The 111,382-nt window shown below is 35.2% G+C and overlaps 12 protein-coding genes and 2 pseudogenes across 33 annotated transcripts; 9 read left to right on the top strand and 5 right to left on the bottom strand.

Moving 5' to 3' along the window:
• Positions 1 to 7,096: 7,096 nt before the first annotated feature.
• On the top strand, positions 7,097 to 10,254 carry LOC107946654 (geraniol 8-hydroxylase). Its single transcript, XM_041107284.1, has 2 exons — positions 7,097 to 8,073; positions 9,434 to 10,254. The coding sequence occupies exons 1-2, from the start codon at positions 7,204 to 7,206 to the stop codon at positions 10,031 to 10,033; spliced, it is 1,470 nt and encodes a 489-aa protein (XP_040963218.1). The 5' UTR covers positions 7,097 to 7,203; the 3' UTR covers positions 10,034 to 10,254.
• An 80-nt stretch (positions 10,255 to 10,334) lies between these two features.
• LOC107946653 (geraniol 8-hydroxylase-like) lies at positions 10,335 to 12,025 on the top strand (annotated as a pseudogene).
• Positions 12,026 to 13,420: 1,395 nt separating this feature from the next.
• LOC107946652 (phosphoribulokinase, chloroplastic) lies at positions 13,421 to 16,444 on the top strand. Its single transcript, XM_016881068.2, has 5 exons — positions 13,421 to 14,705; positions 15,247 to 15,331; positions 15,430 to 15,514; positions 15,622 to 15,866; positions 15,949 to 16,444. Exons 1-5 carry the CDS (start codon positions 14,137 to 14,139, stop codon positions 16,198 to 16,200), a joined length of 1,236 nt encoding a protein of 411 aa, XP_016736557.1. The 5' UTR covers positions 13,421 to 14,136; the 3' UTR covers positions 16,201 to 16,444.
• Positions 16,445 to 17,012: 568 nt separating this feature from the next.
• LOC107946651 (protein BASIC PENTACYSTEINE7) lies at positions 17,013 to 19,169 on the bottom strand. Of its 6 annotated transcripts, none has more exons than XM_041107286.1 (3): positions 18,809 to 19,149; positions 18,382 to 18,652; positions 17,013 to 18,194 (listed from the first exon to the last, which is right to left on the bottom strand). In XM_041107286.1, exon 3 carries the CDS (start codon positions 17,933 to 17,935, stop codon positions 17,231 to 17,233), a length of 705 nt encoding a protein of 234 aa, XP_040963220.1. In that variant the 5' UTR covers positions 17,936 to 18,194; positions 18,382 to 18,652; positions 18,809 to 19,149; the 3' UTR covers positions 17,013 to 17,230. The 6 variants fall into 6 exon arrangements, with proteins under 6 accessions (XP_040963220.1, XP_040963221.1, XP_040963219.1 ...); XM_041107287.1 differs by having other exon boundaries at positions 17,013 to 17,950; XM_041107285.1 differs by having other exon boundaries at positions 18,382 to 18,463.
• A 2,982-nt stretch (positions 19,170 to 22,151) lies between these two features.
• Positions 22,152 to 28,482, bottom strand: LOC107946650 (CSC1-like protein At1g32090). The gene is made up of 11 exons (XM_016881063.2): positions 28,003 to 28,482; positions 26,701 to 26,853; positions 26,485 to 26,620; positions 26,160 to 26,261; positions 25,947 to 26,066; positions 25,738 to 25,818; positions 25,315 to 25,655; positions 24,667 to 24,912; positions 23,570 to 23,894; positions 23,063 to 23,296; positions 22,152 to 22,872 (listed from the first exon to the last, which is right to left on the bottom strand). The coding sequence occupies exons 1-11, from the start codon at positions 28,314 to 28,316 to the stop codon at positions 22,501 to 22,503; spliced, it is 2,424 nt and encodes an 807-aa protein (XP_016736552.1). The 5' UTR covers positions 28,317 to 28,482; the 3' UTR covers positions 22,152 to 22,500.
• A 9,601-nt stretch (positions 28,483 to 38,083) lies between these two features.
• Positions 38,084 to 40,212, top strand: LOC107947628 (uncharacterized). The gene is made up of 2 exons (XM_016882217.2): positions 38,084 to 38,685; positions 38,776 to 40,212. Exons 1-2 carry the CDS (start codon positions 38,330 to 38,332, stop codon positions 40,097 to 40,099), a joined length of 1,680 nt encoding a protein of 559 aa, XP_016737706.2. The 5' UTR covers positions 38,084 to 38,329; the 3' UTR covers positions 40,100 to 40,212.
• A 4,921-nt stretch (positions 40,213 to 45,133) lies between these two features.
• Positions 45,134 to 47,099, top strand: LOC107947627 (myb family transcription factor PHL11). 2 transcript variants are annotated; one of them, XM_016882216.2, is made up of 6 exons: positions 45,134 to 45,507; positions 45,826 to 45,902; positions 46,008 to 46,071; positions 46,196 to 46,238; positions 46,426 to 46,495; positions 46,585 to 47,099. In XM_016882216.2, exons 1-6 carry the CDS (start codon positions 45,348 to 45,350, stop codon positions 46,843 to 46,845), a joined length of 675 nt encoding a protein of 224 aa, XP_016737705.1. In that variant the 5' UTR covers positions 45,134 to 45,347; the 3' UTR covers positions 46,846 to 47,099. The 2 variants fall into 2 exon arrangements, with proteins under 2 accessions (XP_016737705.1, XP_016737704.1); XM_016882215.2 differs by having other exon boundaries at positions 45,137 to 45,507; positions 46,160 to 46,238.
• A 993-nt stretch (positions 47,100 to 48,092) lies between these two features.
• On the top strand, positions 48,093 to 50,295 carry LOC107946649 (scopoletin glucosyltransferase). The gene has a single exon (XM_016881062.2). It carries the CDS (start codon positions 48,589 to 48,591, stop codon positions 50,125 to 50,127), a length of 1,539 nt encoding a protein of 512 aa, XP_016736551.2. The 5' UTR covers positions 48,093 to 48,588; the 3' UTR covers positions 50,128 to 50,295.
• On the bottom strand, positions 50,275 to 60,487 carry LOC107946647 (protein ENHANCED DISEASE RESISTANCE 2). Of its 6 annotated transcripts, none has more exons than XM_016881058.2 (23): positions 60,231 to 60,410; positions 59,594 to 59,977; positions 59,148 to 59,222; positions 58,611 to 58,664; positions 57,950 to 58,015; positions 57,667 to 57,770; positions 56,927 to 56,994; positions 56,726 to 56,842; positions 56,534 to 56,574; positions 56,334 to 56,434; positions 56,090 to 56,185; positions 55,303 to 55,367; positions 55,141 to 55,212; positions 54,892 to 55,047; positions 54,273 to 54,505; positions 54,150 to 54,189; positions 53,883 to 54,037; positions 53,677 to 53,778; positions 52,787 to 52,831; positions 52,565 to 52,705; positions 51,207 to 51,302; positions 51,006 to 51,107; positions 50,275 to 50,538 (listed from the first exon to the last, which is right to left on the bottom strand). In XM_016881058.2, exons 2-23 carry the CDS (start codon positions 59,729 to 59,731, stop codon positions 50,431 to 50,433), a joined length of 2,175 nt encoding a protein of 724 aa, XP_016736547.2. In that variant the 5' UTR covers positions 59,732 to 59,977; positions 60,231 to 60,410; the 3' UTR covers positions 50,275 to 50,430. The 6 variants fall into 6 exon arrangements, with proteins under 6 accessions (XP_016736547.2, XP_016736548.2, XP_016736546.2 ...); XM_016881059.2 differs by having other exon boundaries at positions 59,594 to 59,876; XM_016881057.2 differs by having other exon boundaries at positions 59,594 to 60,487.
• A 4,268-nt stretch (positions 60,488 to 64,755) lies between these two features.
• On the bottom strand, positions 64,756 to 69,829 carry LOC107946646 (MOB kinase activator-like 1A). The gene is made up of 7 exons (XM_016881056.2): positions 69,393 to 69,829; positions 68,070 to 68,118; positions 67,018 to 67,126; positions 66,754 to 66,847; positions 65,903 to 66,036; positions 65,569 to 65,732; positions 64,756 to 65,018 (listed from the first exon to the last, which is right to left on the bottom strand). The coding sequence occupies exons 1-7, from the start codon at positions 69,413 to 69,415 to the stop codon at positions 64,944 to 64,946; spliced, it is 648 nt and encodes a 215-aa protein (XP_016736545.1). The 5' UTR covers positions 69,416 to 69,829; the 3' UTR covers positions 64,756 to 64,943.
• Positions 69,830 to 70,488: 659 nt separating this feature from the next.
• Positions 70,489 to 76,700, bottom strand: LOC107946645 (putative disease resistance protein At4g19050). 3 transcript variants are annotated; one of them, XM_041107282.1, is made up of 4 exons: positions 76,494 to 76,700; positions 75,793 to 76,075; positions 70,932 to 73,227; positions 70,489 to 70,838 (listed from the first exon to the last, which is right to left on the bottom strand). In XM_041107282.1, the coding sequence occupies exons 2-3, from the start codon at positions 75,986 to 75,988 to the stop codon at positions 70,940 to 70,942; spliced, it is 2,484 nt and encodes an 827-aa protein (XP_040963216.1). In that variant the 5' UTR covers positions 75,989 to 76,075; positions 76,494 to 76,700; the 3' UTR covers positions 70,489 to 70,838; positions 70,932 to 70,939. The 3 variants fall into 3 exon arrangements, with proteins under 3 accessions (XP_040963216.1, XP_016736543.2, XP_016736544.2); XM_016881054.2 differs by having other exon boundaries at positions 76,358 to 76,686; XM_016881055.2 differs by lacking the exons at positions 75,793 to 76,075; positions 76,494 to 76,700 and adding an exon at positions 75,601 to 75,786.
• An 814-nt stretch (positions 76,701 to 77,514) lies between these two features.
• Positions 77,515 to 80,302, top strand: LOC107946644 (uncharacterized). Its single transcript, XM_041107279.1, has one exon. It carries the CDS (start codon positions 77,680 to 77,682, stop codon positions 80,164 to 80,166), a length of 2,487 nt encoding a protein of 828 aa, XP_040963213.1. The 5' UTR covers positions 77,515 to 77,679; the 3' UTR covers positions 80,167 to 80,302.
• A 644-nt stretch (positions 80,303 to 80,946) lies between these two features.
• On the top strand, positions 80,947 to 84,471 carry LOC107946643 (uncharacterized; annotated as a pseudogene).
• A 1,088-nt stretch (positions 84,472 to 85,559) lies between these two features.
• On the top strand, positions 85,560 to 89,478 carry LOC121224291 (endo-1,4-beta-xylanase 5). Of its 9 annotated transcripts, none has more exons than XR_005921906.1 (11): positions 85,562 to 85,770; positions 86,303 to 86,475; positions 86,606 to 86,707; positions 86,802 to 86,948; positions 87,026 to 87,198; positions 87,759 to 87,845; positions 88,034 to 88,123; positions 88,266 to 88,320; positions 88,430 to 88,529; positions 88,845 to 88,902; positions 89,062 to 89,478. XR_005921906.1 is itself a non-coding variant. In XM_041107281.1 (5 exons), the coding sequence occupies exons 1-5, from the start codon at positions 85,741 to 85,743 to the stop codon at positions 87,072 to 87,074; spliced, it is 423 nt and encodes a 140-aa protein (XP_040963215.1). In that variant the 5' UTR covers positions 85,560 to 85,740; the 3' UTR covers positions 87,075 to 87,411. The 9 variants fall into 9 exon arrangements, 2 of the variants coding, with proteins under 2 accessions (XP_040963215.1, XP_040963214.1); XR_005921904.1 differs by having other exon boundaries at positions 85,562 to 85,860; XR_005921905.1 differs by having other exon boundaries at positions 85,562 to 85,860; positions 86,272 to 86,475.
• The last annotated feature ends 21,904 nt before the right edge of the window (positions 89,479 to 111,382 follow it).

Raw genomic sequence — 111,382 nt, 5'->3', positions numbered from 1 at the left:
TTGCGATTATGGTTGAATGATATGTTTATGTCTTGTGTGATATACATAGGAAACGGGTGTGGAAAGGTAATGAAATAGTCAGTTCATATGGCTAAACTTTTATGATTAATTGTTAATGTGGGAATGATATAATGTATCAATTCGTATATTGTTGTTGAATTATGATTATGGTAAAAATGAGAATAAAATGAGATTGTTAGTTCAAATTAAGGGATACGCAGGATTGAGTACATACGTTCGTTAACCAGTGATGAATTGACGGATAAGTCCATGGTGGATCCATGGCAAAGTTGTGAAAAGTAGGTATGGTTTTTCAATGAAGAAAACCATACAGAGTTGTGAAAAGTAGGTATGGTATTTCAATAAAGAAAACCATACTGAGTTGTGAAAAGTAGATATGGTATTTCAATAAAGAAAACCATACTGAGTTGTGAAAAATAGGTATGGTGTTTCAATGAAAAAAACCATACTGAGTTGTGAAAAGTAGGTATGGTATTTCAGTGAAGAAAACCATACTGAGTTATAGCATTGTGAAGGATTCAAGCAAATTGTGGCACCGGGCAAACGATGTACTCAAATCCGTAAGACGATCCTTAATTTGACAAGTATTTGAAAATGCAATTGAAGCTAAATGTCGGATTATAAGTTTACATCTGATATTGAGCTCGATTGAGTAAATTTGTTATTTGAGATTGTGGTTGGCAGGAAATGTTGCATTATATATATTGTGAGGAAATATAAAAGCATGTTAAATAATTTGAAAGTTTTATATATTAATGAAATTTTATAACTCGGTTCAATACGTTTACAAGTGTATGTGTTCTAGTAATGCCTCGTACCCTATTCCAGTGTCGAATACGGGTAAGGGGTGTTACACATAGAGTATTGTCGGGATAATCAGTCCAGGCTAAATCCACTGTAATGACAATTACTCTAATGAGCTTGGATCTGAATTACCAGTCCAGGCTAAATTCAGACCCTAATTCGGATTACCCGTCCGGGCTAAATCCATTTTTCACATATTCTTCGGGAGGGCTATATCAGGATAGGATCACCCGTCCGGGCTAGATCCTTTTTACCGTTAATTCCTTTTCAGAGATCCATCGAATTTTCCTTCCATTCAACCGGGATTTCTTCCCCTTTTTATCAAATATATCAATGCTTCAGCCATTTTCAAACAATGAACATTCAAATCATGTTCACATCAATAACAAACACTTCAAGCATTTAAGAATATAATTCAAGTTACACAAACTTACTGGGCTAAATTGCAGAAATACCAAAATTTAGGGACATTTTGGTAATTTCCCATTTTCCTCGAATTTCCACCCAATCTTGATCTAAATTAATATTTCATTCAATTTATAATAAAACAATTCATTTCATGCAATTTGTTCATTTTTGACATTTTTACAAAATTACCCTTAAAATTTCACTTTTATTCAATTTAGTCCTCGAAACTAAAACATGTAAATTAGCTAATTTAAAATAAACTCATATTAGCTGAATATTCACATATATTTTTCCTCCTCCTCCACTCCATTCCACATCCTTGATATATACATGATACCCCTATTTACTTGTTTACTCATAACAAGCTGTTCACTTGAGTCATAGTCACTAAATTAATTATATCTTAAGCTACAGAACTCTGAATTGAGATCCGAAAATTTTATTTGAAAATAGACTCACATATATTTTTACCATAAAATTTTCAGAATTTTTGGTTTAGCCAATAAGTACAGTTTATTCTTTAAATTTTCCCCCGTTCATTGTTTGACAGTTCCAACCCCTCTTCACTAAAAATTAATTTTCTCTTTGTACAGAATTCAGATGATGTTCTTGTTTGTTTATATTGAAAATATACTCATTCAAGATTTTAAAAATATAAATTTAAGCCTCTAATTATTTTTATTCAATTTTTTATGATTTTCCAAAGTCAGAACAGGGGAACCCAAAATTATTTTGACATTGTCTCACTAAATTTATTATATCTCATGATTTACAACTCCATTGCTTACACCATTTCTTCTGTGAGAAACTAGAATCAATAATATTTAATTTCATATTATTTTAATTCTCTAATTGGATTTCCAAAATTTATGGTGATTTTTCAAAATTAGCCTACTGCTGCTGTCCATAATTGTTTTAGTGCAAGATGTTGATTACTAAGTTTATAACTCCCTTATTCCCTTTCTCTATAATATTTCCCATCACTTTATCTTATTTTCCTTCACTAATATATCAAAAACATAAGACTTTATTTCATAAAACTCTACTATAACATTATTTCCATGCTTTTTCAACAATAACAAACTTAAAAATATATTGAAATCTTGAAGTTTTTACCTTGTCCTATTAGTTTCAACCTTTAACTTGATTTTCTCTCTTCTCCAGCTTCTCTTTCTTGAATCTAACTTGATATTCTAGCTCCCCATAGTCTCCTTGTTATCTTTCTCTCTTGATGGATATGGAAATTCTTTTGATTTCTAGGTGAAAATGGTGAATTTTTGGTGGAAGGACCAAATTGTAAAGAAAGAAAAACTTTCTTTCTTTCTCTCCTCATCTCACGTTGGTGCATGGGAAAAATGGTGGGATGGTGGCTTTTCATCTTTCTTTCCACATATATATACTAAATAATAAAATAATAAAATATCATTTAAAAATCAAATTGAACTAATATTTATTTATTTATTTAATCTAAAATATCTCCAACATCCTCATTATCTTCTAGATTTCTCTCTCTTCTAAATGATCATTTTGCCCTTTATGATCTTTTAAAATTCCATCCCTGAGTCGTCACTCAATTTGGTAAAATTACAATTTTAGTCCCTCAAAATTTTTCACCTTTTCAATTTGGTCCTAATCCATACATTTTCCTTAGTTTTTAGATTATTCCACCCTTAAAATATTTTCACTATCGGTCCTTCAACTTTTTCATATTTACACTTTACCCCTTCAATTTTTGAGTATTTACTCTTGGTCAACAAAACTTTTCTCACTTTTGCGAATTAGTCCTTTCTTGCATTAATGTGTCATGATATACTTCCTAATGTTGACATAAATCAAAATTTTCCTTTTTTTGTCACTTTATTTCCTTATTTTACTATATCTAGGATACCTACTTTCTTACTGTAGTAATTTTCAGGGTAATACAATCTCGGTGTTATAAACTGAGCCGTAAATATTTATAAGTGTCAATAAGGTAGTATTAAAGTTTCGTTAGGAAATTTTAACGTTTTGGTAGTCAATTAATTAAAAAGGTCTAAATTGAAAAAGGTACAAAACTTGTTAAAGTGATTAAATAGTCTAAATAGTAAATAAAAGAGAACTAAAAGGGAAAATAGACCCATATGAATGGCTAAGGTGGCATAGCATGAAAAAAAATCAAGGATTTTATGTGAAATAAGGGTAAAATTGTATTTTTGTCAAATTAAAGATAAATAAATGGGAAATTGAAAATTCTAGATAAATTCATCATCATTTTCAGCTCAAAAACAACCAGTGAAGAGGGTTTAAGCTAGTTTTTCATATTTTAGCTTAATGTAAGTTTAATTCTTACTTTTTCCTTGAATTTTTTATGTTTTTAGACTTTTACAACTAGGTCCAACTTACTATTTCATTAGTTTTGATTTTGTTGAAAGTTTTGGAAGATGCCATTGATAATTTCATATGATTTTAGTTATTAGATGATGAAATTGAGATGTTGATGGGTATTTAAAGGTATTTTATTAAGGAATTTTGGATGAAATCATGTTTTAGGGATTAATTTGTAAAGTTATTGAATTTATGAGAAATTCTAAAATTTCATGGAATTTATGGGCTGATATTGATATATGTGAAAGTATTTAGGCTTGGAATAAGGAATAAATTACATGAATTTCATTTTCCGAGCATAGGGATGAAATTTTTATTTAGTAAAAGTATAAGGGCAAAATAGTAATTTTTTCTAAGATGTGAGTTGGATAGAATTGATGTTAAATTTGCTCATGACTTGGATAGAATTGATGTTAAATTTACTCATATAGATTCAGATAGATCAAATACGGAGCTATATCAAGGTAAAGAAAAAGTGACAGATTAGTAGACTGATATTCACGAACACTTATCGAGGTAAGTTCGTGTAACTAAATTGTGTATATTTATATGCTTAAATTTGAATGTTGAATATGTAAATTGTATAAATGTCATGTATGTGTATATAATTTACCTCATATCTAATAATTCCTGATAAATGAATAAGTCCCGATAAAATGAATGAAACTCGATTGGATACAGGGTTCTGTTTCCCGAAATGGTAATGTTCCTGCATATGTTGTGGACGTACCGTAGCTCGAAAGAGCATCCCATTACAAGCCCTCTCAAGCTTTCCGTTATAGTGTTCTTGTGAGCTTCCCGTTAAATGCTCTTCTGAGCATCCCCACTGGTTATGTTCTACATATGTCGTAGACACACCCACACTCTTATGGGCGTTCTGTTTATAGGTTCTTTGTGAACCTCCTGTTAAAGTGCTCTTTGGAGCTTTCCATTAGTGCTCGCTTAAACTTCCCGTTATATGGCTATCCGGTGCTCTATGTTAAAGTGCTCTTCGGAGCTTCCTGTTAAGTGCTCTTCGGAGCTACCCGATATAGGCTCTTTGTGAGCTTCCTGTTATTAAGCCCGGATAAGCTTCTCGTTACACGGCTCAATGAGCTTCTCGTTATAGTGCTTGAGAGAGAGCTTTCTGTTTAAGTGCTTTATGAGTACTCCCGGACATGAATTGACGGATTTCTGATTTGTACACTTTATGTGTACTACCCTCGTATCCATCGAGATTTCAAATGATTCAACAGGTGAAATTCTGACATGAAGACAAGTGAAAATCAAAATGAAATCAATATCTGAAAAATACATGAAATGTATGGAACTTGGTATTTGATGAGCTCATCTTTGGTATTGATATTTACATGAAATGATTAACTAACATATTTGATGAGATTATGTGCTTAGGCTATGGCCAAGTTGATTGGAATGCATGAGTATGTTTACTTAGTGTACAAATGAATGGTAAGTTTACTTCCCGTTACATGAACTTACTAAGCACTAAGTGCTTACTCTATTTCATTTTCTTTGTTTTATAGTACTCGGAAGCTCGTTGGGTTGGAAGCTTGGCGGAGATCACTCACACTACCCATCGACTCACTTCGGCATATTTATGACATTATTTTTGGATATAATGGCATTTATAGGTTTGGTTAGCCACAGTTGGCATACAAATATTTTGGTTGTAAATAGCCATTGGAATGGCTTGTAATGAATGTGTTTTGGCATTTTAACATATGAGTTAATTTCATGTTTGGTATAAGTGTTTAATTTGGTTTATGAATATTAGTATGATATTAAGTAAATGTGGTCAAATAGATAAATTCACAAACATGGATTATGAAATGATATGGTAAGTATGAGACTTAAGTTTTGCATGTTTTTAAATGTTTTGGATTGACCTTTGGTTGTGTTAAAATGTTTGTGTAGGTGAATGATCAAATGGTTGAGAAATAAGGTTTGGAAATGGCCTTATTTTGTCCACACGGGCAGAGACATGGGAGTGTGTCTCAGCCGTGTGTGACACATAGCCTAGCACATAGGCATGTGTTCTAGCCGTGTGTCCTCTGCATCTTAAAATTTTAAAACAGAGTACTTGAAATTGATCACACGGGCGTGTGACTTGGCCGTGTAACCCCTACATTTAATTAAGTTACAAGTCAGAGGGTTACACGGGCGTGTGCCCTACCTCATATGCCACACGGTCTGAGACATGGGCATGTCACTTGGCTGTGTGGCTCACACGGCCTGTCCACACGGGCGTGTAACCCCTGAACCTAGGAAAAATTTTGAAATTTTGTGAAAAATTCTCTGAATTCCCGGTTCAGTCCTGACTCGTTTCTAATGTATGATTTGGGCCTCGAGGGCCAATAGAAGGGACATATGGTTAAATTATAATTAATTTTTTATACGATTGTAAAATAACATGAAATATCTGAATATGATCTGTAAATTTCGGTAATGCTCTTAAACCCTATTCTGGCGACAGATACGGGTTAGGGGTCAACTTCAAAGTTAAGCCAGCCTGAAATTGTTAGCTAGCCATGAGAGTTTTAGGTAGCAAGATTTCATCTTGACAGTTAAGTCTCAAGCTTGATTATGATCTCGATACTTGACAACTTGAGCCCAAAGCTTATATGGTATGAACTAGAGGTGCTCATAGGTTGAGCTGAGTCCAATTAAAATTTTAGGCCTGTTTACTTGGCCCAGTCCCGACTTGAAAAATGGGCTTAAAATTTTGCCCAAGTCCGATTTGGATAAAAATGCTAAAACTCGAGTTTAACCTGGTTCGTCCGTATTAATTTTTATATTATTTTTTATATAAATTTAAAAATATATAATACATCAAAAATATAAAAAAACACTAAAATATATGTTTCCTAACAAATTAAAAATATATTTTTTAAAAATATGTATACTTAGATAATATTAAGATAGATGCAACTTAACAAACAAATGTCTCTAAAATAGTAACAAAATTAATAATAAGACAAAAGTTATACAATATCTAAACAATAATAATAAAACAGTAGCAACGTAATAGTGAAATAATAGCAAAATATTGAAAAACAACAACAAAACAGTAAAAAAAACTTCTTCTTTTTTGCATATTCGAGCCGAGTTCAGGCAAAAAATCTTACTTGAGACCCGACTCGTTTTCTAAACGGGCCTTATTTTTTTGTCCAAACTCATTTTTTTGTACATACATTTTTGTTTAAACTCTCACTTTTCAAATGAATGTTCGAGATCCGACCCGATCTAATAAAAGTTATAATATCAACCTTAAGATGAGAGCTTAAGCTTAAATTGTATTTACGAATATAGGGTGAGGTCGATGTGGTGAGAAAATGTAGTACAATAAAATCCAGGTGTAGGGCTACCTTTCCGAATTATTATTGTCCATTTATTATCTTTATTAAGTTGCCTACTTGTTTAATAGTTTTCTTAAGCAACCTAATTGTTTAATAGTTTATCCTTCAAATATCGCCCATTATAAAATTATATAAAATCAAAATTTATATATATAATTGCATATAAAATCAAAGTCTCTTTTAACAACATCGCTACTTAAAATGCCTTAGCCTTACACAGTTCCAGCAGCCGAGTAATCAATGAACATAAATGGAACTCTACATTTTCTTATTGTTTTGCATCTCCTTTTTCATCCTCTTTCGTCGTCGCTCCTCCGCCCACAGCCTCCCGCCGGGCCCTATAAACTTTCCTATATTTGGCTCCCTCCATCGCCTAGGTTCTCACCCTAACCAATCCCTCTACGAGCTAGCCAAAACTTATGGCCCTCTCATGACTCTCCGCATAGGCTATATTACCACCGTCATCGTCTCATCCGCTGAATTCGCTAAACAAGTCTTCCAAACACACGAGCAGTCCTTCTCTGACCGCACTGTCCCTGATTGCGTCGCCTCCCAGCCTAACCCCGAGTCGACCCTCGCATGGGCGCTGGGCGATGGTAGGTGGCGCAACCGCCGGAGACTATGCAGCACCCAGTTGTTCACCGTGCAAAGACTCAACTCACTTCAACACCTTCGCCACCAAAAAGCCCAGCAACTTATCCAGCACATCAACAAACAACGCGCTTCAGGGTCCCAAGTCAAGATAGGGGAAGTTGCTTTCGCAACCACATTGAACTTGATATCCACTACAATCTTTTCCTCGGATATAGTGGACCCTGAATTCAGTACAGCGCAAGAGTTCAAAGATTTGGTGTGGAGGATAATGGAGGATTCAGCCAAACCCAACTTGTCAGATTATTTCCCTATCTTAAAAAGGTTTGATTTGCAAGGGATAAGAAAGCATATAAGGCCGTCTTACACGAGGTTGCATGAGATATTTGATGAGATGATAGATGAAAGAATGGAGGTTAGAGCTTCAGATTCCGTTTCCAGAAATGGTGATTTGTTGGATGTTCTGCTTGATCAGTGCCAACAGGATGGGTCTGACTTCACTCGCCAAAATATCAAGCCTTTGATCCTGGTAAGATTTTCGCTTATTTCATTTTCATAAATAATAAGAAAATAATTTCATTCCTTCAGACACAAGAAAAATGCTTTTAGAAATTGGGGTATGAAAGATGTCGACATTGTTACTTCCTCTCGTTTAAATTATTATTATAAGATATAATAAGATAAAATTTTAGTTGACATTTTTAAATATAAAAAGCGGATCTGGTAGCCTACTACTGAATTATTGATATTTGTTGATGAATTACCAGCAAATCCCTAACCTATAATAAAATAAATTAGCAAATGTGAAAGTAAAACTCATTGCATTTTTAGTAAAAATTTTAAAATTTTAAAGATAACAATTATAAATTCTAAAAAATTTATCTTTATATAATAAATTAAACATAAAAAATACTTTAATTATATTAAAAAAATAAAATAAGCAAGTAAGGGTTACTTTCTGTTGTTTATAAATATCTTTTAACTCAATTTAAATATTAATTCAACCCATCATTAAAAGAAAAGTCCAACCAACTCAGCTAATTCAGTAAGAATTTGAACCATTATTGTTCCAAGATGTCCATTTTTGGGATTTAAGTAGGACAACTGTCCAAATCTGAGATTCTATACTAGGCAGATAGCTTGTTTTTATATGAAATTTGTCATCGCCACTTTTATGTCTTATTAAAGAGTTAGCGAAAGCCTTACTCTTTCTTAGGATTTCAGCGACACACCTTACTCTGAGATGAAGTGTCCAGGAAAATTGAGAAAATTAAATTGTATATTTTTATTAATTTATATATTTATAATTTTAAAATAATTAAAATTTTTTTTATTATTTTTAGAGAAATTAAAATCTAAATTTATCATTTTAGAAAGGTCAGCGCCAGAAAACGCCCTCCCCTATATTTATAATATTTTTTTTATAATATTAGTTTTTGTTAAAAAATTTAGTGAATTTTATTCAAAAAATCATTAATAAATTGAAAATGTAATGTAATTATAAAATATTTTTAAAAATCTAACTAATTTAAAATCATTTATATTAATGATATTTAATATTAAAGTAATATAAAAATTCATCATGAATATTAATATTAATATATTATAATTTAAATAATAATATTATTATTAATTTCTCACATGATATTTATTTTATATATATTGTTAAATTAATTTATTTTAATGTTAAAATTATTAATATTCGATATTTTTATTTTAATATCATACAAATTTTATATATTATTATTAATTAGTTTTAAACAATATATTTCATTGTTTATTGGTTATATTGTTATATTGTATATGTATATATGTTAAGTGTTCAGATGTCATTCAATTTTACGTTTTCTCAGTTCACAAATTTAATTTTAAAATTAAATATTAAACAGGACTTATTCATTGCTGGAAGTGATACATCTGCAATAACAACAGAATGGGCGATGGCAGAACTCCTTAGAAAACCTGGAGTGCTACAAAAAACAAGAAGGGAACTAATGGAAGTCATTGGAACTAAAAGAACTGTTCAAGAATCAGACCTCGATAAACTCCCATATCTTGAAGCTGTGGTCAAAGAGACAATGCGCCTTCATCCTGCCGTTCCTCTTCTCCTACCTTACAAAGCCAAAAATGATGTCGAAATATGTGGCTACACCATACCCCACAAAACTCAGCTTCTGGTGAATGCTTGGGCTATTGCCCGAGACCCCAATTACTGGAACCACCCTTTTTCGTTTTGCCCTGAGAGATTTCTTGATTCCAGCTTAGATTTCAGAGGTCGTGATTTTGAATATATACCATTTGGAGCTGGTCGAAGGATATGCCCGGGTTTGCCTCTTGCAGTTCGTATGGTGCATCTGATATTAGCTTCTATGATTCATTCCTTTGATTGGAAACTGCCTCATGGAATCCATCCACAAGACTTGGACATGCAAGAACAGTTTGGCATGACTCTCAAGAAAGCTATACCGCTCTGTGCTATTCCTATTTAGCTATATAGTACACAAAATAGGTTAAATTATTTGTTGTTTTTCTTTGTTGGGAACATATATATTAAATCTTCCACTATTTGTCTTTTGTTCTACTAGTACTAGTAGGAGGAAGCATGTCTACCTACTACGCTCTTGAATGGTTGGCCTGTATTTTATTTGTTGAGCATGCTTAGCTACTACTCTAGCTCTTGAATGGTTAATTTATATTTTTATTTGCATAAGTTGGAAAAACAGTCATAATGCAGGGTTTCTGGATAGATTCTTAATAAACCAGTTTATATTCGCATTCACTTCTCATACACATCCCCTGGTCGCAATCTTAACCGAGATGGAACTTTACATCATCTTGTTTTGCATCTCCATCTTCTTCCTACTTTTGAAGCCTTTATTCCACCGCTCCAAGACTTTAAACCTTCCTCCAGGCCCCATTGGCCTACCGATACTCGGCTCCATCCATTCCCTAGGCTCTCATCCAAACCAGTCCCTCGCGGAGCTTGCCAAAGTCCATGGCCCCATCATGACTCTCCGCCTAGGCTCCATCACAACTATCGTACTATCCTCCCCTGAAATGGCGAAACAAGTCCTCCAAACTCATGCTCAATCCTTCTCCGACCGCCCGATTCCCGATGCTATTGCTTCTATGCCCAACCTCGAAACCTCCTTGGTATGGGGCCCTAGTGATGACAATAGGTGGCGGAAACTCCGTGGAATATGCATCACCCAGTTGTAGTGGACAAAAACTCAACTCTTTACAATACCTACGCTACAAAAAAGTTGAGCAACTTATTCAACATATCAAAAAACATTGTGAAATTTCAAATACCCAAGTTAATATAGGTCAAGTTGTTTTCGCTACTACTTTGAACTTGATTTTCAGTACCATGTTTTCAATTGATATTGTTGACCCGGAATTTAGTAGAGCTCAAGAGTTAAAGGATCTGGTGTGGAAGACAGTGGAGAGCGCAGGGAAACCAAATTTATCAGATTATTTTCCGGTGCTGAAGAGGTTTGATTTGCAGGGAGTAAGAAAGCGTGCAAGGCAGCATTATGACGGCATGCATCAGATATTTGACGACATGATTGATAAACGAATGAAGGCCAGAGCATTAGATTCAACCACCAGGAATGGTGATTTCTTGGACGTGCTTCTTGATCAATGGGAAGAAAACAGATCAATTCTCAATCGTGAAGCAATCAAGCCTTTGATCCAGGTAAAAAATTTGTTTCAATGGAATCACTTAGCATCATTTGCTTTACTTTTAACAATCAAGCCTTCGGACAGAACTTGTTCATTGCTGGAAGTGAGACATCTGCAACAACTACAGAGTGGGCAATGGCAGAGCTTCTTCGAAATCCCCAAGTTATGCAAAAGGCAAAGAAGGAACTCCTTGAAGTTATTGGCTCGGAAAGAACTGTGAAAGAATCAGACATAGATGAACTCCCATATCTCCAAGCTGTTGTAAAAGAAACCCTGCGGCTCCACCCAGCAGCCCCTCTCCTCTTACCATATAAAGCAAGGAATGATGTAGAAATCTGCGGTTACACCATACCGAAGGGCGCTCATGCTTTGGTGAATATATGGGCTATGAACCGAGACCCAAAGTATTGGAATCAGCCCCTTACATATTCCCCAGAAAGGTTCATTGGGTCGAAAATAGATTATAAAGGTGGAAGCTTTGAGTTTATACCGTTTGGAGCAGGGAGAAGATTGTGTCTTGGGTTGCCTCTTGCTACTCGGATGGTGCATTTGATGTTGGCTTCCATGATCCTTTCATTTGATTGGAAACTTCCTCAGGGGACCAATCCAGAAGACATGGACATGCAAGAGCATTTTGGTATGACTTTGAAGAAAGCTGTACCGCTTTATGCTATCCCTGTTATGAAAACTTTTGATTAACCATGAACTTGTAGTTACATGGAGAGAGGGCATGTTATCAGTACAACCCTATTTTGTCTGACACAAGCTTCCTAAATAAACTTATTTTGTCCATAGTTTTCCCGAGTTAAATTAAACAATTTTTTTTTTAATATTGTAGGGTGAGCTCCATTAGATGAAATGTAATTTGAATTAAACATAAAATATATAATGAATTGTGAACAATCTAAGTTCATCTAAAAGTAATTAAAAAAAATGTTGCTATTTAAGGGATCGAAATTTATTAATCAAATAAAAGTATGGAAATTAAAAGGTTCCAAAATTCATAACGAGATGGGAGTTAGTCCATATCAATTTAAGTTAGGGGACCTTCTCTTATCTATTTCTAACTTGTTACCAAGTAGTAGCAGTTTTGAATTTAGGCCCTGTTACAGTCTTAATTGTTGCAACCAAGTGCAATGTTCCTTTGGTGAAGATTAAGAGATCGTCAACAAAGCATAAAACATGAAATTAGAAAACATCATGGTTGGCTACAACATACTGAAACTACATTAAGGCAAATCGCAAAGAGATAAGGGTACAATGAACCCTCTTGTCTCACTCCCTTGGCTCTTCTAAGGAAACTAATAAAGCCTTCATTGAGTGCCCTAGAATTAGAAAGTTTCAGTGTTGTTATAGAATAGGAAATGAAGAGCGATCTCCAATTCGTACCAGATGAAAGTCGCATTTTCTTTGGAATGTAAGTTATCAACAAGCTCAACCCTCTTGATCTTTGAAATTAGAGTAAAATCCAACTCAGAAACCATATTGTATGATTTTGTGCTTAGGAGCTCCTGACCTTCTTATTAGGGTGAAATCAAGCATAATTTTGAAGCAAATGAACCAGATGGATGAGAGAAGTCGAATGAAATGAAAATTGGTTAAAAACTAATGGAGAATGTTATAATAAATATCGATAATGGTAGTAGAATGATCGTAAAACAGTAAGAAAAAATAACACATAAATTTTACGTGAAAAATTCATATCGTGAAAAACCCTAAATCCTAAATTCTAAACCCTAATCAATATTTAGAAGAATTATAATTCTATATAGATTCAACTTCGTCCCTACAAATCTCCTTATTTTGCCTCTCTATTTTATTTTTTTAACAAGTGACGGAATTCGAATCACACAACTCTAATAAAAATGACACGAAACCTTGAAAATTTGAATTGAATTAGAAAACAGCAAGAGAATCAAAATCCAAATTACATTTTCCTAATTTTTTTAATCTAAATGTTAGGATTGATAATATAAATATTTAAATTAGATTTAATTTATTTACAAAAATTCATCTTTTCATGAAGTCATAGTAGTCACATTATTAAAAAAAATCATCAACGAAAGAGATCTCCATTCATTTCTAATGATTTTGGTATGAAGGCCGACAAAGTTGCTATTTTTGCATAGAATATTCATATGCAGCTGGAATTTAAAAAAAAAAACCATGGTACCACAAAACAAGCATTTGCAAACCGTAGGCTTTGTTAACACTTATACTTTGAGAAATATAATACAGTAGGTGTCCCACACCTCACACAGGAACCGTCCAAAGAATGAATTTGGGAATGGCTAATGCATTGCATGGTGCACAGTCACCATGTAACCTCCACCACTCTACACCCCAAACCCCTCGTCTTTAACCAGCCACCCTTTTCATGCCACGTGGCATCACATTATCCGAACTGAAACCAATAACCACCAAGCTTCCCCCATGCCCCTCATCTCATCTCATCACATCAACAATCTTTTTTCGTAGCTAAAAATATCTACAACAGTTATACTTTTGCCAAGGAAAATGAATTTTGTGAAATGACTGTTCTACCCACGTCAAATGAGTCAAAGCCGTTCATGTCCCTTTCCTTCGCGCCTTATTATCACCTTCAAACTTGTCCAAAACTAGGGGCAGTCAATGGAAATCACAAACAAAAGACACCTCAGCTTTTCCATCACTGAAGCACTCAGCAGTCACTGCCATCTGTTTTCTTCAACCTTTTCTTCTTATTTGTGTTCCATATTTTTCCTTGGAAATCTAAAGGAGACAAAGAGGACAAACTCATTTTTAAGTGGTCTTTTTATTGCCCATGTAAGCACCATTTTAACATTCTCTCCCTGTCTAAAAAGCTCTCTAAATTCCCTTTCCCGAGCTGAAAGATAAACAAGGTGAGCCTAAAAGAGCTGAAGCAATGGCAGTTTGCTCAGCATACACCACCCAGTCCCTCAATTCAACTTGTTCAATCTCCACACCAGCGAAAACCCATTTAGGTTTTCACCAAAAGGAAGTAGTTTTCTATAGGAGAAGCAGCAAGAGAGGTGGCAGCGGCAGCGGCAGCAGCAGCGGCCCATGCGTGATAACATGCTCGGCCGGTGATTCACAAACTGTTGTGATTGGTTTGGCCGCAGACTCAGGATGTGGGAAGAGTACCTTCATGAGGAGGCTAACAAGTGTGTTTGGTGGTGCAGCCGAGCCACCGAAGGGAGGCAATCCTGATTCAAACACACTCATTAGCGATATGACCACTGTGATATGCTTAGATGATTACCATTCACTCGACAGAACTGGAAGGAAAGAGAAGGGGGTGACAGCACTTGACCCAAGAGCTAACGACTTTGACCTCATGTATGAGCAAGTTAAGGCTATCAAGAGCGGTGTTGCTGTCGACAAGCCTATCTACAACCATGTTACTGGTCTCTTAGATCCTCCTGAGCTCATCAAGCCTCCTAAGATCCTTGTCATCGAAGGACTACACCCTATGTAAGTTAAAAAAGAGAGTACCCCATTTATTTCTTTCTCAGTTTCTCAGCCAGACATCTGTTCATAAAATTTTGGAACTATCTTACCTGCATATTTTGGGCTGTTTTGATGAAAAGCAGAAGATTCCATAAAACTGATTTTGTTAATATCTAGAAACATAACTTTCCTCGTACTCTGTTTATAAACCCGAATTAATTCAATTTTGATCAATTTAAACATTAATCTTTGATTAAAATCGATTGACTGAGAAGTTTTGGGATCATGAAATGTTCTGTTGCTGTTCTGAGCCACTTGGGCTTATTCTGAATCAAAACTTGGCCCACTATAGTTATTGGTTTTAACTTCATTGCAAAAGTTTTTGGCCCCTACCGTCTATTTTTATTGAATTTATCTGACTGTTACTGGTTTACAGAATGTTGCATTATTACGAGTCTAATTTTTTTCTAATTTCCGGTATATTTTAATAGTTTTCTTTATCACTTTTACTACAAATCTTTATTCGAAATACCTACTTAAAGAGTGGTTTTGTCCTAATATATAGGTTCGATGAGCGTGTGAGGGATCTGTTGGACTTCAGCATCTATTTGGACATCAGCAATGAGGTCAAATTTGCATGGAAAATTCAGGTGATAAACTTTGTACGCTAATGGCAAAAAATGTTCTGCAAATTCAATGCCTGGCTTTTGTTTACTAGCGTGATCTGACTTTGTTGAAAACGTTGCAGAGGGACATGGCTGAGAGAGGGCACAGCCTTGAAAGCATTAAAGCTAGTATTGAAGCCAGGAAACCCGATTTCGATGCCTATATTGGTAAAAACACTATATATATATACAGTACCGTGTCAATGCCCCAGCCCCAGCTGCTTGAGCTGCTGTAGACTGACATTGATCATTATTTGTCTATTTGTTGGGTGCAGATCCCCAAAAGAAATATGCTGATGCAGTGATCGAAGTGCTGCCAACTCAGCTCATTCCAGACGACAATGAAGGGAAGGTTTTGAGAGTTAGGTTGATAATGAAAGAAGGGGTTAAGCATTTCAGTCCTGTTTACCTGTTTGATGAAGGCTCAACCATCTCATGGATACCATGCGGAAGGAAGCTCACTTGCTCTTACCCTGGCATCAAATTCCACTATGGCCCTGACACTTACTTTGGCAACGAGGTATGTTGCATTCCTTTCTCCATATTCTAGCTTAGCTAGCCATTTCTCAACAGAATTTGATGGTATCATTGCTTGTCTTTAGGTTTCTATTCTGGAGATGGACGGCCAATTTGATAGATTAGATGAACTTATTTATGTTGAAAGCCATTTGAGCAACATCTCCACCAAGTTCTATGGAGAAGTCACCCAGCAAATGTTGAAGCATGCGGATTTCCCTGGAAGTAACAACGGAACTGGCCTCTTCCAAACCATTGTCGGGTTGAAGATAAGAGATCTCTATGAGCAAATTACTTCCAGCAAAACTGCAGCTCCACTAGAAGCAACAAAAGCCTAAGACTATTAGAGTTTCTTCATACATTGGACTAGACCTTGGGTCCATAACAAATTATCCTCTTTCCAGCTTTCCTCTATCAAAGGTTTATTTGAGTGTTAGGCTGTTGTTGCTTTCATAAGAATCGAGTATGATCCTATGCATTTATTTTATGTTCGTAATTCAGTGGAGATATGTAATATAGAGAAACAAAATCAGAGTTCAATTTCAACTTTGAGAAGTTCATATAAGACAAAGCCTTTCTACATCATCTCTCCACTTCTATTTCCCCATATTGCTGCTTCTTGTTGTAAGTTGTAACCATTTATGATGTCATGATCTTTGGTTTTTTTACTCCAAATAAAGAGGATTTGGCTATGGAAGCGTGGCCATAATGTGACGTTTTCCTTGAATTTAGTTTAACCTTTTTTATAATTAATTCAATAAGCCAAAAAGTAGAACCTGATAGAACTTATAGCGTAGTAATCTTCTATGATCTGATGTCAGATATACAAACTGAAGCATCCTCAATCTTCTGGCAAGTCGTCACTTGGAAATGGAGTAACAAGGCTTTAAATCCTTTAAACTTGCTATGTGGAAACGATGATAAACATAAAAGTATGGTAGATGGATTCAAATTGTTACATTTACCAAGAAGGTTGAAAAAAGAGGAAGAAAATTTAGGAGCTTTTATCCTGATCAGCTAGACTTCGAAATGGAGAGCAACTACATATGTTAATACCAAGAACAGTATGAAAAATTAGTGCGCAGAAATCAACTTTCTATATCTACAACCGCCTTTGCTATCTAAACTTTCTGCAGAGAAGCAAACAGTATCGAAGCAAATAGCATGAAATTTGTTTTAACAACATCAGGCTTCCAAACGCAAAGTAACAGCATACCCTTCTAAGTTTTAGCCAAAGTCAAGAGAGACAGTATTTACAATCCGAGTTGTCGGATCATCTCTAGGGTATAACAGTAAATTACATTCAAACTAGAAAGCAGGGTACTAAATATTTGAAACTACTGATATTATGCTCAGCTCTCTGCATCTCTATTTGATTGTAACGAACTTGTTTGTACCATGCCTAGCCCAGTGGTCTTTCAAGTCAACAGGATGAGAAAGATCATAACCTTCAGCTGCAAGTCTCAGAAGAAGTTTGAAATATGCTCCATTGCTCATTTTTCTCCCAGCCACACGAGCACCAGGCCTGGTGGGACTCATGGGAAGTGGACATTCTGATATATTGATGGTACAACATGAGGATTGCCAACCACTGGCACCCCACTTGTAGCACACTCTTGCAACACCTGTACAAGAGCAAATGGGGGAAGGCACCCCAGAGAAATCAAACTTCGTTCCATCAAGATTGATGTTGGGATTTTTCTTCTCGCGTTTAGTTTCCGGAATGCTTGGTCCCTTTCCCTTCTTAGGAAGAGAGGGTTTCTTCATGGGCTGCTTTGGTCCCAGAACCTTGGGAGCTATTTGATTAGAACCCTTCACAGAAGACTTCTGTTTCCCCACCTTTGTAGTTTTAGTCCCCAAATCATTGTTGTTCCCTGATTCAGTTGTGGCAGCAATGGTACGAATGGGAGAAACAACAAGACCAGGTTCATGGTGTATTCCAGTTCGTTGCAGAGAACTAAAGCCAGGTTTGGATGTGGGGTTGTAATGATAAAGCCAAGAAAAAGGTGAACCGGTTGATCCTATTTCAGTTTCAGGCATCACGTTCTTATCGGAGTAAGACCTCATCTTCATAGCTATTACTTGAGCCTGCAGCAAAACATTAACGAAAACAAAATTCCCATAGGCACTTGAGAATTTTCTAGAATTATCTCAGGACAATAAATGGTTTTTAAGCATTCAAGAAACAAAAATCACAGCCCCGCTTAAGTCATATATCATTCAATGATCTATTATCTACTTCCGCTTTCCCCTTGATCGACAATGCCGGATGCGTAGGCGCAGAACAAAAACATCACCCTAGCAATGCCATATACTGACCACAAGCTCTTTGCTACACAACAAAAATTGAGAACTTGCATGCATAAACATATACATCTTTTAAAAAAGAAAGTGAAAAGTTCTAAAGATATGAATAAATGCGGGAGAAATTAGATGCAAACGCTGCTAAACAGATTGCATGACAGAAAATTTACTTTCAAGAAAAGGAACAAAAGATATTAGAGAGATGAGGAACTCACTCCAAATTCCAAGAAACTGAAGAATAAAAACCATAGCAGACTACATGGGGATAAAGCTATCTCAACCGAAGTAAATGGCTACCTGGAACAGGAACATTCCACACAAACCTCATCTCAAAACAAACAAATAAAAGGCAAAAGCCTGACCCATTGAGATGAAACAACCCGAAACCCTGATCTACTAACAAAAACCCATTTGAGGGAAAGCATCAAAGCAACCATAGAAGATAAAAACCACCTAATAACAAACTGCATAAACCCATATCTCAGCCTGAAAAATCAAAGGCAAAAGACTTCAGGTTTAGGGGGGGAAAAGAGAGAACTTTTTACAACTAGCGACCATAAGGTAAGAAACCATCAAGGAAATGAAGATATTAAGCACTAAAAGCTGGAAAAAAATATTAATATAGTATTAAAAGGAACTTACAAGCTTGATAAGATCTAGTGGAGGGTAGGTCTAGGCAAGTTTCTGGCTGAAAAATCTAAGGGCAAAGAACAGAGTGATTTGCCATCTCCAAAAGAAAGTTTCCAGTTGAATGGTTTAGTGGTTTCTCAGTCTGTCTGAGCAGCGACAGTGAGCACCAAAAGCATTGTAACTGAACTTACTATCTTTTCTATCTTTGCCTAAAAAATTGATAAAATATTCGTTTTTATTTATTGCCCTCAAATCTCAAGTTTACCCAAGAGTTTAATTTCCCTCGAAAAACTCTTACATTACTGCTAGCATTAGCATAAATGCACAAGGGACTAGGATAGGATGTTCCCACCAGCATAGATACATGTTCCATGTGGCATAATCTTAGTACATTTGTCTCATAATGTAATCTTCTTTTCTTTTTGTAATTTATATTAACATGTTATGAAAGTCCAAATTATTATTTCTCTAAGAAAAAGCATACTATTATTATTTCCTTGTCCTTATAAACCAACAAAAACTACCGAACTCATCTCTTGTTCCAAGTATATTAAATATACACAAATTAAGGAGTGACTTGAGAAGAAATTAGCTGCTATGATCAGCCACGAAGATTAGTTATTGAGCTGCTAAATGAGTCTTTCTTATCAAATAAGTAAAAGTTAAATTGAAATGAGCTGCTAAATGAGCCCACTTTAAAGAATCCTCCAAAAACACAAGTTGAAGTGTTGGGCAGTGATGGGTGTCGAATCTAACAATATAGACTTACGCCTAATTTGCGATTTAAGCAGTATAGGGAGTAGGGTCGATCCCTCAGAGACTGGGTTTACTGTAAATTGTTGCTCGCTTGACCAGATTTATGTCGGGGCAGCTGTCGTGCCCAAGACGTTCGGGGGATAAAAATTTGAAAACCTGAAATAAACAGAAAAATAACGTCAAAAGTAAAAGTTGAAAACAAAATAATAAAAACCGTGAAATAAATATTAAGAAAAATTAATTAGAATGAGCTCAGCTTTAGACACGAATTTTCCTCGTCTTTAAACCGATCCTCAAAATTGGATGAACTCCTCTTTTCCAATAAGCTAGTTATAGCTACCAAGGACGCCTTGGACACCAACTCTTCTTTGTGTAAATTAGTTATGGAACGTCCAATAACTAATTCTTACCGATCGAACAACCACGAAACGTTCGTGATTTAGAACTCCGGCAGCTTTGAGTTCTAGAAGAGCCTAGCTCGAACCAATGCCCTCAATCGCGTGGGACATTTAAATCCGGCTACTACTTCCCTTGACGGAACCAAAAAACAATATCCACTTGGCACGCCAATGTGTTCACAGAAAACCGATTAGAAACGTTCCTTTCGGAATTCCAACTGTACGTCTAACCACACTAAATCAAACGACGTCTTTTTTGACTTAGTGTTGATCTGACTTTATGAGTTGACAAAATCATACTCTTAATCCGGAGAAGTAATAAGTACTGGAATTTTAGGAGTTAAATGGCTCGGGTTCGTAACTCACGAGTTTTGACGAGGCTAATTTCGGCCTAAAGCTAAAAATGGGTTTAGTTGGCTAAGGTTTGGGACATGTTGGTATTTGATAAATTTAATAAGGTAGAAAGGGTGAAAAGATAGGTGATGTGATTGAGTATGGGGTTGGAATATATTAAAGTGGGGTGGTTGACTATTTGGAAAAAAATTGAAAAAGGAATTGCAAATGGCTTGATTTGGTGATTAGCTACTGGAAATTAAAAATTGAAGGAAAAGAAACTAAAGAAACAACAATGCTACGTGAGAAAAGAGAGAATGTATTGAAAGACAAAAGCTAAATGTTTTTTGATTGATGAACAATACAAGCTCTATTTATACTAGTGGATTTACTAAATTAGGAGCCAACTAGTCATAGGAAATTAAGGAAAAATATCCCATAATAAATTAAATCCCAAAATAATCTCCCACTAACTCAAAAATTTCAGCTAATTAAACTTGGAAAAATTCTTCTTTGGCCCTCCTTTTTCGCTTCTTTCTTCAATTCAGCCCAATTATTTCCTTTTTCTTCTGCCCCAAATTACATTCCTGCACAAAATTCAATAAATATGGCAAAATTAGTGGTGCATTCTCATAAATATACCAAATTAATTACATAAAATATGTAACTTTAGTATTTAATCAGGCAGTACTCTACTTACAAGACTCCTCAACAATGAAATATCAGATTCAGTAGTCCAACAGTGATGGTTCCACTGCCGTAAGCTTGTCTTCCCCTACAGCAGTGCAATGATTCTTTTGTCTTTCTGGCTACAAAATAAATTGATGAAACCATTATACCTTTTTGCTGCAAGAAGTGCCTATCTTACTACATGAAACTATCTGCTGGTTTTGTCCAGATGCTGCAAGGGGCACGAAAAATGTGCCGGATACTGCCCTGCAAAGTTTTCTAATTGAAAGGGAAAGCCAAAGCCCATAGGATCATTCTTCCAGGCTAAGAACAGGTTGTAAGTCGGACATTTTGGGACGCTGTAAGGGAGATTAGGATTCATGAAATGTCTTGCGGTCTCTTGTACTGCATTAGGATTTATGCTGTAAAAATACCACAAAATCTCTGTATTATATCTTAAATTGTTTTTTAGTTATTTTTATTGAAAAATGAATAAGTTAGTTCTTCTACATTAGATGGGCAAGAAAAATAACTCATTTCTTAAAATTGTGGGGTTAAATACTTGTTTTGGTGTTTTATATATACAGTTGACCCCTACTTTTTTATTAAAAGAAAATAAAAAATTTAAAATTAATAAGGCTAAAATATCAAAAAAGTTTTAGTAACAAACAAAAAAAAAACCAGTTAAGCCTTTTTAAGATCTAAAAATTATTAAAAATCATAAAAATTATAACCATAAGTAATTTGTGTATGTCTCTGAGTGTCATCATGTACAGTTGTCATGAGTGAATTTTAATTTAGTTAGTACAGTCAATTTGCTGGCTTTAGTTTGGATTAAATCATTTCTTAATCTGTTTATGATGAAATAATTTAATTAGTAATTAATCCAATTTACATTACACTTCAAAAAAATCAAATTGCAAAAGAATTGAAGCACAACCCACTTTAAGAAACTTAAGCTTCTGGCACTGTTTTTACTCTCTCTCTCTCTCTCTCTCTTTTTCTTGTTTTTTATAAGGTAATCCAAACAATATTCAATCAGTCAACTAAACCGCATGGAATATGTTCAAATCTTTAATTAACATCAATTTTGAATAATTCTTATTCCTTACTTAAAACAATAATAATCTTGCTAAAGAATCCTTATCCCTTAAAACAATAATGATCCTGCTAGAAATTGAGCTGTTACGCCAAGGATATATGTTAAAGTCATTTTACATTGACAAATCAATAATTTACAAATAAAGGAGGAAAGAAAATCATTGAACCAAAGTATCAACAATTACAACCGAGTAACAAAGGGAAGTTCAAATCTTCAAACAGGTCGAAACTCGGAACATCTCTCACTTCTTTTGCAGACACCAGATTTAGCATGCTGGAACTTCAACATAATTTCTAATAAGAATGCCTTCAAACTGATAGAACCATATGTACTTAATCTAAATAATAATAATTACAGGAAAGGAAAGAACTCATCATCAATGCCTACTAGTAACTGGTGGTAAGTTATGAGATTGGACAAATTGGTTAAGATTCTTTCTAAGCATTTTAGTCCCTTGAAGTCCATGACTCTGCTTCATAATGATAGCCATAATGGTTATAATCATATTGGGGTGGAATGCCATGGTGATAGATATCTTGGGGTGGAGAGGTGGTGGGCTGATGATAGCTATGGTGAGGAGGGGAGGTTGGATGATATGCATGATGAGGTGGGGAGGGGGAACTGATATCATCTCTGCTTTGGGCCTTGTCGGCATAAGATTGGTGTCTATCAACTCTAACTTTATCAACTCTGATCTCTACCAACTCCTCTTCCTTGAAAGATCGGAAAATTGGGTGCAAGTAAGCGTCAGCTAAGAATGCTTTTAAGTTTATATCAGGTTCAGTTGTCCGACCCAATAAGTCCTTTGCCATTGCTTCCTGCAAAAGAAGATAAAAAGAACTTTCATCATACTTGAACAAAATTCTCAAATCTTATGAGATTAAAATTCACATCCAGTTAAAGACCATGAAAGTATAATTGCAGGCAAAAGGAATCTCTCTACCTTGCTCACTAAAAACCAACAACTGTCATTGCAATAGAATCAGCTATTTGCTCTACTCAACTTACCTCCAGTGGATGCTTTCTGAATGCAGGTTCAAAGCGGCTCTTGCAATACTTATGGAAGGATAATGTCAATATTGGTAAGATAACAAGCAGAGGAGTTGAATTAGCAGCCTCTTTTGTACTGAGCAGGCCCATCAATAGAAGTTGAGAGATCAATAAGCTTGCTATTATGCGGCTGTGCACGTGTGGCCAGAATGCAGCACCACTCTCGTACTGGGGATTGTAGACATTAATTATCTGCATATGATCAAATGGAAAATAAGATTAACGAACTCTAAAAACAAGAGAAGATCTACAACAAACATAATTTGCAAAAGAATCTTCACATTAATCGACTTATCTCTCTTGAGAGTGAAGGTTTCTATTAGTTATGACCTATGAGCATCCTATTGAGTTTTAAGTTTCTAACGCAGACATTTTATGGTAGGCTTATAGTAACTGAATAAACTACCAGATGACCTTGCAGAAAGAGAACACATATAAACATAAAAGCATTGTTCATAAACTAACCTGATGACGGTAAACCAGGTAGGCAAAGGCAAAGAAGACTAGTATAAAAGGAAGAAGAATGGGAGTAACTACAGCATATACAATTCCCAAAAGGAAGTAGAGTTGGAGACTTGGGAGAGTTTCCGGATAGTCCACACTGCCAGGGTCCATGGCCATTTCTCTGTCTCTTTCAGTCTTCACCAAAAACATGTTCTTGAGATGAAAAATAACCAATGGTTTCAGTCGGAGAATTTCACCAGCTATACCAGCCCATCCATCAACCATTATATATGTAATAAAGAAAGTGGCCTTCATTGGTATTGACACCCCTATGGTCCTAGGGATCCTGCAGTAGAGTGGAATAATCAGATCACATGATCAGACATCTTCAAAGCCATGCACTAAACATCATCTAAAATTTGCAAAAGTTAAAAGTGGATGAAAGATGACTTACACGGCCTTAATATTGCAGTGTGCTAAATTTACATACTATTACTCTACTCGCAAGAACAAATCCCAAGACTAATACTCTTTGCCATCTTCCCAGTTCACTACTGTTCATAGCTACGCTAATGTTTGCATCACCAGAAGCTCTAGGCCTCTTGTGGAACCAACTTTAAATTAACATCAGACATGAGTTGCACTTGTGTTGGTATTTTTAAAGGTCTCAAGGGCTGCATCACGTTATAGATTTCTATCCCTTTACTAGGCAGCCCCATCCTAGCATATTGAGGTTCACCATTGCAGCATCTCAAGAAGCACACATTCCCAGCATCTTGAGAGGCTCTTTTTACTAACCCTATTTGGTACCGTCGACAATTGAAGCTCAAAAGGAACCCTTTATAGTTTTCTTTCTGTCAGGCCTTGTTTTGAGGGTCACTGTCATGTTAGTCCATCTAAGATTGCTAAATATAGTAGTCAGGTTTTATTCAAAGGGATCTAGACTTGTAGGTCTCTCTTCTTACAATAAACTAGCAGACATTCATGCTAAATTATTGTTCCTCTACACCCTCGAGATCTCAGGTTTCCGAAAAAAAATTAGCAATTTAGAACAACTATAAAACATCGTAAGACAATAATTAAACAAAAAAGAACACCAAAGTTGAATGGAGAATTACTGGGTTGGTGGTTGGTGAAGGAACGAGTGCAACTGCTGAAAAGCTGTTCCAGTCACTATACTCCCCAAGAACACATTCACCAACATAAAATAATAGTACTTTGCTGATGCTCGTCGTTCAAGAGTTGATACAGCTATATGTCCCTCAATTTTTGACATGATCATCAAAATTGTAGGAAGAACATACAAAAAGATCTTAAGAGCAAGGCCGGGAAGAAAACCTTGCAAGAAAGATTTGATGAATTTCCTGCATATTAATTTCAAGTATCACTTTCTGAGTATACTGAAAGAACTTACAAAGTTGCAAGATACTACTCCATTTTTTGGTTAAATGATAATAGTAGTTTGAAAGTTGCTATAATGGTGATAATATCACCAAAGTCTTCTATGTTGCAGAGAACACGAAAATTGAAAACGTAAAAACGGGGCCCAACAAAAGCTCGTTGGCCCATTTTTTTGTATACAGCAGAGTATATAAAAAGACATAGACTATCCTTTTGTAAGTGATCTGAAGAGATAAATATGAAAAGTAAGCACTAGAGCTAAGCATGAATTTTCATAAAAAAATGTTTAGAGCATCTAAAAATATAAATGCATATAGAAAATTACTATTGTTGCATCTATGCGAAGAATTGATAAGATAACTTACAGTTCTATAACTGGCCTAAGGAAGGGAGCAACTCTTTCCAGACCCTCTAAATTTGCAAGAGATTGCACAAATGCAATGGGTATCATGTAGAAAAATACCAAGGCAAATACTGATAATGATATAATTAGCTTCCGAATGGTCAAAGAGACAAATGGTATTGCCAGATTTCGCCAATAAACATCACGGGGTTCCGGAGCCCAATCTGTTAACCACAGTGTAGGATTTTTACTTTGTTGTGTCTGGGCACAAACAGCAGCCCCCCAACGTGATTTGAATGATACAAAAGCAACAGGCAGGATAGATTTGGAGTCCTTGAGAACTTTCTGGCGCTCTAGTTCCATCTGAGACGATTAAAAACAATAAGAAAATAGGTTAAAACCATTTGAATATTGAATGTATTGGAATAAAATAGCAGCAGCTCACTCTTTTATCAAATTCTTTTATTTGTTGTTTGTAGAAATCAATGGAATCAACTCTTTCACCCCATAGCCCGAGAAAACCTATCTGAAAGTGGAAAGCATTCAGGGCATCAAATGACCGGGTCCATGAAATATTGGACAAATTGTAAGTTGATAAAAATCTCAAACAAAAACATAAAAATAACCATGAAGGTCTGTATAAGCATAAACTACCTTTTTTGTTGGTCTCTTCTCCGGGTTTCTTTCAAACTTCAATTGATTATAGTCCAGCCAATTTTGAAGCCTATCTCTTTTCCTCACCAGTGAAGCGAATTTGTTTGCATTATATACTGCCTGCATAAAAAAATGCAGAAACTATAACGCGCCATGTAAAGCCCCACAAAGATGGACAAGGATGTGTTATATGTAAATTATACATTTGATTACCTGGTGACAAAGATAAGTATCAGGGTGATTTGTTTTAAAGAAGTGGTCTAGAGAATCTGCTATTGAGTGACCTGGAATCTGCGGCACATTCCTCACAGCTACCTGCAAAATTCACCAAAATTTTACCCACAAATGTTTGAATAAACTATTTGATAGCAAATATTGTAAGAAGTGGGACTGACATGGTTACTAGGGTTATTCAAGTGAATTAAAAGAAAAATCTTAATCCTCATATGAATGATGAGACAACTACATGACAGTTTCTTCTCAACTTTAAATATGCTGTAACTGTTCTTAAGATAGTAAAATAGTACTCCCAACTCACAGTGAACTGTTCTGCACGCCTACGCTGAGAGGCCAAGAAATGCAACCTCATTGTTGCTACATTATCATATTCCTTGTAGAGCATGTAACAAATCCAAATTGTGAACAAGTATTCTAATCCAATATGAACAAAAAACCTGAAATTCAACCCATGGCTCGTTAGAAATGCTATCAATCAGCAATGAGATGTTTATTAAAGATATCATGCTAAATTTACCTTATAGATTTAGGGGGAACATTTGATATCGAAAGCTTATCAATGTCACTCACAACCAATTCTTTCCTCAGGAAAAATAATGTTCCACTTGACACATTCACTGGAATAAGGATTAGAAGGGCCACAACAGCTATGGGCACAAAAATCTTTAAGCTGTCAGAGAAGAAACAACAGTGTTAAAAAGATGGTCCAGATATTAAAGTTTCTTTTTCTTATCTTGAAAATGGACATAAATACTTCAATTATAAAAAAAAAAAAGAAGAAGAAGAAGAAAAGAAAAGCAGTCATGGTTCTGAAGCAGGCAATCTGTGAATGTAACGAAACTTTGACCTTTTCTTAAAAAAGAAAAAAATATTAAGATTATTGATGGACAGAGAAGATGCATAAAATCATCTATTCGATAAAGCTCAATATGCAAGTACAGATAATATCAAGATTTCATGACAGTGAAATACAGTAACCAGATGATAAAACATACAAATCTGTAAAAACCATCATGCTAGACTTGAGTGTACAAAAAGAAACAGCATGAATGAAGTCTACTCATCCTTTTTTAAGTCCTACAAACAATGCTTAATCTGTGCAGCACTCAACAGGAGGTTGGAAGGGATCGTTAATGGGGAACAGTAGCACGCCTTTGAACTCTTAAATCGTGTGAAAGAGCTGCTTTACATATTTCTACAACAAATGCAGCTTCAGAAAATTTTAACAGATATCTAACTGTCAATGTAATGCAAGTTATTCAAAGCACACATAAATACAACTAAAGAAACCCCAAACTTCACTTAATGTGACACTTCACGTATAATTCGATACAGGATTACACTATGACTTTAACACAGGGGGTAACCATATACTGCGGTCAACTTAGATAGAAAAGCAGAGTCATTACATCAAAATTCAAATGAATGGGGAAGGAGCTAGATCTAAGTCAAAGTTTACGAATCTGATTCCAAAAATCATTCACATAAATATAATTTGAAACGAATCTTTATCACAATTTTTTATCCTTCAAATTCCAGAATTTTCTCAAGAAATATAATACTACTCAGAACCTAAAACAAGTAGAAAAAGGACAAGGGAAGAATAAAACAAGAAAATTGATAACCGTAGAGTATGCATTCACAGGAGAAAATAAAAGATAAAGTTTTTTCCTTTTTGTGTTTAGACCCACAATGGAAATAACTTGAAACGGTGAAAATTATAGTTCAAAACTCGATGTTTCTGTGAAGAGAAGAAAATAGTAGCCGCAAGCAATGAACAACCGAACACTAAAAATGGAAGGAAAAGAGGAAAGAGTACCCAAGAGTGTAAATTCTAAGGAAAACAGCAGAATCAAGGCCAGCATGGTTGATAAGCTGGGTCTCACTCATCTTCAAAGCTTGAGGCATCCAGTTCAAGAAAGTAAGATAAGTCTTGAAATCGAGGTTGACGAACTTCGCCACAAAATTCCCACCCCTTCTTGGGCTTGCTCTCTCTCCATTGATATACCATTTTGGGAAGTAAACTCTGTCATTAACTGGTTGAATTCTCAACAGAGCAAAAGCCAACAAGAACGCAAATGCACTCAGAATATTGATTAATGCTGACACCCCAATATCACTTAGAGTAGCCATTCACTAAAAAAGCAGAGCAAAATGAAAACAAAGCATGTGATGTGAAGATGTTTTGAAAGAGATAAGGAAAAGACGCAATAGATGTGCAAAGAAGCAAGACAAGTAGACAAGCACCTAATAGTCCAAAATATGTGACTGCTGATGCAAACACTAAACAGAATGAAAGGTGACGTACAGAAAAAGAAAGAAGAAGAAAACAAAGTTTTCTTTTTTATAATAGAAAATAGAGTTAATTACTTATTATTTTGTTTAAATTCCAATAAAAAATATAGTTTACATTTACAAAAAAATATATTTTTAACCTTATTTTTGGATAATTAATAATAAAGGAAAGGAAATGAATAAAAAAAGGAAGGGACGCAATATATATATTTTTTGAAGTGGGAAATTAATGGGTTTTGATCTGTCAAGCTATAATTAATAAGTACTTATTACCACTATAATTGATTGGGTTGTTAATAATTGAATTTAGGGTTCAGGAGGAGGCGTTTTCATGTGCATGTGACTGTGTGAGCATGACTGTCATGTTGTTTAATGTTTTATAATATGAGAGAGAACAAGTGGGGTTTGCTTTTCCTGGACTTGTTTATATTGCCTCTGTCAGCAGTTGGGTTCATCAAGGATTGCTGTTAAAATTATTTTTGAAATTTACGGTATTTTTTATTTGTATTTATTTTATTGCTTTTATTAAGATGAAATAAGGATTATAAATCTCCATTTCATATATTTCATACTTTGAATAGGAAAGGTGATAGATGGATGCCCCCATCAATGCCTTGAAATCAGGCAATAAAAGTATGATACTTCTTTTCTTAATCAGATATAAAGTACTAAACATAAAAGATAATAAAGAAATGATTCTTTATTCTCCTAATCTTTCCATTATATCGTTTTCCCTCCAAAAGGCTAACACATTTTTGCTTGCTTTATTCCACCGATGATGATGAACAAAAAAGGGAAGTTTTGCTTTACTTACTTTGTTTTCTTTCGCATTTTGTTGGTTAAGTCCTAACTTAATTAGTATAGGTATATTATTAATATGTTAAAATGTATTTTTTTATTTATAAATTTAAAAAAAATATTGTGTGGAAAGAGTGAATATAATAAAAAATTATAATGAAATTATTTAAAGAAATAATAATAAAATAAAAGTTTTGACTTTTGGAATCCCAAGCCAAGCCTCTAAAATCCCAAAAAGGATTTCTTTTTTAACCCTTTTTTTTCTCGCCCAGTGTTAATGCTTGTTTTTGGGCCCTTAATACAAGTGGAATACATTCCATTAAAGAAAAAGCTCTTAAAAATGCCAACTTTTTTTCTTAAAGCAAGAGGGAAAATTGATGAGATAAAATTATTTGGCATCATATTCGAATCTTATATTAATTCATTCGAATTAAATTAATTATTTAATTTAATATCTGTAATAATGATTCTATTTATAACTAAAAAAAATTGTTTTGTTAGTTGAATGTTGGGCCTATTCGATAAGGTCGGTGGAGAAAGTGCACTAGAGTCTAAGCTCTAGACTTCTACAATCTACTATTGTATACCCACGCGGTCCACATTATTAATGCCACTTTCCTCGGAGTATGGTAGGTACTTAGCACTACAACTTGGGGGGAAAAATAAAAAAAAATAAATGTTTAGATATTAAATATTAAATACCCTTTTAAGGAAATATAATTCATACACATTCTTCTTATTTTGTGAGCTTTTATCTTGCATGCTTTCACTTAAAAAAAATTACAATCAGCAGAAATATTTAAGAACCTATAACACATTTCATTTCATTTTTTTTATAGAAAATGAAAATACATGTCTAAAAATTAGGAATATATAAGTATAAATGCCTCCTCATGCAGTAAGCTATGAATATCTTCCTTTAACAGTTTTTTAATATATTGTGGTGGATCAGTGAAAATAACTAATGGATTTAATTTTCCTACTGCTACATTGACCAAACAATCAGTCACCTTGATACTCTCTCTCAATACATTAACATATTTCGTTTTCAACTTTTGAATTCAGGATTATCTCATTAAATTCTATTGTTAAGTTCAAAATTTTAAATAAGGATGGATGGGATAGCTTTCATTTGATTTAATTTTGAATTTAATTTATCTATTTTATTATAATTTAATAATCAATCCTTCAATTTTAATTTGTTAAATTTTAATATTTTTACTTTATAAATAGTAAGAAATTGTCCCGTTTTTTATAAATATACGAGCTTAAATTATTGATTTTTTATTAATTTGTTGCATATAAATTATTAAATTATTTATTTTTATTAATTATATGCATAAAAATGGTTGAATTGTCAATTTCTAAATTAATTTAACAATATTATCTTTATTGGATTAACTTTTCAATTTGTAAATGAGTATGAAGATTCAATTTTGATATGTTAGAGTTGTGTGACCCAAATTTTAAGAGATTGCTTGCAAGTCAAGTAAAACAAAATATATCTTCTTTCTAGAAAATTTAGTATTTATGAGTATAATATATTTAGCATTTATTAGCATAATATATTTGACTTTGATTAGAATTAGGTTTTTTCAACCTATAAATAGATGTAGTCGAAACTCTTCTTGTAATCATTCGAATTTGACATAGTGAAATTTTTTCTCCTCTACCCATGATTTTTTTCCCGAAAGGGTTTCCACGTAAAAATCTTTGTGTTCTTTATTTTGATTTCTCTTTTCTTTGCGATATACTGTTATTACCGATGTTTTATTTTTACAAATTGGTATCTGAGCTTTCGGGTTATTCATCTCGATCACGATTGTCGAAACCGTTTTTTGAAAACAAAAATTTTGGTTGTCGACTTTAAAAACAAAAACCGGAGTCGCCACCGATCCTTTATTAAGGTGTGATCAGCTCACCTTAAAAAATTATTTTGGTCTGCGAATTTTGAGAAAACAAGTTCGGGAGTCAGTTACGCATGAGGAAGGGTTAGCACCCTCGTAACGCCCAAAAATCGGTACCAAATTGATCATTTGATGTCTTAGTGTCGAAAGTTAAAAAGATTTTAAAATAAGCTTAAATGATGAAATTTGCAAAAGGATAACCAATTATTCAAGTCATGTAAAGAAATCGAGTCCCAATACGTTAGGGTACAATTCCTCATAATCCCCGAACTTTGAATATCACTCTTATTTTATGCGAAAATCTTCATTCCGAGAAAGTAACAGGCCACACCCAATACGTTAGGGCACGACAAGTTAAATTCCCAAAAATAATTTTTATGCTCATGCATTTTGAATAAAGAATATTCTCGGTCATTTAAGATTGACAAAGAAAATCAGAACCCAATACGTTAGGGCTCAATTTCTCTCGAAAATCCCAAACTTCCAATAATGCTTTATTCAAAAAAAACCTTTAAATCAAGAAAATAACTTTGATGAATGGTTAAAACCAAAATATATTTTCAAAAAAGTATGTTAAAAAGTTAATATACGATATGATACAGATCCTTTAATTTACAGCATATACGAATAAATATTTGCAAATAAATATATACAAATATAATATATATCAGACACACGTACCAGCATACATGTAAAAAAAGAGAATGGAATATACCAAATATATCAAATACAAATACATGTGTTGAAAACAAAATAAAAGTATAGAAATACGCATATGTATATATTTACAAAATAAAAGAAATATTTGAGTATATATAAATATATAAAATATAAAATATATAAAAGTTTTAAAAAATAAAATAACAAAAGAAGCATATATAAAAACGTATGTATATAGGCATATATAAATGAATGCTAAAATTATGGAATTAAGATAATATATATAAAACAAAAGCCTAAAATATATGTATATTAAATATGCTTAGATATGGTGTATAAAATATGCGTATGTATGGATGAAATAATGGTAATAATAATAATAAATGAAATCATGATATAGCATAATTTTTTAAATAAATAAAAAAATACAAATTAAATAAATAAAGTAGCTAAAAAAAACTAAATTGAACTTAAAAAGAAAAAAATGGGTAAATTTGAGGCAAATTAAAAGACAGGACCACGTTGAATGCGCGCACAACAGTGGAGGACCAAAAGGGAAATTATTCCCACCTTCCAAAACGCTGCGCAGCGAGGGACCAAATTGAAACAACAATAAAATATGTGGCCCACATTTAAAAAAAACAAAACAGGTTTTAATTGAAACGCATTGCAAAAGGGAGGGACCAATTGCACAAATGACCCAATTTAACGAAACGCGCGGATCCCCTTCCCCCAAAACGATGCCGTTTTGCAAATGTTATTTAAACCAATTTTTCCTTTGAAATTCTGATAGCCCATTTTTAAAATGAAAAAAAAACGCTGCCCCTCTTTTGCTCTGCTAGGGTTTCGACCCTAGCATCCTTGCGCCGCCGTTCAACCGTGCGCCACGGCTCCGATCACGATGGAGGTGGCGCCGACCACTGCTTCCGGCCAAAGAGGTGAGTTCCCCCTCCTTCCTTTTTATATTTTAGGCGAAAAAAATAAAAATAAAAAATAAAAGACAATCACTAAGAATGATGAACCGAAAAAAATAATAAAAAAGACCCTTTTTATTCCAAAAATATTCGGATCTGCTCTTTCAATCCTCTTTTTTTCCGTCTCCCCTTTTACAGATTTACAATCGGTTTATATAACCGAAGTAAAGAAGAAAAAAATAAAATCCAAACGAAAATCATTATTTCCTATTATTATTGCGCTGTTATTTTTTGTTATTTCCCTCTTTCTCGTTGTTGTTTAGTTGATGTTTGTTGCTGCAGATGTGTGCGCGACGTGCGCAGGGCCGATGCGAATCGTGCGCCGATTGGAGTCTTGCTGGCGGCGCTAGAGTCTGCTGCTAACTGCTGGGCTAGGGTTAGTTTGGGGCTTAGGTGGGTATTAGGTTTAGTTTGGGCTTGGGTGGGTTTAGGCCTGCTAGTATTTTATGGGCCCGGGCATTATTGGGCTTGTACAACGATAATGGCGTCTTGGAAGTATGAAATTTCGCTGTTAGATCGCAACACCAGATTTACATTGTGGCAGATTAAGATGCAATCAATTCTTGCGCAGATGGATCTGGAGGATGCCCTACTAGGGATAAATAAGATGTCTTTGATATTAACAGATGAAGAGAATAAGCATAAGGATCGAAAGGAGTTAACACAATTACATTTGCATTTTTCTAAATAAAATTTATAGGATATGATGAAGGAGAAGACCGTCACTGCATTATGGAAGAGACTAGAACAAATATGTATGTTGAAAATTCTAACCAGCAAGTTGCATATGAAGCAGCGTCTTTATGCTCATCGTTTGGAGGAAGGTGCATCTGTGCATGAACACTTAACACTGTTTAAAGAAATTCTCTCAAACTTTGAGGCCATGAAGGTTCAGTATGATAAAGAAGATCTAGGGTTGATTCTACTTTGTTCGTTGCCCTCATCTTTTTCAACCTTTAGAGACACGATTTTATATAGCCGCGAGTCTCTCACAATTGATGAGGTTTATAATTCTTTGACCTCGTATTATAAGATGAAGTATCTTGTGGTTCAACCCGACTATGAAAGAAAGAGTCTCATTGTTCGTGCAAGATAAGAATTGAATGCTGATGACGATCGTAGAAGGACACAGGAATGGAATCCTCACGGTAAATCTAAGGGTAAATCAAAGTCTTCAAACAAAGGTAAAACTTGTAACTTCTGCAATAAGAAAGGGCACATTAAATTTAAGTGCTATAAGCTACAGAACAATATCAAAATGGAGGTTGCAAATCAAAAAGGAAAACAACCAGAAAATTCTAGTGAAGCTGATGTTGTGGAAGACTACAGTGATGGTGAACTTCTAGTCGCTTTTGTCAACAATTCTAAAGTGAGCGATGAGTGGATCCTTGATTCGGGTTGCATCTTCCACATGAGTCCCAATCGAGATTGGTTTACAACCTACAAAACAGTGTCTGAATGTGTTATTTTGATGGGAAATTATGCTTCGTGTAAATTACAGGTGTTGGAACGATTAAAGTTAAGATGTTTGACGGAGTTGTCAGAATACTTAGTGATGTGTAACATGTTTTAAAATTGAAGAGAAATTTAAGTTCGTTGAGTACTCTTAATTCAAAAGGGTACAAATACAAAGCTGAAAGTGAGGTTTTGAAGATTTCCAAAGGTTCCCTCATTGTGATGAAAGAGCAGAGAAAGACTGCCAAGTTATATGTTTTGCAGGGTTCTACTGTTACTGGTGATGCAGCTGTCGCTTCCTCTTCCTTGTCAGATGATGATATTACTAAACTTTGGCATATGGGCCTAGGGCATATGAGTGAGAATAGCATGACAGAATTGAGGAAAATGGGACTTCTTAATGGGCAAGGAATTTGAAAACAAAAGTTCTGTGAGCACTGCGTTTTTGGGAAGCAAAAGAGAGTTCGATTCACTAAAGGAATCCATAACACTAAGGGAACGTTGGAGTATATTCATTATGATCTCTGGGGGTCATCCAGAGTGCCTTCAAGAGGTGGAGCTAATTATATGTTAACTTTTATTAATGATTTTTCTAGAAAAGTTTGAGCATTCTTCTTGAAGCAGAAAAGCGATGTGTTTTCCGCATTTAAGTCTTGGAAAACTATGATTGAAAAATAGACGGAAAAACAAATAAAATACCTCCGCGCAGACAATGGCTTAGAGTTCTGTTCAGATGAGTTTAATAAACTGTGAAAGTCAGAAGGAATCGTGAGACACTTGACAGTTTGTCATAATCTATAGTAAAACAACATTGCAGAACGAATGAACAGAATGATCATGGAGAAGGTTCAATGTATGTTGTCAAATGACAACTTACCAAAGTCGTTTTGGGTCAAAGCAACCTCTACTGCATGTTTTTTATCAACCGATCTTCATCCATTGCCATTGAGAAAAAGACTCCACAAGAGGTATTGTCTGGTAATCCTGTTGACTATTCTGATTTAAAGATATTTAGTTATCCTGCGTATGCTCATGTTGATAATGAAAAATTAGAACTGAGATCTATTAAATGTATTTTTCTTGGTTATAAAACTGGTGTAAAAGGGTATAAGTTATGGTGTCCTGAAAATAGAAAAGTTGTGATTAGTAGAGATATTGTTTTTGATGAAACTGTTATATTACCTAACTTATCTCTTAAAGACTCTTCTAATAAAAAAATCAAAAGTAGGTGAAGTATCAGATTAATCTCAAATCTACAACAAAGTCGACTCCTCAAGCTAGTACAAAAATTTAGAATAAAGTTGTTTCTTTACCACAATACTTTATCGCCAAAAATAGAATTAGAAGAGAAATTAAACCTCCAAAGAAGTATACCGAGGCTCATCTAGTTACTTATGCTTTAAATGTGGCTGAAGATATAGATGCAAACTAAGAGCCATCTAATTATTCTGAGGCGATTAACAGTGAAGACTTAGAAAAGTGGATGTTTACTATACAATAGGAGATAGAATCACTCCACAAAAACAGAACATGAGGTCTTGTGAAAGTTCCTAAAGGTAAAAAGGTTGTTCGTTGTAAATGAGTGTTTAAAAAGAAAGAATAAACTCTAGGAGTTGAAGAACCCCGATATAAAGCAATGCTTGTTGCAAAGGGTTACAGTCAAATTCTAGGAGTGGACTTCACAGATAGGTTCTCCCCAATTGTGAAGCATAGTTCGATTCAAACTTTGCTTGGTATTGTGGCCATGCATGATTTGGAGCTTGAGCAGTTAGATGTAAAAACTGTATTTTTTCATGGAGAACTTGAGGAAGATATTTACATGCAACAACCAGAGGGTTTTCAGTCTCAGAAAAAGAGGACTATGTTTGCTTGCTGAAAAAGTCTTTTTACGGTTTGAAACGGTCACCAAGACAGTGGTACAAGTGGTTTGATTCCTTTATGACTTCTTATGATTTCAAAAAAAATAATTTTGAAAGTTGTGTTTACTTTAAGAAAAACAGTGATAGTTTTTTTTGTATATCTACTCATTTATGTTGATGACATGTTGATAGCAGTAAAAGATAAATGAGAGATAAGAAAGGTCAAAGCCCAACTAAGTGAAGAATTTGAGATGAAAGATTTGGGACCAGCAAAGAAGATACTTGGTATGAAGATTCTCAGAGATGGAAAAACAAGTAAATTGTACCTAATAAGGGGTACATTGAGAAAGTTCTTTGTAGGTTCAATATGCAGAGTGCTAAGCCTGTTAGTACTCATTTAGCAGCCCATTTCAGACTTTCATCGGCTTTGTCTCCACAATCAGATGATGAGATTGAGTACATATCACATGTTCCATACTCTAGTGCCGTGGGATTTCTCATGTATGCTATGGTTTGTTCACGTCCAGATTTATCATATGCAATCAGTGCAGTTAATAAATGGTGAATCCCAGTAAATAACATTAGAAAGTAGTTCAGTGGATTTTAATTTACTTACAAGGTACTACTGATGTTTGCTTACAGTTTGAAAGAACTAGAGATGGAGTTATTGGGTTTGTTGATGCTGATTTTACTAGAGACCTTGATAGAAGAAGATCTCTCACAGGTTATGTCTTTACAATCGGAGGTTGTGTAATCAGTTGAAAAGCCACTTTGCAAACTACACTCACTTTGTCTAACACTGAAGCTGAGTACATGGCGATTATTGAGGCTTGTAAAGAAGCTATTTGGTTGAAAGGACTCTTTAGTAAACTCAATGAAGACCTTCAAATTAGTACAGTATTTTGTGATAGTTAAAGTGTCATCTTCCTTACAAAAGATCAAATGTTTCATGAAAGAACAAAATACATTGCTGTTCGGTATCATTTTGTTCGTGATATTATTGCCCGTGGTGATATTTTGGTGAGCAAAATTAGTACTCATGAAAATCCTGCAAATATGATGACTAAGTCACTTCCTATAACCAACTTTGAGCATTGTTTAGACTTGGTTGGTGTTCATTGTTGAAGTTAAACCCTTAAGGGGTTTTATGAAGAGGTGAAAAACTTGTTCGTTGAGAATTCGTGTTAAGGTGGAGATTGTTAGAGTTGTGTGACCCAAATTTTAAAAGATTGCTTGCAAGTCAAGTTAAACAAAATATATCTTATTTCTAGAAGATTTAGTATTTATGAGTATAATATATTTAACATTTATTAGCATGATATATTTGACTTTGATTAGAATTAGGTTTTTTCAACCTATAAATAGATGTAGTCGAAATTCTTATTGTAATCATTCGAATTTGACATAGTGAATTTTTTTCTCCTCTGCTTGTGGTTTTTTTCCCGAAAGGATTTTCACATAAAAATCTGTGTGTTTTTTATTTTTATTTCTCTTTTCTTTGCGACATATTGTTATTACCAACGTTCTATTTTTACATGATAAATTAAAGTAGAAAAAAATAATTATTATCTTCATTGAAAATCTAAGGTAAAATCACCTTTATATTTAATTATGCCGGAGTCTTGGGCTAAATACTTGTGGACAAAAATTCCGTGATCTCAGTGTGAATATGCCCATCAAAAGTTAGAGCAATAAATTGTCAAGCCCATTCGCCGGTCTTTAATTTGGGTACAGGAACTGAGAAAACAATGTTAGTTTAGATGGATATTTACATTGTTTATATCACTGATGATTCTTAACAAGATCTTTGATATATATCTTTTTTCCTTGAAAGAACACATAAAGACAAAATGTGAATGAGGGAAAAGAATGATGCCAATTATATCCCCACGATATCAATTCATAAATGAGCACAACGAGGTTTGCTTTGCCAAACCCTAACTCTTGAAAATTTCACACCACAATGAAACATATTCTATTATTCTCATAATCTCCAACATTGTTCAATTTCACCCTCATAGCAACCTCTCTGCCTTCACCATTCTGCCTAGTGCCAATCGACTGCCGACCTCGTTACTCGACAAATATTTTTTTTATCGTCTATTGTTTCTTCATCATCTTTGTCTATTTGTACTCTCTGTACCTTCATTTTCCCAAACAACAAAATTTTCATCTAACAAAGCTGAGACTCAGCCAACATGGCAGAAGAGAGTTCTGAATTTCAAAACAGTCAAGGACTTGTCCATGCACCAGAATCAAATGAAAGGGAAATTATCGATAGGTCGATCTTTGACGTGGGTGACACTTCCATGAAACCGGAGAGAGCTAATAAGGAAGCTTATAGCACATATTCGAGGGTTGAGCATAAACCTACGAGAAAGGAAATTTGGGCTTGGTATGCCTATGAACTGTGCTCTTACTTTGTCCATACGGTTCTTATACCTGTAGTGTTTTCTCTAATCATCGGTCAAATAGTTGAGGAACCTACTGAGCCACTCCGAGGATGGAGCGAGAGTGCCAAGGGCTTGGCTTGTAAGATCAATGAAATGAAACTGTAAGCGTCGTTGACTTGGTATATATTTCTCAAATCATTTTCAGCTTAAGATCATGCAATTAATAATATATGCGCGTTTAAATATTACAGGTATGAGCGACTTACACAGCGTTCAATATCAGTTGGCAATTCCAAAGTTTCCCCCTTAGAGTGGACTTCAATCTCCTGGGCAATAGGCCTAGTTCTGGCTGCACCGGCACTCCGTTCCATTTCCACCAACCTTGACCAAGGGCAGAACCTGCAAGTTTTTGCTGGAGCTGCAACAGCCATTGGAGCATTATTTTGTCTGCCTGTTGGATTCTTCAAAGTCACATGGATCTTCCCCATATATATTGCTCCAGTGGTGGCTGCCATTATCGTTGCTACTGCTTCTCACACCCGCCATCATGGCCTAATGATCCGAGGATTCTCTGGAACCACCATTCAAAGACATCAATTCCCAGATAGAAGAGGTGTCTCAAGTTGGCTATCACTCTATGCCACAGCCGCTGGTTGCTTGGGGTCTGCTGTAATAGCAGCATTCGTGTATTATATGCTTCGAATTCAAGATATTTTTACTGGCTTGTGGGTGGTCTCCATTTTCAGTGGACTGAAATGGCTAGCTGGAATAGTTCACGTCTTTACTTTGAGGCCTGGGGAAGCCATTACCTCTCCTTCACCAACAAATCATTTCCTCTCCATTTTTAAATATCATCACGGACTTGGAAGCCTTATTATTGTTGGGCTTTCTTCATTCACATCAATGTGCATTTTCACAGGAGGGGTACTTTATTTGGTTGGACAACTTTGCCTCAAGCCAGTGTTCTTGCTCTATTTCTGGTTAATTTATTTCATTTTCCCCTCAATTTCTTTGCCGCTGCTGCAACCAATTCAGCTTGTTTTTAAGGCAAATGCAGTGAAAATGCATCTGCTTGGACTCATTTTATCACTAGTAACTTCAGGAACAGGGTTCCAGTTCCGAAAGGAGAACTGGCAGAGACATCATATACTGATTTTTGCTGCAGTGCAAAGCACATCGGCTGGAGTCTTGCATGCTTTTGGGCGAGTTTTGTTGATGGACTGTTCACCAGCTGGTAAAGAAGGCGCATTTGCAGCTTGGTACTCGTGGGTGAAAATGGTGGGAACTTGTCTAGGCTTTGCAATAGCGTCGGGAGCCGCTGCTGGAAATGTTGGAACTTCTTTCGCAACCGCTTTCTGCACAGCGGCAGTGGCGATGGTGATTTCGATATATGCGAACATAAGCGATGTTGGAGGAGCAGTAGCCGCAGGGCTTGTGAGTGAAGAGGGCGAGACGGCTTCACCCATCACCAAGGGCTTGGATGAGAGCGACAGCATGAGCATGAGCATGAGCATGAGCATGAGCAATGTTGATGGCAATGCAAAGAAACAGGCTGTGGGAGAGGAAGCTGCATAGGAATAGGAACCAAGTAAAAGGGACTAATTAAAGGGTTTTCTTTTACCGTCAAAAGGTAATTTCCTTTTTGTAATCCTAATTCTTTTGAAATAATTTAGGCTAAATGATGAATTTGGTTCTTTTTTTTTTTTTTCATTTGTGTTAATAAAAAATGTTTTAATTTGCTTACGGAGGATTTGAATTTTAAATGGGCAATTGTTGTATCAAAAATGTTTTGATTTAGTGTATGCATACATGCAGTTTTTTTATATACAATATTATAACTACCAATATCCCTCCCGAACTTTAAATAAGAGAATAATATACTTTAACATACTCGAATTCACGTCTTCTTACACTGACAACAATGTCGATGCCAACTGAGCTATCCAATAAACTACATGCAATTTTTTAAATATAAGCCAAAAATTATATATTATGAAAAAATAGAAATTATATATAGGGAGAGGTCCACTTATATCTGTATCAAATTAAAATAGTTTTAGATCTTCTTATATATTTTTGTATGATTGATATTTTAACGATCCAATTGTTGAATCTATTGATATAATTGTACTTATCATGCATGTAAAATTTTAAATCAATTTAACATCACCATCATATCGATCTAAAATATTATATATATATATTAATATTTATTAAACGATTGAAAGTTTTCTATAAAATAAATAGTTAGAAATTTTAAATTCACGTCAAATTTGACATGAACCATATATATCAATAGAATATGAAATATGACGTTTAGATCATTAAAATATTAATTATACATAAATATACATGAGGATGTAAAACTAACATATTAGAAAAGTTTTTTAATGTGCATACTCTTTTTGAAAGTTAAATTTTAGTTTCTCTACTTTTAATTTGTAAACATTGAATCTTTGTGTTTTTTATTTAAAAATATTCGGCCGTCCATCCAATTATTTTATTGCTAGTGTTGTTAGTGTAGTAATTAAAATAAAAGTAAAATAATTTTTTAACTCCTCAATGTTTACAATTTTTTTCAATTTGATATTCACTTTTTAAAAGTGCATATTTTTTAACAAAACTAAAAATACCATATTTTAATAAAATCTTAATTTTTTTAAATAAATGATTTTATTAAAAATAAAAACTTTTAAAATTCAAAAACAAAAACATTTTTTAAATTAAAAATTGTAGAAAATAATGTACTAAGGTATTATCTACTCTTTAAACGGTAATAAGTTGTCTCTAAAGTTTTTATAATTTTATGCATATTAAAATGCTTTTTTTTTATAAAAATTACTTTATTTTTTTAATGGTGCACAAAATTATTTCATAATTCTTCAAGAATTCATCATTTTATTTCCAGGTTAAATTTTCCAATACACTCTCAATGCATTATTAATAAATCACAAATCATCATGTCATTAATAAATAAAATAAAAAAATGTTGGAAGACACAAAAATAAATATCCGAAAATTTATTTAAACATAATAAATGATGATTTATAAGATGATGATAGTCATAATTAGACATGGCCCGGCCAGAAGGCCTGCTCGAAATGTGAGGGGGTTTGGACAAAAATATAGGTCCGAAAAGTGGGTTTGGACAAAAAAATAAGGCCCGTTTAAAAAACGGATCGGGCCTCGAGTAAGGTATTTTTTACCTGAGCTCAGCCCGGTCCGAATTAACTAAAGGACAAAAAAATCTGCTCTTTTTTTTGTTTTTAAATACTATTTTCTTGTCTTTTTCTCCCTATTTTGTTATTTTACCATTTTACTATTATGTTGCTACTATTTTGTTGTTATTGTTTGGATGTTGTATAAAACTTATTTTATTGTTAATTTTGTTATTATTTTAAAGGCATTTGTTAATTTTGTTATTATTTTAAAGGAATTTGATTGTTAAGTTGCATTTATCTTAGTGTTATTTAAGTCTACATATATTTTAAATTTTATTTTTAATTTGTTGGGAAATATTTATTTTGATGTTTTTAATATTTTTGATGTATTATATATATTTAAAAATTATATAAAATAATATAAAAAAATTAATACGGATCGGGTCGGGTCGGGCTCGGGTTTTAGCATTTTTATTTGGCTCGAACTTGGGCAAAATTTTAGGCTCATTTTTCGGGCTGGACCCGGCCCAGGCCTAATAAATGGGTATGAATTTTTAGTCGAGCCCGGCCCAAACCTGAATGGATATCAATTTTCCAATTTAAATAAATTTAGGGATATTTATGTATAGGTACTTCATTATTTTGTTAATTAATGAAGTGATTAAATATAATTCAATGATAGTGTACGAGACTTGTGTATTAACAATACATATAATATGATTTTTAAAAAGTTTAGTATATTTTGTGCATACTGCATTAATGTTTAGATTGAATTTTTAAAAAAATTATGGTTGTTAAACAATATTTTAATTTTTTAACAAAAAATCAAATTAAATATTAGAAACAACTAAACGAGTAGAATTCAATTCTAACAGTTGAATCAATTCAGTTCTTTTTTTTTTTAATTAAAAAATAGTTTTTTGTATAATTTTAAGGTAAATTACACCAACAATCACTCAACTTTGGGGTAGCTAACAAAGCAGTCACCTAGGTTTCATTTCAATCACTCAACTTTTAAAAAATAACAAAATAGACACTAACATTATAAAAAAGTGACAAAACAGTCACTGATTAATAGTTTTCGTTAGTGTCTTAACGGGATCGTGGATGTGGCAAGTTAACTAGCTAATGTGGCCAGTTAACTTGCCACGTTGAACGTGGATGTCCACAGTGGAAATCCACCCAATTTAAGAAGAAATTGAAAAAAAAACCCTAATAATAGAGAAGAAGAAGAAGAAGAAAAAGAAGAAAATACCTAATTTTTTTGCTACGTTTTTCTTCCAAAGAAAGAAATGGGTAAATTACACCAACAGTCACTCAACTTTGGGGTAGCTAACAAAACAATCACCTAGGTTTCATTTCAGTCACTCAACTTTTAAAAATAACAAAACAGTCACTAACGTTATAAAAAAGTGACAAAACAGTCACTGATTAACAGTTTCTGTTAGTGTCTTAACGGGACCGCTGATGTGGCAAGTTAACTAGCTGGTGTGGCCAGTTAACTTGCCACGTTGGATGTCTACAGTGAAACCCACCCAAATTAAAAAGAAATTGAAAAAAAAACCCTAATAACAGAGAAGAGAAGAAGAAAAAGAAGAAGAAAGCATCGAATAATTTGCTAAGGTTTGAAATTTATACTTATAGGCGGCATTCGACACCGGTGCCATGGTTACAAAAGGGACAACTAAAAACGGTATCAAGCTTATCCATTCGCTTCTTAGGAGTAGACTTTGCTCTTAATTTCCTCTTTCCCATCCTTAAATCTCTTCAACACATCAAATTACAACCAAAATCAGCATGAAATTTTCCAGAATTTTGCAACAAATTTAAAGTTCTTACTAGAAATCAAATTCAAATTTCAAACCCTAGAAAATCATTTGATGCTTTCTTTTTAAAGATAAATAACTAGGTTAAGCAGCAAGAAAAATTAATTTCAGTAACTTTATATATAAAGCAATTTTATATGATAAAATAATAATTAATAATTAATTATACTTGTGAATAGAGGTGTTCATGGGCCGGGCTAGGTCAGGTTTATGTCGGGCCTAAGCATGATGTTAATATATTTTATGTTTGCCTAAGTCCGGCCTGACCTAAAATCTAGGCCTAAAATTTTGTCCAAACTCGTCCATATTTGCAAAAAATTCATCTAAGCCCATTTTAGGCCTGCCCATATTATTTTTAAAATTTAAAAAATATATATTTATATTGTTTTATTTTAATATTTAATACTTTTAAACATTTTTTATTTATTGAAAATTTTTATATAGTCAATCTTAACATTTTTTTAATATTTACATTAAAGTAGTATTATATTATTTAGTATTAGTTTATTTTTTAATATGTTCTAAATTACATAATATATAAAAATAACATAATATAAAATATTATAAACTTAAAATTGATCGGGTCGAGCTGAGCTCGGGCATTGAATGTTCAAGCCCAAGCTCAACTCATATTTTAATCGGCCCTATTTTTTTTGCTCAAGCCTAATATTTTTGTCAAAACCTTTCTGAATTTCAAGCGGACCTTTGGGCTTGAGCGAATGCTTGGCTCATGAATAGGTCTACTTGTGAACAAAAATTGAATTAATTAAACCCAACTTGACATGTTATCAATTTATAACACATGTTTACCACTTGCAAATCTTTAATAGACCAATCTAAAAGGTCTAGTCTTCATTCCCTAAGGACCATTTTAGACATACACTAAGTATTTGGCTAATAATAAATTTTTTTTTGTTGTTGTTCAAAGTATTTATTAGGGCGAGTCTAATGATTAATATTTTGTGTTTGGTAGACTCATTAAAAAGATAGACACTAACCACAAGTTTTAAAACTACTCTATATCCAAGACGAAAATTAAACCTAGAACCATGGATAAGATGAGAAACACTTACCTCAACAATGAAATATACACTAGCACGTCATAAAAACTCTAAAATAAATAAATGCTATTAAATTTGTATTAATTAATTCGTTGGGCACCTTTTTGGTTTTTTTTACTGGCATTGCACCTTACCTCCATGTTGGGGTCGAGCCATTGCGAATATTTAGTCCCCCGTTATTGACGGGTAATATGACACGTGCCTTCCTTGCCGGCCCAGGCCATGTGGAAAGACGACGATGTAACCTGACTCAGGTTACCTGAGTGACGCTTGCGTCTGTGGGCCCGCCACGTGACTCATTGAACATTCCATTCTTCTCTTTTGCCACCGAATATTACACGCTGGCACTTACGTGGAACCGTCACGAACCCTTTTTACCAATTTGCTACGTCTCCCACCAAGCTGCATCCACTTCTTATTGTCTCTCAAATAACCGTTGGATCATCAAACTAGGAAAATCAACGGTGGAACGCCTAACGTAAACGTAGACCGGAGAAGTGGGAGAAAATTATTATGCCGCGTTTGTTTTGTTGTAAATGTAAATCATGTTTGTTTGCTTTTAAGATTCGTCGCCGAGCTTTGCTCTGCATGTTCTGGGGTTAAGATATAAAAATTCTTTGTTCATTTCTGAGTAAATCAAAAATAAAAATACTCTGCTAATCTATATGAAGTTGAAGCAGCAAAAACTCTGTTTACAATTCTCATTCTCAAAAGGATCCTATTTGACATTTGGAAAATCAACTCCCTTTCAGTTTTAAGGAGAGAATTTGATGAGATGGAGAGATTAAGCTATGGCGGAGGCGGTGGTGGAGAAGGGAACTATTGGTACGAAAATGAGGTAGTGATGAGCAGAGACCCGAAGCCGAGACTGAGATGGACGGCTGATCTTCACGACCGATTTGTCGATGCCGTAACTAAACTTGGTGGCCCTGACAGTTAGTCTTCTCTACCTCTTTACGCTGTTTCTACTATTTTGTGCAATTAGATACATATCTTTCAATTTCTTTCATATACGGTGCAACAAGAAGCAGGTTATAGACAATATGAAACAAATAAGGCACTCGTGTATGAGTTATTAGCAAAATTTTTATAGTAGAAAAACACTCTGGTTTTCGTTAAGTAGAATCTTCTTCTTGTACTAATTTGTAATTCTATTTTTTTATTATTAATGAAATGATATAAGTATATTGAAATATCACCTTGGCATAGTTTTTACAGTGTAGTCTGATGTTATTGTGAAATTCTGCTTTCAGAAGCAACTCCAAAGTCCGTCCTAAGGTTGATGGGCATGAAGGGCTTAACACTCTACCATTTGAAGAGCCATTTACAGGTAAATAGCATAGGACAATGCCATTAATGCTTTCAAGCATGCTTCCCTTTTGCTTTTCAATTATTTTTTTAACATTGCACTGTGGTGATTTTGCTTATTTTATAGAAATACAGACTAGGACAGCAGACACGGAAACAAAATGCAGTAGACCTAAACAAAGTAAATGGTGGTAAGTTTGTTGATTAGAAATATACAAATATTTCTTAAAATGGTGATAAGTTGGTTGTTGTGGTGATGGCTGCAATTCCTTAATTTAGGGAGTTCATATGTACAATGTAGCAATCATTTTTCAGGGACTATCATCACCAATTCACCAAGAGCTGACAGTGAGCAAAGGTACTTCGCAAACTCTATTTATCATTTCTGCTTTGTAATCAGAACCTCTGCTTGTGCTTGAGTATTCACTGGTTACATCAGACTTTACAGCGGCTAGAAATTGCGAATCAAGTTAGGATATCATCTTTTCAGACTGTTTTTCGTTTTTGGGTCTGTCAAAAGTGCACTGAATATGCAAATGAAACAGACAAATCTCAGTGGCAGAAGCATTGAAGAATCAGCTAGAAGTACAACAGACGTTGCAAGAGCAACTTGAGGTTAATTTACTCTTTAAGAGAAAAACAGTAGTATATTCTGTCAGTTGGCGAATTTTGCTATTCAAGCTCGTAATTTGTATTTACTGTAGGTAGAGAAGAAACTGCAGATGAGAATAGATGCGCAAGGGAAGTACTTGCAAGCAATATTAGAGAAAGCCCTAAAGAGAGTCTCGATTGATATAAATTATTGCGAAGGGAATGGTGAGGAAGAAACAAACTTCAACGTTTTAAACAAGGCCAACTGCTCTGCTTTTCAGAATTATGGAGGGGGACGGAGAGAAAACAGCAAAGATGTTAAGCTTGAAGTTGAAGGAGATTCCATTGCATTTGACTTAAAAGACCAGACATAGCTACAAGTTTGTTAGTGCTGTAAATGGAAACCGCATGTTTTCATGATTTTTTTCTTAAAAAACTCTTCAACTTCAACAGAAGATGAACAAAAGTCAAAACACACACGAAAGGCACTTGGTATCGCACAACAATGTCACATTAGTGTCCATATAACGAGGAAGAAAGAGCAACTTCCGTCGGACAGATTTTTTGGTGAATAAAAAATGAGATAACAAAAGTACCAGCAACTTTGTCTTGCTAAATCAATTCCTTATGCACACGTGTTACTCTCAGCATATCATCAATCTCAATAGAAAACATTTTAGTTAAACAATCAACTTAATTTCTCTTCATAGTGAACATCTGCTTAATATCCCAAATAGCTATTTTGAATAGTATTGATCTCCTTCAAGCAACCTGTTTAAATTAAAGCTTTAGCATACCTTTTTGTTGTGACAAGAGTAAATCATTCAAGCAACCTGTTTAAATTAAAGCTTTAGCATACCCCTTTTGTTGTGACAAGAGTAAATCATTTTAGATACTCTAAAATTCAACATAAAAAATTGAACGAAACATTTAAATTATAATTAAATCCGACAATTCTATTTTCAAACTGATCTCGCACTATCATTAAACTGTTTGGTTTATCATAATAAATGAAATAATGACAGTAACCTTTTCTTTAACTATAATATAATGACAGATTTACCTTTTAATATTTTATAAATTCTATTAATTTCATTCTTCACAAACTCCTGGATCATCTGTTGCTTTAATCGTGTCTTGGTCGACAATAGCCACAATTATCAAATCTCATCCTCAGGTTTGTTGACTGTGATCCATGCAATTCAAGGGCTGCTGAAATTCCCAGTCTATGCTTTGCTTACCCTAGCATTTCTGGCCCTCTTACTATTCTATAGATCTCTCATTTTTACTGTTTCAAAAAAAGATCTCTCATTTTTACTTAATGAAGCACGAATATAGTGATATGATAATTTAAAAAAAAAATTAGAATACGAGTATAGTGTACATGACAATAATAACATGATAATGTTTCATTTCTAGAAGAAATTATTAATAATTTTATTTATTTATAATTAAAACTAATCTTTTTATGTAAAAATTAAAATTTTAATCAAACAAATAAATAAATTAGACAAACATTATATATATTTATCATAATATTTGCTTACTTTAATAATTTTGTACCAAAAAGAACTTTAATAATTATAAATAATGAGCAGCCCAAAATTTTCAGCTTCATGCCCCTTTCCATTTCTCCACAATTTTTTCATTTCAGTTTCTTTTCTTCCCCATCTTTCCTTGTATTTCTTCTCTCTTCTGTTTCTTTTTTTCCGTTTCTGTGACTGTGTTCAATTTGGTTTTTTTTTTGATCTGATACGTATCCAGCCGTGTCGGTGGTGTGTCCGTGTCGGGCACCGATATGACACTGGAAAGAGGAGGTTTCCCGGTGCTTCATAGACCCTTACTTTAATTGAACTTTCTTCATTGGACAAATCCAGTATCACGGAAAGTTCCAGATTGTCCATCATTAACGATGACTTGTTTGTATTTGGTTCTCTTCACTTTTCATAACTACAAGTCCAATCCTCTTTCCTTGACTACCTACCAGTGAAAACCTTAACCTTTAAGTCTTCATCTCATCCTATTCCTACCTTTTCCCGCTCTATAAATTGGGTGAATCAATCGTGTTTGGATATTGAGAAAAACCACCAAGCCAAAGCTGTTTCATTTCAACAAGAATGTCGAGCGAAAGCCAGATATGGGTGATTCCGTTCTTTGGGCAAGGCCATCTCCTCCCATCCATGGAACTGTGCAAGCACATAGCCTCTCGCAATTTCAAAGCTACTCTCATCATTTCCTCCAATCTCTCTTCTTCTATACCCTCTTCCTTCCATGATCATCCTCTCATTCAGGTTGCCCAAATACCCTCTTCATCGCCTACTCCACCAGAGCTCAGTTCCGGCCCCCATCATCATCACTCAGATTTAGCTCAGGGCATTGCCAGTCTGCTGGAGAATACCTCCCAACCTGCCTGTGCCGTAATAGATAATATGATGGATTGGACAGCAGACATTTTCAAGAAGCTTAAGATTCCAACAATTGCGTTTTTCACCTCGGGTGCGTGTTCAGCAGCTCTGGAGTTCGCCATGTGGAAGGCTCGCGTAGTAGATATCAAGCCTGGAGAGACAATTTTGCTTCCTGGGTTGCCTGAAGAAATGGCTTTGACAGATTCCGATCTTAAACAAGGCCCACCACCTGGACCACCTCCTCCCCAGCTTGGGGGCTTCGGGTTTCCACGTGGGCCTCCAGGACCACCACCACCGCCAGCAGCGGACGGGTTTCCTCTTGGACAGCCACCACCGAAAATGGGACCACCCCAACCAGGTGGACAGCCACAATGGATGGAAACTGCCAAGGACTCAGTCGCATTGATGCTGAATAGTTGCCATGAGCTTGAAGGCCCATTTCTTGACTATTTAAGGCTCCAAATTGGTAAACCAGTTTGGGGTGTTGGGCCCCTATTGCCCCAACAGTTTTGGAAATCATCCGATTCCTTGCTCCACGATCGTGAAATCCGAGCCAACAAACAATCTAATGTTACGGAAGATCAAGTGATGGGATGGTTAGATTCAAAGCCACATGGATCAGTGCTATACGTGTCTTTCGGTACTGAAGTTGCTCCCACCAAACAACAGTTCCAGCAATTGGCTGATGCATTAGAAGCCTCGAACAGGCCATTTATTTGGGTGATCCAACATGGGTCGGGCCGACCAGGTCCACCACCTGGCCCACCTCAGTTCTTAGGGAACCAACCTGGTTCCAATGTAGTCTTTGAAGAAGAGGGTTACTTCCCACATGGTTTGGACCAAAAGGTCGGTAAAAGAGGGTTGATCATACACGGATGGGCACCTCAGTTGTTAATATTAAGCCATGCATCGACGGGTGGGTTTCTATCACATTGTGGATGGAATTCTACGGTGGAAGCAATCGGACGTGGGGTGCCATTATTGGCATGGCCTATTAGGGGTGACCAGCACTCCAATGCCAAATTGGTAGTGAATCATCTCAAAGTGGGGTGCATGATTTCCGATAATCTGGCACAACAGAATATCAAGAAGGATGATATTGCTGAAGGGATTGAGAGGCTAATGGGAAACGAAGACATTAAAACGCAAGCTGTGATGCTTAGCACTAAATTTCAGCAGGGTTTCCCAGCGAGCTCAGCTGTTTCTTTGGATGCTTTCAAGGATTTTATTGTTAACCTGAATGCACATTAAGCACAAGGTTTCTGTCACGGAGAAATCTATTTATATAATTCCTCTGTATTTCATTGACATATTATGAGGATTATTATCTACCTTATTAATTTCTTTTGCTTGGGCATCCTGATCTTATAGATCCATGTACTTTTTTTGTTCTATATATAGACGTTAAAATTTTCATTACATTTCCTGAAAACCTCATGTGGAAAAACAAAAGTGACGGCTTCCTTTTTGTAATGTTGAATGATAAAAGAGGAAATGTGAATGAAATATTAGAACAAATAATCCGTATAGATGAACTGTGTGTGGTCAATACAATCATGATGGATCAGCATCCAGCTTCGGAACTATGGCAGACGATAGCTCTATATGAGAAACACGAACTGCACCAATTAGCCGCTCTGGCAGCTCATCTGTTGTATTTGCCTAGTGGGCAGCAAAGAAAACATGCAAGCACTTTTACTACAACAAAAGTAAACCACTAATGCAACTTAGAGCTCCATGCCTAATTTCTAGCAACAATGGGCAATGGTTTTGAACAATAGCCACGCTTTCTGGTTAAGAATTAGGTAAAACTACTACCTACAGCCCCCTATATTACTATCATGCACTCTTTGCTATTGACATGCCATTAATAATGAAAATAATGTGCATTACAACATTGAACGCTTTCTGGTTAAGAATTAGGTAAAACTACTACCTACAGCCCCCTATATTACTATCATGCACTCTTTGCTATTGACATGCCATTAATAATGAAAATAATGTGCATTACAACATTGATTGCATCAGATTACGCTGCTTCCTACTGACTCTTTGCTAGCAAGTTGGTATGTGTTATGGCTATTATCAACAATGAAGCAAGCAACAACTGGTGCTTTAGAAGAACGTACCTGTACAAGGAAAGCCATGTCAACCACCAATGTTGTGATTACACCAATGACAAGCCCCAAAACTCCATTAGCAACCGTAGAAGAACCTATGTCAATATCAACCTAGAGAGACACATGAACAAGTAAACACATATCAGTAACAAGGACCCCTGCTTAATGCTACATTTATGTGTACTATACAGAAACCATAAGCATCCTTACCTCTAAGTACTTGGGACCACGGATATAGTTGCAATCAACTGCTTTTCCCAACAAACAAGGGGTGCTCCCAACACTCTGTCGCACAATCCATGATCCCTGCAAAATTCAATGTGAACAATTCAGAACAAGTTCAAAGGTGCAAAGTGAAAATTACAATTAAACGAACAAAATAATTTACAACAGCAATATGTTACTTAATGGGATCAGGTTTGCAGATAAGGACTATGTCCAACTTTAATTAAAGGTAGCAATGTCAGAAAAGTGGTTCACCAATTGTAACTTTGAAACAGCAAAACCTATGTAATATTGATCAATCCACCTTGTTATTTCTAATAGGCTTGCTAGGTAGAGTGGAAAGAAAATTAGAAATATGGAACATTGAAGAAGCAGAAAAATTGAAAGAAAAAAATACATTTTCCATTAATGTGCTTGATAAGAAAGATGAGAAAATGAGAGAGATGTAAGTTCAAAATTCTGCATTTTTCAAAAGTTTCATTTCCTTTCCTCTCATTTTTCAACTCTGCCAAGCAATTGGTGAAAAGAAAATTACTTCTTCTTTTTCAATTTTCCCATCTTTCTTATCAAGCACATTAATGGAAAATGTATTTTTTTCTTTCTATTTTTCTGCTTCTTCAATGTTCCATATTTCTAAATTTTCTTTTCACCAATTGCTTGGCAGAGTTGAAAATGAGAGGAAAGGAAATGAAACTTTTGAAAAATGCAGAATTTTGAACTTACATCTCTCTCATTTTCTCCTCTTATCATTCCAGTTTGGAATGATTTCTTTTTATGCATTAGGATAGAAAATGGTCATCTCTTTTATTTTCTTTCCTCCTCTTTCGTACCAAACACACTCAAAATTTATTTTCTTTCCACTTTTCCACTCCTTTTTTCCGTCATTCCACTTTTTCACTTAACTAAGTACACCCTTAACATGCATATATTCATGCTTGCATGCATAAAAGGAAGTCAAAAGGATTAAGAATATCATGGAGAACATAACTGGAAACCAATGATCATAGTATGTAAAAACAACAATTTTGACAATCCCGTTCAGAAACTGCTCATGAGAATCTAGATAGCACATTTGTCATACTCAAGAGGGCAGTGCAGTCAATTAATAGCATTTACAGCATTATTTTAGGGTTCATGAAGTATAGGAGCTTTTAAGAATAAAGTACAGGTTGTTTGAACGGTGACACACATCAAGTGTGTGATATGGACTTGGCAGACTAATAAAGAGCATAGTCCATAGATGACAAAAATTCAGGAGGCACAGTTACGATGAAGACTGCTTCCAACTGTCTAAACATCCTGATTTAAACATTTATCTTTGCATGAAGAAAAAAGATAGATACCTTTGGCACTGAGGGAATAAGCTTCAGCCTACTATTGCGGAACTCATCATCACCCTCAACAAATCGATGCAAAAGGGACCCAGGTACTAGTTCCCTTGTCACAAAATAAAAGACCATACTATAGTGGGTTGAGCCAGGAACCTGGAACAAATTAACATAATCAACTCAACGTCATGATCCATCAGTCTGAGATATAACACTACCAGCATTATGGAAACTTACTTGAACATTAAAGACCAAAGAGAAAAGCCCCTTTTCTGAAGCAACCTACAAAGACAGAAGAAAAGACCTGTAAAATATACTCCATAGAGAATTGATAGGTTTTACATCTATAAAGTTGATAGTGACAACCCAAGAAACACCTAAGCAGTACATGCTTAGGCTCTTAGGAGAATGGTAGGTTAACCGTTAACCGTCAGTTCAGATCTAATGCAATCAACCAATAAATGTGATTCCTACTCATTCCTTTTTTTTTCCCTAGAAAAAAAAGTGTAGCTTGTTCATAGTAGGAACACAACCAGCTACCCTAATTTGAAGTTCCTTTTACTAAATTTACTGGTTTAAGTTAATTCTTCATCATTTCAAGAAAAAATTTTCCTGATTAGCTTGTATTGAATCTGTAAGATATAATTTCTGTTCAAGAAATGTGAACATGTAGGTTGTGGTTCTACCTCCGATACACTACTACAGAAGTATGAGGTCCTAGCCTCCTAGGCTGAAGTCTTGGCCTCAAGATAGGAGGATGGGCAAAGGACTGGTACTTCCAATTTGCAACCTAACCGATTGACCTAACAAATATTTTGATATGCCACATGCATGGCCTGAATCCAATTCCAATAACTACCAGGCAGGTTATGGAGTTACTCCAGCAAGGTATGCAACTCAAAAATACAAGTGAACCAATCAGTTTTAATGCAATCAAATTCCATTTGCCCATGTGGTTTACAATGTTCACGGCACTTCCCTAATAAACAAAATAACAGAACAGAGAAACCATGCATAGCAAATGGAGTAGGAATTATTTAATATAACACTGAGATACTAAAAAATAGCTTTCTGAAGTGGAACAGTACAGAGGCAAACAACATTAAATGGTAACTTCTCAGACTCACTTGTGCAGCACAGCCATGACGCCTAGCAACATGGTCCATTCTTTTTGTGTCTTTAAACCAATCAACAGCAACAAGATCCATTAAATGCTTCCCGGCAGGAATCTTCATTGCATACAAGGGGAAAAAGTAACAACAAAACAAAGACATAAGATATTAATTTAGATGTAAATAAAGTAACTAGAAGTAACAAGCAAAAGAATGGGAACCTTTGTTTTGTTGAAACAAAAATGCTTGCTACGGACTCTGAAATTGTTACCATCCGAAATTCTCCAACAATCACGAGAATTATCATGGTCATCACGTCGTAGATTACCAGAAAAGCATGACAAATCAATTTTCTCAAATGGTTCTTCTTTTGGGGCTTTAATTCATCAAACATATAGTATATTTGGGATGAGAAGTCAGACTCATAAATTAAAAATCTTATTCAATCACATCGAAATAAACCAATATAATATTATTAGGACCACCACCTGTTCTCTTGGCATCATTGTCACTTTTTGTTGGACATGCCTGGAAATTTTAAGGAAACAACAAACCCCATAGTTAATAATAAGTCAAACAAAAAATATTATAAGATAAGGGTAATATAAAACCTCTTGTTCTGCCTCAGGCATTTGTTCTTCATCTTCGTCAGAGTATTCATCCATCATCACAGAGTTTCTGCTTGCAGCATTTGTTTGATCAAGAGAAGGGCCAGGGGGAACAGATAACTCATCTATCTTTTGAGTCTTAACTGAGGAAACTGAAGATGAGGCCATATTGACCATAACAGGAATTCTAGGAGGAGCCCCTCTTTCATCTATTTGAGCAAACCATTCACGCAATCCTGTCATGAGAGGTAACAACAATTTTCAGAAGGTAGATGAGCACAGACTGAAACAAATATTATAGGAGTGAAGTTTCCTTAATATCAGACTGAAAAATATATTATAGGAATGGCATCCCCTCGCACCTCCTCACACCGTTCTTTTCTTCTCTTTTTTTCTTCTTCTTAAGTTGATAATTATTTGGACAAGTGTGGGATGTCAAGATGCAGACCAGATTGATATCACAACAAAAATAATATATTTCCCTATTTCTTTATGTTATTGAAATATGAGAACAAAAAGAAGTAAACTATAGAAACATGAAAAAGCATCCTATCTTTTAATGTGACATCAAGTTCCCAGAAAACCATAAATTTTAACACGCAGGATAGAGAAAATAACTCACCAGCAACACTGTTCAACATCTGAAGAAGACAGTGCTGCTGAAATGATGAAACATAACCCACACCCCATCCTTTCAAATCAACCTGCATGAGATGCTGCACCTGCGTTCTAGGCTTCCCATTTCGAGATTTCAGGGGGGAAATGTTGAACCCTCCACCTGAGAAATTTAGTACATAGTATGCAATATACTCCAAATTAAATACTCATCTTTCAAGTATTGGCACAACCAAGGAATTCACATAGAGCTTACTTTCAACATGAGCCCGCACATATCCTGGTTGTTGGCCACAATTCTCATGCTCCCTAGAGCGAAATAATACAACTGCACAATAATCAAGACGAGTAAAGAAGTTAAAATTCTGAAGCTAGAAAAATAAGCATACAGTTCAATATGTAAATCTGCAAGACTTACCATAACTTCCATCATCATTTCGGCGCCAATAACGCACATAGCAAAGGTCACGGGGCCATACAAACCTACAAAAGCACGGAGCAATAACCTTGAAAAATTGCACATACTTCATAAAGAAAGAAGAAAGAAGAAATCTTTTGAAAACTAGCATAAATTTAAAAATATTCCATAATGTAGCATAAATAATCCTCAATGAAGTGAACAAAAGTGATCATAAACCTTGAATAATAAGTAGGCTCACTCCTGTAATAGTAAAATATTCAAAGGCTCCTTTTTTATCCAAAAACAATTAGTGTATCTACAAACATAGATGTGAGTATCATACTAAGGTTTATGTAAGAAAATTTGGGGTAAACCTTGAATAATAAGTAGGCTCACTCCTATTATGTATCATAATAAGTACATGCTCTCTCTAGGTCTTTTCTCTTATGTCTTTTCCCACTTCCACAATTTTTCTTTCTTTTTCTTCCTTCTATTTTAAAGATACAGTGAATTTAATCTTTCATCATTCCTTCTTTTAATCTCATCCCTTCTTTTGGTACTCACCAGCATGTATCCAGACTAAGCTTAATCTGTCCACATCTGGAATTTCCTATATGCCTGGGTTAGCTAAAATATCAACAATCAAAGAAATGTGCTAAAAGGTGATTCACAAGCTCTTCTATGTGTTTTCCTGACTACTTTGGTTCCAAAATAAAACAAACTATGGCAGTTCTACTTCAAAGGATAAATATACAATGAAATAAAGCATAAACTGAAAATACTTAAATTAGAGATAAAGTATTACAGAGGAAACCAATCCAACTGAAGCCTGTGATAAATTATAGCTGTATGCCCATCTACCTCTTCAACTAAACTACCGTACTGAAAACTACAATCCCACCTGCAGAAGATAAACAAAATACTAATAAAATATGGAAAGTTGCCAAAAATCTAAAACAAATTGTGTGGACGAAAAAAGGTATGCATTTTTGTCTCAGGCATTGAAAACTACAATATATATTTTTTAATTGAAAATATACGAAACATACTCAAATCTAGTTCCATCCATGCTCATTACAAGACCAAAAATTTCCTCACAAGTAGCTTCCACAACACCTACAGCTTTCATTGCTCTACTACAGCTCCTTGGCTGCATTAAGAAAATATATGCAATATTTAATAACCAAAACATTTTTATGACTGAAAAATAAATACAGGGCATAAAGAAAGCAATGAAATAGTTCCATACAAGGTAATCAACTTCAACAAGCTCTTCAAAAATGCGAAGTCCTGTCAAATCAAAGAAAAAGTTTAGTTTCATAATGATCTCTCACTGCCACTACAGTATCGTGGTAATTAAAAGACCCTTCCAGTACAAACTACTTTTTTGAGATTTTCATACCTGGATTGAACCTTAAAGCCAATAAAATGAAAAACTAACCATTTTGACATTGAAGGAGGCGCCAATGTTTTCCAGAAAATGCTTGGTTGTTGGCATTGTGATTTGCCAATTCTGAGTCACATTCCTGTGTCCAGTCGAATATTGAATCCGGAGGACCTGATATTTTTCCTAGAAATGTTGAGATTCTGATAATTGAACTAAATAGTTCAAAGTAGATGAGAAAGGAAATCAAATGTGTACCATTTCCAATAGTTGTCCTCCTTAGCAAACTTGATGGTGCATCAACTTCATCCTCCTGGGCACTGAACCTTAAGAAAAAATAAATAAATAAATTTCAAGATTGACCAAGGATCACAAATGACTTCTCTTAACATTGGAAAAAAAATAAAAACAGAGAGAGAGAAAAATCAGGGAAAGGCTGAGAACTGATAAGAATCAAGGCACCTTATTTCATTTTGATTTACAATCAACCTTTAATAGAAATTGAAGCAAATGAACAAGTGCTTTATTCAGCTTGCCAATAAATTTAACAAGAAGCAGATAATATGCATTAAACCAACAGTAAAGCAAGGCTATTGAACTATTTGATATTCATCATAACCAGCAGACCAGTCACAAGGCTTTGGCTATTATTTATCAAAACTATTTACTTGCTCCAACCATGAAATATTTATGTATTTCATGTATGCTATATTTTAGAAGTTGCAATACTTCAGAAGATGTAAGACGAGGATGAAGTCCCAAAAAATATAAGACCTCATCTTACAACAACTAATTATTCTAACTTCCCCCCACTCATTTACAAAAAATACCCCTCAGCCCATGAGTATTTGACTCAAAGAATTCTAGGCACTCAGGCAGCTCGACTGAAGTCCTCAGCCACAGACGTAGCTGACTCACAGCTAACATAAGAAGTGTTCACTTTTATGAACACATACAACCAACAGAAAATTAAAAAACAGTGATAGACGGGCACTTACTGACATTCATGGTCCGAAGAAGAAGCAGTCCTCCCATTATCCATCCCAGATTTATATTCAAAAGAAACATATTTGTTACCATTAGCAATTTGAGGCTCCTGATGCTGCATATAAAAATAATGTAACTAGACAATTGAAACAGTCTGGCTAACAGGTTAACATATAAAGAAAACACATTCAATTCAGTAAAGAAAACTGTGACCCTAAACCATTGTGACAGAAGTTGATAAAGAAAGCAAGTTCACAATGCAAATCCAAAACATGCAAAAAGCGGGATATGCACCTGATCAATTACAGACTCTATTTTTTCCTTCCATATTAGGACTTCCTGGATGTTGAATGCTGCCATCTAGAAAGAAGTATACAAACATGACTTATTTTAGGTTCCCAATATTCAAGAGCATAAGATTTCACAAAAGGATATATAGGACACAAAGACTGCGAAAACTGAAAATGAACACGGGTCAAAGAGGCCACATAGTAAATCTGAAACATGTGTCAGTTTTGCTTGCACAATCAAAGAGAAACACAATGGATAGTATCACTTCTAAACAGATACCAATCTAATTCCATCATGAAAAGCTTTCACTCCCATATAACAATAAATTGAAGTTCGGAACTCAAAAAATAGCGTTTAACTCAACTATTTGATAATGTCTATATGGTAAAAGCGAGTGCAACACCACCATTTGATAATGTGACTTAAGTCCTTCAGCATAGAGCTCGCAAAAAAACCACTGTTAATTTGGCAAAGTATAAATAGCAAGGGATCCATTCCTACACCCTCCCCTCATAGTGGCAAGCCTAAGAGAGAAGATGCCAAGAACTTGTTTCAATTTCTCCAAATTGAATAACCAATCAAGCAAGCTCAGGTTATTAAGCATCAAAGAATGCGTATTCATTTACTATATCCATTAAAGAAAAGGAAAATGAAAACAACAAACCGTGATTCTGTGGTACTTCTCCTTCTTGTTGTAAACAGACAAAACATAAAGCATCTGCAAAACATAAACTGTGAGCAAGTTAAAATAAAGTATAAATGAGTGTTCCATCTAAACGAATACATTTCATCATGCACCAGAGCATAAATGCTAATGGAACATTACAGTGGATTACAAGAACTGTCATGCAAAAACTGAGGCAATAAGAGCATGCATGAGTCTGGATGAAAAGAGAGAAAAGGAAGAAAAGAGCAGTAAAATATATTCAGCAAAGCATAAAACTACAATTGGTCAATAGGAGAGTCCTAAATCAATAACAGTCGGTAATAGAAAACACAAAGTTATCTTTAGCAAGAGAAATGGATAATTATTCATGACTTAACAATATGTTTATACACACACTCGAGTACATGCATGTGTACACGATGAATGTACGAAGTTGGACAGTCTAAGTTCTCAGCCATCGAAAGCATTGTTTTTGTACTGTCATTATCATTATAACACAAAAACAGGCAAACACATATAAAACGGGAAACTCACATGTCCATGGTGTGTCTTCAAGCCTCGATCCTCCACTCTACAGTTTCCGTCTATCAACAGGGTCTTGATTGGAACCTAAATGAGACCCCCGGGGGGGGGGGAGCGAATAGTCAAATGAAACAGCCTTTTCAAAAGAAAAACGAAAATAAAAATTACTCTGTTCTCTTTTCCCTAAACAGTGAAGTAACCCAGAGATTTTAGACACCTTTGTAAACAAAGATGCTCCTCCTTTTACTAAAAGCATAGCAGCGCCAGCGGCACAAGTTCTATTATTAAAAATTAAAATAAAATATAATTGCACTAACATTCTAAATAAGCATTTTCTCTCTTCTCCGATCCCAAAAAAACGATTTCAAAATTTTAAAAAAACCGTAAAAAGCTTCAATAACATGTTTAATTTAAGAACCTAGACAAAATTAAGAACTCTAAAAATAATAATAAAACACCTGAGTATCTTGTGGCTTTCTCTTGTAATAAGCCAAAAGTCGATTTTCGAGTACGAAATATCGCATGTGTATGAAAGATCGGCCGATCTTCCTTCTTCCATATCTCACCATCCATCCTTCGTACACCACCTTCGACATTTCAGCCCTCTCAAAAATTCCACCAAAAACAACCGAATTTCCTCCTAAGCAAACTTGGAAGCTTAGATCGTAATCCTTGCTTCCACTAGAGTAGTGCCGCCTAAGTCATTTGATCTCTTATCATCTCTCACTTTACCTTCCAAATCTAGAAATCAGCAAATCAATGTTTCGTAATTATCATTTCTCAAAGAATCCGAGTATTCGGCTTCCACATTTCCGGTGAACTCGAGAATCGCAAAAGCGAATCTATGACGAATAGACGACAAAAGAAAAAGTAGAAAACAGTAAAGTTTAAAAAAAAAACAAAGAGATAAAAGCAAGCAGGATCAAGTGAACTTCAGAGAAGACAATTGAAGAAGAAATATAAAACCGTAATTTGAGAGAAAAAGAAAATGGAACAATGAGAAAAAAATGAAATGTTTGGTTTTAATTTACTGATAAGAATATTATTAAAATAAAAAATAATGATAACGGGGGTGGGGGGAATCTGGGGAGAGACCTAACGCGGTATTGGGGGGGATCGGCGATGGTGTGGAGTGGAAATGCCGACGACGCAATTGAAGAAAAGATTCTAACGGACGATGGATTTGAGATTGAGAGATCCCACGTAAGTGTAAAAAAGGGGAGCGCGAACAAATACGACTCCACGTGTCTGATTATGATTGGGTAAGTGGGGTATGAGGTATCTTTAGAACCGTGACGCTTTGCCAAATTTAAATGAGAAGGAGGGCTGACTTCCAAGTTTACTTTACTTTCTTTTTGGGGCTGCGCTGCTGGGTTGGATCTGTTTTAAGGGGGAAACAAGGGCAAATATTTAGGCCACTAGTAAATAGCTTAATTACAAATAAGTCCTAGCGCCTAAAGCATTTCAAAGTAATATGTATGGTCCCATGTCAGTATCAGCATATAAATTTGGATGGACGAAATGATTATTCACGCGTCACCCAATAATGTGTAAAATTGTCATTATCTATATTTTTGTGTGTGTATGTGTTTGTTTTCCCCTAAAACTATTAAGAAATGAAATGTTTTTATACATAGTCAGAAGATAATTAAAAAAAATGAGAGGTAGTATGATTAAGAGTTTTATTGCCTTGCAAGGTGTTTTTTAAATTTTAGATGGTTTAAAGTTAATATGGATACATCAATATTAAGTTTTAACTCTATAACGACAATAGAAAATATTACATGAAATCATGATGATTGCTGGATTTGAGGTTTTAGCAAAAAAAAGATTGACTTATGTCTCATATCGGAGGTAAAATTATGAGGAGCCTATGAGAGACTTTCAATCATATAGGAGAGGGGTGCTACGAAAGTTGTGTTGGAAGTGGATTGCAAGGAAGCAATCGACATTCTTAAAGAAAGTGAAGAGGAGAGTTTGCCAATTTCTAGAAGAATTAAAGGACTTATATCACAATATTGGTTGGTTCTGATTAATCACGTGCCATGAGAGCTTAACAAAGTGACAGATGAGCTAGTTAGATTGGCCTTGCATTCCACCATTTATCATAGTGAATATGATGTTCCTCCGATTATTGTTTATAATATATTTATAATAGAGAAAGTTGTAATGTGAGGGCTAACTAATTCTGATTTTCTTTTCTTCTATAAAAAAATAAACAGTATATGTAGAGTTTCAACAAAAATTTAGTATTTGAAATAAAGATAATAATTTAGGAAACCAACAAGGGAGAGAAAAAAATTGTTACTTTAATGGTTGATGTTGTTTATATATATTGACTTAACTCTTCAATCGTAATAGAAAATTATATAAAGGCTTAGTTTGGATGGGCGGTGTATTTAGTTCCGGTGAGGTTAAAAACAACAGTGGCGGTGAGATTAGTTATTATAGTAGTGAAATTGGATATTGTAGCGGTGAAATTAGAAACAGAAGTGGAGTATGTGTTTGGATTCAAATGTAGCTATGACGGTGAAGTGAGAATAGAAGATAACTTTTAAGGACATCAAATTAGAATTATAAGGAGCCTATGAGGGACTTTCGATCACATAGGAGAGGGGTGCTACGAAAGTTGTGTTGGAAGTAGACTGCAAGGAAGCAATCGACATTCTTAAAGAAAGTGAAGAGGAGAGTTTGCCAATTTCTAGAAGAATTAAAGGATTTATATCACAATATTGGTTGGTTCTGATTAATCACGTGCCATGAGAGCTTAACAAAGTGACAGATGAGCTAGTTAAATTGGCCTTGCGTTCCATCATTTATCATAGTGAATATGATGTTCCTCCAATTATTGTTTATAATATATTTATAATAGAGAAAGTTGTAATATGAGGGCTAACTAATTCTGATTTTCTTTTCCTCTATAAAAAAAATCAACAACATATTTTAACAGTATATGTAGAGTTTCAACAAAAATTTAGTATTTGAAATAAAGATAATAAATTAGGAAACCAACAAGGGAGAGAAAAAAATTGTTACTTTAATGGTTGATGTTGTTTATATATATTGACTTTTAACTCTTCAATCGTAATAGAAAATTATATAAAGGCTTAGTTTGGATGGGCAGTGTATTTAGCTCCGGTGAGGTTAAAAACAGTAGTGGCGATGAGATTAGTTATTGTAGTAGTGAGATTGGATACTGTAGCGGTGAAATTAGAAACAACGGTGGAGTATGTGTTTGGATTCAAATACAGCTGTGACGGTGAAGTGAGAATAGAAAATTACTTTTAAGGACATCAAATTAGAATTGATATATATCAAAAGTTTTTTAAATTATTTTACTTTTATAAAATTATTAAAGTATGTGAATTTATAAATTCATTTAATAAAATATTAAAATGTATCTTTTGATATTTTATTTATTATCCTATAAATTATCATATTTGTATTTATTTAAATGATAGTTATAACCTTAAAACACCTTAATTGTTATTTACTTATTATCCTATAAATTATAATATTTATTAATTTATTATATAATATAAGGATTTATCCAACCTAATCTAGAGATAAATTGCTTGGGCTTTTCAAATATTAAAAGGGAAAGAAAATGTTAAAAAAAATAGAAAGGGCCATGGGTAAAATTAGAAAAAAGGCCTACATTGAGTGCACTGAAGCAAAAAGCATCAGTGAGCAACTGGAGGTGCAGCACAATGAGAATCAGTTCAGTGAACAACTGCAGGTATTATCCAAACACCTCATCAATGAGATTGAATTAAAAAAATAGTTCAAACACACTGAAATGGAGCTAACTGGTCATCCAAAAGAAGCCAAAGTTAAGATAATTAGATGAGTTGATAAGAAGACGATGCAGTCTCCAAGTCCAAGAGTTCGTCTTTCATGATGGTAACTAAGGTTGATGCATGGGTGGGTTTACTGCTGCAACCAAGGCTTTTTTTTTTCTCACACTTTTTGGAATTAAAGGACCCCGTTTCTTTGAAAGGAAACTTACATGACCTTGTAAGTTTGTCTTACCACCATCACCACTCTTTCTCCATCTCTCCCAAAGCTACATGTTAGTCCAAATCTCTAGTAAAAAAAATTTCGAACACACTGAAAAAAAATAGAACGTCAGTAATGACAATTTATCGTAAAGAAAAACAGAGAGAAAAATAAAGAACACAGATTTTACGTGGAAACCCTTTCGGAAAAAAATCACGGGTAGAGGAGAAGATAATTCACAATGTCGAATTTGAATAATTACAAGAGGAGTAGACTATGTCTATTTATAGGCTTGTAAAACCATATTCTAATAGGAGTGTAGTAAGATTGAAACATCTCATTCTAATCAATATCAAATAGATGGATTTTAATAAGGTTTAAAAAACCTTATTCTAAAATAAAATAAAAGAAGTATAGTTCTATAGGGATTTTACTTTTATTTTATTTTACTACTGTATTTTATTTAAATAAAGATTCGGGCCACTTAATTCTAACACACAAGAACGGAACTCGAACATAAAAAGAAGAAATAGGACAAAGCTCCAAGGCGTGTGTCAAGTCACTATCTTTAAGGTTATATTCGCCCTCACCTATCTTCGGTGTGTAAATGAGTTCCAAGCAAATTAACCTCGAGGATACAATAGAGCCAATGACTATTTATGTTTTGCACTGACGAGAATAACCCATTACACACTGAGCAATGTATAACAAGAAACTCAATTTCCACTTTATAGAATAATCTAATAATATTAGAAAATGAAGGAAGGAAATAAAAATATTAGAATTTGTTGATGTGTCTTCCAAATGAAATCTCATTTCTATTTATAAGAATTTTCATGTCTCTTCATAGAGACATCTTTTAATAGGTGTCTTTTTGAATAATGTCTTTAAAATAAACACATAATTATTCATTTAATATTATAACTATTCAAATAATATTATTTAAATAGTTATAATTCTTTTTCAAAAAATTAAATAATATAACTTTTGATTAATTACATCCATCCATTTATAGTTATTGAAACACTATAAATATTTGAAAATGTCCCAACCCATGTTACTAGTATTACTAGAAATCAAAGAAAGGTGTGAAATATCATAAATTTGATTAAAAAGTCATGTGTTTAAATGGTTAGCTTTTCCAGTCCAAATAGATTGTTATGTGTGGAGGGGTAAAGTTTAAAATGTTTGGTGTTCAATCTTCAGTTCGTTTCCGTGGCCGGAAATGGCAAAGGGGAAGGTTTTTAGGTAAAGAAAAAGATGGGCAGCAAACGAGTGGATCGAGGTAATCATCTGCTTAGGACCATTCATTATTCTGTGTTATAAGCCTAACACGAAGGATACTTGATTATCGCGCCATTCCAAGTGCCTACCAAGCAACCTATTAGCTTTCTCTATAATAGATATATTTTTTGAATTTATAATTATGTTAACGATTCCGATTAAAATCAATATCAATTAATTAAAATAAAGCTAAAGAAAATTTTACACATAAACTTATTAATTCACTTGCAATTTGTCCAACAAGTATAAGAAGAATAATTAAATGGAAATTAAGACACTGATAACTTTCAAGGGCAAGCTGCTTTCTTTTCGAAAATGCTAGATGTAAGGCAAGGCATTCAAGGAACATGACATATGAACTTGCATTTATAACACAGATATAAATTAGAGACACTTGTTTCTTAAGTCGTCTGCTATAACAGTCTCTTAATTTATTTGACTTTGCATCCCTAAAATAAAGAGAGAAAAAAAGAAAAGAAAAGAAGAAAGAAACATCATCAGGATCTCCAAAGTCCAGTCCTGTAATTAGTAGGGGACTATGATGGATTCAATGAGCTCTTGAAGTGGAGCTAGCTCTTTCTTGTCAATCAGCCCAAATTCCTGCACATCCAAAGCAACAATCTCAATTAAACCCAACAACTTCCTACTCAACTAAGCATGAATTCCAGCCTCTTACAAGAATGTTTCAGAGATCTAAAAGATACAAAGAACATTTCAACTCTTGTCATCTGGCCCTTAACTCGGGTGGTGAAGATTGAGGTTAATATCTTAAACGGTGAAACTTGAGACTCTAGTGTGCCCTCTTGTTACTTCAAGAACAAAAGGTATTTTAGCCCATCTCTCTTTCCACAACTAAAACCATATTCCGTTTTTGTTTTGGTCACTGTAACAGATTCTTCTCTGAAAACCATGATACATATATGGCAAGAAATCATGACTGTTATTCAGAAAATAATGGCAAGCTTATATTTAGCTATGATTTAAAAGAACCATCAACTAACTGTTGTGGAATTTGCATCAAACATCTTTAAGTTATTGGCCCTGATTTAAATGCTATTTAAATTTGTATAAAATAGATAAATAGTGGAAGGGCAGAGAATAATATATATATATATGTATGTATATCAAGCAGAAGCAGAAAAAGACTTACACAAGTAAAAAGTATGAAATGCTTAAAGCATGTGTTCAAATGGGCTTCCTCCTTAAGGCTCACAATTTTCTGAAAGTGAGAGTGATAGATGTGGGCATATACTCGGAACAGTCTTTTGAATATTGTCTTCACTACATCTTTGAAGTTTGGAGGAAATGGTGCACCTAGCAAATTTCAAGTGTGCAATGACATGTATAAACATATTCCGGATAGATAAGAGGCAAGTAATTTCATATATTAAAGTTTAATCATCACTGTTGTCATCATACATAGATAAACAAATATCTTTCTCTAGTCCGAGTCAGACTTCATCACAGAGAATTGAAGATTTTACCCAGTTTTTGAGGAAATATCGATTCATCATCAAGTTGTGTTTCAATCCAGTCCATTAGATATTCGACATATTTTGGGGCAGAAACCTCGATAGGTTTCTTGATTTGCACGCCATCTGCCCATCTATATTCATACCTGTAAAGTTTTGTAAGATGGCACATAATCAACTACTGAAAACCCAAGAAATATGCTTTCAAAGATTATTAAAAATGAGTAGACTAAATTAAGGTGCACAAGCATTATTAAACTGATTGATCAGACAGTGCAAGGTAAAAGAACCAAACATGAAAACTAAAAGCTAATCATTGGACAAAATCAAATGACTACATGGACTTTTAATTCCTAAAAACATTCTAAACATACTTTATTTCTTTCTACCGACCTTTGAACAATATAAGGAAAAATTCAAATTATTGTGACCAGTTAAATCGAACTGACAATGATAATGGAAACAACAACAAATACTAGGATTAATGAAATCAATGAAAACATAATGCATAGCTCATTGTCCTCCCATGAAATAGACAAGTTCATGCTACATATTCAGACATCATATTTCAATAACATTTTGCATATTATATATATTTAAATAAGTAAATAAATAAATTAAATGCAATTTACATGTATGTTTTAAAGAAATAAAAGAGCCTAAATAAGTCAACGGGGTCTTGATTTATCTGAATTCCTTGGAGACTTAACTCATCCATCCATTATCTGATGGAAACACTTTTAATACCACCAAATAGATACAAACATGACATAGGCATACAGCATAATAAAATATTTAAATTTACAATTTGTACAACTAATTTATTGAAAAAAGCAAAAGGAATCAAGTTTTATATATCGTACTTAGGGCCTGCAGTCATTGTAGGACAGTTCTCAGGAGTACAAAACTCAGTCAGGGTACCATAGAGCAGATTCACCTGATTGAAGAAATCCACAGCTGAAAAAGATCCAACACAGTTATGACTGTAAGTAACAGCACAGTTATACTTAAGTAGAATAATCATAGATAGATTATATACAAAGTTTTACAAATATATTGAACGATTTATGCAGAATGTGCTATCCAGGTGTATGTGGGTAAAAAGAAAGAGGGGAAGCGAGAGATACTGTTGACTGCGAGCCATTCATTTAAATCTTCCCCAGGAGGTAGCCTCACTGCTTCCCTTAGGTTTCCACTGCCCAGGGTAGCATCAATGTGCTTTTTAAGCTGTGCGCCCTGCATTATGTCAAATTACAACACTAGGATGAGAACTGCAAAGACTGCTAAGCCACTAATATAGAAGACTGAAGTCCAGAAAGTATTTTATAATAAAGACACAATAAATAAGACAACTCTCAAGAACTGTAGAGGAACCAGAAAAAGGCTAATAATTATTATCATATCCAACCACACATTAATACTAACCATGTTTAGAGTTTAGACATAGAAGCTTGTTTAGTAAAACAATTATCACATGTAGTACGTGTATATAACGCTTGCTAACATTCGTGAGTGGGTCCCACAGGTGAGGCTGTAGGACCGTCATGCATGCGAGTATAGCATTGAAGTTTGTAGAATTTCAACTTTGCTGCTGAAAATTCAAGGAGACACTGTAACGTAAAGTTATTTTCTGAACCAGTGACTTCAAAAGTGATGAAATCTAAAAAACAGAAATATGAATGGCAAAGTGAGCTTTTCTTCTTTCTCGATAGGTAAGGTGGGAATTCTTAGTTTGTTTGCAAATAAATAATGGCAACCATTCAAGTAGCTAAAAACCCAAGTTGAAGAATCAGCAGAAGGCATTAAATAAAAAATACAGTAGCTCCTTTTCTTAGATTGTTTGCAAATAAAGCCAATTTTCCAGGGTCTTTTTTTAGGTTTTTGGATGCATTAGATCTTAGGTGTTAAGTTCGGCTTGCTTTTATTATATTTCTGGACACCTTCTAATAGACTTCCAGTGTGCTAAAGTTGCACGCTCGCACCCAAGAAGTTATTAGTCGTCATAAAGAGGAAAACATTTATTTCCAAAGGGGGGAATTGTGAAGGTGATCAGATCAAATTAACAATCCAGATTCAAGCACAGAGTAAGAGAACATATCATATCAAATTCTAACAGGCAGGAGATGAACAATACTAATTATGCTTTATTAAAGAGATAAAGAAGGAACAAGTAACCAACCTTACTTCCAGAAGGTGCACTTTTTTTGGGGCGGAATGTTCTCTGATTTCTGTTTTCAGAGCAATTTATTAGCAGAAAATCTCAACTGAAAAGATACTGCTCAGACGTGGGAATAGAAATAGAAATATACACACATCTAAAATAGGTACGTTCAATGTTTCACTAATTCCTCTCTCTATATATAGGATCATAGCATAGCTTGTGTAGTTTGAAGTTACTCCATATATATATATGATCATAACAGCTTTTGTACATTGAAGGTATTGCATATCCGTACTGCATGTTATGTTAGGATAAAGATTCAAAACAATATAGTTCAGAGTAATTAGATCTAAGCAAAATATAAAAAATATTTTTCAGTGTGTTTCTCTTTTAATGGCTTGAAATAATGAACAATGCTGATCATGCATACATGGACGCATATACATGATTGAGAGCAATACAAATCGCCCAAACTCCTATCTTACTGAAGACTATAGAAGATCTCCTGCATCCTTTGAAACTGATCATACAATTGGCTTTTAGAAAATTAATTAGCTCCCATTAGACTACATTTGTACATTCCTGTTTCTCTTCCAGTTGATTCAACTTCCTCAACTTCATTCAGCCACCACAAATCTTCAAACAATGGCTGCAAAGTGCCAACAAACCTAGTTTGCGACGCTTCATGATACAAAGCTAAAACTTCTGGATTATGGCAATATAACTTTGAAGGTTAAAAAAAACCAAGAGTTCAGCTCTTGACCTTTTCGACCTTTCTAATGTTGCCAATCATGAAAACAAACCATGGTTACATAGCTTTTAATCCTAGTTCTAACATTGAACCAAATGAATCGCAAGCAATCAGAACATATCATTAATTGCTTAACACCAGAACATTAAGAGAAGTTCAACATGCATTAAGATTCGCTACTGATTTTCTTTAACATAATAATATAAGCAAAATTTTCACAGCAGAAATCATGATCAATGATTGAATTGACCTCAACGGGATTGAATTAACAAAAGCAACAATTGGATTGTGGTTGTTACAGTTAACAGAGGAACGAAAGAATCAGGGAGTAAAATCAGGATGATAGATGAAATGTTTTTAGAATCTGAATTAAACTTAATGAAGGTTAAAAAAAAAAGGTAGAGTTGCTGGTTGATCTTGAATCAGAAAAAGGCTGCAAAAGTATAATAGATCTGACATGCAAATTATGAGCAGCAATTGGCAATAAGCAAAAAAGAAGAAGAAGGAATTAACGAAAAGAAGATTAATTAAAGGGAAAATAACAAAGCATTTTAAGATAAACTTCTCTAAAAGTAGAAATTAAAACTCACCTTCCAAGACCGAAGAGACTCATTGTTAGAGAGGGATTGAGAAAAAAGACTGTTTGATTTTCGTTTCTTCAGGTGGGAAAAATGAAAAAGCCTCTTTTCTTTTCCTTTCACCCCTCTTTTCCTCCTCCTATTTTCTTACGAGTACTATAATCTAATTATCTCTTGTGTTCCATTACTTTAGATTTAGAAGAACCAAAAAATAAAAAAAAATTCGTGGGGGGTGTTTTGTAATTTGGAGACAGAAAAGGCTGGGACGCGGATGGGGCTTGCCTCTTGTGAGTTGTGTGACATGTGAGGGTGTTTTGAGCTGAGAATTCGATACTTATAGGTATGAGGTATTATCAATATTTTTCACTTGTACTTGTACTTGTATTCACTATTGACCTAAAACAAATGCGTTTTTCAAAATTTTAAGTTATAGTTTCAAAATTTGCAATATTCTGAGATCTAATTTGTTCGTTCTTTTCTGTTATTTGTTCTGTTGGCCTACTTTTGGGCTGATAATAATGATATAGAAGAATTGTTTATGGTTTTAAAAGGAGAAGGCCGCCCCATAAGTCCGTATAATACATTATTTGATCATTTAATTTTATAAAAATAAAAATAAAAATATTATTTTTTAAATTAGCATTTTTAAATTTTGTTAATGTTATATACACGAGAACTAGTCCATGGATAATATGTTTACATTTAATTAATTTTTTAAAATTTTAAAAATTCAAAAAAATTATAAAAACTATTTCTAAAAATTAAAAATCATTAAAAAATATAAAAATATATATTCTAAAATTTTTAATAAATTAATTAAATATTAAAATATCATCTATATGATGATCCACCTATATGCCACATCAATAAAACTAACAAATGTTAACTTTTCCACCCATTTGAGCTGATTTGATAAAAAATTATAAATTTAAAAGGTTAAAAAAATGAATAACTAAAATAACATTTTTGTAAAGTTAGAGGACAAAGAAAAAAAAAGGTCATTATACCCATGATATACTATGTTTCCTTTCTAGTTTCGCCCCAGAAGGCGGAAAAACAGAATAATAGATCTGAAGCTAAATCACAGCATACTAGTCTACTAAACAAATAAAGCACAACAGAAAGTACTCGAGTTTATGATAAAATCCTCAAACACCAATTCAGTTTTAGCACTAACAGTACGGAATAGATAGCACAGACACAGACAAGCAAGATCACAATTTCAACACAAAATGAAAAGTTTATTTTTACACACATAACTGCTCCTCCAGTAGGCTACTAAACTTGTTCTGGGGGAAACTTCAAGTCCAGCAGATGAAGGTGCTTTAAATGTGCAAACCTTAATAAAGCAAATTTCAACTCCAGTTCCCAATAGACCTCTTGGTAAGCTTGAACAACCTCTCATCGAAAGTTACATGAAGAAATTATGGCTGTCAAGAAGGGGGGCTATGTGCTCACCTGGATCGTAGAAAGAAGTAGAACATGGAATTTTGTTAAATCATTTAGTGAAAGCTTACAGTAACAGGGGATGCTGAAAATGGATGAACTCACCTTTAGGGTCATATTTGGAGGTCTTTAATATGACTCAGGGATTTAACCACATCTTCGCTCCAAAGTTCAGTACCATGTAGATCGAGCTTCTCAAGTTTCAATAGGGATGTTAAGTCTGGAAGGCTTTTGAGGTTGCTGCAACCATTTAGATTGAGAATCTTCAGTTTTTGAAGAGCACTCAGCTCTGGCAAGTTCTCCAGCCTCTCACAACCTGAGAGCTCAAGTTCCTCTAGTCTACTATGCCCACTCAGTTCTGGTAGATTTCTTAATAATTTACATCCCTTTAGTCTCAGTTTCTGAAGATTGCCAATCTCAAGAGGCAAATATTGTATCTGAGTTTCTGATAGATCGAGTTCTCTAAGGTTTTCTGTTTCTTCAAAGCAGTCATACCTAATTTCTTTTATGTTAGTTGCACCTGAAAGATCAAGGATCTTGAGGCTCGACACCTGTTTGAGCATGCGCATTGCGGACAACTCACTGCATCCTTTTAATAAGAGTATGGTCAGATTTCTAAGAGTCTTAACAATAGGTAGTTTCTCGATTTTGGTACGGGAAAAGTTGATCACTTTAAGCTTTTCAAGTTTCCCAAAGCTCTTTTCTTGGATCTTTTTCAAACTTGTGCATTCAGAAAGATCAATTACTTCAAGTTTACTGAATTTTGCCAGCTTTGGAAGTTGTGTTAAGGAAGAACACTGCCTAAGGATGAGCCTTCGCAGTTCAGTCAATTCAGAGAAGCTATCAGGTAACGATTCAATTCCAGCTCCAGTTAAGTCAAGGCTCCGAAGTCGGGACACTTCATGGAAAAAGTTATCCGAGAGTTTTATCGTCCAGGCTCTTGAACCAGATATTTCAAGAACGGTTAAGGCTTTGAGTTTTTCAACAATATTTACATTCTCCAACAGGTAAGAGCCTCTGAGCATGAGCACAAGCAGCTTCTCCGGTCTAGATATGGAAAGTTCCTCAGGAGATTTGAGCCGGGGAGAAAAAATAGCAAGCAGATTCAGGTTCTCCTTAGCTCCAAAGAAAGTATCATGAACTTCTCTGCATAGACGACTTCCATCAATTAGTAATGAGGAGACCATTTTCTCTTTCTTATCACCACACAGTGTTCTCATCATGCCATCAGCTGGTGTTATTCCTTCGAGAACTTGAGCTGGTGGTATTTCTTCAAGATCTGTTTCATCAATATCCTTGAGCACGCTAGCCAAACCAGGATCAGCTGTTCCCAAGTATCCACGGCGGCAGAACTTATTCATCTCACGAGTTGCTCCCTCCACAACAATGATATTGTCCTCTTGCAGTTTCAGCATGTGATAATCTATAAGCTTCATCAAGACATCATGTCCCTCCAGATAAGCCTTATCAATCTGATTGGTGTGGTTGAGACAACCTTCCATTATCCAGCTAGTGATCAACTCATTGTAATGAACACCACCATGTTTTCCCAAGAAGCTCCAACTATGCCAAAAGCAGTCGATCATAGAATTTCCTCGCTCCTTATCATATGCAAAATGCAGAAGTTGCTCCAGACCATTAGCAGCTGCCTCCAAAGCAGCTTTTAACTCCCCAGATTTATCTTTTGCAATGTAATTTATGGTTCCTGCAAACATAAGGATTTCTGCAGGCTTCCTTCTGGGTCGCTGAAATGCCTCGGATACTTTCTGAAGCTCTTCACGATACACACTGACATCAAAATTGTCTCTTAACAAATCCAATGTCTCACCCTCAGAAAAGGGTTCGAGCTTAAACTTCTTTGCTTTCTCATCATTATCACCTTTTTCACTTTTCCTCCTCGTGATAAGAACCTTCAAACTGTCGATATTATTCATGCTATCTTTCAAACCTAAAATTTCTTCCTTGATGTAATGGTCCATCTCTTCATTTTGGTCTTTCTCCATCCTCTCTAGTTGACCATCCAAAACCAATAGAACAAACTTACTTTCCTTTTTCACCGCATCAAGCTTTCCTATCATTGTCTCCGCCACTCTCTTTGCATTATTCACTTTCTTATCCTTTTTCTCCTTTTCTCCATCTTCTTCTCTTTCATCTGCACTAGTTGGGAGAGAAAACCGACGGGCAACGGTGTCCAGAAAAGACTTCTTATCATGCTTTTTGTCCAGACAGATCCAAATGGGCTCATCGTACTTTTCCTCCACAGCAACCTCACATATTTTACTTGCCATCCACGTTTTCCCAGTCCCAGTCTCCCCAAGGAGAATGATTTTTGACACATTGTCTTCTTTTAACTGATCAAATATCTTCCGTGCATTGTGCTTTGTAGCCGTCAATTTTTCTACTGTTATTTCAAGAAGAAAATGAGAATAATGAGAATAAGAGAGCGATAATCAAATTTAAACTAAAGAATTCCAATAATATGAGACAAAAATATATATTTCTTTTCTACACCATATAGCAGAGTAAAACAAAGGCTAAACTACACCAACAGTCACTAAACTTTAGAAAAATAACAAACCAGTCACCCTAACCATTTTCCGTTACAGACATAACGGAGCTGTCATTCCCCCCCCCTCTCGTCTCCCTCCCCACCACCGCTCTCCCATCCCTCTCCCTCTTCCCCACCATCCCTCCCCCCTACTCCGACCCTCTCCCCCACCGTCCCTTTGCCTCTGCTAACCCTCTCCTAAATTTTTCTTACAGGAAAAAGAAATATCAAGCAAAAAGTTCAAGCATTTGAGGCAGCAAATTGGATGAAATTACGACATCAATTTGAAGCAAATAATAGCAGCAAATAATTGGAGCAATCGGTGAGGAAGGAATGGTAATTAGTAGCCACTAAATCAAGGCTGATCAGTGGAAGAAATTTGGCTAACCAGCAGCCTCTTTGAAGCAATGGTGGGTGCAATGGGCAGCAAATACTTGTTTGATCGGCAGTGAATTAGAGAGCAAGCAAGCAGGTCAACGAAGTAGCTTATTTAAAGAATATTGAAGGCTTTTTAGTCAACTGTTTAGAGGCTATTTGGTGATTGAAATTGGATCAAATGGCAGCTCGTATAAACGTGGGCAGCAACTATTTTGGAAGCATTGCAATCGGCAATTTGCAGCAAATAATTTAGAAGCAATTTGGTCGATGCAAGCAAGGGATTTTGGAGCAACGATGTAATGAAGATGAGAGCAATAATCGCAAGACAAAGCAACCACAAAATTAAGAATATGTCAGTCGATTGGTGGAGTGAATTGAGAAGGTTGAAGCTTGCAGGAAATCGGAGTTAGCAGAGGGAAAGGGACGGTGGGGGAGAGGGAGAGGGTCAGAGTAGGGGGCAGGGATGGTGGGGGAGAGGGAGAGAATCGGAGTAGGGGGGAGGGATGGTGGGGAAGAGGGAGAGGGATGGGAGAGCGGTGGTAGGGGGAGTGATACGAGTCACAAAAGCCCAAATTCTTGAAGGCGAGGCCTAATAAGCAAATTCTCAGCCCAATCAAGAAATCCATCCATACTTAGTTGAAAATTAAGCTAAATTGTCAAAGTGGCCCAAGTTGTAAAGTTTTATTTTTATTTTTATTTATTTATTTACTTAGTTTAAATTTTTATGTCAATATTCAGTCCAAGAGTCCCAGATAAAATAACCTTTGACCAAATTTCCATATTAAAATAATTAGGAGTTTTTTTTATTTTAGTTTTCTAATTAGATTAGGACTAGTTATAAGGTCTATTTAAAGGCATGGCTGTCCACCTTGTTAAACACTTATCATTATTATTAAAATTTCAGATTTGTTGAGAGCAGAATTTTCTTTGAGTTTTCTCCAAGATTTCTCTCTTGAGTTTTCTTTAGAAGTTGTTTTAACAATCTTATGATTGTGGGAGCCATCTTCAACCTTCTTCTTGCCATTGATATTCTTTGGAGGGGAGATTAGAGCCGTTTGAAAGGAGTTGTGAGATCTTTCGAGATTTCAAGGCTTCTTAGGACTTATCTTTTAATTTCTTACTGTCAATTCTTTCTTTATTTCTACTTGTGCTGAATCATTATCTAATCTATTTTCTGTTCTTATTGTGTTTTCAGCCTTTTTCTATCTTAAGGAATCAGCCCAAAAATCCCCAATTTCTAGAGTTTTTCCATACTCTTTTTGGATGAAATTAGATTGTCGAAATTTGGGGAAAACTATCTTGGTGTTCAATTGGGCAGAATCACAATCTCCTTGAGGGTTTCAAGAACCCTAACACTTATTTCTATTCTCAATTTGATTCTTTGCTGATTTGAGGATTTTATTTCAGCTCTGGAAATTCAAAGTTCTAATCTTTTAATTTTTCTGTTTCGTTTCGGATCTGATTGTTTAGGGTTTTCGTAGGAGTTTCCCGTGACTTGGCAACTCGATCTTGGTCCGCGCGCAACCCCGTATCACGGAGGGAGACGAGAGGGGGGAGAGAGGGACGGAAAATGACAGCTCCTTTACGTCTGTAACAAAAATGGTTAGGTAACTGTTTGTTATTTTCCTGAAGTTCAGTGACTGAGTTGAAATTTTAGTGACTGTTTTGTTATCGGAATCAAAGTTGGGTGAGTATTGGTGTACTTTAGCCTAAAACAAATGTACAAGGAGTTCCCTTCCCATCTTTCAATCTCAACAATTACACTTCACCCTCACATCTAAAAGTACCATTAAAGATGCTTATATTCTCAAAATTGAACTGTCAAACTAGCAACATTTATATAATTACCTGGTTAATATGGCACAGATTTACTACTTCATTTCATTCTAATTATAGGTTTCTAAAACTTGTTTTCCTGCATTGACTCTGAAATCTGAAGTTGGGTTTTTACTTTCTAGATCTCCAGAAACAGGTTCTCTACAAAAGCCATAAGAACAACAAAATATTATTGAAATTAAAACACACACACACAGAGACTACCTTCAGTGTCTTCTTCATTGATGTCATTGGTACTGCCTTGATTGTGTTCTCCACTGGTATCTTCTTGGTTATTCCCTTTATTGGATCCTTCACCGTCAGTATTACCTTGAATGGGTTCTTCATTGATCTCTTCGTGGATGTTACCTACATTGGGTTCTTCACTGATATCTGGGCTTGAACTGCCTTTAGTACTCATCTCTCAAACTCTCAGGGATTCCCTCCCTTGTATAGAAATTAGTATATAAATGACAAATTTGTAAAGCACACAGTACAATCCTGATTCCTGAAAGCAGGGGAAATAAAATCTCTTATGTAGAAAGCAGCAAGAAGGTATAAAAAAGAAATGAAATATATAGCTTGAATTGTTTCTGAATAATCACTTAAATCAGATCAGTTTCCTTTCCCCAGATGCTGAGGGATGTGAAACTATGAACATAAACCATTCATCTTTGTCCTAAGTAATAAAGATAGTAAAAAGAAACTAGAAGCTGAAACAAAAAATGAAGCAAACTGAAGGGAAGAAGGAGATAAGAAGGGAAACAGAAAAGGAAGAAAAAAGAAAAACCTGAGTGGGTTGAATATTGAAGGATGTGAAGCAGAACCCAATCTCAGTAAGCGACCAGTGTCTTCTGTTTTGCGTTCCAAACTGAAGGGAAGAAGGAGATAAGAAGGGAAACAGAAAAGGAAGAAAAAAGAAAAACCTGAGTGGGTTGAATATTGAAGGATGTGAAGCAGAACCCAATCTCAGTAAGCGACCAGTGTCTTCTGTTTTGCGTTCCTTTCTGCTTACAATGCTTGACTGCTTGCTTGAAGTTGAGGTTTTGTGGAATATTGATTCTTTTTCTTATCTTATTCGGCTTTGGATATCAGACCAATTGACCAAGTCAATGTTTTTGTCCTCCAATTTTTTCTGATAAAAGTTAGGTCCAAAAATTAAATGTTGAAAAAAAATTAATTATAAGATATATTTATTATATTATTTAAATTAATCATGCAATGTAATAAAATTGTTTGAAAATATAGTTTTTTAAAGAGATAAATATAGATTTTAAATTATGAAATATTTTATATTATATTTTTAATATTTAAAATTTTCATCTTATTCTAAATAAAAATCAAATTTTAAATTAAATTTTATAGAATAATATAAAATTAAAATAAATAAAATAAAATTGAAACAATTGAAAATATTCACAGTTATTTATTTTTTATAAAAATAAATTATATTAAATTATGTTTATTTTGATTTATCAAATATGCATAAAAATTTAAATCAATAAATTTAATTTTTTTCAATCGTGTCTATTCTTTTTGATGCAATACCTGAAACTAATAATAACCCCTCTCCAACTTTTATATAGGAGAATAACTCAAACTCATATCCTCATTCATTGATAACAATACCGATCAATCAAACTAAAACTTAATTAACATTTTTTCTAATAGTTTATTAAACAAACATTTGTGACTTAACTACTCCTAATTAATCATCTAAATCACGTATTAATATTTAGTTGCATGAATTTCACATATACCATTTAATTAAAATTAAAATTTAATATATATAATTAATAAAATGAGTTTATATACACATTAAATATTGTGAATGAAATGGTTAATATTGGCTTGAAATATTGACTTAAGTTCACTAAAGGTAAAATCACTTAGTGGAGCTACCAAACACGGCCTTAAGAAAGTAAAATAAAAAAATAAAAATAATGAACCAGCAATAACTGAGTTCCTTCCCCTTTTTTTTCAAAGAAAAAGCTAGTCGTCTAAATTGGTTTTCCTTAGTTTCGGCGTTCTTTCAATCTATAAACTGAACCGTGCTTTGCTCACCAGACAAGTACACTCAAAACTAAAGAAAGAAGAAGGAATAGTGAAGAAATGGTCGACCCCATCCCGCCGGAGGTGCAGAAGGTATGGGACAAATGGAATATCCGAGGCACCATTCTGTTCAGTCTCTCATTGCAGACCTTCCTGGTTTTGCTCGCCCCATACCGCAAATCTACAAGGAAAAGACTCTTAATCATGCTCATCTGGTCCGCTTACTTGCTAGCCGACGCTGCTGCTAATTTCACTGTGGGTCTCATCTCCAATAACCAAGGCAGTGGTTCTAAAAAATCTGGCTCCTCTACGTCCAAGTCTTCTTCTCATCATAGTAACGATGCTCTCCTGGCCTTCTGGGCTCCCTTTCTTTTGTTGCATCTGGGTGGTCCCGATACAATCACTGCTTTTGCTCTTGAAGATAACGAGCTTTGGCTTAGGCACTTGCTCGGTCTCGGCTTTCAAGCTGTTGCAACTCTTTATGTCTTTGCTCAGTCACTCCCAAAGAACAGGTTTTGGGTTCCCACCGTGCTAATGTTTGTGGCTGGAACCATCAAGTATGTGGAGCGGACGCGTGCTCTGTATCTCGCGAGCTTGGACAGGTTTCGAGATTCCATGCTCAAAGAGGCTGATCCTGGGCCTAACTACGCAAAGCTTATGGAGGAGTACGCTTCCAAGAGAGACAACAAACTTCCGACGCGAATTATTATGATTCCAGAGCCTGATAAAGAAGCCAGGGCCACTGATATGCCAGTTAAGGAAGGTAAATTGAACAATCTGGAAGTAGTGCATTATGCTTATAAGTACTTTCTAATCTTCAAGGGGCTTGTGGTGGATCTCATATTTAGCTTCCGTGAGCGTAACGAGAGCCGGGAATTCTTCAAAAAGAGAAAACCAATCGATGCTCTGAGGGTCATCGAGGTTGAACTCAACTTCATATACGAAGTTCTTTACACTAAAGTACAAGTTGTGCATTCCGCTTGGGGATATATATTCCGATGTGTAGCCTTTTCTTCCATTGTAGCAGCTCTTTCTATCTTCCATTTCAGAACAAGGAAACACGACCTTAACCAATTTGATGTGGGAATCACCTACACCTTGCTCCTGGGTGCGGTGGTCCTGGATCTTATAGCCCTATTGATGCTCATTTTTTCCGACTGGACGTTTGCTACCATCAAGGACCCTGATTCCAATCCCGGGATCCGGGCTTGGCTCTTCAGTAGCTTCCTTCGGTTCAGGATGCCACGGTGGAGAAGCTGCGACTGTACAACCGCTCTTAAACCAGAAGAGAAACCGATTGAGAGGATCAATCATAAGGTTTTGTCAACTCCCATTTTGTTCCGAAGGTGGTCTGGATCTCTCTCATCCTTCAATTTGATAAGTTATTGCCTGCAGAGCCATACTAGAAGAATCCACAAATTCACGAGATGGCCACTCGTTATCGCTAAGGACATCAGCACCTTTCTGCGCATTGATGCATGTTTCGACTTTGCTGTTGATTTGATCAAAAAATTCACCAATGCAATCACCGGTTTACTGTCTTGTGTTATAATTGTATTGGATTTTATCAACAACAAAGTCAGCACGGCTATCACCTATGTTGTCGATAAGCTCAACCATATTACTGGGCTACACCATGTCATAAAAAAGACAAGTATACTTTGTGGCCATGTTCGTACATTCATCATGGGAAGTATGGGGCTCAAGGACTTCATTGATGAGATATTATATGTATCCCGCGAGCCATTCACCAAAGAGCTATGGGAATTCATATTCGATGAGCTGAAAACCAAAGCCAACCATGCAGATGATCCTGAAACGGCCAAGAGGATATCTGCGGCGAGGGGTGAATGGATTATAGTCGATAGTGATACAAAAGTTGATCGCAGCTCACTGATGCCGTATATTACCGATGTCCAGTACGATGAAAGCATTATATTGTGGCACATTGCTACTGATCTATGTTACTATACTTCCAATGGAAAGAAACTAGACAAGGAAAGCTATGATTATCTAGAATTTAGTAAGCTTCTCTCGGATTACATGTTGTATCTTTTAATCTGGCAGCCAACAATGATGTCTGCTGTAGGAGGCATTGGAAAAATAAGATTTAGGGACACTTATGCCGAGGCTGACAGATTCTTTGCTAGCCGGGGATTACCATCACTGGTAGAAAAGCTGAAAGGGAGCGGAAGTGTAGAAGCCAAGGCCTGCGAGGCGATTCTTTCGGTGACAACAAATGTTAAACCTGTGGCGGTGAAGGGGGATAGAAGTAAATCTGTTCTGTTTGATGCCAGCATGTTGGCACAAGAACTAAACAGACTTGAGGGGGAAGGTCTGGATAAATGGAAATTGATGAGCAGAGTGTGGGTGGAATTGATGTCATATGCTGCCAGCCATTGCAGAGCAAACACGCACGCACAGCAGGTCAGCAAAGGTGGGGAGCTCATTACTTTTATTTGGTTGCTCATGGCTCATTTTGGTCTCGGGGAGCAGTTCCAGATCAACGAGGGACATGCAAGGGCTAAATTGATTGTCGGAAAGTAACCACTTTACACACACATTTCATCAATGCCTGTCCATGTCTTTTTATATATGAAGTTTGTCATCTCTGTTTGCTTTTGCTTTTATTGTGCTAAATTCCAAGTTTCTGTGGAGAAATGGAAAATGTAATATTGCGCAAGATCATAGATTATGGTGTTTTCTTCAGCAAGGAACAAATTTTTGGTATGCTTTTTTATTCACTGCCTATTGCACAACTTGAAAGGGGTCAAATGCTCTGTTATTTTCACGATTCAAATTACCAAAAAAAATGGAACATTTTGCAATTTTCCAAGCATGTTGGATTTATTTTTTAAAGGGCAATTTTTCCAATATGTGCTGAAAAAAATTTATTTGAATATATATGCTATTTTCTTAAAAATGTATTGATCTATCTATACTATTTTAAATAGGAGAGAGAGAAAAATATGTCCTACAAAAATCGCTTTCAGTAGCGTTAGCTGAAAGGATGCCTTTCACTATTCAAATTACCAAAAAAATGAAACATTTTGCAAATTTCCAAGCATGTTGGATTTATTTTTTAAAGTGTGAAAGGCTCTCCATTTTGAATTTTTATATAACAAAAGGAGAAGAAAAAAAAAACAGAACACGACACACTTGTACATGTGAAGTTTTCTTGTTATTCGTTAAAAAAAAAAAACTCTGCAACTTTCTAAGCAAGAGTTAGATAAAAGATTGTACTGTATGATTTATTTTTTGATGTAACCCGTTGGATTGGCTGTTAATACGACAAAATGGAACCAGCAACGGGCAAACCCATGCATGTTAGGATTATTTTTCTTCCATTTTTCAAGGGTGAAAAACTGAAATTCACAGTTCCCACTACTACCAGCAGTTTGGATTACATGGGTGTACTAGGTTGGGAAAATACAATTTGCCTATTGTTTAATTCTTTTGAAGAAGGAACACGCATTGAACTTACATGTAATATATAAAAAAAACTCATGGGTTCTGCTGGAGATTAAAGAAGTAGGCAAGGTTGCATCGAAGTAAATTAATTAACCTGGTGTGTGGCCATGAAGAGTTGGTGGGGAACTCAAACAAGCCTGACATCCCTGTTTGTTCATATTTATCATTCAAAAAAGGGGTTAAATAAAAACATCATTTCCTCCAATAAAAATCTAAACACGACTTTTATTTGAAAAAAGAAAAAGAAAATTGTCCCATATAAAACTCCACGTTTCCCTAAAAGAAAATAAGATTCCTCTTCAAAAGATAACCCTTGTGTCCTTTCACTAAATGAATTATTGGTTTAAAGGAAAGCAATTATGTTTCGGCGAGCAATCATTTAAGGGCATTGACTTGACTCGGTTAGAATTCTACCCCTAAAAACCAACTAGTCTTTAAAAATATTTTACCAAAATTTTCAGAAAAATAAAGAAGTGGCCCCGAGGAAGTTGCTGGACTCTTTCCTTGATTAATCTACCAATACTGCCAAGTCATTGTCAGTTTTCAAGGCAGCGTTTGGTTGTAACTTTGCTTAAAGTTTCTTCACTTTCGCCCTTTTGTTGACCTGAATCAAGTCTTTGTTTTTTTGTTTCTTTTTTCTTTTTTCCTTCTTGGAATATTCAAGGGAACCTTCCCAGCTTCTCCTGCAGACTAGTTACTAATTAGGTTGAGAGATTTTTTTTTACCTGGTGTGTGTTTATATTCTTGTCCAGTCTCACTTTCTTGAGCTAATGCCCTAGCCATGTCTTCCACAGATGACAAGCCACCTCCCTTATCCATTGAGGACATAAACAATATCATAACGAACCTGAGGAACCTCCTCACTAGCGATTGTGCAGAGGCCGAAATCGCTGTCGCCACCAACACTGCGGCTAATAACCTGACTGGAAATGAGCAAGATGGCTCTAACCGTACTGGAAATGAGCAAGATGGGACCAACAAACAGGATGGAGATGCTAACCAGGCCCAGGAGACCAACGACAAGAAGAAGGAACCGCTGTACGAGCTGGGAAAACTATGCAAAGAACTCGATTATATGATCAGGTCATTCCAGGAACTGGAGAACTTAAAAAATAGTCTAAGAGAACCATTCGAAACTCTTGAGGCCAATGTCAACGACATCGTGAGTGATCTCGAAAAAGACGAGTTACGAAAACAGGTTCAGCACAATCTACGTGTGTTCAGAAACAACATCACCCGAGTCAAAATCCTGATCCTCTTGCAACTTCAGGCCGCCAGTATAAATTCCGATGGTAATCGTGCTTTGCAGACAACCTTTGCCACCGGCGAGGCAGGGGACTCGCCTCACCTATATGGTGAACATATATTTGAAAATAGCTATTATTTTAAAGAATTTGAGGAAAAATATGAAGGCCTTGATGACAGGCAGAAACTGTGCTTGCTGTGTTTCTCAATTTTCCCTGAAAATACGGAGATAAAGAAGAGGTTTTTGAGATTTTGGTGGGTCGGAGAAAACTTAATCGCCCGAAATGGAAAGGATGAGATGGGAGATTTAAACGACACTCTCACCACATTCGTGGAGAAGAGGCTAATCGAGCCTGTTCTGAAGAAAAACAGATTACAACCCAGAAGCTACAAGGTGACCCCAATTGTTCGTTCGTGCTTGATCCATTTTGCCAAGAAAGAAGGTTTCTTTGATTATGACCAGGATGGAAAACCCATCATGGATTTTTCATCTTGCAACAAGGCTTGTATGGTGAAGTCTGAAAGAGCTACTGCTTCCTGGTTCGCTGATTATCTTAAAGGCAATGACAAGGATGGCAATGAAAGAGCTACTGCTTGCTGGTTCGCTGATTATCTTAAAGGCAATGACAAGGATGGCAATTCAGAAAAGCCTAAAGAGCAGGAGCAACATCAGGAGCAAGGAAAGCTATTGCAAGGAAAGCTATCTGCAGATCTAGTAAAGCTGCAGATGTTGTTCAATTTTCCACATGAGAACACATTGATAAGAGCTAGTCAGCAAATTGATAAATTGCAGACGTTGTTCAACTTGAGTAAGCAATTTCCAGATTTACCTACGGAGTGGTTTCTAAGATGACGGGCATTAAAGTTCTTTATTTGGGTAGATGGGAAGCCACGGCTGGGCAAGCTCGCCATATTGAGGTGGAAGACATTGAGTTCTTAAAAGGGTTCAAAAACATGAAGAATTTAAGGCTTCTTAGCCTTCAAGGTATTTCCGGTATCCCAAAGCTTCCCACCACTCTGTGCAAGCTTGAAAATTTGAGGATATTAGATCTAAGAGCATGTCACGATCTGGAGAAGCTACCAGACAGGATAGGGTCACTTAAGAAGCTGACTTACTTGGATTTATCAGAATGCTATCTGCTTGATTACATTCCCCAACAGCTGAATAAACTATCGGAACTTCAAGTCCTTAAAGGGTTTGTGATTCTGGAAGCCAAAAACTCATGCACACTAGACGATTTGTCGGAGTTACCGAGTCTGAGAAAACTAAGCGTCAATGTGAACACTACCAAGTTCAATATCGATGAGGCAGGGGACGCTCTCGCTAAATTTCAGAAACTTGAGAAGTTGAGGATAGCGTGGGGATGGGGGGGGAATGCCAAGAAAAGAGGATTCTACGCTAGACAGTAGTAGCGAACAACAGCAATCCAAGACCAAGAAGAAGCAGGCAAGTAGTATTAGTAGTGCAGCAGCAAAAGCCTCGACTGATAAAGTGAACAAGGGAGAGGATAAAGGCAACCGGGAAAGGAGTGCAGTCGCAGCAGCAGGTGAAGCAAATTCAAAGACCGCGAAGCTGGGAGGTGGTTTAAGAGGGACAGCCAAGATAGCTTTGATGGCTAAGAAATGGAGGAGGCTGTCAATGAAAGAGAGAGAACCACAAAATCTGGAAGGCCTTGAGAGACTGGTGAAACTGGACCTCCAGTGTTTCCCTCGCTCGGAACCACCTACTTGGCTGGTACCAAGAAAAATGAAGAAACTCACGAATTTGTCGATTAGAGGTGGAAGACTGGGTTACCTAAATCATGAGGATGGCCAGAAGTGGAATGCGGACACCTTACGTTTGAAGTTTTTGGTGAACTTCAAGATGAACTGGAAAGAAATGCAGCAACGATTTCCCAATTTGAAATATTTGGAGAACCTTAGATGCCCAAGAATCACATTCTGCCCATGCGATGCCAATGGAGTATGGCAAAAGTTCGTCCAATCCAAATAAACTTCAACCTTTGAGCTTTGCATTCTTGTTTCTTTGTTTCTAATTTACCGGACAAGTTTGTGTTGTATTTCAGTTTCACCTTCTTTTTTTCCTAGTTTGTTGTATTTTCCTTTATTGAAGAAATGGTAATTTTCTTTATCCCACACAGTCTTGTATTTTCTGCTCTTTTATCTTTATTCATTAATTTTACCTTTTAACATCTCAACTTAATACTGCCTATTTCCCAACTTTAGTAGATTATTCATCAACATAATCTACCAACTTATTTACTACTAAATTCAGAATTGTTGAGTATTTTTGTGAATTTTTTTTCTCTCATGGAGATCAACTTTTCTATTTATAAAGCATGGTTTCTCGATAATACGTATTAGGATTAGATAGATGCTCATGCATAGTACCCTACTCTAGGGTCAACACGTGCCTCTCGAATATGAGTTCGCCTACATGATAGCGCGGACCCATCAAATGCGAACTCATGCAGGCGAACTATACGCTTTGGTTAACTATATACTTATCAAGATAAAAAGGGTCGGATCAACCTCAATTGGATAATAAGTCGATAATCGCGAATACCTAACAATAATAGATATGATTTTAAGAGGTTTGGACTAGCTAATCACATTCAAGTTTTTATTTCCATAATTTTATTTAGCTCTGATTACCACTGAACAGACCCGACCTTGGGGTAGTTTAGAAGTGCAACTACCCAAGGACTAAAAGGCCACAAAAAGATTTCTTGAAGCCCCAAAAACTTAAAATGCGAAAGTTTTTTTATCGACACTTCATCATAGATAGGAATAAAATAAAATAAAATAAAAAGGTCTCAAATTTTTTTAATTTTTAAATTTTAAATTTTATAATTTATTGGTCCTAAAAAAATATCGGTTCTATTACTATAATTATGAGTTATGATATCACAATACTCACCCTCTTGGTTAACTGATCACCTTTTCTCCCTCTATCTATAACTTTATTTTATCAAATGTTGTCTAAAAAAATAACATAAATAATAATTTAATTTAAATATTTATTTTTAAAAAAAACTTGATTGGGAGATGAACATGGGTGCTTTCAAAGTATCTTAGGGCCCCTTTGGATGCAAACGCACAACAGTGCATTGAATGTTTTCCCCTCTATTATCAATCTCACTGCACTGGACTAGACTCTGGACAGCCTTTGGATGTGTTGGCTTCCAGTACAGTGAGTAATTTCTACTGCACTGGACAGCCTTAAGCTGACTGGTGTTAGAAGCTTCAGTAAAAATTTAGCAACTTCAGTTGCTTTTTCTTTTCCTCTTTTACCCATCTATTCTTCAGTTGCATTCTTCAGGTTTTTCTGATGTTTGGTTACCCTTCTTCTCCTCTTTCCCATTCCCTTTCCCCTTCCCCTTGGGTTGCAAATCAGTTTGGTCAATGACCTCTTCCGGTTCCTCCTTCATCCAGGTAAGGCTCCTTCTCCTCCTTCCGTTCTTCATTCCTTTTTCAGATCGTTGAAATCAAGGAGAAATCCAAAGACCTACATGCTCTAATCAGGTATTCCATTAAAAACTAATAGCTTTTATTTATCGATTTTTAAATGTGCATGCATATAATTATTAGAAGAAACAAATAGTTCGTTGTGGAAATTCTTATATGAGATTTTTTTTTCTTCTACTGAATTTCTGGGTTTTGTTGGAATCCTTGAAAAATATATATTTCCTTGTCAGGTCGTGATGACATTGACTAGATTGGTTGTCTTTGGATTACATTAATGACCTTTCGATTGGAAAAAGAAGTGTTGGGTCGATCTTGCTTTTGACCAATGATGAGGGTTTAGTTAATATCAGAATTATGGAATCAATTTATGTTTTTTTTCCGATAATTTTAATTGTTTGCAATGATAATTGTTCAAGTGGAAAACTTTTACTGTGAATATCAGACAAATTGTATTTTGAAACATTACAGGATTGGCTTACTCTGTTTGGTGCAATTACAGCTTGGATCAAAATACAAGGTGCAAATTCAGCTCTCATTAGGGCAAGCTTGAAGACAGAAAACAGAACATATAATTGTATAGGGACTGTTTTGGCTAAGAATGGTTGCTGGTCATTTCTCAAAGGTGGATTTGTTCTTGATTCACCTTCAAATTTAGCTTTACTGCTATTCCAGGTGAACCTGTTTTCAAATCAATATAAATTTAGGCTTTTATATGTGAAAAAGATTGAGCATTAGATTATTAATGCTGTCACTAATTTTTGCTTCTAAGAACCCTTTTTTTTATAATGTCTTGGATATGCAGAACTCAGATGATAAAGACATTGATATAACAATTGATAGTTCCTCGTTACAGCCATTTACAGATCAAGAATGGAGGTTTAACCAGCAATTCATGATTAACACTGTAATTACTGTTGACACACTTTGTGAAATGATATTTCAACAATGGTAATGTTCAATATCTTAACAAAATTACTTACCGTCTATTTTTTCCCCAGCAAAGGAAGCGTGCTGTAACAATACATGTCTCAGATCAACAAGGTAATAGGTTGCAAGGAGCAGTAATAACTATAAACCAAGTCTCAAAGGATTTTCCATTTGGTTCTGCAATAGCACACACCATTCTTGGGAAATTGCCCTATCAGGTATGTGTTCATATTCATTTCTTAATACTTGTCGGACAATGCTAGCTAATTGATCTTGTTTTCTTTTTGTCTTCTAGAACTGGTTTGTTGAATGATTCAATGCAGCAGTGTTTGAAAATGAACTGAAATGGTATGCAACAGAACCAGATCAAGGGAAGACCAACTACACCTTAGCTGACCAAATGCTGAAGTTTGTTAGAGCCCACCAAATAATAGCCAGAGGCCACAACATATTCTGGGAAGACCCCAAGTACACGCCTGCATGAGTGAAATTACTTTTGTCTTCTGCTAGATTAAAATGTTTTAGGCAGTTGAAACTAGCAACTGATGCAATTTCTTTCTTTGAGCATCTAATACATTAATAAGTAGTGTCGTGAAATTCTTATGAAAAACTTCTAGTTTTTGTAAAAGACAATGTTAATGAAACCCCTGCCGAGGAAATGAATGGAAATCTTTTCTAAAATGTAAATAATGGGAAAGAAATGAGGTGAAGCACATAAATCTCTTCAAGTAGCAAATATATTGTGCAGTTGTTTTGCTGAAGAATATGTGGACTTACTGTTGTATCAATTGACTGAATTCATAGTTAGTAGCAACTTAATATTATGTTCGGTAATGATTTTCCAGTGTATCCATCGCCTAGTGAGCAGTCAGCAGCTGACGATGCTCAAAAGCAAAAGCTGGATGATGCCGACAAAAAAATTACTATTTTCTTATTCCATAATTCTATACTTTTTAGTGCTGCTAAATCCATGTATTTGCATGTTGAATTTTATATAAGCAAATTAAGTGATCAATTTACTAATGCAGGGAAGAAGCAGATGAGTTGTGCCGAACTCGGGAGGAGAAAGATGACAGTTCATGCACTGCCTCAGAAATGTTTTTTGAGCTGTTGATGTATAAACATTTTCCTTCTTTGAGCTAAATACTATTTGTTGTTTACTTATAAGTGATCTTTGAGCTGTTACCAATAGTAATTTAGATTCTTGGTCTCCAAAATGTTGGTGTATAAACAATCATGAGAAGGAAAATGTTCGTTTTGCAGCCAACAGAAATTTCATGGTTTTTATGTTTATTGATTGTAGGCTGTCAGAAAAGATAATAAACAACAGTTTAGCCTTCTTGAGGAAAATAGGGAGCTTCTGATACGTGCAAACCAAGGCCACACCATCATGGTGATGAATCTTTCTTAAAAATTTATTAATTTCTTCATGCTTTATCTGAATTGTCACCTTAGATTATTTTTAGCTGTTGTTTTGAGCATCTTTATTTATGTCTATACACTTCTAAGGAAGATATTGTATGTCACGTTGGCAGACAGTTGAGTCCGAAAGATTATTAAAACAAATCCTTTCAGCTGATGAAGTGCAATGTAAGAACATCATGTCTCTTAGATTTATGGACTTTCTTTATGCCTTTTATTTTGCATAATCCTCTTGATTTTCCCTGAGATGATTGTTTGCGTACATGGAACCTATAAGAGGAATTTGGAATCAATTTTGGAGTCGGGTTTGAAGCGCATGAAAAGATTGCATGTTCACTTTTCAAGTGGCTTGCCGACTGACGGTGAAGTGATAAGTGGTGAGATATCATGAAATTTCTCTTTACTGTTCCTCTGAACTTTGACATACGAACTCCTTCATTTTACTCTCTATTTTTAATATGCCAGCACGGTATACGTGACAAACTGCTTGGGGGTGTTATTATGCTTGTTATCTGCATTTCACTATAGGATTCATGCTAAAGATTATGAAAGGGGATTATTAAGATGCCGATATATAACGTGAATTTTAAGCGATAATGGGAAATGACAAGCACTAATCGGCATAAATTGAGTTTTAGTGAATCTAAATGCTGTACAAGGCTTATGATGATTTGTTCTTTTACCCTCTTCAGGTATGAGATGAGATGTTAAACGTTTTGATCTATCTTGATGTTAGAAAAGCTTTGGAAGGTAAGCATGCTTGCAGTTATTGCTTCGGTTCATAGAATCATGAAAGAAGCAAGTCATCTTTCTCACTTTTCTTTAGAGTCGTGGCCGAACATATATTGATTTGTTCTTGCCAAACTACGGTTCTTAAGTTGTCTTCGCTTGTTTTCTTGATGACTGCAGAAGGCATGAAGCTTTACATTTCAGACAACAAAGTGATATTGACTGAGGGTTTTGATGGGGTGGTACCTGTCAAGTGCTTTGAGAAAATAGAATCATGGCCAGACAGAAAACCTATACCTTTCTCAAATGTTTAAAATTGAATGATGAAATGATCAGCTTTTCTTTTTTTTTTTACTTTCTTTTAAACCTGTGTGATGACAAATTTGTATTTATAGAAGATGACCACCATTCATATTTGTCCAAGTCGATTACAATAAGAGTACATTTTATCTATATAAATTGTTAATCCAAGTCTGTTCAATCTTTAGACAAAATGAACCTTGCTAAACAAGTTATGCGTGCAATTTAGTTGGAGAGGTTTTTTGTTAGGTCATGTAAGACTTTTGTTGGTTAAACTATTAGAAATTCAAGAGCAAATTGGGTCCTCTAATATAAAAATAAGCAATTTAGTCCTTATATGCTTCGTTTTGAAGCAACCAAGTAACTTTTGAATAGTTTTAATATTTTTCTTATCTAAATGCTCGTGGAAAAAATTGAAAATAAACATGTCTAAAAGTTTAATCATAAAAAATCCATCTTTCTACAGAAAATATAACAAAAAAAGAAGAAGTTAAAATGAAAGAAGAAAACAACATTGAAGACCGAAATTGCTGCAATTCAAATCTAGAAACAAAATTGAAATTGAAAAAATAAAATTTACGTTCTAAATTTTAGAGTTTGAAATTGTTGATGCACAAACAATAGAATCCTAATTTGTCAATGGACAGAAAATTACTGATGAGATGAGTTGAAAGGTGCTTTACGGTCGGAAATGGAATACATAATTGGGAATATGAAGAAAAACCCTAATTCATTATGTTGTTAAGTAAATTGAACTTGGGTTGCTGATGGTAAAGTAACAATCATAAAATCAATATTCAAAGTCAAGTTCAAATATTTTAATATTTGATAGAAGAAATTTATGAAGTTTGTTGATACAATCATTAGAATATTTAATACTAAGAATTTTATTAAATTATATATTTTTGTTAAATTATATTTAATCATAATTATTTTAAATTATATTTTATAGTATTATATATTATGATTTTAGTAAATTCATATAAGAATATTTAATACTAAGAATTTTATTAAATTATATATTTTTGTTAAATTATATTTAATAATAATTATTTTAAATTATATTTTATAATATTATATATTATAATTTTAGTAAATTCATATATTCTATTAAATTATATATTTTTATTAAATTATATTTAATAATAAATTTTAATCATTTATTAATTTTGTAATTGTTAAATAATTTTAAAAACTTCTATTATATATCATTTTTAATCTAATGTCCTTAAAGGTCATTTTCTATTTTTACCTCACCGCTACAGCTGCGTTTGAATCCAAACACACACTCCACCGTTGTTTCTAATCTCACCGCTACAGTATCCAATCTCACCGCTACAATAACTAATCTCACCGCCACCGCTATTTTTAACCTCACCGAAGCTAAACACACCGCCCATCCAAACTAAACCTTAGCCTTATGCCCTTATCCATAATTATTTTATTTTTGATGAAAACAAAATGATATTTTTTGTATAGACCAAATCCAACCCATACGGTTGGGCCATTGACTTAAGGCAGATAGAGTCCACCCACTGGCTTTATTGCATCCAAGCCTGAGACACCACAAACCAATGCAAATAGCGTGGCATTAAAACTCCAGGACGACTGGGGGACACAGCTGGGGACTGGGAACATCATTTTACAAATTTACCCCTAATAGCCGGTTTTTTTTTCTTTCTATGGCTTACCATTCAAATTTTATTTCACAACTCTCATGAAAAATAAAAATTTTAAAAAGAGATTCATTAAATAAATCAACAAATTTCAATTATGCATAATTTTTTTAGAAAAATTATCTACGTGAACTCATATAAATTGTCATGTCAATATTATTACAATTGTAATTAACTAGTCAGTTTTTTTTGGTTCAAAAAAAATAAAATTTTGATTAGATTTTAAAATTTCAAATCAATTAATAAAAAATCAGGATAAAAGTAAATAATAATAAATGTTATATTAAATTTATCATTATCTCAAAAAAATTTATTTCTACTATATTTTATGGCCTATTTATATTATAGTCATTCTATTTTTTAAAATTTCACTTTCATTTTTGAAAATAAAAATTAATAATATATTTATGTATGACATAATCACATAACTCACCTTGTACTATTTAATGAAATTAATTTATAATTAAAAACTCAATTAGCACTATTATTATTACAATAATTAAGAAAATATAAATTTTAAGCTTAAATTCATAATTTTTTCAAGACCGACCTTAGGATAGTCTGGAGTATGGCCGCCCATGGCCCAAGGTAGAAAGGGCCTATTTTTTTTTTACTTAATATAATAAAACAGAAATTATTAATATATTTTTATTATATTATATCATATTTTATAATTTTTGTAAAAAAAATCCCAATTTCTTATTTTGCAGGTTCCAAAAATGTAAAAAAATGAACCAATTTTTTCTCAAGCATGCATTACATATAATAATAATAATAATAATAATAAACCATCATAATTAGGGGTGTTTAGTCGGTTAACCGACCCGAAATAACATTAACCGAATTAACCGAAAAAATTAACCGAACCGAAATTTTTTTGCTTAATTCGGTCGGTTAACCGAATTAACTGAAAATTATATGTTTTTTTTATTTTTGGTTAAAAATTAACCGAATTAACCGAATTGAATTACTACATAATTAAAAACATTACATAAGTCTTTGAATCACTACATAATTAAAAACATTACATAAGACTTTAGTTTTAGTTTTAGTTTTAGAATTTTATTTTTATTTATTAAATTATTTGTAATTTTTATGATTGGGTTGGGTTGGATATTTGGGTTTGGATTGAGTTTAGATGAATAGTGGGCCTATTTATATATTATAATTTTATTTATTAATTTTTTCGGTTAAACCGAAAACATTTGGTTAACTGACCGGTTTCAAGCCGAATTAACCGTTAACCGAAAAATTAAAAAATAATTAACCAACTTCCAACCAAAAAAATCAGTTAATCGATCGGTTAACAGAATTTTTTCGGTTTTACTTGAATTTTGGACACCCGTAATCATAATACAATACAAGTGACAGGTGAATTGCTTCACAATTTTCACTTTTCAGTTTTGAGAAGAGATAATGCAAATGTCTTTATTTAATTTTTAAAAAACTCAATTCATGCTTAATTTTAAATAATTTAATAAATTTAGTTCTCTACGTATATAATTTTCATCAATTTGTTCATTAAACACTTTGTTAGTTGTGTAGCAATTTAACCTGTAAATTCTAACATGTGGATTACAAATATCAATTGATGTGTACCATACCATGTAATTTATTTATTTTTAATTTATTTGAATTTTCATTAACTAAAATTTACTATTTATTTAATTTCTTTAAAACCCTGAAGAAAACAGATAGTTATATTCTTAAAAATAGTCATTTTTATTTGCCTTATATTATATTTTAGTCATTTATGTTTGAAATGTTACGTTTTAGTCACTTATGTTATCGTTTTGTTACGAAGTGATTACTCTACCGTTAAGCTCTGTTACCTCCCTAACAGTGGTCCTACGTGGCAATCAAAATGAATTTTAAATGTCAACTTGGATGTCCTACGTGGCAGTCAAAATTAAATTTATTTAATTGAAAACCTATTTTCATCCCAGCAACTGGACATCCAAGTTGGCATTTAAAACCCATTTGGACTGCCACTTAAGACTGCCGTTAGGGAAGTAATGAAATTTAACAGTAGAGTGACCACTTCGTAACAATAATGTAAGTGACTAAAACGTAACAATTCAAACATAAGTAACTAAAATATAATATGCGACAAACAAAAATGACTATTTCTATAGTAAACTCTATAAATAAATAACATTTAACAAGCCGAACCCAACTTTATCTACTCAACCAAATAATCTAAAACTCCATAACCACTTGAACTTACTAGAATCCCTAACCGACCCAAACTAGAGAAAAAGGAAGGAGAAACTAAAGAGACCTTAAAAGCTCCGGGTCAAACCAAATACTCGAGCTTGAAGCATTTTTTGTTAGATTCAAATGATGACAAGTCAGATCAAAGCGAATACAAAGCCATAATTGAAATATTAGAACGATTGGGCGGTGGGTTTAAAGGATACGAGAAGCCTTGATTTATACTTTCAAATATTGAGGGTAATCAAATTTAGAAGCGAGCAAAACTCAATTTGAAAAAAAAAATCTCAAGTCAATTGAACCAAGTTATTCGAATCAACTCAAATAAGCAATTCAAGTTTCGAGTGTGAATCGAGTTGAATTTTACAATTCGAATAATTCGAATAACAGATTGTTGTAAATATCCTTTTGGCCCTTGTTAAGCTTGAAAATGAGTAAATTGATCTCTCTCAATAAAAATTATAAAATAGTTTTCAAAATTCAAAATATTTATAAAAATTTCAAATTTTATATATATTTTTAAAAAAAATTCTAAATATATATATAAAGTTAAAAAGATTAAAAATTTCTAGAATAATAATTTTTGGAACCTAAAAGTAAATTAATGGTTCAAGTTTATCGTACTAAAGTTTTTTTTTTTTAAAAAGTTTTCAAATATATATGGTTTCAAATTTATGTGCTATAACATGATATTAGTTATACTATAATAAGATTTTAATTTGATATGTTTAATTTTTTTAATTTAACTCGAACAATTTCATTCGATTCGACTCGCTTTGAATTTTATTTCACTCGACTCAATTCGAAAAATTTTCAAATCGAGTTAGGATGATAAAATAGGACTCTTCAATTTAATTAACTCGAAATTCTTCTATTCAATTCGATTCGATTAAACACTCACCTCTACTCAAATCGATTTCAATAATAATCATTAAAAAAAAACGAGAGAGAAGAAGGTTATATAGGAGTAATTCTCAAAGAAAAAAAAGATAAATGATGGCTTTTAATAAAATAAAAGGTAGAAGGGTTAGGTATAAAAAGAAGGTGATGAATGATAATGAAGATAATGAAATGGAAAATTTTTGTGAAAGCAACCAAAAAGATTAGCTTTTTGAGCTAGGTGTAAAAAGTTATTGTTGACTCCATTTTTTGAATGAAAACGGGGTCGACTTGGATAAAAAAAGAATGAAAACGGGAGTCGCCACCGATCCTTTTTGATGAGGTGTGATCGGGTCACCTTGAAAAGTGGTTGTTTTTAATAAACGATTTAATTTTTATTAAAACAAAGATTTTGGTCTGTGAAATTTTAAAAAAAAACGGGTTCGGGAGTCGGTTACGCACGAGGAAGGATTAGCACCCTCGATACGCCCAAAATTGGTACCTAGTTGATTAATTAGTGTCTTAGTGTCGAAAATTGAAAATTTGAAGGGTTTTAAAAATACGATCCTTAAAAGAAAACTCTGATAACGTGAATTGAAATATAAAATTCTCTTGTTCCGAAGGAATATCACATCCAGCACATTAGGACACGATACCCTAAACCATCGAAACCAAGATCACCTTATAGTTTAATAAAACTATATTTTGAAGCTTTAAGAGGATATTTGGCTGTTTAGTCGAACGAGAAATCGAAACCCAGCACGTTAGGGCACGTTTCCTCGATTTTCCAAACGCGAAATATCGCCTTATTTAAAAGTTTAAAAAGGATATTTGGCTATTTGGTCGAACGAGAAATCGAAACCCAGCACGTTAGGGCACGTTTTCTCGATTTTCCAAACGCGAAATATTGCCTTATTTAGAAAAATTTTCCTTTTGATGTTTGGTGTTAATGCTTGACGAAACAATAACGAATACGACAAGGTAAGCAAAGTAAAGTGAGTAACAACAATACAATAGGCAAAATGAAATGACGAGGCGATTACATACACGAAGCATACAAATAAATAAATAGAACTAACATTTAAAAAAGCACAAGTGTACATGAATAAATAAACAAGCACCCAATAACAATGATGACAATAAATACAATTATGTAAAAATGTATATGCATGTATAATTTAAAACCATAAAATAAGAAATATATATATAAATTACAGAATATGAAAACATAGATAAGTATATACGCATATGTGAAATCGATAAATATTTAAAAAATGTAAATGTATATTTATATACTTACAAATCGTGATAATATAAGATATATGTATGTGAATTATAAAATATATGAAATATACAAAAAGCATTTTTAAGAGTATAAAATATATAAGTATGTATATGATGTAAAATATGCATAAATATATGTAAGTGTATAAAAATTATGAAGTGTGAAAAAATATGTTTAAATAGGTATAAGTACGTATATCTACATATATATGTAAAATATAATATTTAAAAAGGGGGGTATATATATATATGCGTAATATATATAAAATTATAATATAATGTTAAAATATTCACATAATATACATAATAATAGTGTTGAAAACATCTATTAATAATAAATACACACTTATATGTATTAAAGATATATTCATAAATATAAAAAACATATACTAATAATCACAATAGTAAAGACAAAAAATGTATACGTAACATAATGCGAAAATATATAAATGTTGTGATATCTAAAACATATACATAAAAATGAAAAAAAATGTATGACGAATAATGCAAAGATATTTGTATGAGATGATGGGAAATATACGAATAGCACGATATTTACAAGTGTATGCCTAATATAATTATAAAAAAAAATGATATAAATAAATGAATACATGAAAATAATACCATATACACAAAAATACCTATATATATATGTAATGAAATATGTGAACAAATATTAATATTAATGAATATATGATACATGTATATAATAATAGAAACGAAACAAAATATATATATATAGTTAAATATAATACAATAATAATAAAACAACAATGATAATAATATTATATATATAACAATTTATATTTAAAATTGAATTAAACAGCAAAAATATTATGAAATTTAAGGTAAAAAATTGAAGAAGGGATGAGATTGGATTAAAAACCAAATCTCTGGGGCGAATTTTGAAAGAAATTAAAGGAGAATGAACTTATCAGAACGCGCGTTAAACTATGGGGGATCAAATAAATAATTTGTCCAAACACTTGAAACGACACCGTTGGAAGGGGGACTAAATCGCAAAGTGTAATGGATTTCAGGGTCAATTTATAAACAACGAATAACTTAATTGCGAAATATAAAAATGCGGAAGGGCCAATTGCGCAAATAGCCCTTCCGCTCAAAAACACGCGGATCCTACCCTGGTGTGGGTCGGGTCGACCCGCCCCACGTCCGAAACGACGTCGTTTTATCATTAAACAGGGGGGACCAAAACGGTGCGTTTTGGTCCCCTATAAAAGCTAAAATTTTTTGAAAAAAATTCATTTGAGACCAGGTGAGGGAAAAAAAAGGAAAGAAAGAGGGAGAGGGAGGGCACGGAGCGATTTCCGGCAAAGGGGGGTACCGGACGGCCACCGGAGGCTCGCCGGCGCCGGCGCCGGCCACCGCATGCGGTGGCCGGAAAGGTAAAATTTTTTTTATTTTTTTTGCTAACTCCCTTTTTTAGATTTATGCTATGTAAAAATATGTAATAGAGAGTTTTTGAACAATAAAAACCTTAGATCTGACTGCCTTTTCTGTTTTTGGTCTTTCTCGCTTGAATCTGCTTTTTTCTTGTATTCTTAAGTAGTATTACAGTTGAAAAATGAAAAGAAAAAATCCCCCTGTTCCCTTGACAGATTTCGGCTTTTAAAGCCAATATATTTGTTTTGTTCCTTTTGTTTATCATTTTCCCCATCATCGCATGCTTTCTTTGCTGTTGTTTCTGTCTCTGTTGCAGGTGGTGGGCACGGTGGAGCAAGTGGGGGTGTCAGACGCGTGGGGCGTGGTGGACGAGGAGGTGGAGCGGCACACATGCGGCGCTCATGGGCAGTTGGGGCTAGGGTTTGCTGTTGCTGAAAGTTTGTTATGGGCTATTAGGTTTGGGCTTGAATTTGGGTTTGGGCATTTTGGGTTAATTTTTGTTGTAATGGACTAGAAGTGTTTTACTAGTCTAGTTTGTTTGGGTTGGTTTGCTGGTATGGGCCCGGGCAAAATGGGCTTATACAGCTGCCCCTCTTTGCTCATTGTCGTGTAACCGGAATGGAGCAAAGACATAATGCAAGGCCAATTTTGCCTGGTCTTGCTGGGTCTTGACTTCATTGGTGTTCTTCTGGTTCAGATAATCTTCTTCCAATCCACTGCATCTTGTAGCTTTAGATTCAATCTACTACATTTTCTGACATATGCCTTGTAGCTTCGATCTACTCCAATGTAACTTCATAAAGATAAGATCTAAGCTTCAATCTGCTCTGTTACGACTCTATGGGGATGAGATTTGTGTTTTTAGTCTGCTCCACTACTGCTTAGGGAGATAAGACTTGTGCTCTTCACTCTATTCCACTGTTGAATGCAGGGAGATAGAGTTATTGGCTTCAATGTACTCCACTGTAGTCAGGGAGGTAAAATCCGCCATTGTCGATCTGCTTTCTTCGATCTACTTCACCACCAGTATGGGAAGACAAGATCTGCATCGTCAATCCACTTCCTACCAATATAGGAAGACCGGATCTGCTACCTTTGATCTACTTCACGCCAATACATGAAGGCAAGATCTGCTTTCTGCAATCTACTTCGCCACCAATATGGGAAGACAATATCTGCTTTCTTCGATCTACTTCGCCACCAATATGGGAAGACAATATCTACATCTTCGATCTACTTCGCCACCAATATGGGAAGACAATATCTACTTTCTTCGATCTACTTCGCCACCAATATGGGAAGACAAGATCTGCATCTTCGATCCACTTCCTACCAATATAGGAAGATAATATCTACTTTCTTCGATCTACTTCGCCACCAATATGGGAAGACAAGATCTGCATCTTCGATCCACTTCCTACCAATATAGGAAGATAATATCTACTTTCTTCGATCTACTTCGCCACCAATATGGGAAGACAAGATCTGCTTTCTTCGACCTACTTCGCCACCAATATGGGAAGACAAGATCTGCATCTTCGATCCACTTCCTACCAATATAGGAAGATAGGATCTGATATCTTCGATCTACTTCACGCCAATACATGAAGACAAGATCTGCTTTCTTCGATCTGCTTCGCCACCAATATGGGAAGACAAGATCTGCATCTTCGATCCACTTTCTACCAATATAGGAAGATAGGACCTGCTATCTTCGATCTACTTCACGCCAATACATGAAGACAAGATCTGTTTTCTGCGATCTACTTCGCCACCAGTATGGGAAGACAAGATCTGCGTCGTCGATCTACTTCCTACCAATATAGGAAGATAATATCTGCTACCTCCGATCTACTTCACGCCAATACATGAAGACAAGATCTGTTTTCTGCGATCTACTTCGCCACCAGTATGGGAAGACAAGATCTGCGTCGTCGATCTACTTCCTACCAATATAGGAAGATAAGATCTGCTACCTTCGATCTACTTCACGCCAATACATGAAGACAAGATCTGCTTTAATGACTTCAATCTATCCCACTGTAACTTCAGGGGTATAGGATTTGTTTCTTTGATCTGTTCTCTGGGGAACATGACCTGCAAAATCTATTTCATGGACCTATTTATGCCTAGTGTTTAGGATGACATGATCAGAGTGAATCAAATGCTCCTAACTAGATGTGTATGTATTATATTTGTAGAATGTCATGAGAATGATCCATTTTTAATGCTTAGGTTGTCATTCCTTATTGTTCATCAAGGTTCTATCACTGATGTCTTCTTGTTCAGCCAGTTTGACAGAAAACCCAAAGAAATAGACGCTATTTAGACTATCATTTCTCAAATGTTTCCAACCCTTAGGTTTGGTTAGTTCTAAACAATAGTCCTGTTTCAGGTCCTCGTATTATTTAGAAACTTTCAGAGTAATATGCAGAACTCCTTCTGCATGTGTATTGTCAATCCATTAATCGTTATTTCAAGGAAAAATGCTTGAAAGATTATCAAAATGGACAAAATAAAATTTTGCTGAGAGCAAAGCTCGAAATGAATAAATCAATCAAGATAGCAAACTTTGCTGAGATATGATGAAAAAGATTATCACAATGAATAAGATGAAATTTTATTGGGAGCAGAGCTCTAAATGAACAAATAGCAAATTTTGCTAAGATAAGATAAAAAAAAACAGGTGCTCCAGATATCGCAGCATGAGCTCCTCTGCACAAACTCTGTGTTTAGAAATCCTAAAAGACTTTGTTGATGCCCCAAGATGTAGCATCTCTCCTTCTTGTTAATTCGGAGAAGACAAAACTACTCTATGCCTCAACTTTGATCGAAAATTCGAATTGCCCATTCCTAGGTTTTCAATTCAAAGCCCCTTTGGTCTCAAGGTGCCCTTTGCGGGTTTTCGCCTTGGCCTCTCCCCTTTTTTTTTTTTTTTTTTTTTTTTTTTAGGCAAAGTACCTCTTCACTGAATCCGAATTCACAGGATTGGGCAAGCTTTTGCCATCCATCCCAGTTAAAATTAATGCCCCTCCTGAAAAGGCCTTTTTTACTACATAAGGTCCCTCCCAGTTTGGCATCCACTTTCCTCTGAAGTCCTTTTGTATGGGAAGGATCTTCTTCAGTACCAAGTCCCCTTCATGGAAGTTTCTAGGACGAACTTTCTTATTGTAAGCTCGCATCATTCGTTTCTGGTACATTTGACCATGACGGATAGCTCTTAACCTCCTTTCCTCAATCAAGTTCAGCTGATCATATCGGGCTTGGACCCATTCTGCTTCATCTAACTTTAGTTCTGAAAAAACTCGGAGAGAGGGAATTTCAACCTCAATTGGTAGCACTGCCTCCATCCCATAAACCAAAGAGAATGGTGTTGCCCCGGTAGAAGTCCTGACGGATGTTCGATAAGCATAGAGGGCGAATGGCAACTTCTCGTGCCAATCTCTATAGGTCTCAGTCATTTTCCCCACAATCTTTTTGATATTTTTATTGGCTGCCTCCACCGCACCATTCATCTTCGGACGATATGGCGATGAGTTGTGGTGCTTGATCTTGAATTGATTACAAACCTCTGCTATCGTGCTATTATTCAAATTTAATGCGTTGTCTGATATGATCCTTTCAGGCATTCCATACCGACATATGATTTCCTTCTTTAAAAACTTGCTGACAGCTGTCTTTGTGACGTTGGCGTAAGAAGTAGCCTCTACCCACTTAGTAAATTAGTCAATCACTACAAAAATGAAACGATGTCCGTTTGAAGCCTTTGGCGATATCGGCCCAATAACGTCCATGCCCCACATGGAGAAAGGCCATGGGGAAGTCATGACGTGAAGAGGTGATGGAGGCACATGAATTTTGTCTCCGTAAATCTGGCATTTATGGCACTTCTTAGCATACTTGATGCAGTCTCCTTCCATGGTAGACCAATAATATCCAAATCTCATGATCTGTCTGGCCATTGTGAAACCGTTAGCGTGTGTTCCACAAATACCATCATGGACTTCTTCCAAGATCTGCTTGGCCTCCACAGCGTCTACACATCTTAACAGCACCTGATCTTTTCCTCTTTTGTACAGGATTTCCCCATCTAAGACGTAACCACTGGCCAGCCTCCTCAACATTCTTTTGTCATTCTCAGTTGCTTGGTTTGGGTATTCACAATTTTTCACGTATCGCAATATGTCCTGATACCAAGGGTTGTCGTCCTTTTCTTCTTCCTCGTCAATATTACAACAGTGGGCTGGAGCATCATAAATGCTCATTTGGATAGGCTTCACATCCTCTGGTCTATTTACTTTGATCATGGAAGCCAATGTAGCTAAAGCATCGGCCATCTGATTCTCGTCTCGTGGGAGATAACAAAAAGTGATGTCGTCAAACTCCTCAATCAATTCTAGGACCATCCTTCGGTAACTAATCAACTTAGGGTCTCTTGTTTCCCATTCGCCTTTGAGCTGATAAATTACCAATGCTGAATCCCCATATACCTCAAGTACCTTGATTTTGCGTTCCATAGCCGCGCGGATTCCCATGATACATGCTTCATATTCCGCCATGTTATTTGTGCAATCAAAATCTAGTTTACTGGTGAAAGGATAATGATCACCGTTTGGAGATACCAAGACTGCCCCAATCCCGTTGCCCATGGCATTTGAGGCTCCGTCAAAATTTAATTTCCAAGTATTGCCTTCTTGTGTGCCCGTTTCAGTAGTTGCCACATACATCAGATCCTCATTTGGGAAGTCAAAGTTCAAAGGCTCATAATCGTCCAGGGCTCTACTTGCTAGGAAATCTGCTATCGCGCTCCCTTTTACAGCCTTTTGATTCACATAGGTTATGTCGAATTCAGATAGTAGAATTTGCCATCGGGCCATCCTTCCGTTTAGAGCAGTTGACTCCATCATGTATTTCAGAGGGTCTAACTTTGAGATTAACCAAGTCGTATGGTACAACATGTATTGTCTCAATCTCCGAGTAGTCCAAACCAATGCGCAACATAATTTTTCAATTGGTGAATATCTCGTTTCGCATTCAGTGAACTTCTTACTGAGATAATAGATCGCTCTTTCTTTTCGTCCTGACTCATCATGTTGGCCGAGCACGCACCCCATGGAATTCTCAAATACTGCCAAGTATAGTATTAGTGGTTTGTCAGGGCAAGGTGGCATCAGTACTGGGGCGTTGGACAAGTAATGTTTAACTCTTTCGAAAGTTTCCTGGCACTCCTCATCCCATACACCTGGATTGTGTTTCCTAAGAAGGCGGAATATGGGGTCACATTTCTCAGTTAATTGTGAAATGAATCGAGCGATGTAATTCAGTCTTCCTAGGAAACCCCGAACTTCTTTTTGAGTACTTGGCGGAGGTAATTCTTGTATGGCCTTAACTTTGTCTGGGTCAATTTCGATTCCCTTTTCGCTGACTAAGAATCCTAGCAGTTTTCCTGATCTAGCCCCGAAAGTACACTTGGCTGGGCTAAGTTTTAGCTGGAACTTCCTTAACCTCAGAAACAGTTTTCTCAGAACTTGCACGTGTTCCCTTTCTGTTCTGGATTTTGCGATCATGTCATCAACATAAACTTCTATCTCTTTATGCATCATATCATGGAATAATGCTACCATGGCTCTCTGATACGTTGCTCCCGCATTTTTCAATCCAAAAGGCATCACTTTATAACAAAACGTCCCCCACATCGTTATGAATGTGGTCTTCTCCCTGTCTTCAGAAAGCATCTTAATTTGGTTGTACCCGGAGAAACCATCCATGAAAGAGAACAGTGAGTATCCGGCCGTGTTGTCTACCAAGGTATCGATATGAGGCAGTGGGAAATTATCTTTTGGGCTGGCTTTGTTCAAGTCTCTGTAGTCCACACACATTCGCACCTTCCCATCTTTCTTAGGAACAGGGACTATATTGGCTACCCATTCTGAGTACTTGACCACCTGTAAGAAACCAGCATCAAATTGCTTCTTGACTTCTTCCTTTATTTTTAGCAAGACATCAGGCCTCATCCTTCGAAGCTTTTGTTGGACTGGTTTGCATTCCTCCTTTATAGGCAATCGGTGCACCACGATATCAGTACTTAAACCTGGCATATCTTGGTAGGACCATGCGAAGACATCTTTAAACTCTTGAAGCAACTCAACAAGGTTCGCCTTGTTTCCTTGGCAATGCAAGCGCCAACTTTTACCTCTCTGCCCTCTTCTAAGATCACGACTTCTACTGATTCCTTATAGGGTAGAATTTGTTTTTCCTCTTCTTCCATCATTCTTAACAAATCCGGAGATAAAACGCTGTCTTGGTCACCTTCAAAATCTTGAGGATTATCTATACTCATGTCTTGCTCAAATAGAGACTCTGAATTAGTAACAGAGTCGCTCATCTCGTTGATATCTGAAGACCTGTTATTGGAACAAATGGAGGCCCAAATAAAAGAATCTAAGAATACTTGTATGCATACTATGATTATAAAGGGAATGAAAAGAATGAAAGAATATTTGCTCAAGATGAAACTGAATGATAAGTTTTCACTGAAATTAGATTTTGGACATGTGCCTTTTACAAAAGATTCTTATCGCCCCCAGGCTTAGGGCGACAAGTGTTCTGAATATTACTCTGAATTAGTTCTAAATGTTACAGGGATCTCTTCTGCAGTCCAGTTATTCAAAACACTTCCAGGTTCGTAAGGACGAATGCCCGATAAATTCCTTTCCACCCTTTCTTCCGCGGATATGGCATTAATGTCCAACCTCTCAATCCTTCCCTCTGTAACCTCATCCTTCTCTTCAGGGTAGACAATTCCCCTTGAAACAAAAGTCTTAGATATATGGGGAAAGGTCATCGGTCCCCACTTGACTTCTATCCCGCCCAAATGTGCTCTTCTCTTTTCTTGCTTTTTCTCCATCTCTTTCCTCCTTTCCCTCGCATTAGGCTTATATCCCAAACCATAACGGTCCTGTTTGTTAATTAGGATCGGTACTTCGACCCTTCCCTGGAGGTATTTTCCCAATCCTCTTCCAGGCAATGCTCCCTTTCCCATCGTTAGCTGTAAGCTCATTGACGTAGCTTTGGATATCTTAGGCTCTGGGATTTTGCTCATCTCGATGACAAATGTGGCATTTACGAATTCCAATGATCGGAATGAACATTCTATCGCTTCACTATCGGCCTCTATGTATGGCATATCATCGGTGACTGATGCAATGATGTCTTCTTCTGCATCTATAGTCACCAATCGACCCTCCATCACCAATTTTAACTTTTGGTGAAGTGACGATGGTACAGCTCCTGCAGAATGGATCCAAGGCCTCCCCAATAGGCAATTGTAAGATGGTTTAATATCCATTACCAAAAAATCCACCTCGTATGTATTTGGACCAATCAATAGAGGTATCTCGATTCTTCCCATCACTTTCCTCTGAGTGCCATCAAATGCTCTCACTATATTTTGGCATGATTTCATGTGAGAACTATCCACAGTAGCCTGTTTAATGTGGACAGGGGCAGAACATTTAGGGCCGATCCATTGTCAACAAGTACCGCCGGTAGTATACACCCTTTGCAACGGGCAGTGATGTGCAAGGCCTTGGTGGATCCCATACCGCCTGGCGGGATCTCATCATCGTTGAAGAAGATGAAGTTATCGGTATTTATATTGTTAACCAGGCGATCCAATTTGTTCACTGAGATATCTTTAGCGACATAAGTCTCATTTAGCACTTTTACCAACGCATTACGATGTATCTCTGAACTTAGAAGTAACTCGAGCACTGAGATGCGAGCGGGTTGCTTATGCAATTGTTCCACCACGCTATATTCGCTATGCTTCAAGAATTTTAGGAATTCTCTAGCCTCATTTTCAGTCACTGGTGTGTTAGTATGCGGTTCAGTTCCGATCGTCTTCGTTTTATCTTGTTCAACCGCCAAGGTTTTTCCTTTTATAGGCTCCCTTTTTGTATTTCCCAGGTCGTAGCGTTTTCCACTACGCGTATAGAAGCCTGCGTCATTACCCTCTTCTGAAGCATTTATCGGGTTCTCCTCTCCCGTGATCATCACATTGCAGTCGTAATTCAAGGAACCTTTTTGCTATCCTTGTAAGGAAAGGCTACAGGTTTTTGGATTATGACCCTTGGCGCCAGTTGTATTCCAGATCCTGTACTCGTTGGCCTTGAAATAATCACCACTGGGTGATTTGGGGCCTTTCCCATAGACCCCTCCTCCGAGGCATAAACTTCTCCATTTTCAAGTCCTTTGATCTCTTCATAAAATTCTAGCTCTTTGTTGTCCATCAGATTTTGCACCAAGGCCCTGAATTCAGTGCAGTTTCGAATGTCATGGTCTTCTTCAGCATGAAACTCGCAGTACGTCTTCGTTCCTTCGGGCCTTTCTTTTGAATCTTGTTTGATGAGACCTCCTTCTATCATTTGTCTCCAGACCCAACTCAATGGGGTTTTTATCTCTGCAATGTCGGTTTTGATTCTCTTTTTCTCACCTTCGATTATTGCGTTTACCCCTTTATCAGCATGGTTGGGTAACGGATTCGCTGCTACGTTGGGTCCTAATGGGTCGTCAAACTTCACAATCCCCATCTTAATGAACCTTTCCACCGCCTTTTTAAACCCAGTACAGTTCTCAATTGAGTGTCCTGGTATCCCTGCATGGTATTCACATTGGGCGTTCGTGTCATACCATTTGGGATATGGAGGTTGCATGGGCTCGAGATAAAATGGAGATACTATGTGTGCATCAAATAACTTCTGATACAGTTCCCCGTATGTTATTGGAATGGGCGTGAACTGAAGTCTCTCTGTGTTAGTCCTTGTATTGGGCCTTGTGTTGGGTTCCTGCCTCGAGGGGGCTTGGTGACTAGTGGTTATCATTTTTGGAGGGCCAACAGTAATCGGTTTTGAATGGCTCTTGCTATATGTGCTTACGTTGTTTACTTCGCCCTCCTTTTTCCTTGGGGCTGGTCTTTTGAAGCTTTCTCCCGTGTCGATTTTACCGCTCCTTACCGCGTTCTCAATCATTTCACCGGACATTACCATATCCGAGAAGCTCTTGGTAGCACTCCCCAACATGTGGTTGATGAACGGGGCTTTCAAAGTGTTGATAAACAACATGGTGACCTCTTTTTCCAAAAGGGGTGGCTGGACTTGTGTTGCCACTTCTCTCCATCGTTGGGCGTACTGCCTGAAATTCTCGCTAGGCTTTTTCTCCATGTTTTGTAACGTAATTCGATCGGGTGTTATATCCGTTACATGACTGTATTGCTTCATAAAAGCTTGCGCCAAGTCTCTCCATGAACTAACTTTAGCACGACTCAGTTGGTTGTACCATTTGGCTGCAGATCTGATCAAACTGTCCTGGAAGCAGTGGATTAACAGCTGATCGTTGTTGACGTATCCTGTCATTCTTCGACAGAACATAGTTATATGAGCTTCAGGACAACTAGTCCCATTATATTTTTCGAATTCCGGCATTTTGAACTTAGGTGGGAGTACTAAATCAGGGACCAAACTCAGATCCTTGGCGTCAACCCCGCGATGATAGTCGATGTTCTCCATGACTCTAAATTTTTCCTCTAACCATCTACATCGGTCCTCCAGCTGTTTTGGCAGGTTCATTCTTGTTTTTTCTGTTTCTACCACGTCATCGAGGTCTGGGACCACAGGATTAGTGGGATTATCCCCGGGATTAGAACCCGAGCCCATTTGAAAATGCACTGGTACCGAGGCACTAGCCAGACATTGAGGTCTAATGGTAACCGGTATCCTCTGTGGGTACACCTCTGGTTGTGCTTGGATGTTAGTTGGGGTAAAACCTGGAGGATAAACAGGGTCATCGTGATCCTCCCCAGCATCAACTACGGGGTCTTTTCCTTTGTTATTCCCTCCAGCCAATAACTGCTTTAATTGGTTCATCACAGTATTCTGGGATTCTAACATGTCCTGCTGGATTTTTTCCAGTCGTTCATGCATCTGATCTTGCATCTCTCGTTGCAACTGTTCCAATCTTTCCATCTTTGATCCATTACTTTTGTTTGGCGACGAGTACCGTAGTGATATTTGATTAGATTTTTGTTGGTTTCCAGGGTAACTGTCATAATTTAATTTTATTAGGGTCATTTTATGAAACTTACTGCATATGATGTAATGCAAATGTATGAAATGAATGCAAAAAGAGGCATTGATTCGAATTCAATTTCATTAGAAAACTCAACTAGAAAGCAAATTTCTTTACATAAAATAAATTACATATACGACTTCGCCTTTATACCCAAGGCCTTAACCTTCCTAAGAAGCCAAGCTAAATCTCGACCTCGGCTTGATTCTGACTCATATTTTAAACTCAATACATCGGCCTGAACTGCTAATGTTTGCAGATGATCAGCCACTTCCCGCACTTGAGTCACAGCTTCGCCCATAACGTAATCTCTGTCTCTAATCTGCCTTTGAGAATGATGGAATTGCTCTTGCCATTGATCATTACTCCTCTCAAGAAGCTCCATTCGTAGCTCAGAATTGTGTAATGCGTCCTCAAGCTCCTCTACCTTTTCCTTCAGTTCTTCGATCTTATTTAAGCTTGCTCTTAATTCGATCATGGAGTTGCGACTACGGTACGAGTGAAGTGACTTTTCTAGCTCTGTCACCTTGGCTTTTAATCCTGCCTTCTCATTTCGGCACTCTAACAAACTCCTTTCCAAAGCGTTTTCTCGAGCTCGAGCATCTTGAAATTTCTTTTCCCACTGATCGGCCCTATTCTTTTCCTCATTGATCTCTTGTCGCCACTGCTCTGACGTTTTGCCCAGACCGACAGTTCTCATCGACAATCGCAGCTTCTTGTAATCTGTTTTTAGACTATCCAAATCCTCTTCAGCTTTGTTCTTTCCCTTCCTTAATTTCTCGGCTTCTAGCTTGTGGATATCGATGTCTAATCCCAAATGCACTCTTTCTTCTTCTAACTGTTCTATCCTCTTTCCCAACTCAGAATTTCTTTTCTCAAAGTCTCGTTTGATGATCTCTAATTCTGACGGAACTACTTGTAGATGCTCTTCTATAGACTGAACGCAATCTTCCCTCGGCTTAGGGATGTTGTCATTGACTCTTTTACTCCACCACCCATAATATTCTGAAGTTGCCATCGCTCCTATGGTAAATCTTTTCATTCGGTGAACCTGTTTCCAAGCGTTAGATATTTCTCGAGTTTTTCTCTTGTAGTTTTCATCCTTATAAGAAAACTCACATTGAGCCAACCCTTGTGTTGCTGGTATGAACTGTCTCGATCTATATTGTCTTAATACGAGTAAAGGGGCATAACCGATAGCTCCCCAAATTCCGAGTAAAGGGACCCAGTCGAAATCACCACATCGATACAGGATCTCGTCGGGTACCATCCAAGGAGCTTTCCATTCAACGTCATCCTCCTGAAGATTTTGGAGAATCATCATCCATTTCTCTTCCGTGATGTCGTCTCGTCTTGGTGTAGCAACTTGTTCCTTCAACGGGGAATAACCTTCTGAGAAGACTCGATAAGAGACATTTTCCACCTTCCAAAAGTGACTATGGAACCACACCAATAGTAGCTGTGCGCATCCGATGAACCTTCCCTCCCCTGCTCTTCGACATGCGCTTAGAGATCTGAAGGTTTCTGCCAAGATTGCCGGGATGGGCGTGACTCCCTTACTAAGCCGATCGAACAAATCAGAGACGGCCTCATCTACGTGCCCTAAAGCTCTAGGGAAAATTACCAAACCATAGATACCTAGAGCGAAGACATCCACTCTTTTCTTCACATCAGGGTGTGCCAATACTAAATCTCGCAAGCTTTTCCAAGGAACGCATTTACTGTCTCTTTCTGTTGGATCCGGGCAGCGACCCACTGTTCGCTCATCCCTGTAATGCTCATCAATTTTTTTAATAATGTCGGGACACTAGCAGCTCTAGAATAGGCTTTGTCAATTTGAATCTTTGGACACCGAAGCAAGGTCGTATATTCTTCCACGGTGGGCACCAAGTCCACTTTTCCAAAAGTGAAACAACTGTAAGCAGGATTCCAAAACTGGGCTAGGGCTCGGAATAAATGCTTGTCCACTTTGACACCAAGTAAGTAAGGCAAGTCCCCGTAGTCACGGTAAAACATCTGCTTGGTCCCGTCGTCCCATTGATCCCATATTTCCTTCATTTCTCGAAGATCATTTTGGATTACGCTGATACGGGTGAAGTCCCATAACTCTGATACGTACCCTTCTGCAAGACTATCGCCTTTCTCTCTCCACATCGTCTCAGCCCATAATCGTACAGCTGCATTGTCTTCTACTTTATCAAGAAACCTCTTTTCCATGATAAGCTTTCTATCTATACTGAACGTGAATCGACACCTCTTTTGAAATGAAAATGCCATGCAACCACAAACAAAGCAAATTAGATCTAGGATTTAAAGTAAACAATAACAAATACAGCATCTATTCGGTAAGCACTAGGGTCTGGAATAGCTCTATCTCGGTGGGTTCTTATGGCTTGCTATGTATGGTTTGGTTCTAAAGTAAGGGCACCTGAACCAGCAGATTCCTCGATCCTCACCCATTATAGGCTCATATGGACCGAGTTCAGTTCAGGGGAATACATTTCCCTATGGCCATGCGGAGATGAAAATCTCACGAAGACATAGGTACGGATGTATCCCGGAAGCGATTCACTATCCCATGCGGAGGTGAAAACCTCACGAAGGCGTAGTTTCTCACTCCCACTTAAAAGGTGTGACCAACGGTCATGCAATGGAATGTGCGGAGGTATAAAATAAATACAGAACACGATAAAAATGTAACTCAAAACAAAAGATGAGAGGATCGTAAATTTAAATCGATTTTCAACTTTCGACAAAAGTCAAGAAATAATCAACACGTGGCTTGACTCTCTTATTCCCCAGCGGAGTCGCCAAGCTGTTGACCCATTTTTGAATGAAAACGGGGTCGACTTGGATAAAAAAGAATGAAACGGAGTCGCCACCGATCCTTTTTGATGAGGTGTGATCGGGTCACCTGAAAGTGGTTGTTTTTATAAACGATTTAATTTTATTAAACAAAGATTTTGGTCTGAAATTTAAAAAAAACGGGTTCGGGAGTCGGTTACGCACGAGGAAGGATTAGCACCCTCGATACGCCCAAAATTGGTACCTAGTTGATTAATTAGTGTCTTAGTGTCGAAAATTGAAAATTTGAAGGGTTTTAAAAATACGATCCTTAAAAGAAAACTCTGATAACGTGAATTGAAATATAAATTCTCTTGTTCCGAAGGAATATCACATCCAGCACATTAGGACACGATACCCTAAACCATCGAAACCAAGATCACCTTATAGTTTAATAAACTATATTTGAAGCTTTAAGAGGATATTTGGCTGTTTAGTCGAACGAGAAATCGAAACCCAGCACTTAGGGCACGTTTCCTCGATTTTCCAAACGCGAAATATCGCCTTATTTAAAAGTTTAAAAAGGATATTTGGCTATTTGGTCGAACGAGAAATCGAAACCCAGCACGTTAGGGCACGTTTTCTCGATTTTCCAAACGCGAAATATTGCCTTATTTAGAAAAATTTTCCTTTTGATGTTTGGTGTTAATGCTTGACGAAACAATAACGAATACGACAAGGTAAGCAAAGTAAAGTGAGTAACAACAATACAATAGGCAAAATGAAATGACGAGGCGATTACATACACGAAGCATACAAATAAATAAATAGAACTAACATTTAAAAAAGCACAAGTGTACATGAATAAATAAACAAGCACCCAATAACAATGATGACAATAAATACAATTATGTAAAAATGTATATGCATGTATAATTTAAACCATAAAATAAGAAATATATATAAATTACAGAATATGAAAACATAGATAAGTATATACGCATATTGAAATCGATAAATATTTAAAAAATGTAAATGTATATTATATACTTACAAATCGTGATAATATAAGATATATGTATGTGAATTATAAAATATATGAAATATACAAAAAGCATTTTAAGAGTATAAAATATATAAGTATGTATATGATGTAAAATATGCATAAATATATGTAAGTGTATAAAAATTATGAAGTGTGAAAAAATATGTTTAAATAGGTATAAGTACGTATATCTACATATATATGTAAAATATAATATTTAAAAAAGGGGGTATATATATATATGCGTAATATATATAAAATTATAATATAATGTTAAAATATTCACATAATATACATAATAATAGTGTTGAAAACATCTATTAAATAAATAACACTATATGTATTAAAGATATATTCAAAATAAAAAACATATACTAATAATCACAATAGTAAAGACAAAAATGTATACGTAAATAATGCGAAAATATATAAAGTGTGATATCTAAAAAAAAAAAAAAAAAAAAAAAAAATGCAAAAATTGTAAGAAAAATACAAACAATATTACAAGTATAAATAAAAAAAAAAAAAAAATAATACATAAATAATACATAAAAAAATACTAAATAAATGAAATATGTGAACAAATATTAATATAATGAATATATGATACATGTATATAATATAGAAACGAAACAAAATATAATATAGTTAAATATAATACAATAATAATAAACAACAATGATAATAATATTATATATATAAAATTTATATTAAAATTGAATTAAACAGCAAAAATATTATGAAATTAAGGTAAAAAATGAAGAAGGGATGAGATTGGATAAAAACAAAT

The sequence above is a fragment of the Gossypium hirsutum genome, chromosome D12 (assembly GCF_007990345.1).
Source record: "Gossypium hirsutum isolate 1008001.06 chromosome D12, Gossypium_hirsutum_v2.1, whole genome shotgun sequence".
In the NCBI taxonomy this organism is placed as follows: domain Eukaryota; kingdom Viridiplantae; phylum Streptophyta; class Magnoliopsida; order Malvales; family Malvaceae; genus Gossypium; species Gossypium hirsutum.
Note: the sequence above shows the minus strand (reverse complement) of the source record. Positions and strands in the feature narration are given on the sequence as shown.

Excerpts from the sequence above, each read along its gene's own strand:
- LOC107947628 (XM_016882217.2), top strand. The coding sequence starts at position 38,330 with ATGGCAGAAGAGAGTTCTGAATTTCAAAACAGTCAAGGACTTGTCCAT. Across the intron at positions 38,686-38,775 it reads AAGATCAATGAAATGAAACT|GTATGAGCGACTTACACAGC; the intron begins GTAAGCGTCGTT and ends TAAATATTACAG.
- LOC107946650 (XM_016881063.2), bottom strand. The coding sequence starts at position 28,316 with ATGGCTACTCTAAGTGATATTGGGGTGTCAGCATTAATCAATATTCTG. Across the intron at positions 26,854-28,002 it reads CTTAGAATTTACACTCTTGG|CTTAAAGATTTTTGTGCCCA; the intron begins GTACTCTTTCCT and ends CTTCTCTGACAG. Across the intron at positions 23,895-24,666 it reads CTTCACCAACCACCAACCCA|GATCCCTAGGACCATAGGGG; the intron begins GTAATTCTCCAT and ends ACTCTACTGCAG.
- LOC107947627 (XM_016882215.2), top strand. The coding sequence starts at position 45,348 with ATGGAGAGATTAAGCTATGGCGGAGGCGGTGGTGGAGAAGGGAACTAT. Across the intron at positions 46,072-46,159 it reads CCTAAACAAAGTAAATGGTG|GGAGTTCATATGTACAATGT; the intron begins GTAAGTTTGTTG and ends TCCTTAATTTAG. Across the intron at positions 46,496-46,584 it reads CGTTGCAAGAGCAACTTGAG|GTAGAGAAGAAACTGCAGAT; the intron begins GTTAATTTACTC and ends TATTTACTGTAG.
- LOC107946647 (XM_016881057.2), bottom strand. The coding sequence starts at position 59,731 with ATGTCGAAGGTGGTGTACGAAGGATGGATGGTGAGATATGGAAGAAGG. Across the intron at positions 56,995-57,666 it reads TCTTCGGACCATGAATGTCA|GTTCAGTGCCCAGGAGGATG; the intron begins GTAAGTGCCCGT and ends TTTTTTCTTAAG. Across the intron at positions 55,048-55,140 it reads TGTGCGGGCTCATGTTGAAA|GTGGAGGGTTCAACATTTCC; the intron begins GTAAGCTCTATG and ends TAAATTTCTCAG.
- LOC107946652 (XM_016881068.2), top strand. The coding sequence starts at position 14,137 with ATGGCAGTTTGCTCAGCATACACCACCCAGTCCCTCAATTCAACTTGT. Across the intron at positions 14,706-15,246 it reads ATCGAAGGACTACACCCTAT|GTTCGATGAGCGTGTGAGGG; the intron begins GTAAGTTAAAAA and ends CCTAATATATAG. Across the intron at positions 15,332-15,429 it reads AATTTGCATGGAAAATTCAG|AGGGACATGGCTGAGAGAGG; the intron begins GTGATAAACTTT and ends AAAACGTTGCAG.
- LOC107946654 (XM_041107284.1), top strand. The coding sequence starts at position 7,204 with ATGGAACTCTACATTTTCTTATTGTTTTGCATCTCCTTTTTCATCCTC. Across the intron at positions 8,074-9,433 it reads ATATCAAGCCTTTGATCCTG|GACTTATTCATTGCTGGAAG; the intron begins GTAAGATTTTCG and ends AATATTAAACAG.
- LOC107946644 (XM_041107279.1), top strand. The coding sequence starts at position 77,680 with ATGGTCGACCCCATCCCGCCGGAGGTGCAGAAGGTATGGGACAAATGG.
- LOC107946649 (XM_016881062.2), top strand. The coding sequence starts at position 48,589 with ATGTCGAGCGAAAGCCAGATATGGGTGATTCCGTTCTTTGGGCAAGGC.
- LOC107946651 (XM_016881065.2), bottom strand. The coding sequence starts at position 17,935 with ATGAAGATGAGGTCTTACTCCGATAAGAACGTGATGCCTGAAACTGAA.
- LOC121224291 (XM_041107280.1), top strand. The coding sequence starts at position 85,741 with ATGACCTCTTCCGGTTCCTCCTTCATCCAG. Across the intron at positions 86,476-86,605 it reads TAGCTTTACTGCTATTCCAG|AACTCAGATGATAAAGACAT; the intron begins GTGAACCTGTTT and ends TTGGATATGCAG. Across the intron at positions 86,708-86,801 it reads AGCAATTCATGATTAACACT|CAAAGGAAGCGTGCTGTAAC; the intron begins GTAATTACTGTT and ends TTTTTTCCCCAG.
- LOC107946646 (XM_016881056.2), bottom strand. The coding sequence starts at position 69,415 with ATGAGTCTCTTCGGTCTTGGAAG. Across the intron at positions 65,733-65,902 it reads GATATTTCCTCAAAAACTGG|GTGCACCATTTCCTCCAAAC; the intron begins GTAAAATCTTCA and ends GAAATTTGCTAG. Across the intron at positions 65,019-65,568 it reads ATTTCATACTTTTTACTTGT|GAATTTGGGCTGATTGACAA; the intron begins GTAAGTCTTTTT and ends TTGGATGTGCAG.
- LOC107946645 (XM_041107282.1), bottom strand. The coding sequence starts at position 75,988 with ATGAGTACTAAAGGCAGTTCAAGCCCAGATATCAGTGAAGAACCCAAT. Across the intron at positions 73,228-75,792 it reads CAATGAAGAAGACACTGAAG|TAGAAAAATTGACGGCTACA; the intron begins GTAGTCTCTGTG and ends TTGAAATAACAG.